The sequence below is a fragment of the Schistocerca cancellata genome, chromosome 7 (assembly GCF_023864275.1).
Source record: "Schistocerca cancellata isolate TAMUIC-IGC-003103 chromosome 7, iqSchCanc2.1, whole genome shotgun sequence".
Classification (NCBI taxonomy): Eukaryota; Metazoa; Arthropoda; class Insecta; order Orthoptera; family Acrididae; genus Schistocerca; species Schistocerca cancellata.
The window spans coordinates 236762920-236907098 of NC_064632.1; the positions used below are offsets into that span (position 1 = coordinate 236762920).

The 144179-nt window shown below is 41.6% G+C and overlaps 1 protein-coding gene across 1 annotated transcript; it reads right to left on the bottom strand.

Annotated features, from left to right (window-relative positions):
• Positions 1-41936: 41936 nt before the first annotated feature.
• LOC126091887 (eyes absent homolog 2) lies at positions 41937-85790 on the bottom strand. Its single transcript, XM_049907182.1, has 12 exons — positions 85702-85790; positions 82109-82256; positions 76148-76254; positions 72459-72766; positions 65127-65298; positions 62950-63212; positions 62722-62811; positions 58930-59149; positions 54806-54920; positions 50886-51007; positions 50681-50781; positions 41937-43535 (listed from the first exon to the last, which is right to left on the bottom strand). The coding sequence occupies exons 1-12, from the start codon at positions 85718-85720 to the stop codon at positions 43455-43457; spliced, it is 1746 nt and encodes a 581-aa protein (XP_049763139.1). The 5' UTR covers positions 85721-85790; the 3' UTR covers positions 41937-43454.
• Between the last annotated feature and the right edge of the window lie 58389 nt (positions 85791-144179).

Below are 144179 nucleotides of genomic sequence, written 5' to 3' on the forward strand. Positions count from 1 at the left end.
CGAGTCCCCACTCTGCCTAGCCAGCTACGTCAGAAGGCGCTTCTACAGGCTGTTTCACAACATAGTACCGGCCCTGCCGGGGCACGACTTTACATCTGTGGCGATGCGGTGACCAGATACGTCCCCTCAGATTTTATTTTTAGATAAATGCGTTAAGACCATAAGTAATACAAAAGATGATAGCTTCTTCCGAAACACAACGTTATAGAGTAAATAATTTTAAGATGTGAATGGAAGTAAGGATTCTACTACAAACATAGGACCGAATGATTGTTCATGTGAAAGTATGTTCCGCTACTGTTACCCCATAAAGTGCAATGAATCTGTAGAGTTTAAGGATTGTTCTTACTTTGTGTTTCTACTAAAAGGTAGAAGTTTTGTTCGAACGTTACAGTTCTTGCAGCATGAAGACTGTTTACAAAGTAAAGAGAAATTTACAATTTCGAGTTTTCTATTAGTCTGATTCACACTACTTTTTGTCATTGTCTTCGAAAACATGTCTGAAAAGTATGTGTACAGTGTTATGCATATTGGGTGTTTAGTTTATTGCCAGCTATCAAAAAGTTTACTGTACATGTGTTTCGGTAGTATCAGCGATTATGTGTTTGTGTATAAACTGATTGAGAATCTTTGTTAAACTTTGTTATAAGAATGGAATAAAGTGCATCAGATTTTTAGAAATGTTAAATATTGCTTTTGGTGAGCCTGCTATGAGTAAAATAAGGGTATACAAGTGGTATAAATATTTCAAAGCTGGCCTTAAAGAATAGCGTTTTACAGGCACGGGTGAGATTAGAAGTGTATAGTTAAGAGAGCTACAAACTATCCCGAAAAAACAGTTCCAAAAGTGTTTTGGGAACTGGAAAAAGCACTGGCATAAATGTATAGCATGTAATGGGGAATATTTTGAAGAGGTTAATATTACTGTAGATTAACAAATAAGTTCTCACCAAAAAATAAAAATTAATATGTGAACGGACCTCATACATCAAGCTTTTTGCATAGAATTCCAGAATCAGTGTAAATGTTTCAAAGGAAATTTCTGCAATGCTTAGCATAACTACTGCGTGTATGTTTTAAGCGATATGTCTTAGAATCAGGTGTACAGTAACTAAGATAGAGATGTTGTGACAGAATACATTCGAACACAGGTGTTCCAAAAGCATCAAAGATTTTATGTGATTGAATTACATTATATTAGCTACAAATTAATTAATTGTACTATGAAGCTTTTAAATTATTGCTGATTTTGTACAACTCGTGACAAAGGATTTCTTTCTTCGCACTGCATTGGACTGCATTTATCTTGGAAAACTGTTTAACACTTGTACTACCATGTAGTACATTTCTACCAAAAGGAACTTTATAGTGTATGAACATAGTCAGGTTTTCAAGCATACACAAGGTATTTTTTAGAAAATTATTCATTGCCCAATTTGTGTAAATCGTATTTTAGAGGTCACCATCAACAATGTCACTGTCATTATCATCGGCGTCGTCGTCACTTTCAAAATTAATAACTATGGCGTCTTGTACATTTTCAATAATCCCATCTTTAACCCAGTACTCCTGTTCAAGTTTCTCTACAGACATGCAATATTTTCATCTGGAGTTATCATTTCAAAATCTGTAACAATTAGGACAAGTGTTTGTATACACTTCTTTTCGGTTACTGCTAGATTTAGTTTGGAAAACAAAAACAAAAACTCAGAAAATTGCTACATACCTTCTTTCACCCACTGCAGTAACTTTGTTGTGCAAATTTCCACAAATCTCCTAACCAACTCATCAAATACCGTTCACTCTCCTCCCACAAACCTCCTGACTAACTCTCCAAACACTGCACACTCTTGTCTCAAACATAATACTCCTCTGAACTCCTTTTTCCTATCTCCTACAACACCGAATGAAATCGAAGATATTATTAAAAAAAGAGTCAAAAAGATTTATTCTGCAGGGCATGATCTGATACCCTGCTTCTTACTTCATAAGTGTTCAAATTACATCAGTGGACCCCTGTCAAATATCATAAATATCTCATTTCTAGTGGGAACATTTCCAAACCAGCTAAAACTTGCTAAAATTATACCTCTCACAAGAATGGAGAGAAAATGGACATGACAAACTATAGACCAATTGCTATACTATCTGCCTTCTCAAAAATATTTAACCCTTTGTTGCCGGACGGTACTTAAAATAACCAGTAAGTTTTGACTCTCATTATTTTCCCGTGGTGCAGTTTCGTGATCTGAGAGCCTGTCCGTACGTAAAAGTAACTCTGCTCTACTGTTTCATAGATGTTATTGTGCAATACATAGACCTCTCTGGCGGTCAGAGCTTGAAATTGTTTTTCGCGCGCTGCTGTGAAAACAGAAGATTGTATGTGCTTGTTTCCATGGTGTTGCCTGAATTTGTGCGCAATTTATTGAAACTTCCGTTGAGTTTTCCATTGTACGTACTTACCTTCTTTGTTTTTTTATAATAGTTTGAAGCATTATGTTACAAGTGAATGAGATAAAGTGGAATATATAAGGGGGACTTATTAGTACCGTCAGGTTGTGCGAACACTTTATTGTAGCAACAATGCGTTACCTCTCACTAGTTGTTCTGTCCACTTTTTCTCACACAGAAATCCGTAAGTACATTTGCCTGTGGAACAATTAGAACAAACAGGAAAGGTTTGCCAGGGAATTTACCTAAAGGAAAATGTCTAAATCAAATCACAGAGAGTCATCTTTAGACCTAACAGTATTTCAATGGAAGGAACATAATGTATTTTGCGTCAAACTTCCATGGCACTGAACAGAGCGTAGTGACAAGAAAACAGAAAGATGGAACTAGTATGACTATACCATGTCCAGTTATTGTATGAGATTACAATAAAAACATGGGTGATGTGGATCATGTAGACAGATTACGTTCAACTTATGGCCTTGACAAGCGATCAAAGAAATGGTGGCACCGTCTCTTCTGGGGAGCAATAGAAATTTCTTTTGTCAATGCTTACGTCATTTTTAGTGATCTACATGGGGCATTGCCACTGCTGGAATTCAGGCATGCTGTGGCACTAGGGCTAATGAATGAACAGCAACTGCCAAATCTCAAAAAGAGAAACTCTGGTAAAGATGAAATAACTCTCCCAAAGAGAAGGAAGGATAACTTTTCTGTTCCGAAGGCTGTACATCTTGGCAACCGAGGAAACCATTTTGTAGTGTTCAGTTGTAGAAGAGGACGATGCGAAATGTGTGCGAAAAACAAAATTCAGTCGAGACCACATTCACAATGTAGTACATGTAAAGTGTATTTGTGCTGCAATATGAAAAAGAACTGTTTCCTACAATTTCATGAGGTATCACTAAATATGTGATATGTATATACTGTCAAAAATGTATAGCTAAGTTACTATGTATTGATAAGTTGCTCTAGAATAAATTTATGCGAAATTTTAAAAAAATCAGAAATATCATATTTCTGTTAATTAATTTTCTAATGTAAAAATATTTAATATTTATGTGGAATAAGGTATAAGTTATAAAAATTGGAGCATTTTTCTGCGCATGTTGTGATTCTGTCCATGGAGTCTGACGGTACTTCTGAGTACCAGGAGAGAAAGAAGTTGTGAAAAATAAAATAAAATTTTACAAAAAATCCTAGCGTCATCTGAGGCCACAATAACATAAATTCTGCAAAGAAAATTTTAAAAAGTAATTTTTTTCTTATGTCAGGAAACAAAGGGTTAAATACTGTATGTTTACTAGATTAGAAATATGTTTAAATTCTAACAACATAATCACATCTTCCCAATGCAGATTTCGGAAAAATAGGTCCACCACACATGCTCTGTATGCATTTCTAGAAAAGTGCTCAAGTTTCGTTGACCATAAACAACCTGCTGTCAGTATATTTCTTGATCAGTCCAAGGCCTTTGACATGGCCGACCACAAGCTGCTGCTTAGGAAACTCTATAAGTATGGGATTAGAGGTGTAGCCCACAATTGGTTCCATAGTTACCTTAGTCAAAGAAAGCAATATGTAGAAATAAGAAAATCAGAGACATTGAGGCACTGCAGGTAAGATATACTACATACAACAAATTGCGTCCCTCAGGGATCTGTCCTTGGCCCTGTTCTTTTCATATTGTTCATAAATGATCTACCAGAACACATACAAAATGCCAGCTCCTTTCTGTATGCACACGACACAAATATCCTGATAACCAGTAGAGGCGACACATTGCAAGATGCAGTTAATGAAACTAATTGTCATTTACAATCGTGGTTTGAAGCAAATATACTCATAAATACTCAAAAAACTGTAAGTATGAATTTCCATACTAGACAAAATCTAACCCCCTTCAATGCAGTTATAGTTATCGGCAAAGATGACATTATGAACAGGCAGGACACCAAATTTCTTGGACTTACCATCAGTAACACACTAAATTGGAAACCACATATTGAGGCATTGTCACAAAAGCTTAGTAAAACCTGCTATCTATTACGATCATTAAAAGACACAGCCAGTGTAGATACCTTGAAGCTGGTGTACCATGCCCTGTTTCAGTCTGTCTTGAGCTATGGCCTAATCTTCTGGGGAAAGAGCTCTGATTCTCCCACAATTTTCAAGTTACAAAAACAAGTAGTAAGAATAATTAAATGTAAAAAAAGAACTGAACACCGTAAACCACTATTTCAACAGCTAAAAATCCTGCTACTGCCATGCCTCTATATATTGGAACTAGCTTGTTTTACAGTACAGCACTTGGACCCCCTCAACAGAAATGCAGACTGCCACACACGACACCAGAAACAAAACACAGTTACAAATTATAACCCACAACACAAAATGATATGCGAATGGGGTTAAATGTGTGAGCATTAAAATATACAACCACCTCCCAACAGACATAAAAACAAGCAAATACCCAAAAATAATCAGAATTAAAGGAATTGCTATTAAACCACTGTTTCTATTCCGTACATGAATTTCTTGAAACAAAATTTTAATTACTTGCAATAATGTGTTTATTCAGTTGTAGATGTTTCTACTTAGTAAGATAATTGAATTATTGTATCTTATCTATATTCTGTCTGCATCTGATATATGTATTCTGCTATGTGAACTATGTACCACAATATTTTAATTACTTGTAACAAGCTGTATATTCACTTGTAGATATTCTTACTTAGTAAGATAATTTTAATTATTGTCTGTTACTCATATTCTGTCTGTATCTCTTATATGTATTCTGCTATGTGCAGTATGCACCACCGTCACCTCTCATCATACACCACCTTTTTTATGTTCTGTCTATATATCCTATATGTATTATGCTATGTTAGTTATGTACCACTACTGTCATCTCTCGTCATATACAATCTTAACATAATTTTTCAAATTGACTTGTCCTATATCATGATGCTTTGCTGTACAAATTGTATGATATACAGGACCAATAATAAATCAAATCAAATCAAATCTCCAAGAATATTTCTTTTTTGAGTTTTGCCCTTGCCAGTTCAGTTGGATTTAAGTCAAGGTTGTATGGTGGAAGTCACAGTACAGGGTGTCCATGTGCTTCAAGTATTTTATCAATTTCAAATACTTTGTCTTACGGCTTACGTTGTTTAATTAAATGAAATAATTTTGTTTTCTCATTGACAAATCAGCTTCAATCTTACTTTTTAATACTCAGTCAATCATTTCCCCTTTACTCGAGGACCTACTTGGACCTTTGTTACCCTCCTTCTTGTGATATAAAGTGTTGCCCATAACAGTAACACAGTTGGGTGGCAGATTCAGAATTACTTTAATCGACATCCAAGTTCAAAAATTTTCTTAGTTCATTTGCCCATGGTAGTCCCCTGTTACACATTCAACTTTATAAATTAACTGTGCATTGGGTAAAAACCAATCTTTTGATATGTTGACCACAATAATCCTATTGCTTCCACTAACATAGTCCATAATGTCATCAACGCCAGGACCCTGCCAACATTTTCTGTAAGTAATGTTGTTATCCACCCAAGCTTCAACAATATAAAAGAAGTTTCTGCCTAGTCCCCTTAATTTCCTCACTTGTATCAGGTACTTACATCGCCAGTCAATTATATCCGTTCTCTTTACCAGAACCTTTCGTTTACTTGCAGATCTTTTCCAGGTAAATTACATTTCTTGAAGTGTCTTGGATAAAACATCTTTCTTCCAAGGAAAATGGATTTTTTGTTTGTGGGAGTAAAAATATCCATAATGTCATCACTATTTTTTGATTTATGTAAAAGTCCTCCATCATTTGTCGAATGAGCTATTTTGAGCAACTGTTCATAGCGATAGGGTTCTTGCCAAAATTTTTAGTTTTCCTTCGTGACCATTCCAGTGAACCATGTGGTCTATTTTCGCTTGCCTTTCTTGTGGCGATGCTGACGTTTTTCATAGATTGCAGCCCATTGATTGGGACTGGTAATATTAGCCAACAGTCCTTTTTGTGTTGCCTCTTTAACAGACACTGAAATAACATTAGAGATGATCGAATGATCGTTACTCCCCAAATACCTTTTCTTCTTCGTATTCCGCACATTTTCCTGCAGTGCAGTGCGATTATTCATCGCTTCTGGATGCCGAAGTATGTCAGTAAGTATACAAAGTTAACTAAGTGACGCTGACAATTAAGAACAGAAACGAGGTATACCACTACACGCCGATCTACACCGTTAGACAGGTAACGGCCAAATGATTTTGTGTGCCCCTGTAGGCCAGTGGTAGGGTTCTTCTGGGGAAGTCCACTTCCCCCACCGAAAGTGCTGCTTGCTCTTGACTCTTGAGTATTAGACAGAGTAAAGATGGCAATGTAGTCGCAGTGCATATGGGTTGCCTTCCTCTTTTATAATTCTTAATAACATTTATCACAAACAAAGCAAATTTTTAGTATTATTTTTGGCGCCTTTAAGACGTAATATAATTTTTATCTGATAGAAACAGTCGACATACGGACAGATGCATATCGTTTCACATATTTCGCAATAATGTTTCGACATAATTGTGACTTACATACTTTCATATTTGAAAAAAAAAATACTTCGCACACATATGTTGATCGAAATATTGTAGTACTTTTGCAACCTCGTTAAGGACTCGTGGAAAATCTGCCTGAGGAAAACTGTAGACGTCCTGGACAGTTTTAATGTAAAAGGATTTCTTTTTAAACTGTATTTACACTGCAGAATAATTAGTTACATCTGCACACTTCATGGGTACTCTCAATTGAAATGGCAAACGTCCTCGAAAACAAGGTGGCATTGTGCTCACAACGTTCAGAAAACTATTCTTATAATTCCTTCAAGGCACCAATAAATTCTTCAGTTTTCTTTGTCGCCAGTGAGATTAGGGAACTCAACTGTGTTTGTTAGAATCCGCCACTTTGCACAATGCAATTTTCTTTTTAAATGCATCCCCATCATACCAGAAAAAAGTTGTTTCTCACCATTCCAGTGTGCAGTGAAAAAAAATGGTTCAAATGGCTCTGAGCACTATGGGACTTAACATCTATGGTCATCAGTCCCTTAGAACTTAGAACTACTGAAACCTAACTAACCTAAGGACGGCACACAACACCCAGCCATCACGAGGCAGAGAAAATCCCTGACCCCGCCGGGAATCGAACCCGGGAACCCGGGCGTGGGAAGCGAGAACGCTACCGCACGACCGTGTGCAGTGAAGTCCATTTAAAATGAGTCCATTTCGTATGCTGTAATTTTCAAAAAAAAAAAAAAAAAAAAATGGTTCAAATGGCTCTGAGCACTATGGGACTTAACATCTGTGGTCATCAGTTCCCTAGAACTTAGAACTACTTAAACCTAACTAACCTAAGGACATCACACACATCCATGCCTGAGGCAGGATTCGAACCTGCGACCGTAGCAGTCGCGCGGTTCCGGACTGAGCGCCTAGAACCGCTAGACCACCGCGGCCGGCTGTAATTTTCGTTCTTGCTCATGTTTTTCCTTCGTAAATTCAACAATAGCGGTTTTTAAATCGAAAGTCGTTCCAGGTGTGCAGCATGATTAGCCAACACGCCTTACAGTAATATAGAAACTCTCCATTCTCCCACGTTCAGTCCCAACGAAAACTGCACCAACTGACAATTGAATAGTGTGTGATACTTCAGAAATTTCACTGTTCGTACCACCACTTTCTTCATGTGCTCGAAGCCTGCAAATTAAGCACAAAATGCTACTTGACGTACCGTACAGAACAGTGCATGTCGTTCATTGTAATTGTTTGCTCTTAAATGTCATATAAATCTTTAAATTTTTTTACATGGTGTTGTTATGACATTTCATACCAAATTTGCGGTATCCATCGATTCTGTGACTGTGTAATAGATACTGAAAATTCTTGTCCATCCCTTCCATCATTCCCATTTAATTTTTAAAGACTTGTGATGGTAGATCACGAGACTGCTTCTTTTTGTGCCAACAACCATTGGACATGTGAACGTCCTCCATATCACGAACAAATAGTGAAGGGTAAGCAGCACTGATACCATGATTATGCTGAACTAAAGAGAATTGTGTCGACAGAAAACTGCTACAACTCAATGCCAAACGAAGTGTCACTCTGTACAGAGTACTTCCGAGAAGGAATGAGCAAAGCCAAGACAGGCTGAACCTCGGCCCACATATCCAGCTCACTTGCAGTTTGCCATGCCGTGGCTACTCCTGAAGTGTCGCAAAACATCAGCAGTTGAACTATTATCAACTGTTTCAATGTTTATAATTGGAATACAGTTTGCATGTATTGATAATTCTGATGCTATGATGGTCGTTAAGAGTGCCAGGTTGAGATGTGCGCAACAACTTTCAGGAAACACGTATATTAATCTCATGAAATTGTAAGTGAAATTAAAATCATGAGCCCCCTCCCCTCCCGTGCACCATGCACCAGTTGACCACAAAATTCAACACATAGCTTATAGTGACCTCAAATACAGCCATTAAAAGAATATACAGAACAGCATGGCATTTACAATAAACTATGATATTTAATTCTCACATTAGCCATTTTGGAATAACAAAATTAAAATACACCATAAAAGTCAGATCTATGGCACCATTTACATTAGTGTTTCTAAAAGTTACATAACATGCTTTATAATAATAAACATTATAACATGCACTATGATTTCAAATCTAGATAAATCCTTCCAAAGAAAATCTGCCTCAGACATTAATCACCAGGGCTTTTAAGAGGTCATTCTGCAAATTGTTACTGCCTTGAAGAGCTTCTGATGCATTGTACTCTTATCGCACTTCATTGGGGTACCCCCTAAATTACCTAAATCTGTCGATTTTGTTCTATTAAGAGTGACATGTTGAGTTCTATCTGCAAGAAAGTCTTGAATATGTCACAAATCTGGTCTGATTCTCAATAAGCTATTTTTTTTTTCACTGAATGGCAGGGTAGTACACTGTGAAAAGTCCTCCTGAAGTAAGGAACATGGCATCAACCTAAGTGCATATGTCTACAGTGCTGTGGATCTCATGGAGAGACAGAGAAAACTGAGTTCACAGAACCCAAGCTGATTTTTATAGAGGAGTTTTTCATTCTCTAAATATGTCATAAAACATAGGTCTAAGACATACCCCATAAGTCCACAACAGATTGATATCAGCGACAGCGAAATAGTCCTATAATTATGTGTATCTGTCCTATGAACCTTCATGAAAATGGGAATGACCTGCACTTTTTTCCAGTTGCTAGGTACTGTTCGTTGCTCCAGTGACCAATGATAAACTACTACTAGATGGGAAACATGTTCTTTCACATAATCACTGTGGATTCTTACAGGCATTTCATCTGGTCCTGATGCCTTTCCACTACAAAGCCATTGTAGTTGTTTTATTATTCTATGATCAGCTATCTCAGTATCTGCCAGTTTTGTGATGATTGAAAGGAGGCATGTATTATGATCCTCTGTGGTGAAACAATTATGGAGAATAGAATTCAGTATTTCATCCTTTTTTCTGCTGTTCCTGCTTTGGTGCCATTATGGTCACTGAGTGACTGAATAGACAAATTTGAACCCGTTACTGAGTTTATGTAGGCTAACACCAAATCCTCTTAGGGTGTTTAGTTGGATTGGTTGACAAATTTTTACTTTCAGGCATTGAACACTTCTCTCATGGATCTTCTTATGCTCATTTTTCACTTCATCCAGCTTTTGTGTGCCAGGTAGGTCTTGATTTCTGTTTAATCTGTGACAAAGCTCTCTTTGTTTATGTAGACATTTTCCAACCTGGTTAGTAACCCATGAGGGGTTTTCATGAAAAATATAAATCAGGATGGCTGGACATGGATTTGTACAGTCATCCTCCCGAATGTGAGTCCAGTGTGCTAACCACTGCACCACGTCGCTTGGTCCCCATGACTGACTGTCCCAAATGCCACACATTTAAGTTCCCATAACTATGTGATTGCACCACTTCTACAACTTTAGTATGTCAGCCCCATAGTACTCGTACATTAGTAGTCATTCCTCTTGTTCACAGTTGGTGGCACCTGAAGCTTTAAGCTTCGAAACCATTCGTGGAGTAAATTAAGAAAATTACTGACAACTGAAGTGGATTTTTATGCTATAAATATGCTGCTCAGTTGCGTATGTTCACCTGATCAAATATTTTGTATATTATCGTCTTGATTGGCCTCTTAACAATGAGTATACAGAATGAAATTTTCACTCTGCAGCGGAGTGTGCGCTGATATGAAACTTCCTGGCAGATTAGAACTGTGTGCCGGACTGAAACTTGAACTCGGGACCTTTGCCTTTTGCGGGCAAGTGCTCTACCATCTGAGCCACCCAAGCACGACAGTCATGCTTGGGTAGATCAGATGGTAAAATAATTGCCCACGAAAGGCAAAGGTCCCGAGTTCGAGTCTCAATCTGGCACACAGTTTTAATCTGCCAGGAAGTTTCAAATTAGCCCACACTCTGCTGCAGAGTGAAAATTTCATTCTTGAAATACCCCCAGGCTGTGGCTAAGCCACATCTCCACAATATCCTTTCTTCTAGGAGTGCTAGTTCTGCAAGATCTGCAGAAGACCTTCTGTGAAGTTTGGAAGGTAAGAGATGAGTTACTGGCAGTACTAAAGCTGTGAGGACTGGTCGTGATTTGTGTTTAGGTAGGTCAGATGGTGCCCATGAAAGCAAATGTCCCGAGTTCAAGTCTCAGTCTGGCACACAGTTTTAATCTGCCAGGAAGTTTCAATGGTATATACAGGGTTATTACAAATGACTGAAGCGATTTCACAGCTCTACAATAACTTTCTTATTTGAGATATTTTCACAATGCTTTGCACACACATACAAAAACTCAAAAAGTTTTTTTAGGCACTCACAAATGTTCGATATGTGCCCCTTTAGTGATTCGGCAGACATCAAGCCGATAATCAAGTTCCTCCCACACTCGGCGCAGCATGTCCCCAGCAATGAGTTCGAAAGCATCGTTGATGCGAGCTCACAGTTCTGGCACGTTTCTTGGTAGAGGAGGTTCAAACACTGAATCTTTCACATAACCCCACAGAAAGAAATCGCATGGGGTTAAGTCGGGAGAGCGTGGAGGCCATGACATGAATTGCTGATCATGATCTCCACCACGACCGATCCATAGGTTTTCCAATCTCCTGTTTAAGAAATGCCGAACATCATGAAGGAAGTGCAGTGGAGCACCATCCTGTTGAAAGATGAAGTCGGCACTGTCGGTCTCCAGTTTTGGCATGAGCCAATTTTCCAGCACGTCCAGATACACGTGTCCTGTAACGTTTTTTTCGCAGAAGAAAAAGGCGCCGTGAACTTTAAACCATGAGATTGCACAAAACACGTTAACTTTTGGTGAATTGCGAATTTGCTGCACGAATGCGTGAGGATTCTCTACCGCCCAGATTCGCACATTGTGTCTGTTCACTTCACCATTGAGAAAAAATGTTGCTTCATCACTGGAAACAAGTTTCGCACTGAACGCATCCTCTTCCATGAGCTGTTGCAACCGCGCCGAAAATTCAAATTGTTTGATTTTGTCATTGGGTGTCAGGGCTTGTTGCAATTGTAAATGGTAAGGCTTCTGCTTTAGCCTTTTCCGTAAGATTTTCCAAACCGTCGGCTGTGGTACGTTTAGCTCCCTGCTTGCTTTATTCGTCGACTTCCGCGGGCTACGCGTGAAACTTGCCCGCACGCGTTCAACTGTTTCTTCGCTCACTGCAGTCCGACCCGTTGTTTTCCCCTTACAGAGGCATCCAGAAGCTTTAAACTGCGCATACCATCGCCGAATGGAGTTAGCAGTTGGTGGATCTTTGTTGAACTTCGTTATGACTGACTGATGTGAGTGCATTTCAAGCACGACATACGCTTTCTCGGCTCCTGTCGCCATTTTGTCTCACTGCGCTCTAGAGCGCTCTGGCGGCAGAAACCTGAAGTGCGGCTTCAGCCAAACAAAACTTTTTGAGTTTTTCTACGTATCTGTAGTGTGTCGTGACCATATGTCAATGAATGGAGCTACAGTGAATTTATGAAATCGCTTCAATCATTTGTAATAGCCGTGTACATGTGTACAACAATCAGGCAGTTCTGTTCCATTTGTGATTTCACTGTGTAAGGATAGAGTTGTAGTTTTGAAAGAAGAAGATCAGTCAAATATGTTAAAAGTACAATTCAAATGATGGATAAAGACATGGATGGAAATGAATATGCAATATCCTATGTATTTCATGCTGAAAAGAGAACCTGTATGAGCTACCAATAGCATTAATGTTAAGGATGTGGTAAACTAAGACATTTTGGGAAGGACTGTCACCAGCGAGGAATAAACAGACGTTCACGGACACATCATCAAATAGATAGTCATGGTAGTTGACATCATGGGCAAAGTCAACAGCATTGGGGGTTAACAACAGGTGGTCATCAAAGACAATAAGGCTCTCAACAGAACAGGAATGGCATGAGCAGCTTTATAATTGCAGGCTACAACAATAGGAAATATATATTACTTTTTTTCCAGTTTATGATGACATGATTTCAACTGCAACAAAAAATGTATTTTACATCAAATATAGGGATAAAAATTTGATTAGCTGTGCTAAAGTAACTGAAAAACATAAAATTGCATCTCTAGGCAATATCTGAAAAGTTTTTGATAAAGACAACAACTTACTTGTGATTGATTTAAAAGAGGATAGGGTGCACAAACGGACAAGTAGAATTTATAAGAAAGAGATTAATATAAATAGTGTGAACTGTAAGGGCAGTATATCAGTACAGGCAAAATGGCATCACACACTTGGACAATTAAATTTTGACAATTTGAATAAGTAGTGTAAACATTATTTAGCAGATACATTACCAACAGATTTCGAATCAGAGTTTATGAAGTGTAAAGTTTGTATTGAAAATAAAATGCAGAATTTACCTTTTTAAAACAATAAAAGCAAAGCAGATGAAACAAAAGAGATTATTCATGCTGATCTAAATGGGCCTCCCAACCCCCAGTCTGCATAGATAAAGATATTTTCTCACATCTGTTGATAACTAGCCTTTTCCCTGTGTTTCCTTTGTGAAACTGTTTGGCTTATATATTGCACATATCTCCTCCACCCCCTCTCTATATCCACCTCCTACTCTTCCCCCTATCTCCTCCCTCCTCTATCTGTCCATCTCCTCCTCATACTCTCTGTATCTCCATCTCTTCCTTCCTCCCTCTCTTTGTCCACCACCTGGCCATACTTTCCTCCCTCCTCCCTCTGTCCCGATCATCATTCTACTCTCTCTGTTTATCTCTCTCTTTCCGACTATTTCTTTCCCACCTGCCCACTATTCCTCTACACTTTCTACCTGCCCTCCTGCATCTCCCCTTCCTCCCCCTTCTCTCTGACCATCTCCTCCTCCCACTCTCTGTCTGTCCTTTCCTCACCCCTCTCTCTGTCCATCTCCTCTGCTCCCTCCCTCTCTGTCCACCTCAACATTCCTTACACCCCCTCTGTCCACTCCTCCTCCCCTTTCTCTCTGTCCATCTGATAATCACACTCTCTCCTTATCCACCTCCTCCTCCTCTCCCTGTCCTACACCTCCTCCTCCATATTTTCTCTGTCCACCTCATCCTCCCCCTCTCTCCTTATCCAACTTCTCCTGCCCCCCTGTCCCTCTTCACCTCCTGATCCGACTTCTCTTTTTTCATCTTCTCCTGCCCCCTTCTCTCTGTCCATCCCCTTCTACTCCCTCTTCCTGTCCATCTCCTCCTTCCTCCATCTTGCTGCCTATCTCTTCCTCCCCCCCCCCCCCCCCAACTCTCCATCTCCACCTCTTCCTTCTCTCTTTGTATGTCTTATAAGCAATATAGCTGTAATCATTTGTACAACACAATACACCTTTTGCTATTACAATATTTTGTAACAATGGTAATGCAAATTTTTTGAATATGAGATTTTCGGTTTATTGCAATGTTTAGCGACCCGTATTTTTATGAAATGTTTATTTACCTTCTTTTTTCTGAATGTTTATAAAAAAACTAACTGATCATTCAAACCAAACTAAGTACAGTAATTATTTTATGTAAGCTATTCCAAATATTACCATATATACTCGAATAATCTGCGCATGTTTTTTCCCGAATTTTAGGATGAAAAACTGGGGTGTGCGGATTATTCGAAACATTGTTGGTACTGCTCCGCCTCCAACAATACATCCCATTATACTACTGCCTTGTTGCGGCCTCAGTCTGTGACGCATCAGTAGCACATTAGGAGTGAAGTATTAACGTCTTCAAACTTGTTAATTATGGCTACAAGTTCTCGTTATCGCTGGTACACTGCTAAAGAAAAAGTGAAAATTATCGAAGAAGCCGAGAATATTGGAAACTGTGCAGCAGGAAGAAAGTACAACGTGAGTGAGAGTTGTGTTCGCGACTCGCGAAGAAATAAAACGCAGCTTCAAGAAACTAATAGTTATCGCCGGGCATTTTGCGACCAAAAAGCGAAGCATCCGGACCTAGAGAAAAGGCTCTGCGATTATGTAGATGAGAAGCGACAATACGGATGCGCGGTGACTAGTGAAATGTGCCAACTTAAAGCATTGTCTTTAGCCAAAGAACTAGGCATTACCAGTTTCGAAGCTAGCCGGAGCCTGGCTATCAAGATTTTCAACCGAAATGGTTTAGGATTCTGGAGGAAAACTACTATCGCTCAGCGGCTTCCAGGCGATTACGAGGAAAAAATAGTGAATTTTCATCGTTATGTGATAAATCTGCGCCAGCCAGAGTGGCCGAGCGGTTCTAGGCGCTTCAGTCTGGAACCGCGCGACTGCTACGGTAGCAGGTTCGAATCCTGCCGCGGGCGTGGATGTGTGTGATGTCCTTAGGTTAGTTATGTTTAAGTAGTTCCAAGTTCTAGGGGACTGATGACCTCCGATGTTAAGTCCCATAGTGCTCAGAGCCATTTGAACCATTTTTTTGATAAATCTGCGCCGTAAACAGTCCTATATATTATCGCAAACTGGTAATGCGGATCAAACGCCAGTCTATTTTGAGATGCCGTTCGACAACACAGTGAACAGGAAAGGAGAATCCAGCATCATGATAGGTGCTGGCGGCAGTGAGAAACAAAAATGTACAGTGATGTTGTGTGTAACTGGCGATGGACGAAAGCTACCACCTTATTTGATATTTAAAAGGAAAACTATTCCGAAAATATCAGTAAAACGCATACTGGTATTAGTGAGAGTGAATCCGAAAGGGTGGATGGACAATGAACTTACAATTGGCTGGGTGACACATGTTTGGCAACGTCGTCCTGGTGCGTTACTGAATTCACGCAACATATTGGTCCTGGACAGCTTCCGCTGACATACAGCTAAGGAAGTGCGAGACCAATTAAAAAAGAGAAAACTGACTTGGTCATTATCCCTGGAGGCCTAACATCCATCCTACAACCACTAGATGTGTGTATAAATCGGCCATTCAAAGCTGCACTTAAACAGCGATATACGCAATGGGTGGCTGATGAAAACCATAAGTTCACACCTAGTGGAAAAATCAAACGGCCGGATTTGTTCCAGATTTGTGATTGGGTGAGAAGTGCATGGGACTCCATTAAGCAACCACTGGTGGAAAAATCCTTCAAAAAATGTAGAATCACGAATTCACTGGATGGAACAGAGGATGACGCTCTGTGGGAAGATGGTGAAGACGACAATGATTATCCCGCTAGTGATGACAATGAAAGTGATGAATAGAGTGGTAAGAGAGGAAGCATACCGGTATTGACTAAAATATTTTATTGCACATACCGTATTAACAAATTCTTAAACAAGATAATTCACATTTCTTTTTTTACTATTGTAGGTACGCGTAGAGTCCCGGTTAGCGGTGATAATGATCCCCGACCGCCCGCCCGCCCCGCTGGCCAGCTGCATGCCGCTGATTCGGTTGTGTTTTAACGATGTATCAACCTGTACAGCAGTGTTGCTTCAAACCAGTAGTTATTATACATACGTTTGTACACATCACAACGCTGGAACAATTTTTTTTTTTTTAATAAAACGAATTAAAGCAAAAAATAATTTTTTTTCCCTCTTCCTCAAAATTGGGGTGCACGGATTATTCGAGAACGCGGATTATTCGAGTATATACGGTATATGTCATCTGTGTTCAAAAAATTGATACTTATGAGTTACAGATGTAAAGCTTTTGTACTTTTAATTTATGTTTTTCTCTGGCTAATAGTAGCTGAAAGTTGGATGTGGGCTGTGATGCAGAGAAGTCAAAACGTAACTTGTCACTGTTTCATTAAACATGAAAAAACTGTTTTGTGGTTATCTGAAAGTGAAGAATGCTGGAACATATATATGAAAGTGACTTAAACTGGTATTTAAATTATGGATACAGGATATGAATAGCGGTATATGGAATAAACTATCCCCACTAATACCTGCACATAACCGAGCGAGGTGGTGCGGTGGCTAGCACACTGGACTCGCATTCGGGAGGACGACGGTTCAATCCCGCGTCCGGCCATCCTGATTTAAGTTTTCCGTGATTTCCCTAAATCGCTCGAGGCAAATACCGGGATGGTTCCTTTGAAAGGGCACGGCCGACTTCCTTCCCCATCCTTCCCTAATCCGTTGAGACCGATGTCCTCACTGTCTGGTCTCCTCCCGCAAAACAACAACAACCTGCACATATATACAGGATTATTACAAATGATTGAAGCGATTTCACAGCTCTACAATAACTTTATTATTTGAGATATTTTCACAATGCTTTGCACACACATACAAAAACTCAAAAAGTTTTTTTAGGCATTCACAAATGTTCGATATGTGCCCCTTTAGTGATTCGGCAGACATCAAGCCGATAATCAAGTTCCTCCCACACTCGGCGCAGCGTGTCCCCATCAATGAGTTCGAAAGCATCGTTGTTGCGAGCTCGCAGTTCTGGCACGTTTCTTGGTAGAGGAGGTTTAAACACTGAATCTTTCACATAACCCCACAGAAAGAAATCGCATGGGGTTAAGTCGGGAGAGCGTGGAGGCCATGACATGAATTGCTGATGATGATCTCCACCACGACCGATCCATCGGTTTTCCAATCTCCTGTTTAAGAAATGCCGAACATCATGATGGAAGTGCAGTGGAGCACCATCCTGTTGAAAGATGAAGTCGGCGCTGTCGGTCTCCAGTTGTGGCATGAGCCAATTTTCCAGCATGTCCAGATACACGTGTCCTGTAACGTTTTTTTCGCAGAAGAAAAAGGGGCCGTAAACTTTAAACCATGAGATTGCACAAAACACGTTAACTTTTGGTGAATTGCGAATTTGCTGCACGGATGCGTGAGGATTCTCTACCGCCCAGATTCGCACATTGTGTCTGTTCACTTCACCATTAAGAAAAATGTTGCTTCATCACTGAAAACAAGTTTCGCACTGAACGCATCCTCTTCCATGAGCTGTTGCAACCGCGCCAAAAATTCAAAGCGTTTGACTTTGTCATCGGGTGTCAGGGCTTGTAGCAATTGTAAACGGTAATCCATAAGATTTTCCAAACCGTTGGCTGTGGTACATTTAGCTCCCTGCTTGCTTTATTCTTCGACTTCCGCGGGCTATGCGTGAAACTTGCCCGCACGCGTTCAACCGTTTCTTCGCTCACTGCAGGCCGACCCGTTGATTTCCCCTTACAGAGGCATCCAGAAGCTTTAAACTGCGCATACCATCGCCGACTGGAGTTAGCAGTTGGTGGATCTTTGTTGAACTTCGTCCTGAAGCGTCGTTGCACTGTTATGACTGACTGATGTGAGTGCGTTTCAAGCACGACATACGCTTTCTCGGCTCCTGTCGCCATTTTGTCTCACTGCACTCTCGAGCGCTCTGGCGGCAGAAACCTGAAGTGCGGCTTCAGCCGAACAAAACTTTATGAGTTTTTCTACGTATCTGTAGTGTGTCGTGACTATAAGTCAATGAATGGAGCTACAGTGAATTTATGAAATCGCTTCAATCATTTGTAATAGCCCTGTATATTTCGACAATTATCATACACGTGCACACACTACAAGGTATAAGAACACACTGACTTAACATGGCAGCTCGGATGAGCGACCTGAGTCCGAAAGATTAATGTTGTCTATGGCCGATTTGACCTATCAACGCCACACAGCGCCCCCCTCCCCTCCCCCTCCCATGGTATGGAGTACCTCATGTGAGTCTTGAGGGAAGACCATGTGGGCATTGACGCTCTTGGTGGTCGTACGAACTGGTAGACGCACGTCCGGGACCTCCACCCCCACCGTGGCGGCGTGTGGATGCGGAGCGACGGGAAGCAGGTCCACCATGAAGTCGTTAAGCGAGCGAGGACGGACGATGCAGCAGCCAGCCTGAGAGCAGGCGGGATGAACGGCGGATGGCGGGGTGTAGGTGTGGCAAGCCCGGATACTAATCAAACCGTCTGGCGAGATGAAGGCACGAATTGTCCTTGGGCCACACTCACGAGGGAGGGTGAGGCTATGTGCAGTGCTGACAAATGCTGATTTGAGTCGGTGTAACGAAACAGTTCACATACTGTCTTTGATGATGACGTCAGAAATTGTATCGCCCCGCCGGAGGACTTTAAAAGGGCCGAGATAAAGTGTTTACAGAGGTTGTTGGACTGAATCACCTCTCAGCATTACAAGGGACCAAGTGTTTAGAGCGGTTGGCACGTAAGTGTCTGGTGGGGAGTGGCTGATAGGTGGGTGCAGGCATGCAAGTTTGAAGTGGGTGTGCAAGCGACTTGTGAAATCTGGGAGGGGGGGAAGTCTTCTGGTACTTGAGGCTGAATGAGTTCCTTGTAAGTTGGGCTTGAAAGTTGAACGGAGGCCGAGCAGTACCCCTGGAAGTGCTTCGGACCAGAGGCAGTTGTGGCACCTGAGTGCCGTTTTTAGAGTGCGGTGCCACTGTTCCACTGACCCGTTGCTTTGTGGGTGGTAGGCTGTGGTGTTAATTTTCTTTATGCCACAGACGTTACATAAAATGGTGAACAGGGAAGACTCAAACTGCCAACCCTAGTTGGTGGTGATGGTGGTCGGACAACCGAACCTAGCGATCGATGAGGAGATAAACCCCTTGGCCACGGTGTCAGCAGTGATGTTAGGTAAGGGTACTGCCTCTACCCAGCAGGACGTGTGGTTAATTGTGGATAGAATATATCTGTGGCCCTCCAACTGGAAAAGGACTGATAAGATCGATATGTACATGACGAAATCGTCCTGGAGGGATGTTGAACTTGCCCAGTGGTGGGGTGAGGTGGCAGCCAATTTTGCTGCGTTGGCAGGGGATGCAGGTCTGACAGGCCCATTTTATATTTTTTCAAATGAAACGCTTGGAGATGAACCATTTAGTTGCGCAGATGCCAGGGTGAACAAGGTTATGCAGGGCATTGAAGGCCTGCCGGTGCAGGCGGGGTGGGAATAAGGGGCGTAAGGGGAATTTAACATTGGTAAACACAAGGGATGTTTGAGGGTCCATGAGGAGAGTTTGATATTCCTCATCGGAGGCATGTAGGGTGGCCAGGTTGGATAAGTCAATGATGTGTGAAATAGTATTGATCCGCAAAAAAAAAAAAAAAGTTGTGAATTGGGAGACTAGATCAAAAAGTGACGGAAACGCTAAGGGAGAGGGTCCTCGGTGGGGTGGGGGGGGGGGGGGGGTGCAGAAAGCATCTGCGAGTGGTTTGTGATCCATGAGGATGAAGAACGAGTAACCCTCCACTCGGGGCGTAAGTGTTTGACGGCCTTGTAGACCACAAGGAGTTCTCTATCAAAAGCAGAGTATTACTTCTGAGCTGTTGATAGTTTTTTAGAGAAGAAATGAAGACTGTGTCTTGCATTGCTGTAGTACCACTCCCACTGCGATGTCACTGGCATCTGTAGTGATGAACAACTCGGGCAAGGGGTCGGGGTGGGCGAGTGTCACGGCATGAGCTAAAGAACACTGAAACCCTCCAGCATAGGTGCAGTTCAGCGAACGGATTTGAGTCCTGAAGTCTGTTTACCCGACAGTGAGTCTGTCAGCGGGGCCTGCACGGCAGCGGCAGAAGGCAGGTGACGACGGTAGTAATTTATTGTGCCCAAGAAATGTCGGAGTTCTTTGTAAGTAGCTGGGGGCTGCAGTGAAGTGATTGTGTGCACACGAGATTTGGGAGGCTGTATACCATCGGTGGAGACTGTGTAACCCAAAAAAGTGACAGAAGGCTGATGCAACTGGAATTTTTCTTTGTTGACCGTTGGAGTTCAAGGTCTGGAGGACCATGGATAAATGATTTTCATGTTCCTCAGCTGACTTGTTGAAAATGAGTATGTTGTTCAGATATGCGAAGCAAAACTCGAACTGTCATAAGATGGAGTCAATGAAACACTGCCACATTTGTGTCCCATTTTTTAGGCCAAATGGCATGAAGTTGTATTGGAACAAACGAAGCGGCATGATAATAGCTGTTTTAGGGATGTCATCTGGCGCTACAGGAATCTGGTGGTAGGCACGTTTACTGTCAATAACGCTGAAGATTACAGCATCCGGTAACATATGAATGAAACCATTTATGTTAGGCACGGGGTAATTGTCCATGACATTACAAGCGTTTAAACATCTGTAGTTGCCGCACATTCAGGAAGAACAGTCATATTTGAGGACGAGGTGGATCAGTGAAAGCCAGCCGGAGTGGCTGTGCGGTTCTAGGCGCTACAGTCTGGAACCGAGCGACCGCTACGGTCGCAGGTTTGAATCCTTCCTCGGGCATGGATGTGTGTGATGTCCTTAGGCTAGTTAGGTTTAATTAGTTCTAAGTTCTAGGCGACTGATGACCTCAGAAGTTAAGTCGCATAGTGCTCAGAGCCATTTGAACCATTTGGATCGGTGAAGACCAGTTGCTGTCTGATGGTTGCAGGATACCTGCCTCGAAAAGTTCATTAATTTGCTGCCGGAAGGCCGGCGTGGCAGACAAAAACGGAGCTGTGGGAGAGGCGAGCAGCTGAGCGGTTGGAAGCGGGGCCCCCCGAGAGTAGGGGGGGGGGGGGGGCAGGGGGGGTTTGTAACTCGTGTGACAAAAGTGTGAATTCTCTGCACACGTTGAAAACATGCCCCATGGGGTCAGACTATAAATCACCGGTGGAATTGTGGAAGATCACTACGGTGTGGTAAGACACCCCTGGAAGGCGAAACGCCGAAAGATGTACTCGAACCCAAGTGGTCAAGAAGTTGAGCAACTGGTCTGGCGGGTGAGCAAGGAGAATTTTGCCCATGAAAATGTCCATCGTTAGTTTGAAAATGAGGCAAAACCAGAACAGATCGCATATGATAGTGGCCGGGTGCGTTTTGCGGCATTGCACATGGCACGACATAACTGTTGTTGCAGCCTGTTGAAAGTCAAAGTACATTTGTGAATGTAGATCGCTTTGAACATTATACGATCAATTGATACGTACACAGTTCTGAATATTATCCACTTCATACTTCACATGTTGGCGAGCACAGTCCGGCGACAGGTCGGCGTTTGGGTGCTGGCAAGGTAATTGGCACTTCTTGGCATTATCGCCGAAAATCTTGTGGTACCAGCAGTACGGATGAGCCAGATGCGGTTGTGGTGGTGACTGCGGCAGCAGAGGAGGCTTGTCGTCATTGATTTGTTACGGCATCTATACTGGCACGTATGGTGCGTGGGTGATCCCGGAGTGCTCGGACGGTGGAGAGAGTGAGCAGATACTATCAGGCGATGTAGAAGGCGTGGAGGTGGAGCAAGCCCTCCCTCTGCCAGCAGATGGCCGGTAAGCAGGAGAAGTTGTGCCAACTAGTGTTTGAGTTAACAGTGTAGCACTCGACCGTTGTAGAACAAGAAAGTTTGAGGTTAACGTGGTTGGAGACTGCGAATCACTATGGAGTAATGGAGAGCCAGCCATTGGCAAAGGATTGAAGGGGCCTGATGGTCATACTTGGGCTTCCAAATCTTTGAACAAAGCATTGGGTGAGGTGGTCATGGTGGCGTGCGCGTAACCTGTTGATTTACAACGTCCGGCGCGGAAGTCGTGGAAGATGTAGAAACTTTAGGGTCACTATTATGGGAACAGGATAAGAATAGCAGTATATGGAATAAGCTTCCCCACTAATATCTGCACATACATATATTTAACAATTATCATACACTTGCACACAGTACAAGGTATAAGAAGAGACTGACTTAACGTGGTGGCTCGGATGAGAGACTTGAGTCCCAAAGATTAATGTAGTCTATGGTCGATATGACCTATCCACACCTCAAATTTTAAAGGAGCTGTATTTATACCTGAAATATGTCATTTTGAGAGCACAACTCATCTACATTATTGACAACTCTACTGAATGAAGGAATTGCACCACAACATTGAGACCAGGAGGAAGATAACTCATTATTCTTAAACTCTTCCAAGGTCCAGGACCTTATCGATGAAATCATATTCCATTTATTTTCGATATAATGAGCAACAATATAATAACCAACAACAACAATATCCATAGAGACAAACAGAAAGATGAGTATTGTTTTCAACTACTGAATTTTCACAATAAGCAGATTTAATGAATTAGATCTTGGACCCATGTCTTGTAATTGATCTTAATCAATTCTATATCTGGCAAGCAGTAACAAATTGTGACTGTACTTTTGTTATGTCAGTTATTTAACAATTTTTCATTTATAGGCAGGACAGGGTTCCATTACAATCTCTTCCTCCCCCTCCTCTCTCCCTGTGTATTCACTTCTGCCCCCTCTCTTGGCCCATCCCCTCTTCTATCCATCTCACTCTTCCCCCAGCCTAGCTCATTCACACATGTATCCCCTACAAGGCAATCTTCCACTAGTCTATAAAGCATTTTCTTGCCCCTGATGTGTAGGCTGTCCTGCAAAGCAGATCAATAAGGCATGCTGATATTACTCTAACACAACAGTGCTCTCATGTAGGGCATCCTACATGTCAGAGGCCCCTGATATTTAGGCTTCCCTTCCAAGCAAGTTGATAAGGCAGGGCAAAGCTATTCCCAGACAACACTCCTGTTCTTAAGGTCAGCCTGTACAGCAGGGGCTGAAAAAAACACTTTTACACTGTATCTCCAATTAGAGCTACGAGGTTGATAATACTCATTAAGTTCACCAAATTTGGAGGAGGACACTTATACATACTGCTGCTTTATATATATACTTGCCTTTTCCCCTGGCTTTTCCTGCATATGTGTTGGTCACAATATGTCGCATACCTCCTCCCTCCTCCCTGTTTCCACCTCTTCCTCCATCACTCTGTCCACCTCATCCTCCCACCTCTGTCCATCACCTCCTCCCTTCTGCCTCTGCCTCTTCATCAACTGTTTCTCCCTCTCTGACCATCTCCTCTTCCCCTTCTTTCTGTACATCTCCTTCTCCCCCCTCTCTGTCCATCTCCTCCTCACCCCACTCGTTGTCCATTTCCTCTGCCCCTTCTCCATAGTGTCCAAATTCTCCTCCTCCACTCTCCCTGTCTGTCTCTTCCTCCCCCACCTTCTATCCCACTCCTCACCCTGCCTCTGTCCTTACCCTCCTTCCCCCTTCTCTCCATCCATTCCCTCCTGCCTGCCTCCCTCTCTCCCTACCCATCCTTCCAACCAGGCTGATACTACTCCAACACAACACACCTGTCACACTGGCAGACTACATGTTGGAGGCTGGAAAACAGTTTCTTGCCCCCGACAAATCAGCTGTCCTGCAAAACAGGTCAGACAGGCAGCTGATACTTTTTATGTTTGTCATGCAGGCTATATGCCCGGAAATGGGTGGGGGTGGGGGAATTGCCATTATCTCCCAAGTGCTGATACTTGTAAGGCTTACTGTTTCTGGCCAGATTTGGTTGAAATTGGGAGATCTCTCTCTCTATCTCTCTCTCTCTCTCTCTCACACACACACACACACACACACACACACACACACACACAAACCCGCGCGCGCGCACACACACACACACCACCCCATGGCTTTGTTCGTGGAAATGTTCGACACATATGAGAAATGTCCATGAAAATAAAGTCTGCCGTAGCAATGAGGGACGTTTTTACATGAGATCTGGCAACACTAGTGTGTGGCTTGGCTACCTCCTCAATCCCCACCATCCCACTGCAATGCTCAGTCTTCACTGGGCAGCCAGTCATGACGGAACACCCCTTCACTTCTGTTGCCAGGTGCAGCTTGTGTGCAGTGATCCGTTTTTTAAGTCCAAAGAGCACAACTGCCACTGACATTCATCTTCAGTTATGTGAAGTCTATGGACCATAGTATATGGACGTCAAAAACATGCGAAAGTGCGTCAGAGGATTCAAGGACAAATGTCCATGATGAACGGCGATTTGGTCGGCCTTCAGTTTCAGCCAAAGCAATTGCAAAAGTGAAGAAAAACATGCTTCAAGATCAGCTTGTGACAGTTCATGAGTAGTATTACAAATCCATGAAGTCAGTGAGAGTATGGTTGACAAGATTTTGACCAAACACTTAAATTATTGCAAGGCTTGTGCAAGGTGGATACCCAAAATGCTCCCCAAAAACTACAAATGGTAATGTGTTGAAGCAGCTCGCAGAGTCCTGAGGCACTATGCAGAATATGGCAAGGAATTCTTGGATCAAATTTTCACTGGTGGTGAAACATGGGTACACCACATGAGACCTGAAACTAAGGAAAAGTCTTGTCAGTGGTGGCTTTCGGATTCGCCAAAGTCGTGGAAGTCCAAACAAACATTGTTTACTAGTAAAGTACTGCCAATGTTTTCTGGGACAGAAAAGATGTTTTGTTGTGCAAGTTTATGCCTACCAGCACAACAATAAATGTTGCTTGCTACCGAGAGACTTTAAAACAACTTTCTCGTGCTGTTCAAAATTGAAGGAGGGGAATGCTGACAAAGGGATGCATTTTCATCATGACAATGTTGGTCCCTCTACTGCACATGCAACATCCATTCTCTTGGCCCAGTTTGGATGAGGTGTCCTCACTCATCTCCCCCTACTGCCCATACTTAGCACCTAGTGATTTTCATCTGTTTCCTGAGTTGAAGTCACACCAGGATGGAACGCATGTCCAGGTAATGAGTAGAGAAATGAGGTCATGTGATACCTGTGCACTGTGATGGGAGAGTTCAGTCATAAGGGATATAAAAATTGCCATAGCAAATGCCAATGGGCCTTGATCACAATGGTGGTTACATTGAAAAATAGTTGAAAGTCCAGCCTTCCCATCAATGTAACATACATTGTCAATAAACGTGTTTTCTATGTGGGAAAAAATTGGAGACCTTATTTTATGGACTCACCTCATATATTGCACACATCTCCTTCCCTCTCTGTGTTCACCACAACCTTCCCCATCTCTCTCCACCTCATGCTCCTACATCTACTTGTCCATCATCTCCTTCTCCATAACCTCTCCCTTTCTCCATATCCTTTACACCTCCTCCCGTCTTTCCACCCACCATCTCCTCCCCCCCCTCTCTCTCTCTTCCTCCCCACCTCCCTGCCCTTCTCCTCCTGCCTCCTCTCTCTGTCCATCTCCTCTTCCCTCCCATGTTTCTCTGTTCATCTCCTTTTCCCTCCTCTCTCTATCCATCAATGCTTCTTCCCCATCACTCTCTGTCCATCTCCTCCTCCTCCTCCTCCTCCTCCTCCTCCTCCTCCTTATCCTCCTCACCTCTTTGTCTGTCCTGTTCTCCCCTGCTCTCTATCCATCTCCTCCTGCCCCCCTATCCCTACACCATCTCCTCCCCATCTCACCCTATTCATCTCTTCCATCTCTTCCTCCCACTGATATCCTCTTCCCCCTCTAACAATTTTCTCCTCCTCCTATTCTCTCTGTCCCCTTTTTGACACCTTTCTCTCTGTTCCTCCCCTGTTTCTCTCCTCTCTCTGTCCCTCCCCTTCTTCTCCCTGTCCAATATCCCTCCACTTATCCCCTCTCTCTGTTCATGCTCCCCTGCCCCTATTGTCATGATCCATGCCCTTTTGTCCCCTCTCCATGTACCTCCCCACCTCTATCCATCTCAAACTTTCCCTGGGCATGTCCAGCCACACATATAGCCCCTGCAGAAAAGTCTATAGAACAGGCCAATACTACCGTCACAACATGCCCTTCATGCTGGGCAGCCTACACGTCAGGGGTATGAAAACAGTTCCTTGATCCTGATGTGTCAGCTGCACTGCAAACCAGGTCAGTGAGGCAGGTCATACTGTTCCCATGGCAGCCTATATGCCAGGGACTGGAAAAAACTCGTTTTTACCTATATCCCTGCACCTATTGGAGATAGGAGGTTTTACAGTCCACAGTGCTGATATTTGTGAGGCCTGTGTTTCTGTGCTAAAATTGCTTAAATTGACCCTTGGGTTTGGATGGAGAGCCGGGACACACATACACATGCATGCATGCACGCGCACACACATGCATGTGCTCTCTCTCTCTCTCTCTCTCTCTCTCTCTCTGCTATGTATGTATAACACGTTTGTGTGTGTTCCTTTGCACATGCCTGAAAGACTAGACACCATACATATAATTGTACAGATATGCCTCAATGGGCAATATGACTATATCAGTGTGGATGCATACAACTGTTTATCCCCTTGAGGGAATATGATAAGGCTGCAAGCAACAGGTAAAATGAACAAAGTCTTAACATCAGTGGTGAGCAGCAATTGGGGCTTTGGTTTGGGTGGGAAGCATGTCCAGATGGTTCCAGTAGTCAATGCAGCTGTTCAGGAAGAGAGGATCCAGGTACAAGGCCTGGTCCAGTTACAAATTTTCAGCTGCAGTTGTGGAATTATTTCAACAGCCATATCAGCTAAGTCATACATATTTCCCTTTAGTTATGAACATGAAAAAAGCTTCTTAAGTCAATCAAGGGTATCTGTTCTTTCAGACATGTCTGAAAGAAAAGACACCACATGTGTATATGTACAGGTGTGCCTTCTGAAGCAGGATGACTATTTCAGTGTGGATGAATCCTGTTGTTTGTCCTCTTGTTGGAACACAATGAGGCTGTGACTTATTGGCAAAATGAATGGGGCCATGTCATCAGTGGTGAGAGGCACTCGGGGATTTAAATTGGATGGGAAGCGTGTCCAGATGGCTGAGGCAGTCAAGTTCACTGTTCACAAGAAGTGGAGAATCCAGGTTCAAGTCCTGGTCCAGTGTGTGTGTGTGTATGTGTGTGTGTGTGTGTGTGTGTGTGTGTGTGTGTGGATGGATGGGGGGTGTACACCATCAAATCTAAAAATCAAGTTCATGATTGTTTTATGGAATATATTAATGAAACTAAAAAATTTACTTGGTAAAACTGTTAAGGAACTGAGCTATGAAATGGGAAGGAATATTTAAATTCAGGTTTTTATCAATTTATACACTAAAAAGGAATCATTTTTTAAATGCCTATCCTCCCTGTGTACATGAATTAAATGGCACACCTGAAAGATACAACAGGCTGATTATGGATATGTGTTAATGCCTGTTAGCTGAAGCAAGAGTAGATAGAAGATTCTGACCAGAAATAGTTTGTGCAGCTGCGTACTATTGAAATGAAAACTCCTTATGAGATGTTGTTTGGTCAAACTTAATGTTAAACATGTTAAGTTGTATGGAAGTAGAATTTCTGTACTTGTACCAAAACAATTGAGAAAGTCAAGATGGGATTGTAAAGCAGACTTGGAAATTTTAATAAGCTACAGTGGAGTTGGATAGAGTATTGATTAACAGTAAAGTTATCATTGCCAAACGTGTTGATATTTTGGAAGCGGAGATCAGGTGCCTTGATCTGCAGGACTCTGATTCAGAGAGAGAACATTTGAGTGATTGTGAGTGCAAAAGTGTAGACAATGAATCTGTAAATGAGCAGATGGAAAGAAAGGGTATTGAAGGGTGGTGAAGCAATCATAAAAAAGGGCAAGAATATGAGTTTAGAAGGTCAACTACAGCACATTGAGGGCCTAATAGATTCAATGATTAAGCCATAATAACTTCATTTATGTAAACTTTTGTAGTGCTGACAGTTCACAAAACTTTGAAGAGGTGATGGATAATAATGAGTCAAAAGTTTGCATACAAACAATGGAGAAGGGAAGTGAACACTTAAATACAAATAAAACGTGAGATCTAGTAATGAAACCAGTGAATGTAAATGTCCCTGTTGTAAAGCGAGTTTTTACAAGAAAATAATGTAACATTTATAGAACAAGATTAGTTCTATGGGTTTTCAACAAAATGAAATTGTGGATGATATTCGTTCACCAGTTGTTATGATGCAAACATTCAAACTTTTATTGTATACTGTTGTCAAAAAGTTTCATTGTAGACCAAATGGATGTACAGATAGCATTTCCAGATGGTAAAGTTTTCTCAGAAATTTATGTAAAGCAACCTCTAGGATACATGGATGAAATAGAGTTTGTAAGTTATTTAAGGGTTACATGTTTCAAGAGAAAGTCCTAGCGCATGGTATGTTTGCTGGATGTTTTTAAAAGTCTAGGTTTTAAAAGAAGTAAATATAATTATTGGCTTTATACTGAACACTGATGATTATTTGGTCTATATAACCGTGTTTGTTGATGATTTACTAATTTGTGGGAAAAGTAAAGGTAAAGTACAAAAAATCAAGAATCTGTAATTCAATCAAATTCAAATGAAATGCTTAGGTGAAATAAACATTCATCTTAGGGTAAATATCTTCTCTCTATATGTAAATTGAAGTTGCCTGCTCACTTCTGTCTGTATAGGCTACTCTCGGGAATTACTCTAGATATATTGATACTGTTGTGGCTAATAAATACAATGATTCCCCAGAGAGTAACAAATCTTGAGCAGAATCCAGTGATCTAGCATGTGCCTCAAACGTGAAAGGTCACTGGATCAAAACCTAGGCAGACCACTGATTTTTTACTGTTTTTGAAGATGGTATTCACCTGTCAATGATATGGACATTTGCCACAAGCAAAACATGGTTCAGATTCCATGTTAAACACCCGCTCTAATTTTCCTACACCTAAATCAAAGTCTAGTTTGATGCTCTAGATGTAAAGTATGGGCCTGGTAACCAAAAGGTTGCAGGGTCCAATCTCTATCATATCATGGATTTTTATCTCTGTTTTTTAATCCAACAGTCATCTCCCAATTAAGTGCAGGTTTGCCAGAAACGAAATGTGTTTTGAATTCCATGTAGTGGATCACCTTTTCTTAGTTAGATAACTGTCTAAGGGGATGCATGTTGCTGAAGTATCATTCATTTGAAAGACTTGCACCAGGACATTGAGTAACATGAAATTATTATTATCAGAATCTATACATGAACACATACATTATCTTTTTGAACATGTTATAATTTAAAGTCCTCCACTGCCTTTTTCTGTCTGTGTATGAAAACTAACCTCAGGAACTACTGTAGGGATTTTGATAACATTTTCAATAATAGATACATTAATGCATAAGGAAGATTTATATGCATAATTTATAAATATCTGGTGCAAATTGGCTGAATTATAAGTAATTACAGTTCCCCGCCATGTCTTTTTCTATCTGCATGTGGAGGCTCTTCTCAGGAACTACTGTATGGATTTTTATACTCACGGCAGACTGGTGCAATCACAGAGGTGACTGATGTACAATTTTCGCTGTTTATGGGTTGTAATCAGGCAGTTCGTTCACACCTTTAGATGCTGCAGTACACCAGCAAGTGGCATGTGCTGCCTAAATTGTTCAATTAGTATGAAAGTGATGATGTTCAGTTACCTCAAATTTTTCTCTAATTTTTAATCGTAAGTCTATGAAGTGCCCTGTAAACAAAATTACTGCTGTTCCAGACAAGTCATCCAGCTGTAGACACTTAGTGCTACCAATGTGACTATAATTATAAAAAGAATGTAATGATTTTTAGTCAAGGAAGCTATACTGAATCTCTATCTAAGAAATATCAGATTGAACATTCAAAGTTGGACAGTACATCTATGGACGTTAATTTGAAATTACAACCAGTACAATATGTAAGTCATGACATTAAGTACAGGAACTTGATACGTCCTCTCCTGTATATATAACTCAGGAACAATGCCAGATATGAGTTACAGAGTGAACTATATGGTTATATTTCAAAATTGTTACAATGGTACTCACATGAGCACTTAATGGTGCTGGTCTTGTAGGCAGCTTCCATTACATGTGGACTGGCACTTTTTTATATATATATATATATATATATATATATATATATATATATGTACAAGCTTTCAGGTTTATTAAAATTTCTGCTTTAAATAAACATACTTTGGTAATGTTTATGTTGAATCTTGAATATGTAGATGAAACTTCAAATACAGTAATCATCACAGAAAAAAATTGAAAGGGAATTCTAGTATTTAAGTTTTTAAGTAAGCATGTGATCTTCCTGTTTATAATTCTTTTACAGTCAAATTACATCTAAAGAAACACGTGAAACTCAAGATCAAAGCAAAATCTTGTGTTCATAGTGGTGTACAGTGTGATGTAAATTGAAACGTGGAAAAGTACACAGTCCAACAATATGTTCATTGGCCTCTTATGCTCATTTACATTTACTGATGTAGCTGAAGGAGAATCCATCATAATAACACAATCTGTGAAAATGCTATGATAAACATGTGTAGCAACTCATCTTCAAAATATATAGAATTATTAAAATTTTCAGATGATCTGTAATCTCAATCGTCATGAGATACTTCATTTTCATCATCTGTAGACTCATGAAGGACTTTGTAAATCATTTTCTCCAAATGTTTCTCCTCTTCCCTGCACATTTTGAATACAAAATCAACAGAAAAGCACACATAACAGAAATAACTGGAATGACAACTAATGCATACAAAGCAAGAGACAACAATAAAGTTTAAAAAAATGATGAATCAAAGAATGATACCACTACTGTCATCTAAGAAGCCTGTGGATCTAACCGATAATCTGAGAGCCATAAAAATATGTTCAAAACTGTGGAAACTCATTGTAACTGGTGTGATGTAATATTATGTCCGCTGCACATATTCATTTCCTGCAAGTGCTGTAGTATTATGTCAGCTGCTCACTAACTGTGAAGTATGGTGAGTACTGAAATATTTGTATCAAACAAAAGGTTTGAAGTTAAAATATGGAAGGACTGAAAATGCTGATTCTTTGATAGTTTTGTACATGCAGATTGGGCAGGTGATAATATAGATTGTAAGTTCACATCAGGTTATATAATTAAATTATTTGGAAATGTAATAGTTTAGAAATCTAAGAAAGACAATATTATGAAAAGGATAGATTGCTACTCGCCATATAGTGGAGATGTTGAGTTGTGGCCTCGGCAGTCCGAGACAGTGGTCATGTGTGTCTGAATCGTGATTGCATGAATGTGTGTGTGTGTGTGTGTGTGTGTGTGTGTGTGTGTGTGTGTGTGTGCGCGCGCGCGCGCGTGTGTGTGTGTGTGTGTTTTGTGCACTGTCTACTTTATAGGGAAGGCCTTTCGGCCGAAAGCTCACTTGTTTAACAGTCTGTTTGTTGTGCCTGTCTGCGACTTAACATTTCCACTATATGGTGACTGGCAGTCTAACCTTTTCATAATGCTGTCATTACTCCATCCTGGATTTTCCGTTGTTGTAAAGCTAAGAAACAATGAAGTGTTACAAAATCTTCTATGTAAATGTAAATTAATGTAATAATATAATACAATATCTTCTACTTTTTTTAGTATGTTGCATTTTCAGAAGTTGTCACTGAGATTAAGTTCATTCTAGATATTTTGAATATTTTTTGTGCAAAGTGTGATGAACCCATAATGGAAACAACTCAAGGGCAGTCAGTATTTCTAGATTTACATTACATTAATCCTTGTTCCAAAGATAATGAATACGACATTTTGTAATGATATGGAATGTGTCACTTTAAAATAAGTTTTCTTTACACAAAATAATTAATTACATTATTTTTTTTTACAGTTACTACTTCATGTCTAAGAATTCATGTACTGAGTAGAAGGAGTTGTCATTCAAAAATTCTTTTAATTTGCTTTTTAATGTTGGTCAGACTTTTAATACTGTTTAGGAAATTGATCAAAGATTTTTGATACAGCATAATTCACCCCATTCTGTGCCAAGTGAGTTTTAATCCAGAATAGTGAATATCATCCTTTCTTTTAGTGTTGTAGATGTGCACTTTGCTGTTATTTTTGAATTGGTATGGGTTATTAATGACAAATTTCATAAGTGAATATATGTATCGCAAAGGTAATGTGAATATCCCAAGTTCCTTCAATAAATGAAGCAAGGTGATCTTGGTGGGCTCCAGCTATTATTCTGATTACACCCTTTTGTGCAATGAATGCTATCTCTCTTAATGACAAATTGCCCCAAAATGTGATGGCACATGAAAGTAATGAATTAAAATAGGCATAGTAGGCTAATTTACTGATACATTTATCACCAAAATTCACAATAACCCTAATAGCATAAGAAGCTGAACCTAACCGTTTCAGCAGATCATCGATGTGTTTCTTCCAATTTGCTTTTTCTCATCAATGCACACACCCAGAAATTTTGAGTGTTCTACCTTAGCAACAGACTTCCACTCATAATCTACTGTACGGTATTGTATAAACTGTGTTTTGTCAAAATTTAGTGATAGTCCATTTGCAGAGAACCACTTAATAATTTTCTGGAAGACATAATTTGCAATTTCCTCAGCTGATTCTTGCTTCTTGGGTGTGATTACTATACTTGTATCATCAGCAAAATGAACTAACTTTGCATCTTCATGAATATAGAGTGGCAAGCCATTAATATATATTAAGAACTATAAGGGACCCAAGACTGAACCTTGTGGGACATCATTCTTGATACCTCCCCAGTTAGAGAACTCTGTTGATTTTTGCGGACTATTTGTACTGTTAATTTCAACCTTCTGAAGTCTTCCAGTTAAGTACGAATTAAACCATTTGTGCACTGTCCCAGTCGTATCACATTACTTAAGCTTATCTAGAAGAATTTCATGATTCACACAATCAAAAGCCTTTGAGAGATCACAAAATATCCCAAAGGGTGATGTTCGGTTATTCAATGTATTTAATATTTGATCATTGAGAGCATGTGTAGCATTTTCTGTTGAAAAGCCTTTCTGAAAACCAAATTGACACTTTGTTAGTACTTCATTTTTACAAATATGTGATGCTATTCTTGAATATATTACTTTTTCAAGAATTTTGGATAAAGCTGTGAGAAGTGAGACTGGGCAGTAGTTGTTAGCATCAGATCTATCCCCTTTTTATGCAATGGTTAACAGTAGTGTATTTCAGTCTACCTGGAAAAATGCCCTGTTTCAGTGAGCTACTACATATGTGACTAAGAATCCCACTTTTTTGTTGGTAACATGCTTTTAGTACTCCGTTGGAAATGCCATTAACTTTACTCAAAATTCAAAGTACTCTGAAGTACATTACCTAGTTCTGAGTGAAAATCAAACAATGAAAAATCCAGGATGGAATGCAACTACCAGAGAAGGTAAGTTGCTACTCACCATATAGCGGAGATGAAGAGACGCGATAGGCACAACAAAAAGATTCACACAATTATAGCTTTGGGCCATTAAGGCCTTTGTCAGCAGTAGACACATATACACCCACGCACACACACACTCATGCAAATGCAACTTACACACACATCTGCAGCCTCAGAGAACTGAAACCACACTGCGAGCAGCAGCACCATTTCATGATGGGAGTGGCGACTGGATGGGGTTAAGGAGGAGGCTGGGGTGGGGAGGGGGATGGATAGTATGGTGGGAGTGGCAGACAGTGAAGTGTTGCAGTTTAGATGGAGGGGGGGGAGGGAGAGGGGGAATTAGACTGGGTGTGGTGGTGAAGTGACGACTGTGTAATGCTGGAATGGGAACAGGGAGGGGGCTGGATGGGTGAGAACAGTGACTAATGAAGGTTGGGGCCAGGGGGTTATGGGAACATAGGATGTATTGCAGGGAAAGTTCCCACCTGTGCAATTCAGAAAAGCTGGTTTTGTTGGGAAGGATCCATATGGCACAGGCTGTGTGTTCAGCAACAGGTTGGTCCACTTTTTCCTTGGCCACAGTTTGTCAGTGGCCGTTCATGCGGACAGACAGCTTGTTGGTTGTTATGCCCACTTAGAACGCAGCACAGTGGTTGTAGCTTAGCTTGTAAATCACATGACTGGTTTCACAGGTAGCCCTGCCTTTGATGGGATAGGTGATGTTAGTGACCGGACTGGAGTAGGTGGTGGTAGGAGGGTGTATGGGAAAGGTCTTGCATCTAGGTCTATTACAGGGGTATGAGCAATGAGGTAAGGTATTGGGAGCAGGGGTTGTGTAAGGATGGATGAGTATATTGTGTAGGTTTGGGGGACGGCAGAATACTATGGTAGAAGGGGTGGGAAGGATAGGGGGCAGGACATTTCTCATTTCAGGGCACGACGAGAGGTAAGCAAAACCCCTGGCAGAGAATGTAATTCAGTTGCTCCAGTCCTGGATGGTACTGAGTTACGAGAGGAATGCTCCTCTGTGGCCGGACTGTGGGACTTTGGGAGGTGGTGGGAGACTGGAAAGATAAGGCATGGGAGATTTGTTTTTGTACAAGGATAGGAGGATAATTATGGTCAGTGAAGGCTTTAGTGAGACCCTCAGTATATTTTGAGAGGAACTGGTTGTCACTGCAGATGTGATGACCACGGGTGGCTAAGCTGTACGGAAGGGACTTCATGGTATGGAATGGGTGGCAGCTGTCGAAGTGGAGATATTGCTGGTGATTATTAGGTTTGATATGGATGGAGGTACTGATGTAGCCATCTCTGAGGTGGAGGTCAACACTAGGAGGGTGGCTTGTTGGGTTGAGTAGGACCAGGCGAAGCAAATGGGGGAAAAGTTGTTGAGGTTCTGGAGGAAGGTGAATAAGGTGTCCTCACCTGCAATCCAGATAGCAAAGATGTCATCAATGAATTTGAACCAGATGAGGGGTTTAGGATTCTTGGTTTTTAGGAAGGATTGCTCTAGATGACCCATGAATAGGTTAGCATAAGATGGTGCCATGTGAGTGCCCATAGCCATACCACGGATTTGTTTGTAGGTAATGCCTTCAAAGGAGAAGTATTGTGGGTGAGGATATAGTTGGTCACGGAGACTACGAAGGAGGTTGTTGGTTTGGAATCCATAGGGTGTCTGGAAAGGTAGTGTTCAATAGCAGAAAGCCCATGGGCATTAGGAATGTTAATGTACAGGAATGTGTTATCAATAGTGATGAGCAGGGCACCGTGTGATAAAGGGACAGGAACTGTGGAAAGTTGGTCGAGGAAATGGTTGGTATCTTTTATATAGGAGGATAGGTTCCGGGCAATAGGTTGAAGTGTTGGTCTACGAGAGCAGAGATTCTCTCAGTGAGGGCACAGTAACCGGCCCCAATGGGGTGTCCTGGGTGGTGGGTTTATGAACTTTAGGAAGCATATAGAAGGTGGGAGTGTGGGGAGTGGTAGGGGTAAGTAGAGAGATAGACTCTGGGGAGAGGTTCTGGGATGGGCCTAAGGACTTGAGTAGTGACTGGAGATCCTGCTGGATTACTCTTTTTGAGTGAATGTTATATGAATGGAATGATAGACATTTATATAGTAGTGCCAGAAAACAATGTAGCCTACATTTTTACCAAATCTTTGAGCAAAGATAAATTTTTAAAATTTTGAGAAATGTTGAACGTAACTTGATTGCAATTTAAGTTTAGGGAGGCTTGTTGGAATGTGGTACATTTATAACGAAAGCGTGAAGAGGGATGTATGTTGTATTTGGTTTGTCATTAATTATTGTTCTTAACATTACATCTTCATTACAACATTATGCATATTACTTTGTAAATTATGTGCATAATATGTACATAAAGAAATCAGGATATGTAAAATCAATGAATTTTAAACACCAGTATATTGTGTGAAAAAAATAAGGATGATTAACATTAACCAATTAGATTAAGTTTTATTATTTATCTTACAATTACAGTCATAACAGTACCTGAGTATGAATTGTCAAACAACTTTATTTTTCACGTATATGTCCAAGTTAATCATTTTGGTGACAAAAAACATTAATATTATTTCAGATATATCCTGAGAATGAAGCATGTCTAGTATCTTACAAAGTGCGAAGAAAATGGGACATACCAATATATGACAATTGGTGAAAGTTGGACCTTGGTGGTTAATGTGACAATAAGGACTTCAGAGAATCCAGACAAACAAAATAAACTGTCTTCTGAATAATATCATAATCTTATTTGCCATAAATGTGGTGTCACCACCAGACACCACACTTGCTAGGTGGTAGTCTTTAAATCGGCCGCGGTCCGTTAGTATACGTCGGACCCGCGTGTCGCTACTATCAGTGATTGCAGACCGAGCGCCGCCACACAACAGGTCTAGAGAGACTTCCTAGCACTCGCCCCAGATGTACAACCGACTTTGCTAGCGATGGTTCACTGACAAAATACGCTCTCATTTGCCGAGACGATAGTTTAGCATAGCCTTCAGCTACGTCATTTGCTACGACCTAGCAAGGCGCCATTATCAGTTACTATTGATATTGTGAATCATGTACTGTCAAGACCGATGTTCTTCATTAACGGATTAAAGTTAAGTATTCCACCAGCTACGTCCATTTTTCTAAATTCTAATTTCCTTGTCCTGTTCCAGACCTCACGCCAGCCTGCGTGACCTAAAACGCGTGCCTTTCGGCCTCCTCTAGTAACCCGGTGTTGGCTCTCCTGCCAACCAAAACAATAAAGATATGAAAATTTCATTTTAAAAATGGGCAATTAAAATTTTTGTAATTTAGTCGTTTTAGCAAGAAGATGCATAAATCACAAATAATTTCATTAATGTAAATTAGATGATACATAGATTTTTGTCATAGTTTCTCTTATATTAATGAGCTTGCAAATGTTAAAATTTGGACAATCTCATCACAATATTTGTATGCATTTTGGTTCATCATTTCTTTGCTGATTTGTTAAGATACATTATGTAATTATTAACATTAACACAAGTTCTGCACTGCTCTGCTTATGTCCTGGCAGAGTCTTCTGCATAATTCTTATGTGTAAGACTGACAAGGGGCTGAGGGCAGTGGCAGAGGGGTTTAACACCTAGGATAGGACATACTGAAATGCCCAATACCAGGACTAGGGACATTTTCCATTCTATAATCATGTATTTTTCTTACACATTTTGAGTAACTGTTGTTTTGCCTATTAGTATTTCCACTTCATTTAAGACTTTATTTTCACTTTTGTGTCATGTTTACATTATTTTTGATCTCTTATTCATTTTATGGTGTAAAATTACTAGCATTATTGGCTTGTTAAACAGCAGCGGGATGAGACATTAATACTTATTTATGTCTGAAGAGATGCTTACTACAGGATCAACAAACATGGGGCTATAAACACTGGTAACATGTTAGTGGTGGGATTTGTAAAGTAATTAAAATGTAATTAGAATATAATGAAAAACCATTGTTTGAAAATCATCATTTAATTGAATTCATATGAACACGTTACAGAATCACAACTGCAATGATATTGAGAGATTTCTATTGATTCACACTATTATGAAAGATAAGAAACCTCTCATAAAACATAAACTATTGATTGTAATTTGATTAATGTGACATTGACAATAATGAAATGCAGTGTATATAACTGTTGTGAACTTATTCAATGTGGTGAGGCAGTGACCATGCAGGTCAGTCTCTGGTGGGGTCAGTCTGGAGTTAGACTTTGCCAGATTTCAGTTAGTATGTAAAATTCTTTGCAAAATGTAATGTATTTTACTGGTTTTAATTAATATAGTGGAAATGAACTTCAAAGTTTTTTCTTCCTCATTTCAATAATTAGAGTGCTATCTTTTTTTTCATTCACACACAATGAATTCAGTTATAAAATTATATTACAGCGGAGAAAGATCAGCAACAATCACCCCCATAATATGAGGGCAACTTGAAGTAGGTTACATTTTACTACAGACAGTTATAATATTGAGCAATATCGTTCAAAAAGCAGTTTAAATTGAATGACAGAAAGAGTTTGCTATCTTTTATAAATTGAAATTGTAGTTGAACTGTTATTGTGCGTGGACTGACATCATTCCAAGAACTGAGGACAGGAAATGTTCAAGTATGTGCCACTCATCATGAAGCTTGCCAAGCATTAAATCTTCAAAAAAACAAGTAGGTTACATTTTACTACAGACAGTTATAATATTGAGCAATATCGTTCAAAAAGCAGTTTAAATTGAATGACAGAAAGAGTTTGCTATCTTTTATAAATTGAAATTGTAGTTGAACTGTTATTGTGCGTGGACTGACATCATTCCAAGAACTGAGGACAGGAAATGGTCAAGTATGTGCCACTCATCATGAAGCTTGCCAAGCATTAAATCTTCAAAAAAACAATTCACACTGGGACACTTCACTTGTTGATGCATTGAACACTGCTCAACCACAGTAGCTATGCACATTACTTGCAACCATATTGACAATATGCTTCCCATCCAATTCAAAAGATCTTTGGGAAAAATACAAAGACTACATGACTGAAGATATTCTACAGCATCTGCAGGCTACAAATCAAAATCTGGACGTTCAGTCCAGACCAGGTGGGTATAACTGATTTTGCTTGAGGACATATGTTTGGCAATCGCTAACAAAGCACTGCTAGAATTGAGAATGGCTGTGCTGAATTGCTCTGCAAATGACCTTTTCAATTGTGATTTGAAGTAAGAAACACACTTTGATGATGACGGACTGGGTACACTTGTTCAAATCAATCTTCTGAAACTGGTTCCTGAACAATGACAATGACAGAATTATGCATGCTATTATGAGCTAATATTACAGATTTTATTTCTGCCCACAGATACAGTCAAAACTTTTCTCATTTCACATATTTTGGAAATCATACACGCATAAAAAAATATTGCACTGGCAGTCACATCATCTGGAATGTTTTTGAATGGTGGCCAAACAGTGCATTCAGCACTGAAACTGCCATTGAATATACAACGTAGAGACATCAACATGCAGTACCAACAAAAATTCTGGAATGGGTAAAGTATTCCAATCATGTCAACTCACTATATGGAACAAATCTCCTATGGCATGCAGAAAAGCATTAGAAGTACTTCATCATACACTCAAAGCTTTGAGAGGAATTGAATAGCTCTTCAGTGGCACACTCATTTTATTGTCTGGTGATATTCAATAAATTCTACCAGTCATACTGCATTCAACAGTCACTGACAAACTTGATGTATGTCTCAAATCATCAGTTTTATATCAACATCTACAGAAATTTATTTTGAAGACAAATATGTGTGTACAACTGCAACATGTGCATCCACTGCACATTTCACAATACAATTGTTGGATACTAGGAATGGGAAAATGTGTCAAAGAATCACATTCCCAACACATTGCTGTAAAATCGTAGCAACCACAGACAAACTGAGTCACAAAGTTTTCCCAAATATTATACAGGACTGTAAAAATCATCAGTGCCTCATTGTACAAGCTCTATTAGTGGTCAAAAACAATGATGCCAATGCTGTAAACTTCAGAAATCAAAACAAAGTGACAACATATCAGCCCATCGATATTGTCATGAATCGAGATGATGTGTCAGTTACCTGATTGAAGTCTTGAATTAACTTGATTTGTAAGGCACATTGGTACATGTTTTAACACTGAAAATTGGCATGCATATCATTCTTTTCTGAAACATAAATCCACCACAACTTTGTAATGGTACCAGGTATTCAGTGAAAAAGGTGATGAACAATATCACTGAAGTTACAATTTTAAACAGAAAATTTACAGGAAAAGATGTATTGTCGCCACACAACCCAATGATTCTGACCTATATGCTACTGGAATTCTAATGTTTGCAGTTTCTGGTTCAACCTGCATTTGCAGTGACCATCAACAGAACACAAGGACAACTGCTACAAGTATGTGGACTACATACGGCAAATCCAAGCTTCTTGCATGGACAATTGTACGTGGCCCACTCACACATCAGAAAACCAGCTTTATTTGCATTGTCACCTGACAGAAAAGTAAAAAAAAAAAAAAATTATGTATTCAAAATCACATCAGTAAACAGAATTTAAGCATAGGCAAAACTTTCCTCATTTCACTTATTTTGGAAATCATGGAAAAATATTACACTGACAATTGAATTTAAGGACAGACACTTTCTTTGAGTGGCACTCCAACACATGTCAGGTACTTGTTAGTATTTCACGAAGTTCAGTCATCCTAGTGTATTGTACTTAAATAAAATGAACATCTTTGACTCATTTCTGCATCCTTTCAGTGGGATTTATAGAATTTGTTAAATATCTTGCAAAAAATGTAATGAGAACTCCATTAATTGATTGTGTTGTATTATAGTTTTTTTTATTAAAGTGCAAAGTCCTGTTATCACTACAGTCAGCAGGAAGAAACAATGAGAAAAACTTCCTACAACCTGACAACAGAAAAAAATCATACAAGTTAGCACATTCAGAGTGATAATAATCAATGAAATGTAAACATTAATCATGTCCAGCTTAAGTGTAATGTCATAGCTGTATTAGGGTGTCATGACTGGCTGCATTCTTCTTTGATAATTACAGGTTTTTGCTCCAAAGTAAGACATCAAGCAGAAAATCTTTTGTGGAAACTGGCACTAAATGACAGATGACAAACAAACCATAAAATATCAGTTTATAAGATAACTGGCTTTTGGAGATTAGTAAAAGTTTCATATATTTCCGTAAGAGCAGTGTGAAATGTTTGCTAAGACAACTGAAAACAGTGTAGTCAACTTATCATTAATTTTTTAAGTTTCATACAGTACTTTTTCTCCTTTCCACATACTGTTATTATTGTAATCTTTTGTTTGTCTAACAATGTTGATATGGTTTGTATTAAAATCATATTAAAGCCAGAAAGTAGATTTGCATAATAACAAGGCAAAAAATAAAGCAATGTTTTAAATTTTGTTCATGAAAAATGGTTTCTTCATATACAATTAGAACATACATTAAGTAAGTTTGTACATTTGAGATATATGAGCTGTATCTGTCTGAGAAGTATTGAAATGCATCCAAAAATTGAATTAAAACAGTACATGGAGACAGGACAAAGAACGAAATGAAAAATATAATGTAGTTTGACTTCAAACAATTGGTGGGAAAAGAAAATCATTCCCATTTAGACAACAACAACAAAGGGTGTCATGCCAAAACAGTTAAATGACAGGCTGATCAGCTGGATGATCTTCCACCATATACTCATATGTTCATCTATATTTTCAGCATGCTAAGCACCTCATCCTCTACCAATGAAACTCTTTTGTACCACTGTTAGTTTATTTAGACAGCAATTGCTGTCAACTAGATGACTGATGTATATTTGAAAATAAAAGAACAGTCATATCCTACAAGTAGTTCTCTAATACCACAAAAGACAGTGAAGTTATCATTGTTACATAAAATGACTTACTTCATTTGTAAAACTTGCAGATCCCATAGCAGATATATATTTAAAAGTAACATGGTTTCCTTTTTTTAAAAGTTGGCATATTGCTCAAAAATATTACTGGTGAGTATTCTCACAGCTCACACTGTTAGCAAGGAGAATAACCATTATGGCATGTAACACGTGTTTAAATCATGGTGAATATTCAAGATTGCATTATCAATAAAGGAAAAAAATTAAGTTATATGGATATAATTACAGAAATACCTTTCAAAGATTTCATTATGAGCCAAATCAATTATTGTTACACCCAATTTTTTTCTGAAATATGCAACCTATTGAACTAAAATATTTAGTCTGCATCATGTAGTCACACAAAACAATTTTGAAGAGTCACACAGATTCTCATGACTTCGGTTGGGGAAGAAAATGCAATTTATAGAAAAGCAAGAGTGTCAACTGACTGTATATGACTTTTACATTTTTGTTCACCTTCTTTTTGTATTTTTCATAATTATTCATTCATACTCATGGTTATTCTTCTACAGCCTTTTCCAACTTCTTCTTGAAGAGTAGATTTCTGCTGCCTTACTTTTTCCCTCTTACACTCATGCTACTACAACAGTTTCTAAAACACAATTCTTAAATATCTACTTAGACTTCCATAATGGTAAGGTCACCCATGTACATATCAACTTCACACTGAAGGTGGATCTTGATCAATTTTGGTGTACTTTTCAGTGCTAGTTGTGGCAGCTTTCTGCATTAGTCAATAATTTTGGAGTATTTGTGCTCTGTTTCATTCCAAGAGTTGATTTTTGTTTTATGGGGAAAGTAATTTTACAGAACCAGTACACCAAGTTTATAATTTAATTTACAAGTTTTGCTCTTTGAGATCTATGGTCAGGAAAATTACACCAGAAAAAAGAAAGAACTCAATATATGTTTTAAGTTCTAGCATACCGCGCCCCGTACACTAATGTATGTACATAATTTGTCTTCATATATAGGTCACATTTCAATATATTCAATTTTTCTCTGAAAATTATTTGCACAGTACAACTTAATTATCAATACAATCTTTACAATAACATTACTTTGTTATTAATAATAAAAAAACTATTTTATACAAAAGTAATAATCGTGACTATTGCGGCATCTTTTTACTATTTATGCATAATTATGAGACTGTATCATTAAGCTCATAAATTTTAAATAAAAAACAATTTAAACAAATTCATATACAGTTTCAATGTTTGTTTTAAAATTCAAGTTCCATAGTTACTAGCCTTTAATGGCTGTAATAAGTTCAATCACAGAAATGTATCAATATTAACACTGACACACATCATAAGAAGCCCATGTCCAAAGCATTGTACAGTGCTGCTGTGTCACTGTGACTCGTGATGCGCCAGAATGGGAAGTTCAACTGAAAAGAAGCATGCATTAGTAAGGGGAAAAACATTTAATTTCACAAGTACACCAAATGAAGATAAGATAAGATTTTTGGATTATAACCAAGTTGGCAGTTTCATTTTTGTACACAGTATTGTGATTTCAATTGATGGCCTAAAGAAGAGATTAGGTTAGTTTGAAATCTAACAACATGTATTCAATAAATGATACATAGAAAACCTCAAGATATAAGTGACTTTATTAGATTGTACCATCGAAGTATAAAAAGCTGGGCTCCTTTGTTGTGACTCGCCGATTATTCAAAGTGCCGCCGCGCAATTACGCACGTCCTCTACGTGCGGTGCTGTCTGCCAGCCATGCAGCAGCTGCGCCACATAAGCGGCCAGCCGAGCAGCGGCTGCTAGACTGAGACTCAGTGTTTAATCGAATGCCAACTTGTACACAGGTCCACTTACTCAGTGACTTATATGTGTTGTTGTGTTGTCCGAAATATGTGTTAAATTTGAAGATTTAACAATTGGCGATGAGGATGGGACTTTTCCTTTTCACCGTTGACTCCCAGGGTTCCATGGCTATTGTTGAGCAGCTCTTGCAAAATCTCCTTGAACAGCAAACGCTTCTAACAGCGGCGACTCGCGATTTCATCGCGGCATCAAATGCGGGGCATTTCTCATCGTTGGCTGTACCTCCTTTTCCACCTTACGACGAGACGGCGGAAGACTGGTCTGATTATGAAAAACGTCTTCGACAGCACTTCTTGGCATTTCATGTCACGGACGAGCAGCCATGTAAGTCTCTGTTCCTTTCCTGGATTTCACCTCAAATGTATCGGTTGTTGTTGCAATTGGCTCCTTTGAAGGATCCTGCGTCTTTGATCTTTGCTGAAATGTGCTCCCTTCTGTCTGTCTATTTTCAAAAGCAAACGCATGTGGTAGCCTCTCGTGTTGTCTTTTATCATTGTCAAAAACAACCAAATCAGTCCTATCGCGCTTGGGATGCTGAACTTCACGGCCTCAGTCGAAAGTGTCAATTTGTTACCGACGTTCACAAAGAATCCTATGCTGATTCCATGGTACAGGATGCTATTATCCGGTCGGCGCCCGACAAAGAAGTTCGGCAACGTGCCCTTCAGTTGGCGAATCCGACTCTAGATGAAGTTCTCTCCATTGCGCAGTCTTTTGAAATTTCTCGCACCGCTGGGGCGCAAATAGAAGCGTGGGGTGACGTCAGGGAAATACAACCTTTGTGCGCTGTTGATGACGCGTGCGGCACGTCCCCGCTGGCCGACGTGGCTGCAGTACGCTCCCACACGCAGCCTCGGCCTAGCCGTAAACAACCCACTACGAAACTGCAGCAAAATCCCCGGCAACTTCCTTCATGTCCGCGGTGTTTTACGAAACATTCACGCGAGGGTTGTCCCCAACGTTGGGCTGTGTGTCACAATTGCAAAAAGAAAGGTCATGTGTCTTCTATTTGTAAATCCAACCGCATACATGATGCTCATGAACATGACGCTGATTCTGATTCTGTGTTGTCTGTCAATTGCACTTCTTCCCTTTCAGGGAAGTTATTCCTCACTGTCCAAATCCTTGGTCGAGGTGTTCACATGCAAGTGGATACCGGTTCTGCTGCCACTATAATTAATTCTCAGACGTATCTTCAGCTGGGTTCTCCACTCCTGTCCCCTGTCACTCGGCAATTACGGACGTACAATAAACAGAAGATTTCTCTCTTGGGACAGTTTAATGCTGAGGTATCTTACAAATCCGTCGTTGGCACTGTTACCATATTTGTTGTCGACCAGAGCAACGCAGAAAATCTTTTTGGTTTTGATGCCTTTCGCGTTTTTGGGTTCTCCATAGATGACTCTGTCAATATTGTCTCTGACGCTATTCCTTATGCTCAACTGGATTCCTTGTCGACAACATTTTCGTCCCTTTTTTCTCCTGGGTTAGGCCATGCAAACGACTTTGAAGCTCATATCACGCTCAAACCCACTGCTCGGCCTAAGTTTTTTCGGGCTTGGCCCATTCCTGTTGCCCTTCGTGATCGGGTAAAACGGGAGTTGGATCGTGTCACTGCTTCTGGGGTCTTGCTTCCTGTCACTTCCAGTGAGTGATCCTCTCCTGTCGTCGTAATTGCTAAGCCCAATGGTGATATTCGTCTCTGTGGCGATTTCAAAGCCACTGTAAATGCTCAATGCCTCATCGACACTTACCCTATGCCTCGTCCTGAAGAACTGTTCACTAAACTTGCTGGAGGACAGTATTTTTCTAAAATTGACCTGTCGGAAGCTTATCATCAACTTCCTCTCGACGCTGCTTCCCGGCAGTTTCTGGTCCTTAACACGCCTTTCGGCCTCTATCAATATCAATGCTTGCCATTCGGGGTTGCTAGCGCCCCTACTCTCTTTCAGCGATTCTTGGAACAATTATTGCTCCCTGTCCCGGGGTGTATCAATTACATGGACGACATTGTTGTCACTGGTTCCACCACTGAAGAACATCTTCAAAATCTCCGCACGCTTTTTAATGTCTTACAGACTGCCGGTCTTAAGTGTAATCTTCAGAAATCACAATTTTTTCAGGCATCTATCACGTACTTGGGGTTTCAACTCTCTCGGGATGGTATTCGTCCGCTTCAACACACTGTTGCTACGATCGATGCCCTTCCTCGCCCTACATCTGTTAAGGAACTGCAGGCTTTCTTGGGGAAAATAGCATACTATCACAAGTTTTTACAGTCTGCGGCGTCGGTGGCTCAGCCGTTGCATCGCCTGTTGCATAAAAACGTGCCTTTTCACTGGTCCGCGTCATGTGACGCGGCTTTCCGGAAATTAAAGACTATGCTGAAACAGGCCCCGTGCCTGGCTACTTATCGACCTGGCCAACATCTTGTTCTTGCCACAGACGCCTCTCAATACGGTGTCGGTGCAGTCCTAGCACACCGTTTTTCTGACGGTTCGGAACAACCCATCGCTTATGCCTCCAAAATGCTCACGGATGCCCAACAGAAGTATTCTCAAATTGAGAAAGAAGCTTTGGCCATCATTTATGCTCTTCATAAGTTTGGTGTTTTTCTCTATGGCTCAAAATTTCATCTTGTTAGGGATCACAAACCGCTTGTTTCCTTGTTTCATCCATCAATGTCACTTCCAGACAAGGCTGCACACCGCCTCCAGCGTTGGGCTCTTTACTTGTCCCGTTTCAATTATGAGATTCATTTCCAGCCAACGGCTCAACATGCGAATGCTGATGCTTTGTCTTGCCTTCCCATGGGTCCTGATCAGGCATTCGATAGGGATGAACTTTTGTGTTTCCACCTGGATGTTGCCGAGCAGCGGGTTGTGGACGGGTTCCCCATCACTGGGGACAGGCTGGCGGCTGCTACGGGTTCTGACCCTACCCTCTTCCGGGTTTTACGCTGTATTCAGAAGGGTTGGCCAGATCGCCCGTCCGCTAAGACTTCTGATCCGTTGCGGAACTACTACATTTTGCGCTACCGCCTCACGGCTAGGGATGGTGTTATCCTCCTCTCCACTGACAATGCTTCGCCGCGTGTTGTGGTACCTGCGTCTTTGCGTGCTTCGGTCTTGCGCCTCCTTCACCAGGGGCACTGGGGTGTGTCTCACACAAAATCTCTGGCGTGCCGTCATGTGTACTGGCCTGGCATCGACTCTGAAATCGCACACATGGTCGCTGCCTGCGGCCCTTGTGCATCACAGGCCGCTGCCCCGTAGTCATCTTTGTCACTGTGGCCTTTACCTGAGAAGCCCTGGGAGCGCATTCATGCTGACTTTGCGGGACCCTTTTTAGGTACTTATTGGCTCCTCGTAATTGACGCCTATTCTAACTTTCCTTTCATTGTCCGTTGCACGTCACCTACCACCGCGGCAAACACCAGTGCTCTCGCCCGCATTTTTTCTTTGGAAGGCCTCCCCTCTACTCTTGTTACTGATAATGGTCCGCAATTTGCCTCTTCCGACTTTGTGGATTTTTGTGCTCGTCACGGCGTTACTCATGTCACGGCCCCACCGTTCCATCCAGAATCCAACGGTGAGGCTGAACGACTGGTCCGCACATTTAAGGCTCAGATGCGGAAACTTCTGACTTCTTCTGCTGCTGATGACGCGCTTCTCCAGTTCCTGGCGTCTTACCGTTTCACCCCCATGGGTGATCACAGCCCGGCTGAGCTCTTACATGGCCAACAGCCCCACACGCTACTTCATCTTCTGCGGCCTCCCACCTCACGGGCACGGGTGCCTTCACTTGGCTGGTTCACCGCCGGCGACCTCGTCTGGGTACGGGGATATGGCAGGTGGCCAAAATGGAGCCCGTGCCACATCTTACGACACCGTGGCAGACACCTGTATGAAATCCAGATGGACACAGGTGTTGCAGTGCGTCATTCGGACCAGCTTCGGCCTCGGGTGCCAGCAACGCCTGTTCCGAATGCCGCCACACCACCTTTGGCTCTACCTGATGCTCGGGATCTTGGCATCTCTCAATACTCACAACACAGCCCTCTCACCGTCATAGCGATGCCAGCACCAGAACGGACGCCACCAGGAGACGTGCCCATGCAGGAACCGGAGGACCATCCTCTGTCAGAGTACATCTACTCGCCTCCTCCTCCAACGGATGCCAACACATCGCCCATGTCTCCTGTCATATCAACTGGACTTGCCGCAATGGGCAGATTGGTGCAGGGGGCCCCAGCAGATTCGACCCCTATGTCTCCTGTCATCTCGACCCGTTATCATCGGGGACACTTCCGTCCGTATGGGAAGCCTCCTCCTCGAGACTTTACGGCGAGTCAAACAACGCCTATGGACGTTAGCCATCTCCAGGACACCTCCATCAAGACCACTGCAACAATTTCAAAGGGGAGAAAAGTGTTGTGACTCGCCGATTATTCAAAGTGCCGCCGTGCAATTATGCACGTCCTCTACGTGCGGCGCTGTCTGCCAGCCATGCAGCAGCTGCGCCACCTAAGCGGCCAGCCGAGCAGCGGCCGCTAGACTGAGACTCAGTGTTTAATCGAATGCCGACTTGTACACAGGTCCACTTACTCAGTGACTTATATGTGTTGTTGTGTTGTCCGAAATATGTGTTAAATTTGAAGATTTAACATCATTAAAGAAGGAAACATAAATACATAATGAAACTTAAAAAGTATTGAAATGGAGATAGGTGAGAATTTTGAGAAAAGGCTTGGATGAATTGAACTTGTGAAATGAAGGGGTCAGATGGAGGCAATGGGTAATCAAACTGCAGTGAATGTAGTTTGACCAAAGAAATGTGAAACAACAAAGACTGAAGTAAACTGCAGAAGTAGGGAAACTTAATCACAGCAATCAGTCTGCAGTTTGATAATAGAAAATTATGATAATGATATGATCTGTAACTGCCTCAGACAACTGCAAAATAAAGGTGAGGTGGGACTAAGTGAACAGTAATTTAAATTTACTATTATACACAACTGACACCTTCTCTAAAAGAGAAAGCTATAATTAGTGACACATTTCTTTTCCATTTCCATCACTATACAGAATGCACCAGCCATCCCTTCATATGTGATTTTATGAAGAACAAATATTGCCTCCTCTTTTCAGACACCATGAGCATGTTTATGTGCATAAGGAAAGCAGAAATTGATAGTATCACTTTTAAATGAATACTGAAAATAGAGCATTCTCATAAAATGGTCACTAACTTAAATAACTGTAAAGAACACATACAGGAAGTGAAAAGGTACTGCATTAGAGGGATCTGGTTGCTGGAGGCCTAACTCTGAAACAGCTCAAATTTCAGGAACCAAGTCAAAGACAGTGTAGTGGAAAGAGCTTGAAAATAATGAGTTTCTATATTGTAGTGTAGTGGAAAGAGCTTGAGAATAATGGGGTTTGTATACTTTATAAGTCCTGTCCTTTTTTCCTTTTCTGTTATTCCCACATATTATCATGGCTGTGCCAAGATTGCATAATTTTTTTCCAAATACTGCTTTGTTTTATCATGTCAGGGGAAGAATCTATTAAAGTAAGCATGATGATGATTTTGGAAGACCACTGAGTCAAGATGAAACTACATCTTGCTGTGGTCCAGCAATGACATATGTTTTAGAAAAAGTGGATTTTATCTTTGAGTAAGTACAAGTAATTCAGTTAGATGACCGTCAAAGAGATTGGGTGCAGTGAAATGATCATCCATGATTTAACAGCATATGTTCATACCCCACTCTCTCTTAAATGCTGTCTGATGCATCCAATTTGGCAATTAAATGGCCCCATGTAAATACTGTTAAAAACATTATGCTGAATCCATTGACAAACACTATCCATATGTACGCATTTGCAGTCACATACTGTTATCATTCTAATTTGGTATGCGTCACCATTCTGTTCTGATGGGGCATGCTTTCCCTTTTATTCTGATTAAAAACTAAGGCTACAGGCACAAGACTTTAACTTGCCTATGGATATCCTGGAAACTTTCTCAGTACTGATGCATTCAGTGCAACTGAGGCTTGATGTGGACTAATGTGTTTCCAATTCATAATTACTCTTGGTCTGTGTATGCACCATTTGTTGTAATGTATGTATTATTCATACTCGCTATTATTCTATACATTTATACAGGTTTCCAAAATTCCTGCTCTCTTATAACAGGAAAATACATATCATTATATTATCTCAGGGTAGGGATAGTGGTTGGCAGAAATCTATGAAAAACTTCAGGTTAGATAAAATGAGAGTGGAAAAATAACAGCAGTCTGAACAACAGTAGCTTCCTTGTGTAATGTGTCTGTATGCAGACATATACCATCTTTACTACACCCTTTTAGATAGATAGAAATACTTTTCATTCCATAGATTCACAGTGAGGAGATCCTCAAGGATGTAGTACAACCGGTATTTGTAAGGTGGAGTTTTATTATGCTCTTTTCACCAGTATTAAATTATTTGTGTTACATAAAAAGACATAGCACTCTGATATAGGTCAGTAATATTTTCAGATAAATATAACAGTGGTAAATAATATTATCGCAGTGGAATTCTCCACTCAAAGTCTTTGTGTCAACATATTAGGTTTCTGCCTACGTTAAGTGGGTGCTAATCATATGTATATTGAAGAAAGATATACAACATTTCACAGTTACCTGTTTTGCTGCAGCTTCCTCATCTGTTCCATCACCAACTACAACATATGTACATTTTCTGCCATATCGGGAGACTATGCGCTCAAAGCAGCTCTCTTTGCCTAAAATAATGTTGAATTATATAAATAGCAATCAGATTCAGACAGGAGGGAAGTAAATACATCAGCCATAACATTTAACAACTATTTTATGAGTTTACTATTACCTATTTTTGTAGCTGAATAAATGTTCTCAATAGGAAAAATTCCACCCAGGCCGAAAAGCAGTACTTTAGCCAGTGCTGGCACGAGCTGCGTTGTCGTCACCAACACATTCACGCAGTTGGGCCTAGAAATTAAATTAAAAACAATGAACCACTGAATAAATACTCCACGGGTTATCTCACACAAAAACATGAAGGCCTCAGGACATAAAAATGTATGAGATGCTAACTATGACACCAAACACTTCTTGATTAACTCTTCGTTTCAAGGTTGTCATTTAGTTCTATTAACTAGCAGCAATTTACATTGTTTTGTATGGCATTTATGCAGTAGTTTTTTAATTATAAGAAAATTAGTTGACAAAAGTTAAGCTATCATTTGCAGATAAATGGTGTTCCTTACTAAGAGTCAGAAATAAATTGCATATTTGCTTAATGTTTACCAAAGGAGGAAAGAGATGTGAATAGTTAGTAACATGTAAGTTCTACCTAATAACACTACTATGATCACTGCAGAAGGCACATCTATGCAACATATCTCTTCCCTGAGTCACTACTTTAACACATATAGGTATTCTTTGCATACAGGGCAACCCAAAACTCACCGATAAAATTTCGAAAGTTATTCAGGGTTATTTTCTGAGTATTGGTATGATAACATGTCACAACAGTGCACAACTTTATATATATTTGCTCTCAGTCATGTAAGGCTGAGGGCACATGTAAGATATATGGAATATTTGTCATCAAAGCTTTTTGATTATCCTGCAGCCAATAATGGCATCCAGGCCAAAACTGTAAAATCAAAAAATTTAACAGTTGCAGGTGGTGTGGAATTATGTTGCAATGCATTAGAGTACACATATATATGTGCATATGTGCATCCTGCCCGCCCTCTGCCACTCCCCCCTCTTCCCCTGCCTCCCCCCCGCCAACACACACACACACACACACACACTGCTTTGTTATTTAACCACAGCCTTGTTGTTATTATTTTTAATTTTAACAGTGCTAAATCTGGGATGAAATAACATCAGTATTAGATTGATAGATTGCTACTAATTACATTGAGGAGGCACTGAATGGCAGACAGGTGCACTGAAAAACTGTTGTTATTTCACCTCCGATTTTCCATTGTTAAACTTGGAAATCATACATTTCCTTCAGTTGCCTATTTGCAGATCATGGCATCTATGACATTGTTGGGTTTATAGCCATTTAGACTGCACCACGTATCAAATCTCTGATATGGAACTATGCCTGACAGCCCCAGACCAAAGATTAAATTTAAGTATTCATCACAGTTCTTTCCTTTGTCTGTGTGTGTGTGTGTGTGTGTGTGTGTGTGTGTGTGTGAGAGAGAGAGAGAGAGAGAGAGAGAGAGAGAGAGAGAGAGAGAGAGAGGGAGAGAGAGAGAGAAAGATAGAGAGAGAGAGAAGCTGTTCACTTTCACACTAATGTGCTGCATAGTTGTCTCATTCAGAAACTGGATACCTCATTCATTTAATAAATTCATAACATGGTGTTTTCTTGCATGAAAATATGTCACAGGATACCAACACAGTTATGAGAAACCAGATTTTTTATCTAAATATTAGTACAGCATAGCTGTAAAAATAAAAAAAAAAGAGTTCTCACTGGCAAAACAGATGGTTGATTGTGTAAAAAATGAAAATCCAGTTCAGAAAACTTTGATTTTTATAGACAGGTGGGCTGGCCAGTATTTATAGTCAGGAGGAACAATTTCTTCTTACTGTCATAGAAACATGTAGAAACAGATAATAGTACTTTCAGTTTCTGGAAACCCAGGCTCATTCTTCACACATAACCTGGGTGCATTCTATTTAGCAAGATAGATGGCATCAGCTTCACAGGCACACTGAAGAAAGAATTCCTGTGTTAAAATCCACGAGTGTCAGCTGCCTCTTAGATATATGTGTTATTATCTGAAATTTCAGTTTGTCGAATTCCTTCCTTAATACATGAACTTACTGTGGTGTCACCTCATAAATTCAAAGCAATGTGAATTCATTCACTGCAAAGAAGGCATTAAGTGGTGTAACAACAACATTATCATATAGGAAAAGGCCTTACCACTATTGAACACTACTTTTCCCAATGCCCGACAGATTCCAAACCAACAGCCTCCTTCCTAGTCACTCCTCCTTTGAAGGCATTACCTACGAACAAACCCGGGGTACGGCTATAGGCACCCACATGGCACTATCCTATGCGAACTTATTCATGAGCCATCTAGAGGAATCCTTCCTAAACACCCAGAATCCTAAACCCTTCACCTGGTTCATATTCACTGATGACATCTTTGCAATTTGGATCGAGGCTGAGGACACCTATCCACATTCCTCCAGAACCTCAGCAACTTCTCCCCGATTTGCTTCACCTGGTCCTACTCAACCCAACAAGGCACCTTCCTAGGTGTTGATCTCCACCTCAAAGATGGCTACATCAGTATCTCCATCCATATCAAACCTGCTAACCACAAGCAATACCTCCACTTTGACAGTTGCCACCCATTCCATACCAAGAAGTCCCTTACATATAGCCTAGCTACCCATGGTCATCGCATCTGTAGTGATGAGAAGTCCCTCTCAAAACGTACTGAGGGTCTTCAAAAACCATAATTTTCCTCCCAACCTTGTACAAATACAAATCTCCTGTGTTTTATGTTTCCAGTCTCCCACCATCTCACAAATTTCAACTGTCCAGCCACAGAGAAGCACTCCCCTCATAACTCAATATCACCAAGGACTGGGACATCTGAATTACATTCTCTGCAGGGGTTTCACCTACCTATCATCATGCCCTGAAATGAGAAATGTCCTGTCCACTATCTTTCCCACCCCTCCCACAGTGGTATTCCTCTGTCCACCAAACCTATACAATATACTCATCCATCCCTACACAACCCTGCTCCCAACCTCTTACCTCATGGCTCATACCACTGTAATAGACCTAGATGCAAGATCTGTCCTATACATCGTCCCACCACCACCTACTCTTGTCCGGTCACAAAAATCACCTACCCCATCAAATGCAGGGCTATCTGTGAAACCAGTCGTGATCTACAAGCTAAGCTGCAACCACTGTGATGCATTCCATGTGGGCGTGACAACCAACAAGCTGTCTGTCCGCATGAATGGCCACCAACAAACTGTGGCCAAGAAACAAGTGGACATCCTGTTGTTGAGCACACTGCCAAACATGACATCCTCCATTTCAATGACTGTTTCACAGCCAGTGCCATATGGATCCTTGCCACCAATACCAGCTTTTCTGAATTGTGCAGGTGAGAACTTCCCCTGCAATATATCCTACATTCCCGTAACCCTGCTGGCCTCAACCTTCGTTAGTCATTGTCCTTTCCCATCCAGCCCCTTACCTGTTCCCATTCCAGCACTACACAGCCCTCATTCGTCCCTCACACCCAGTCTTTCTACTTCTCTCCTATCCCCTCCCCACCTACATTTCTGCTGCCCTTTGCCTAACCTCCCGACTGCACATAACTGCCATACTGTCTTTCCACCTCCTCCCTGTCCAATCCCCAGCAGAAGGTCACTGTCTGCTGCCCCTACCCTACCATCCCTCCCACTCCCCACCCCAGCCTTCTCCTTACTCCCACCCAGTTACCACTCCCATCATGCAGTGGTGCTGCTGCTCGCAGTGTGGCCTCAGTTGCCGAGACTGCAGCCATGTGAGTGTGAGTTGCATTTGCGTGAGTGTATATGTATGTGTTTGTCATCTAATTTTGATGAAGGCCTTACTGGCTGAAAGCTATACTTGTGACGGTCTTTTTGTTGTGCCTATCTGCGACTCAGCATCTCCGCTATATGATGAGTAGCAACTATCCTTTTCACAGTATAGGAATAGAATTAACCATTATAAGCTTAATTCTTGCTACTTACCGTGAATTAATTAACGTCAGACATTTGTTGGCTAATGTTAACCAGTTGTCTGTTATGGTTTCAATTTCTGCTCTAAGTTGCAACCATTGTTCACGCTTTGCTGGCCCGAGAAGACCTAAGGAAAAGAAATTCACATACATGAATATGGGAAAGAATAGTTGCAATTTTCAGTAAAGACATTAGAAAGTTTTGGGTAAATAATATCTCAAGTAATAATATGCCACTGCAAAGTAATAAATAATGGAATGTATAAAAGTAAGAGTTCATCATATAACTGAGGTGTTGAGTGGTCAACATGTGCATAAACAGGACTGGCAACATTGCTAAGCTTTTTGATGATGTCTTCCTTCAGACCTAAGTAGTAAAATAACTCTCAGCTCTGTGGTGAGTGGTAACTCTTACTCTTTCAATTTATTCAAGTAAGAATATAATATACGCAATGTCAGTGTGCATTCAACTTTGCAATTCATAAGAAAGGGTAACTGAAGTCACACAGACTGCATTATGGAAATACAGGGACCATCTTGTAATTTTTTATTATTATTATATATTTCACTGTTAGATTACACAAGTGATGTCATTATCGATTTCAACTTATTACCAAGTTAGCATTAGATGATCCATTTAAGTAAATACTAGCAAACTAAATCACAAATCCAGTTAGCTTCTATGTACAAAACCATATATACACTAGACTCTCACTAATCCAGCCATTCCTGGCACATATGGGTGCTGGATTAGCAGAAGTGCCAGATTATTGAGTGTCTGAAATTTATGTTATTCATTTACTCTGTTTTTTATTTATTTTGAAAGCATAGGGGATATAGTGTACTGTACTTTATTAAACTGAGGCGTACAATTTTAAAACACAGAGGATATACTTTATTAATTCCAAAAATACATTAATTTTCAAAGAAAACTTAATCCTTGACTGTATACTGTACATAATTATACAGTAGTATCACTCACTATGAAACATGTTCCTAATTTTTAACTGTCACAATGATGATACATGATGGTGACATGCTTTATTAAGCAACCACTTTACAAGCATTACATTGGTACTGCATGTATCTGGTTGTTGCATAATGTACTCGAGGAAGACTTTGGCACCTTCAGCACAAGCAGTGTAAGAAATCTTCATTCTTTCTCCTCCTGTGTGCTCTTCTTCATCACTTTTATCATTACTTTCTTGCATGCTTTTGATTATTTCTTCATCTGTTAAAGTTTGGTCCATATCACAATTTTCCCCATTCAGCTGTTTAGTAACATCTTCATTATCAATTTTGTCTCCTCCGGAAGGTTGTGGAACATGTCAGTGTACAAAGTAATTGATAATTCAGAATTGACTGGCTTATCGCTGTCACTCTCTACTGGATCCAACTCGGCATCAATGGATGGCCACAACTTGCTCCAGCTCTTCATTATGGTAGCACTCTCCACTTTATCCCATGCTTTGGCTGCTTGGAAAACATCATGTCTGCTAATTTCTTTCCATGCCTTCAGCATAGTCTCGATAGAGTCGTTTTCACTTTCATTCAGCAAGGAGACGAGAAGTGAATGTCGATAATGACGTTTAATTGATTCCAAAATTTCCTGGTCCATAGGCTGAATTAGGGCTGTCACATTGAGTGGGAGAAAGCGTGCTTGTACATGTATACCACTGGACTTTAGAGAAATGTCCGAAGGATGACTGGGAGCATTGTCAATTATAAGGATAGCTTTCAGCGGAAGCTTTTTCTTCTTTAGCTCTTTTCTCACTGCTGGTACAAATGTTTCATGGAACCACCAAGAGAATATTTGACAAATATTCTCTTGGTGGTTCCATGAACCACCATCCACGTTTTCTCCTCAGCACAATACTGCACTGGTGGAGTATTTATGTCACCGTGTTGAAAACAACATGGATTTCGGAATTTTACAGTCACCATAAGCGGTAGTTTATGACTCCCATTTGCATTACGACATGCCATTAATATTATGTGCTGTTTCTGATGCTTGTAACCATGAGCTTCCTTCTCATTCTTGGCAGCTTATTATTTTTTTTTTTTTTGAAGGAAGCATCTTGTAAAACAGTCCTGTTTCATCAGCATTATACAAGGCATCAGCAATTAAATCTTCTCCCTCTATTATCTTCCGTATCTTGCTTACAAACTCATCAGCATCCCTATCGTTAGCTGAGCGACTTTCCCTGGTGACTGTCAGCTGCTGAATGCCATGTTGTTTTTTCCAGTTTGATAGCCAACCTTCTCTCGTTGCAAACAAGTTACTACTGCCAAGTTGTTTGTTAAATGCAGCTGCTTTTTCCTTTTTAATCAGGCCACTGACTGGAATTCCTTTACTGCATTGTTGTATGAACCATCTATAAACAGGTCCAGTTCTTCATTCTCACTCTTTCACATAATCTTCCATTTTCCCAACTCATTATCCATTTGTGTTGAGTACTGTTGAATAACATCATCTTTCTTTTTGATGTCATAAATAGTTGCTCGTCCAACAATGAACTCAACAGCAATGGCTTTCTGCAAAAAACCTCAATTTAACTTATCTAAAATACCGAGTTTCTGCTTGAGGTCTAGTGTAATGTGTTTCCTTTTAGAAGACACAATTCTGAACTGTAAAGAAAGCTACAATTTTAAATACAGTATATAAAGCATTGTTTAACTAAGCATTGTTGCACACAATAATTCATTGTGCACATGTTTTTGGATGTGCACCGAATTACTGTGAGGCCGAACTACTGAGGGCCAGATTAGCATGAGTATAGTGTACTTGAATATGTTACAAAGTAACCTGTCAATTGAAGAGACCTGGAATGATGCCTCTACAGATCTCTTCAATCACAGTTGTTTTATCACAATTACTTTGTAATGGTAATCTTTGACATTTGGCAAGATCAGTCTGGACAAACACAATATCGGAAGTAAATGCAACTATCCAGCAACATGGTGATGTGTTCTCTAAGATTTGGGCAATATCAAAACAGAGTGTCTCTACTAAAGTGTCGTGTATTTGCTGTGATTTGACCAGATTATTCATAAACACTAGTTGCTAACAACATAAAATATATAATAGTGGTGCTTCTGTACATGTCTCAGAGATTTATATTTTTGGTTGATGGACTGCGTCCATTCTTATTCCTAGAAAGTTATGTTGATCATGAAAATATGAAAGAAATTGCTGCCGCATGGGATTAGCCGAGCAGTCTAAGGCGCTGCAGTCATGGACTGTGTGGCTAATCCGGGCGGAGGTTCGAATCTTCCCTCGGGCATGGGTGTGTGTGTTTGTCCTTAGGATAATTTAGGTTAAGTAGTGTGTAAGCTAAGGGACTGATGACCTTAGCAGTTAAGTCCCATAAGATTTCACACACATTTGAACTTTTGAAAGTAATTTCTGGATATCATTTGTACCAAATTTCTGAAATTTACATACTCTCAATTTGATGGAATAGCTTGAAAATATTTGCTCACAGGCCAATGAAAGCCCATACTTTACACTCGTTAAGATTCTGGATAATATCACTCAACTTCCCCAGCCATAGTGCTCACTAAGTATGAATTACACTGAACTTCTTGCTAAAAAACTGATACAGGTGATATAGCTCTCAGTGAATACTGCAGTAAATAAAGTTCTGGCAGTATGTAAATACTTAAAGAGCAAAGAAGACCCATCACCGAACAGCAGAAGTGTTGAGTCATCAAAACACACACACACACACACACACACACACACACACACACACAAAGAGAGAGAAGAGAGAGAGAGAGAGAGAGAGGGGGGGGGGGGGGGAGAAAGGGGGAGACGGAGAGGAAGTGTGTGTGTGTGTGTGTGTGTGTGTGTGTGTGTGTGTGTGTGTGGGGCACATGTGCATACTCTGGCTTATTTTTTTGGCATTTTTTTTTTGTTTTGTTTCTGTCAATGAATCAATGGTTCTGCTATTCAGTGAGTGGTCTGTTTTCTTCATAAGGTAATTTACATTCTCACTAAACACTGATGTTTAAGAAATGAAATTTTGGAACACCATATTTATCACAATCCCCTCACATTTCCAGCCATTTTGGTAACAGCTTCTTAACAATGATAAAATAAATCTAACAAAATACAATATACAAACATACACTCACCTCCAACACTATTGCGATAATTGTTGTACATATCTTTAATCTTTCGATAACGGAATGCTAGCTTACGCATCCAGTCAACACCACCTCGAACACCTGTAGCTAAGCACAGATTGCCGTTGCTGGCTGCTGCATGGAAACCATCAGTTCCAAAGTTGTAAGTGCTAAGATCCTGCCCATTATCATCTGAAGAGACATCATCTATGTGCACCTGATCACAATCCTGCAACATGAATGAAAAGTAATCAACATGGGTTTAAGACATTAAGGTTTTCATTATTTTAGATAATGGTAATAACTTGGGTAAACTATTTGCACTTTAATACATTTCCATGAAGAAATAATTTTTTATGTTTAAATTAATCATGACAGTTTATTTTTCATTCATCATTTTAGCTAGTGAAGGAATTAGGTGAGTCCCTCATTCTTTTTAATTTGTCAGCTAGAGACTTATTTTATCAGTCCACCTCATTTTCTCTGCTCTGTATGAGGATTTTCTCAGTACAAAATCCTGCAAACACAATTTTTAGTTACAGATGCTTGTTTACTTCTTCTAGATCCATACCTCTTGTAAAGTGTGAGTTTTTTTATCATTTCTACTCAGGTGTATAATGTGACATCTGAGCACAATCCAAGCACTCATCTCCAGCAGTGTGGAAAACATGAAAAAATTCAGCTTCACAGTTGGTATTTTCATCTGTCTCTATGACCTATTAATTGAGTTATGCTCAACATTTTCCACATCAGTTAATAACAATGTATTTGTACTCTTAGCTGCAGCTTAGTCATTGTATGATGCTAATGTACAATGTACATAGTTAATGTACAATGTTTTTATTAACTAGTGCAAGGTCAGAATTCATCTGTCTTGCTTTCTTTTTTTGTATTTATTTATCTACTTTGTATTCCAGCGATCCATCTTCGGAATATATCAAGGGATATGAAATGTGCCTGTCAAGTTTGTTTTGGTTATATTCTATGATATTATGTAATAGTTCTAAAAATTTCATATTAAGGTATCTACAACTTAGGTTCTATTACAGAAAAATAAAGTATATAATTATGTTTAGATCAATTTTTAAATATACATGCACAAATGTGTGTGAATGTACCTGAGTGCTATGCATATTCACTTACATGAAATTAAACGTTCAATTTATTGCTTGATTCTAACAATAATGTTGATACTCTGATATGTATTTTGAAATATTTGCTTTGTGACATTGATATTTGTTGGACAGAAGTTTTGTTTATTAATGTAACTGCTGTGTCCTTGACACAAGTGGTACACAGCATTAGACTTCAGACGGTGACACAGTCCACGCAATCATCTCAGTGTGGTGCCACTCATAGTATGGTCAGTTGTTCCCTAGATGGCACACATACTGGGAATGTTATGTTGATAATCGTTATTTCGGATCCATATAATCACAAATGAATAAATCAAATTTTTCGTGCCATATTCATTTCACCTTTATTATTTGCAAGGCATCTTCAGTGGCAAATTTCAGAGATGTTGCTCTACCTGGGTTCTTTTTCCTGTTTTACAGCTGTTCTTCTGCTTTTTGCCATATGAACTTCTGTTTTCACAGAGCTAAGAAATGATAGTTTGTTTACTTGATGTTATATCGAAGTTCATTTGCTTACTTGATGTTATATCAATGTTCATTTCCTAGTGCTGTGAAAACAAAATTTGGTAGGGCAGAACCAGAAGAAGAGCAGCTATAAAGCAGGGCTGGCCACGGTGACCGAGCGGTTCTAGGTGCTTCAGTCTGGTACCGCGCAATTGCTACGGTCGCAGATTCGAATCCTGCCTTGGGCATGAATGTGTGTGATGTCCTTAAGTTAGTTAGGTTTAAGTAGTTCTAGGGGACTGATGACCACAGATGTTAAGTCCCATAGTGCTCAGAGCCATTTGAACTATTTTTGTAAAGCAGGAAAAACAACACATGTAGTCCAGAATCTATGAAACATTCTACTTAAGATGCCTTGCAAATGATGTGTGACAAGAAAAATTTGAGTTATTCAGTTGTGATTAGACAGATCCAAAGTACCAATTATCAACACAATATTACATTCAGCTGAGGATGACAGGACAACAAATAGTTAGCAATGATACCAGTAACTACTTTATGCTTCTGCCACAAGACATTCAGTCCATTTATCCACCAAAAGTTATGTATGCCTCTACACTGTGAGCTGCAACCTGAGACTATCTGATGCAGCTGCCAAATAAATTGCTGTTGCACATTCATATGTTGACACCAAGGCAACACCCAGCCAGTCGCCTGCAGTTCCAGTTGTCTTTGGTTGCCTACAGTGGTTTGATAGCTCTCATCTACAGCCATAAGTTGCCGATCAGTTCTAATCATCAGATGATTAACTCCGAGTGTTGAAGATTAATCAAAGTGATATTCGAAGGGATTATCATATGGAAGACTGAACTTATGAACTCTCTCATAGCAGTCCAAACTGAACTTCAATAAATTAGTTAGGCTTCATCTTCTGTGTTAGGTTAGATTAGATTCAGGACTTTTGCATGAGTACCACACCTTCTCAACAAAGCAAAAGCTGAGTACATTCTACATACATTGTTTTAATAAATGATTGTTATTGTTTCTCATGTGTTGCCACAAGAAATCTGTTTTAGAGAATTGCCCTATGGCATGAACGTTGTAAGCATGCAAGTAAGCCACTTTCCTATGGCCATGGAACTCAGTAGCTGGGGGTTCGCTGCCTACTACCTTTACATTGAACATCTACTTTATTGGTGAATACAACAGTAAATGACTGACTTAGTCTACAGATACAGATTAGAAGAAACTGGACTTATTTACTCTGATACCATTAATATGAAATTTATGTTTACACAATTTGACTATAAACACTTTCTGGTTTGGTAGTATTTTTATTATTATTTTATTCAAATAGAGACTTTTAATAAAATATTGAGGATTATGAGTACTAAATCTAGGTTCTAAAGGAAGGAGAGAGATCTGATTCCAGTAACTGATGCCTTGTTATCATTCTGCAGTTGTAAGGAACATGAAATGCAGTAACTGATAGTCATAAGCACCAAAGCCAGTCTTGTGCTTCAGAAATATGTGTGTATCTTTTATGCAAGTCTTAGTGTCAAAGAGTGATGGAATTGTCTATGGCAGTGATGACTCATAGCAACATCAGAGGCGGACATCTGATTTCCAAGTTTCCCATCATCCTCAGCACACCTGTAACATTTACACTTTCCATTCCACCTTGTATCACTGAATGGTTAATTTATGGTATTTCACTAATGTCATTGGTGATTTACTGATCATGTTACATTTAAATTTCATGGTGAATTTCTCTGCTTATAAACCTTACAGTGCTTGAATTTGCAAACCTTACAACATTTCACACATGATAGCATTGTTTTTTTTTTTTTTTCAAATTTTATTCGTAATTTGTAAGGGCCCATGAGATCATTTGCACCAAAACTATTACATAATGGAATGATTATCTGCTTAATTAAAAGAAAGTGCAACAAAAATGTAAAATTAAAAACAAAACACTTAGAAAAATACAATAGATTTACCATATTTTATACAACAAATAATAATTGCTTGCATATAATTTTAGAAAGTGATCAGTATTAATTGCTGAGCCATTTTCATATACTGTAAACAATAGTACAACTACATCTGTTCCATTATAAAGTGCCAATCATGATTGTCTTCAAACTTTCTTGGAATATAAACATTAAAAAAAGATTTAAATGGATTTGATTTACTGCTAAGATGAGTTAGTATACTTTACCTCCACATCATTGAAGAAAAAATGTGTGTCTGCAAGATTGAACACCAGTTCCTCCATTCTGAATCCAAGCTGTGCAACTGTCTGAGCATCCTGTAACAGTAAGTTGTTCATTGTATTTTTGCATGTATACTATGCCTAATTTACAATGTTCAGGACTTGAATCAATTTCAGAACATAGTTCATTTGAGACTATCACTGGACATCTACATGCATTTATCAACAGCTTACCTTGCCATAACGGGAGGCATAAGTGCCAGTGAGAAGAGAGTGGAAAATAATTATGGTTTCATCAAGATCCCAGATGAATACTCTCTCTAAGCTGCTCTCTGGGTTGCTGGGGGAAGGGTTATTCTGTCTTCTCCCTCGACCTCTACTAGACCTAGAGGAACCTTCTCCTCCATTTCCTTCCCTGTTTCTCCGAGACCCATTTGAATCTGTTTTGAGGGGTGATGCTGGCCCATTTTCTGACAGATGGAAGCTGCCAGGACTCTCTGTAAGACATTAAAATATTACACATCACAACACATTTTCAAATGACATGTTACTACCTAATATGACAGACCTTTTGGCTCTAAGATAGGCACTAGGTTTATTGGAACATTACACCTCTTTGCCTAGCTTAAAATAAAAAAAAATCTTGCATGGGTCTTGTACATGTGCAGCCCATGGAATTACAGATGAAAGAATGTCATTAAACAGGAGGTTATCAGCATGTCAGTGCAACCTTCAACAGAAGGTTTCCTGTGAATATCTGAATGGTACCTCTGACAAGATCATGGCAATTTTGTCACCATTGTTATCCAGCCAAAGACAGTCTCTAATAGCTATGTTGTACCTGAGGTTTTAAACTATACTTATTCCCTTTCAGAATTCACATAGCGATATTATAGGCTAATTTTGTAGAGGAGTTGCAATCTGCAAGAGTCTTTCCAAAAATGTACAGGTTTCCCAACAATAACATCCATACATAAATTACATTATATATTTTTTTTGTAAATACAGCAAAGAAAGTTCTAGCAGAATTCAAATAGTTTAGGAGTAAAGGAGAACAGTCACCAAACAACGCAAGTGTCGAGTAGGTAACAGGCAAACACAAAAGAGAAAGAAAACTTCCTAGCCTTTGGAACAAATCCTTTGTCAGCACACACACACACACACACACACACACACACACACACACACACACACACACACACACACACACACACACACTCACTCTCTTGTGCCCTACATTGTGCCAGCTGGACACAAAATGTATATCTGGCATGACTCACAGGTTTGATTCCTGATAATGCCAGGGATTTTTCCATGGTGAGAGGACTGGAACAGGTTACACACATCCTTGAGATGCCAACTGAGGAGCTACTTAACCAAGTAGTAGCAGCATCAGTTCTGCTACCCCAACAACAGATGGAAAGCTGTGTGCTGACCCACACCTCTCACCCATGCCACATTTCGATGATGCCTTAGGCTGAGGATGAGATGTGGCCAGCTGAATATGACTGGCCCTTCTGCAGCCAAATTGGCAGTGTTCATCCTCCTTCTTTTATTGTGTGTTTTGAGCTGGCACAATATAAAGGCAAAGTTTTGTGTGTGTGTGTGTGTGTGTGTGTGTGTGTGGGCGCGCGTGCGCGCATGTGTGTGTGTGTATGTGTGTAATCTAGTTCAATTTATCAATATTATGAGAAGGAAAGTTGCCACTCACCATATAGAGGATATGCTGAGTTGCTGAATTGTGAAAGTCTTTTTGTTGTGCGTATCTGTGACTCCGCTATATGGTGAGTGGCAACTTTCCTTCTCATAATATTGTTATATTCCATCATGGACTTTCCATTTTTTGACCTAGGTCAATTTATGCTGTACCATAACCATATCAACTTTTCTTATCCACTTTTGTGCATAAAATTGCATTTGTAAGTTTATGTTTTGATGTTATTATTTATTATGTGCACCACAAACACTTGCCAATCATTTTGTGTCTATTTTGCAACTCTTCATATACTTAACTACATTTTCCATGGAAGACAGCATGCTTGATGTTACAATCATTTATGACAATGAAACTTCCTGCAAACTAAGATAATAGCTACTACTTGAAATCCTGTACCTTTCTTCCAGCACAGTGAACTATATCTGTATTAAATCCCATCTAGAGTTCAATAAAACACAGGATCGAAACTAATTACCATTATGGCCTGTATTGACACACAGAAGTATTACCTTAAGCACAAGCAAATGCAATGATTGTTTCAGTTTCAGCAAGGCTTCTGTGTCAACTGAAGGAAAAAGTATGTATTACACACACATCAAAATGTATTTTGTATGTATGTATGTATTTTTTGTGTGTATTTGTATGTATTTTGTATGTATTTTGTATGTATGTAATTTGTATCACATATATTTACCTGTTAAAGTAGGTGTGGCGAGCTGGTAAGTGGAAGTCCCCATGCTCCCAGCACTGCTTGCTGAACTTGAGCTGGACATGTAAGGTGAGTAATTTGGTGAAAAGTAGCTAGTAGGATACTGTACAGTCTGATGGCTTGCATACGAGTTGCCATAAGTGCTGTAATCGAGACTCTGGAAGTAGAAATGAGAATGTTATTTTATTCATAGCTGTAATTTGCAGTAACTGTAGTATGTACTTCAGAATAAAATTCAAATATATTTGCAACTGACAACTGAATTTTATTCTGAAATGAGAAATGTACAAGACTGACTTTATGTATTACCCTTTAAAGCTGTAACTGTGAAACATAGAAGGACTGTACAATTAAAGCATTAATTATCATTAAAAATTCTCTATTGTGTTGAAGCCATTTCTAAGAACACTCTTCAAAATAAGAGTGAGCCATTGCACTGTAGTGACTACAGCACTGTTAAGATCTCTTTGCTGACAAACTTCTGATTAAATATTACCCGTACGATGAAATAGTTAATCGTGTGCACACCCATGGCTGATAAGAGAACTTTTTTACACATATGTGTCTTATTATTTGCCTCCCCATCTCTCCCCCTTTTTCCCCTTGAATATTTTCATCCGCATCAGTTTTTTCTACTAGTTGTGATACACACTGTATACAAATCATTCTTGGCCATCCCTCAGCTGGGTGCCACAAGTGGTCACTACTTAATTTGATACAATCAGCAGCTTGTGTTACTTAGGTCTCAAACCAGCCCTGAACACAACATACTCATACAGAGAGGGCATCAGTAGAATGAATATGTTACATGACAGCTAAGTTCATTGCAGGAATAAAGTAATGCCAGGAGAAAGATCCAGCATTCACTCCAATGCGGGGTGCTGAGTGACTGACTGTCCCTTTTATTTTTCTCAATTCATCGCATCACTTTGTTTCTCTTACATTACTTTTCTGCTTCCATTAAATGTATCATTAACTACAAATGCTCTACATGCTCTACATTTCAGACATCACTAGTGTATGCACCATATGATCTCAATCAGTATTACAAAGAGAGTCACAGTGTCACATCCAATGCATCTAACCAGACACAGAACACACAGACAGGGGTTTCATCTGTGACCAAAACAGACTATATTACAAGTATGTACTTGAGGACAGTGTTCTAACCTTTATATGACTGTACCAGAAAACATAAATCTTAACATTAATTTAAATCCTTGCAGGTATCAAGTATGTTTAACAACTAAATTTCATCATGTCAAAATTCTATATTCACAGCTAATAGGTATTTTTATTTAGCCTTATGTCCCACAAGCATATTCAAAATCAAAGATCATGCACATAATGTCAGAAATCAGTACTCCCAACAACAGACTTAAGGCAATATGGGATGTAGTGGAGAGAGAGACAGGACAAACAGCCACAGAACAACACAACAGCACTACTGAACTGAATGTAAGGGCTATAAATGATATGTCACAGACAGCAAATCCATTTAATAATCATTTCTTAAATGTAGTAGCAAGCACAGGGACAAACAGTTTAAGAGCCAAATCACAGCAGTATGTTGAAAATGTAACTTCTATAAAATTCAATCATATGAATGAAATTAAGAAAACTTTCCTTTTTTCAAAAATAAACGCTCATCTGGTTTTGATGATGTTTCCAAAATAGTACTAAAAATTTGTTCCCATGTAATAACTCCAGTCTTATCTGAAATATGTACTGCATAACTACCTCAAGGCATTTTTCCAAGGAGACTGAAACATGCCATTGTTAAACCCCTCTTTAAGAAAGGTGATAAGACTTTTTTTACTTCTGACATCATTCTCCAAAATTTTTGAGAAGGTGATATATTCTAGAATAGTATCTCACCTTAACAACAATAGTATCCTTGGCAAATTACAGTTTGGGTTTCAGAAGGGTTGCTCTACTGAGAATGCCATTTACACCAGGTTTTACATGCATTAAATAATAAAATAGCGGTGGTTGGTATTTTTTGCAACCTCTCTAAGGCATTTGACTGCATGAATCACAGGATTCTCCTAGATAAATTAACATTTTATGGGATTGATGGTATAGCCAACAAATGGATACTATCGAATCTAACCAAAAGAATGCAGGAAGTTGCAATCAGTAATTCATGCAGTATAGTCCAGGGACATATTTCTGACTCGGGAGTAATCAGATATGGGGTCCCCAAGGTTCAATCTTAGGTCCACTACTGTTCCTCATCTATGTAAACAATCTGCTGTTGAGTATACAACAAGCACTATTAGTTCTTTTTGTAGATGACACTGGTACTGTAATCAATCCAAGCATACACCCAGAAACAGAAGAAATGGTAAACAAAGTTCTTAAAAGTATCTTTGACTGGTTTTCTATGGATGGTATCACACTCAATTTTAAAAAGATGCAACACATTCAGTTCTGCACACCCAGAGGTGTTACACCAATGGTAAGTGTAACAACATTATGAGGAAATAATAAACAGGGTGGAAACTTTAATAAGAATTCAAATTGGGGAAAAAAAAATTGGAACTCTAAAACAACTTAATTCAACCACAGTGCATATTGAAACATTACTACTCTTGGGGAGGGACAAATCAATAAGCTGACATATTTTCATTCAATAATGTGATATGATTGACTGATCTGGCCTTGCAACATTAATCAAAACAGCCTTGCTGTGCTGGTACTGCGAACGGTTGAAAGCAAGGGGAAACTACAGCTGTAATTTTCCCCAGGGCATGCAGCTTTACTGCATGGTTAAATGATGACAGCATCCTCTTGGGTAAAATATTCCGGATGTAAAATCAGATCTCCGGGCAGGGACTACTCAAGAGGACATTGCTATCAGGAGAAAGAAAACTGGCATTCTACAGATCGGAGTGTGGACTGCCAGATCCCTTAATCGGGCAGGTAGGTTAGAAAATTTAAAAAGGGAAATGGATAGGTTAAAGTTAGATCTAGTGGGAATTAGTGAAGTTCGGTGGCAGGAGTAACAAGACTTTTGGTCAGGTGAATACAGGGTTATAAATACAAAATCAAATAGGGGTAATGCAGGAGTAGGTTTAATAATGAGTAAAAAAATAGGAGTGTGGGTAAGCTACTACAAACAGCATAGTGAACACATTATTGTGGCCAAGATAGACATGAAGCCCACACCTACTACAGTAGTACAAGTTTATATTCCAACTAGCCCCTCAGATGATGAAGAGATTGATGAAATGTATGATGAGATAAAAGAAATTATTCAGGTAGTGAAAGGAGGCGAAAATTTAATAGTCATGGGTGACTGGAATTCGATAGTAGGAAAAGGGAGAGAAGGAAACATAGTAGGTGAATATGGATTGGGGCTAAGAAATGAAAGAGGAAGCCGTCTGGTAGAATTTTGCACAGAGCATAACTTAATCATAGCTAACACTTGGTTCAAGAATCATAAAAGAAGGTTGTATACATGGAAGAATCCTGGAGACACTAGAAGGTATCAGATAGATTATACAATGGTAAGATAGAGATTTAGGAACCAGGTTTTAAATTGTAAGACATTTCCAGGGGCAGATGTGGACTCTGACCACAATCTATTGGTTATGAACTGTAGATTAAAACTGAAGAAACTGCAAAAAGTTGGGAATTTAAGGAGATGGGACCTGGATAAACTGAAAGAACCAGAGGTTATACAGAGTTTCAGGGAGAGCATAAGGGAACAATTGACACGAAGGGGGGAAAGAAATACAGTAGAAGAAGAATGGGTAGCTTTGAGGGATGAAACAGTGAAGGCAGCAGAGGATCAAGTAGGTAAAAAATCAAGGGCTAGTAGAAATCCTTGGATAACAGAAGAAATATTGAATTTAATTGATGAAAGGAGAAAATATAAAAGTGCAGTAAATGAAGCAGACAAAAAGGAATACAAACGTCTCAAAAATGAGATCGACAGGAAGTGCAAAATGGCAGGGAGCAGGGAGTGTTGTCTTGTCAGCAGAAAAGCAGTAACAGCAAAATGGGCCAGTCAGAAGAGCTCAGTGACTTTGAAAGTGGACTAGTCATTGGATGTCTCCCAAGTAACATAGCCATAACAGACATTTCAAGCCTTCTAAATCTGCCCAAGTCAACTGTTGGTGATGTGATTGTGAGTGGAAACACAAAAGAATACCCACAGCTAAACCAAGATTATACTTTTGATCAGATAGCATTTAGCCTACACAAATGATCTGATGGATAGCGTGAGCAGCAGTCTATGACTGTTTGCTGATGATGATGTAATATACTGGAATGTGTTGTGATCAGTTGGATGTAAAAGGATAAAGGTGACTCAAACAGATTTTCTGTTTGGTGTGATGAGTGGCAGCTTGCTCAAAATGTGGAAAAATGTAACTTACTACAGATCAGTAGGCAAAACAATACTCTAATAGGCAAATTCAGTATTAGTGGTACACTGCTTGACCCGTCACATCAATTAAACATCTGGGTATTACATTGCAAAGCAACAACGAATGGAATGAGCACCTAATACAGGCTGTAGGGAAAGTGAATGGTCAACTTTGGTTTATTGGCAGAATTATAGGAAAGTTAAGCTCATCTATAATGGAGACCACTTACAGAACACTTGTGCAACACATGCCTGAATACTGCTCAAGTGTTTGTGGTTGCCGCCAGGTCAGATTAAAAGAAGACAACATAGCAGTTAAAAGATATGGTGCTAGAGTTGTTATTGGGAGGATCAATCAACACAGTATTACTTATATGTTCAATGAACTCAAATGGGATTCCTTGGAGGGAAGAAGATATTCTTTTTTTGAAAAACTATTGAGAAAATTCAGAGAACCAAAAATTGCAACAAACAGCAGAATGATCTTACCACCACCAATATCTCACACATACCACAGTAAAGACAAGAAAACAGAAAACAGGGTTTGTATGGAAGCATATAGACAGTCATTCGTTCGCTCACTCCATTTTCTGGTGGAATAGACAAGTGAATGACTAGCAGTGGTACAAGGTGCCCTCTGCCATGTACCATATGGTGGCTTTTGGTGCATGTGTGTATATGTAGAAATTATTATGAGTACTTTGGTTACACAGAACAAGCATGCCAAATTTTGTGAAGTATGTGCATGGTGTAAAAAATAGTAAATTTCATGGCCAATTCCAAAAGAAAGGTCTCCAAAGTATTTGGGATACAGGGAAATTGTTTGTGTGGCTGTTGGTCACACTGTTGCAATTGATGCTTGCTCACCTCCAAATAAGTATGCATGTGCTTCACAGCCATTCAAATTGGAGCTCCCATGGAACATTACCAAACGTAAAGCTCGTACAGTTATTTGATTTTTGGGTGCACAAGGTGTTAAACTGGTTTAAATTTGAGACCAATTGACAGAAGCATATGGACAGTCACGCATGGACATCAGGAAAATTCACAAGTGGTGTAGAGAGTTTACAGCTGTTCATACTGAAATTCATTATGAAGAAAGTAGTGATAGGCCATCAATTTGCTATGAGATGGTTTTAAAAGTTGAAGAAATCATGTGTACAAGTTGGAGGGTTACTCTGGATGCTCTCTGCATTTTGGTTCCTGAAGTTTCCCAAAGCACTGTCTACAGGGTTTTAATGGAAGAGTTGCAATGTCAGAAGGTGTGTACAAGATTTGTACTGTGTATGCTGACCGAATACCACAATCATCAACGAGCTGATTCTTCCTATGAATTTCTTCTCCGCTATGCAGACAAAAGGATAACTTCTTGGACTTGGCTGTCACAGCTGATAAATACTGGGCATTCCACTTTACACAAGAGACCAAACAACAGTCATGCGAGTGGCAGTTTCCCTCTCCGCCCAAGCCACAAAAATTCAAACACAGTCTGGTGGTAATATCTTGGAAACTGTATTTTTGGACTAAAGGGATACACTTGGTTGACTTTCTGCCTGCTGGGACAACAATAAATACTGACAGGTACTATGAAATGCTGGAAAAACTCAGAAGGGCAATTCAGTACTAGAAAAGAGGAGTGCTGAGCAAGGGTGTAAGCAATCTGCATGACAATGCCTGCCCGCAAAGTTGTCCATCAAACTGTTGATATCCTGCAAAACTTTGGTTAGAAAATCATCACCCTTGCACCATACAGTCCATACTTGGCACTGAGCAGCTACCACCTGTTCCCTAAGTTGAAGGAGCATTTGTCTGAACAGCAGTTCTGCTCTGGCGATAAAATGAAAGATGAGGTTCAACTTTTGCTGAAGGACATGGTGATGAGCTGCTATGACATGGACATTGTAAAACTGTCACAGCGTCTACAGAAATTCATTGACCAAAATGGCAGTTCTGTAGAAAAATAAAACATCTTTCAACTTTTAAAATGATGTAACTATTACAGAAATTAAACTGTTATTTGTATGTCTAAAAATATAGGAGACTTTACTTTTGGGGCTGCCCTCGAATAGTTGCCATTCTTCTGAGTAATTTTGTTCCATTTTATTTCATCTATTTATGTAAAAGTAAGTAATATAACACTACTTGTTTGATAGAGGCTAGAATCATAAATTAAAGTTTGTCATTTGAATAATGTGGAACAGTCATAAATATATTACATTATATGAAGTGTATGTGCAAATGTGAAAGTTTTTCACTGATACAATGACAAAAAGTTTGTGACCAAATGAAACTAATCTCTAAGAACACTTTATTTGTTCACTGATCTTGTCTGAGACATTTTTCTCATAAAACTAAAATTGCATCCTTCATTTATTGCTAGATAATTAAATGAAGCAGATGTAACACCCATATATGTTAATGTTGTCCTGAAAATGAAGTTTTAGCTTCTAAATACATTATCAAAAAGCTGTAACCTATAAGCTGCAGTCAGAAACAGCTATGAGTGAAATGAATGTCAATAACAGTAATTTCTGAACTTACTGGCAGCAGACTTCTGACCACAGCGGCTGGAAATAGTGGTCATTTGTGGATGATGTGTGCTTGCTTGTGTGAACATGTGTTTGTGTTTTCTTTTCTGAATAAGGTTGTGGCTGAAAGCTCAATATGTAACAGTCTTTTTGTTGTACCTATATGCAACTCAAAATGTCTCCTTTCTTATGAGTGGCAATCTATCATTTTCATTATACTGAGAATACTATAGAGTGTGATAGAAGTATTTCAGACCTGTCTACAGGTACATTCATCTAAATATTCATGTCAATGATCATGAAGCAATGTTATTGAAAATAAAAGTATTGATAAGATAATGATCTATGCCTCTGCAATAACACAGCACTATGAAGACATAGCAAATTAAAATGGTTACATCTACAGTCACATACTTGTTGAGTGGTGCTGAAAGCCTGTGCTGATGTCGAAAATCCTGCAGCAGATGTAGCTCCTGCTGAGCAGCTGTAACCAGAAGTGTTGTAGGCTGCATAGGCAGCAGCCGAGCTGCTGGCAGTGCTGCCACTACCAACAGCTGTCTGGCCAGTGTGGTGCGAGCTAGCAGCTGCTGCAGAATTCACAGCGGCACCAAAGGAACTTGCTGCTGCACTGCTGGCAGAAGTGTACGCGCTCAGGTAGCTGGGCGAGCCTGATGACGAGGGACCAGAGCTAACTTTGCCACCAGTCAGGTTTCGAGAATTTCCTGTGATAACATGTGAAGAGGAAACATTCATGAAATATAATTTTTTCTTGAATTTAATAGGTATGGCGAGGAGGGCTATTTTCATATTGATTTTGCTGCCATATAGACAACACAATAATCTCTTATCATTAAGCTGAATGACTTGTTTTTCTGTTGGTAGCATCCTGTGTTTACATAAATTTGAAAACTGAGAACTAATTTCATTCTTTACAGAAATACTTCCTGAGAGTTAACATAAGAAAGGAATCTCCTTGCTTAAATCGTGGTTTTCAAGTTTGCTTTTTTAACACTGAAAGTAGAGGCGCAAAGCCTCAACTTATGGAAGACTTTTTTTACATTGCTTGTGAAGAGAATGTTCACTATGCTTGTCACTTAAAAGTAGTTGGCATGCTTATTATTTAGGTCAAATTGCAGCATAGCTCAAATAAACTCTCTGTCTGTCAACAGTTTTGTAGAGGTTGATGAAATGCAAACATTAAAGGCTTGGGCAGACAGAACATGTCCTGGCAGCATGGCATGTTGCCTAGAGCCACAGCAACTAGGCTGCATCACTGAAGTGCTCATTATTACACTGTGTCAGTCACACAGAGGGCAGCTTTCACACAGTGGCCAATAACCTGCCACTGCAGGCAGTACCATTTGTCTGAGAACAGAGATTAACCACTATGGCTGGCAACTCCATGCAGCTACCGGCACATTGAACTGTTGTGTTCTCACAGTGTTAGCTGAGGCAACTATGGCAGGAGAGAGATTTGCATTGTTGGTGAGTGCGTAGTGCATGCAGTTGAAATCATGGAAATAGAAATAAAAGCTTATCTAGGAGATGAGGAAGTACAACTTCTTGTATGTTACAGGTGATGCAGATTAAATTTTGAAGAAGGTGAAAGTATAAAGGGATACAGATGCTAAATTGACTCAAACCATTAAACATTTCTGAAAATATTTCAATTTACATGCATGAAATATTTTACATAAAATGTACTGAAGTGCAGTGCTGTATTAAGTACTGGAAATTAATTAGTGCATATTACAGCATAGCTTACATCAAGTATGTACGTAACAGTGTGATCATAATGGAAAACAATACATAGAAAATTGAAATGGAAAGAACAGCCACTTTTGTTGAAATCACACTGTATGTAAGGCAGGCAATTACATGTCTAATTTAAGTTTAAATTAATTATTTAGATTCACAAGGTATTTATAATGTTGAAATAAATTATTTCCATCATTTTCTGTAACATTAACAACCAAAGATGTTATTCCACATAACAGTTTCATAATACAATACAAGCAATATCTCTGACCTTATGAGAAATATTTTTGGCACAATTTTGCCATTGCTCCAAAAAAATGTTGTTCCCATAAATTTTCACTCAGTGAAGTGTTTACCTGCTGAATTATGTATGGATAATGAAAAAATAAAAATTGGATCTTGGATACAGTTTTGAAAATGTGTCACTTGGTTCTCTTTTCTTTACAGGTATTCAGCAATTCACAAGTAATACTGTAGTAGTCTTTTAAAGTGCCCATTATAGCAAATGCGACATAGATCCTGTACTGATAATTTCATTATGAATTCTAAGCTGAATAACTCTGTGGCTATGACAGGCTCAGTTTGTTAAAAGTGTTGACATGGACTGGATAATTTCTTACGCAGTTGTACAAAAGATTTCAAATTCCAATACAAAATTGCTTTACTGCCTTATGAATGATAGAAGGTTCTGCCTCAAGAGGAAATGTGACTGTCCTGTTTGTGCATTTAGATGCCAGGTATGTGGAAAAACAATATTTGATACTAAATGAAACAATAACTGGCAAGAACAATTTTTAAATTTCACAGCATGAATGCTCAATAGTGGAGAACAATATAATGGAATATAAGTTTATATCTGAGTCAGAACAGTAGCATATCACAAAAGGCATTTGTTTGATTTTAACTGTTAAAATCTCCCTGGTGATTACATCACCAAAACAGTTTTTATTTGCACCTGAGACCATGAAAATGAAGAAGAACTAAACAGATGCATACATGAAACACAGAGTCTGCAGAAGGTTCCACTAGTCAGGTCATGAACAGGTACAAATCACAGCCATGGAGTGAACATACAAGGCTACTGGATTGTACACTAGAAGCATGGTCAGCAAAATGAAACAATCCTCCCTCAAGAAAGAAATGCAGTAACAGGTGACAGGTAACAGTGAAAGATACTCAATTGAACTTTCAGAGTGTACAGTTTTCTCTCAGTCGGTGTTGCTAAAAACTAAGTGTAAAGAACAATTGCAGGAACATTGCATGGACATCACAGTACCACCCACAGCACACATGAAACCAGCAACAAAGAAGATTAGAAAGCAGGGACCAAGTGCCGATGCTGAATGTTTAATCAGTTTCTTGCAAAACAACTTCAATACAAAGGTAAGCTTGATGAAGCAGATCATTTATCTTTAAGCTACGCAAAAACATAGAAATGTTTAACTGTTTGATCACAAGCTAAAGTACAAGTGGCACAATTATTTGCAGAAACTGAGTTCGGAATTAAATGAGCAACATCCAACACATGTCTCTCCACTTTCAACAGACTTGCTTAGTGCTTAGCTCACTGAACCCCTGAAAATTATGTTATAAATACCGGCACAGCAAATGACGTTGTACCTGCACGCATGAGTCATATTAACACCACCCTGACCAGGCTTTAAAACATAACACATTATTAACGTAAACAATAGAATTGTAAATGTTTAGAAGTATGAATACACAATAGAGTGAACTTGTCAAAGAATCTACTAGCCTTTCTCTTCAGATATATTGATCTTTTCCAGTTTGTTGTAACTTTAATTATTTGTGACAAAAGTGTGTTGTGTTGAGTAACTTCTTGAAACACTTGCAAGGCATTCTGGTCTGAGCTGCCAGAGATAGCAGTCATGTGTGTGTGAGGTGTGATTTGTTTGTGTGAATGAATGTGTGTCAGTTTCTTGTTGTGGAAAAGGCTTTGGCCTAAATCTAAACATGTAATAGTCCATTGTGTCTGTTGCAACTCAGTGTGTCATCTTCAACAGTTTTTCATTAAATTGGCAATTTTGCACATGAACCTTTTCTTATAAAAATATGAGGTAAATAAATAAACCAAATTATAGCCATAAGAGCAATTTGTGGCACTTATCCACAGCAATCACAGAATTACAAATAAAATAACATACAGAAATTAATGTAATAAAATAAATGAAGGAAAATTTGGCATATATATAATATAGAAATAGTTTATGGAAAAATATGGAATAATGAGACTGAAGAGCTAATTAATGATGAAAGGTTGTTAAAACAAACAATTTTTGTTGCATAGAACACTGACATCTGGACAGTGCAGTGGGGAGAATTACCTGTAGTCACATAACCCTGCTGCAGCATGTTGTAAGCTGAAGTGTTATAGAAACTGGAACTCTGCATATAGGCTGCTGATGGTTGGCTGCCATATGCTTGCTGCATACTGCAAAACAATTGCCAGAGTCACATTAAATCATCTGTCTAATCTCACTCTCTCCTGAATGAATTATGAAACTGTGTTACTCAAATATCCATTGTTAGAGAAGCACTGAATCATTGATATGCACAAACAAAACAAAAGAAGGAAACTTGCTAGCTTTCAGAGTAAGCCTTTTTCAAGCTACAGTAAAGAAAACACAAAAACACACACACACACACACACACACACACACACACACACACACACACAGTATGTGTGTGTGCTCATGCCTCTACATGGTGCCAGCTGGATGCACAGCTTTAATGAAGCATTTTGGCAGTTGGTTTACATTGCAGTGGGTGTTGTGTCAGTAGGGGTAGGGGTAGAGAAAGAGAGAGAGGAGAAGGGGGTGCAGGAAGGAGAGGAGCGGGGGGTGGGGGATGGGAGTGGGGTTGGGAATGGGAATAGGGGTTGAGGTGGGCGGCTAGCATCTCAGAGGGAGGCAGCCAGTTTCCCAGCTAGGAATGCAGCAGGGAGGGGTGGCAGGTACATGCGCTAGGCATGTGATGTATGGTTGTCAGAAAGAGTGAGGAGTGTCACACACTGAAGGTAATATGTGGACCTGGGAGGGAGTGACAGGCTGGAGAAAGGAAAAAATGTTGGGTCCAGGGCTTGGGGAAAGTGGAGTACTGGAGACTGAGATCAGGATGATTATGGATTTTTTGGTATGGAAAGGATGGCAACTGTCAAAATTCAGGCACTGTTGGTGGTTAGTGGGGTTAATGTGGACAGTGGTGCAGATGGAGCCATCAGAGAGGTAGAGATCAACATCCAGGAAGATGGCACCCTGGATTGAAGAAGACCAGGTGAAGCGGATGGGGGGAGATATTGAGGTTGTGAAGTAATGAGGATAGGGTGTCTTGCTCCTGAGTCCAGATAATGAAGATATCATTAATGAACATGAAGCAGACTAGGGGTTGGGAGGTTTGAGAGGCTAGGAAGGTTTGCTCTAGATGGTTCATAAACAAATCGGCACTGGAGGATGCCATGCAGGTGCCCTTGGCTGCACTGTGGATTCATTTGTATACCTTCCCTACAAAGGAAAAGTAGCTGTGGGTCAGGATATAGTTGGCAAGGGGTATGAGGAATGGCTTGATGAGTTTGGAGTCTGTAGGAAATTGGGAGAGGTACTGTTTCATAGTTACAAGGCCATGGGCATGAAGGAGGTTAATGAATAGGAAGGTGGTATCAACAGTGATGATTAGGGTTCCAGGAGGTAAAGGCTTGGGGATGTTGGTGAGTTGATGATGGAAGAGGTTAGTACCTTTGATGTGGGAGGCTAGATTTCGGGCAGCTGGTTTGAGGTGTTGGCCAATAAGAGTGAAAATTCTTTCAGTGGAAGCATAACAGCCAGTTACAATGGTACAATTGTTGGGTTTGTGGATTTTGGGGAACATGCAGAAGGTAGGTGTACAGCGTGCTTTTTGTGTCTGCAGGGAGGCTGATTATGTCAGTATTTGTTTTCAGGTTGTGTATGGCTTGTAGTCCACCTGCTGAAACACAGCACTGGTGTTGTTTGTCCAGCTGGTGTGTGTGTGTGTGTGTGTGTGTGTGTGTGTGTGTGTGTCAATTTTTCTCTAGCTTGAAAAAAATTACTCCAACATTAGCAAGTTTTCTTTTTGCTGCCTACTAACTCAACATTTCTCCTCTTTGGTGAGTGGTCTCCTTTATTCCAAAATTATTAAAATATTCTGTATTTGGAATAAACATTAATGTCTATGCTTGAAATATTTATACTAGCTGAAAAATATTTTTCTACTAACTTTTACAACTAATGTAAGTGGTGCTGTCAAGTAAGAGTAAAGATATTCTAAGAAAGAGAGGTCAACTTTTCCTAAACTAAAAACAACTGGAAGGGAAGATTAGGATTTCATCGTATTTTCATGCTGGAGTCACTAGAGACAAAGCACAATTTCACTTTAGGGAAGACTATCTAGAACATCTGAAGCTTTAAAAACACCAAATGGTTCAAATGACTCTGAGCACTATGAGACTTAACACCTGAGATCATCAGTCCCCTAGAACTTAGAACTACTTAAACCTAACTAACCTAAGGACATCACACACTCCCATGCCTGTGGCAGGATTCGAACCTGCAACTGTAGCGGTCACATGGTTCCAGACTGAAGCACTTAGAACTGCTCGGCCACAGCAGCCGGCTTTAAAAACACCATCTAAGTTCTTAATAAAGACCCATTAACAGGGGCAGAGATAAATTTGAAATGGTCCACACAACCGTAACTGGACCTTTGATGTTTATGTTGTATACACTGTCCATCTAGGAAGTCCAGAGATTGGTTTTATTACTGGTATACCAGTTATGTCAGGACAGTAACCACAGTAGCAGCTTGAATTAGGAACTGTAAACAACAGATGTGCATTTGACCAAAAGACGTGCATTTGAGCAGTCAGTTGCGAGCAGGCAGTGTTAAATAGTGGATGTGTGGATATAGTGTGTCAACACTGTCGTGAAACAAATCAAAATGAAGTAACATCTACACATCAAGTGTTCATGCCATTCTCCAGAATGTTTTGAAGAAGAGAAAAGTTCAGCAAAATTTATCTTCTGAATAAAAATGACTCATGGACAGGTGCTGTGACTTGTCTTAAATGCAAAATGTGGACAATTATTTTCTGAAAAAAATCATTACAGGTGACAAGATGTGGTGTTACCAATAACAATCTACCACAAAATGACAACATGCAGAAATTCACATGAATTTGATGACACAACCTACATTCATGCCAATAACACAGGTGGGTTAACAACATTCAAGAAGGACTTTTCTGACAATTTCACACATTTATATGAATCAAGTAGGAGCAGACTATGTAGAATGCCTGAAGCACTAAAACCACCATCTTAGCTTTTCTCTATTTTTCATTAATTCAGACTTGACACTTTTTGGACTGACAGGGTATAAACAACTTGGTAGATAGCACAAACACTGTAAAAAAATATTTTATCCAAATGATGTCATTATCTATGGCTACTTGGGAAAAACTGCCTGAATAAGCGATTTGAGCACAATTTGACTGTGGTTTCATTTGAATGAATCAGACACATAATATAGGCACTTTGCACTAAAAAATAAGCAAAAATATTTTTAAATTGAATTCACACTTGCTATACATTACTGTATGAAACACATGAACACAATGAAAACAATCAATATTAAGCTTTGTGACAGGCCACAGATTTTCTTCCTTGACAAAATTATTCACTCGTTTACATCAATATGGCAGGTGGCAATTCATTGACAGGACATCAGGAATGCAAAACTTGTTTATGAAGAAGGAGGCCAATTACAAAATGCTAGACTGATGTGAGGCAGTGATTAATGCATAGTATGCTAATTCAGGTTAAAAACATTCAAAATCATTTGCATTAAGTTTTCCTTTGTTATGCCAATCTGTTACATCCAAGAAGTCTGTGTGGCAGATTTCCTAACTCAAATGAGTTAGTGCAGCATCTTTTATGACCTCCTGTTGAGAAGATGATGTACTTGCACATGTCACATTAGAGCACAACAATAATAGGACTTCTGACAACAACTCTAAATAAAGATGGATTATTAAGAACTGATAGAACTACAGCATATATGGAAGCAAACAATTTTCTAAATTTCCATGCATTATTTGTGAGAAGAGCAGGAAGTATGCTCAATAATGTGACAAGAGTGTTGTTGCTGTCATGGTATTCAGTCTGAAGACTGGTCTGATGCTAGGCTATTCTGTGCAAGCCTACTCATCTCTGCATAACATTTGCAATATACATCCATTAGAGCCCATTTATTGTATTCAAGGTTTGGTCTTCCTCTACAATTTTTACTCCCCACACCCACACCTAACCCCATTACCAAACTGACAGTTCCTTGACGCCTCAAGATGTCTGCTATCAACTGATCCATTCTCTTAGTTAAGTTGTGCCACAATTTTTTTCCACCAATTTGATTCAATGCCTTGTAATTTTTTATTTGATCTACCCACCTAATCTTCAACATTGCAAAAGCTTCTATTCTCTTCTTGTCTGAACTGTTTATTGTCCAAATTTAATTTCCATACAAGGTTACACTCAGACAATTACCTCCTGGATAGACTGCCTAATACTTAAAAATTTATATTAGATGTTAACAAATTCTTCTTTTTGAGAAATGGTTTTTTTGCTATTTCCAGTCCGCCTTTCATATCCTCTCTACTTTGACCATTGCCAGACATTTTGCTGTCCAAATAGCGAAACTCATCTACTACTTTTAGTGTTTCATTTCCTAATCTAATTTCCTCATTATTGCCTAATATAATTCGATTACAGCCCTTGTTTTATTTTTGCTGATGTTCATCTTACAATCTCTTTTCATGACACTATCCATTCAGTTCAACTGCTCCTCCAAGCCCTTTTTGCCATCTCTAACAGAACTACAATGTTGTTGGTAAATCGCTAAGATTTTTTCCTTCCCCCTGAACTTCAAATCCTTTCCAATTTCTCCTCAGATTCCTTCACAGCTTACTCAGTGTACATATTGAATAACATCAGGGATAGGCTGAAACTTTGTTTCACTCAATTCTCAACTATGGCTTCCCTTTCATTGCCATCGACTCCTCTATCTGCTATCTGATTTCTGTGTACGTTTGGAACACTTTTGCTCACTGTGTTTTGTCCCTGCTACTTTCAAAATTTCAAATAGAGCAGTCCACTCAATATTGTCAAAGTTTTCTCTAAATCTACATCTGCTATAAGTGTAGGTCTATCTTTCTTTAACCTATCTTTTAACATAAGACTTGGTGTAAGTACTGTCTTGCATGTTCCTACATTTCTCTGAAACCCAAGCTGATCTTCCCTGCAGTCATGAGGTTTTTCCATTCTTCTGTAGATAATTTGTGTGAATGTTTTGCAACCATGACTTATTAAACTCATGGTTTGGTAGTATTCACACCAGTTAGTAACTGCCTCTTTTGCAATTGAAAAATTTACATTTGTTCTGAAGTCTCAGGGTATTTCATCTGTTTTATAGATCTTGTACACCAGATGAAGTACTTTGTCAATAGCTCTTCCAAAGATCTCAAAAGTTCTGATGGAGTATCATCTACTTCAGGGGCCTTGTTCGCACAGTGCTCTGTCATCTTGCAATTGTACATTCTCATGACCGCTGCTGCCAGCAACCATGTACAGTGGCTACATTCTTACCAAGTCTTTCTGCAGTATCACAGAAGGAATATCCAGCTTCTCGTAGACCTGTTACATGACCCCTTTCAAATACAATGAAGTGATGATAATGGTGTCTTCATCACCTTAAAGACATTCTTGACTGATATCAACTTGTCACATCCAATCTGAAAGGTAACTAACACTCATGAACGTTACAGGATTTATTTAAACCAAATCTGATTTGCATCATCACAGTGGCACTACTAGCACCACTCTTTTGTGACTGGCATGAAATCTGATTAGACATCATCTTTCAGATGTGGAAACAAGCTTACCAACTTTTGATTATGTCACGTAATTCCTTCTTGGTGTGCCAATGCTTTTCCATCTGCATATATTGCTCAATGCTCCTAAACTGAATGCTTATTTGCCACAAAAAGTAATTTCAGTAATCTAAGATTAGGTACAAATAAAACAATTTAATTATTTGTATGTTTAATGTGACTACTAACTTCCAAAACTTACTATTCTTTCTAATAGAGGACGGAATGAACTGATTTTCACATGAATAATTTTGAAAGAAATTGGTGTTGTGTATGTCAATAAAAATTACTATGTACTATCTGGTTGCCCATAATGGGTTTCTTTTGGACATGGCATCCCTGAAATTACCTTGTGTAGTACTGCTGAGTTGGTGAAGCATAGGCATGTTGTGAATCCGAAGTGTTGTACGCGGCAGTTAGTGAGTCAGAATATAGACTATCTTGACCCAGTGATGAAGTTTCAGTCAGACCCGGGCTGCGACCTTCACTCTTGACAACTGTGAACAGAGAAAATATTTAGAATGAGTTATCACTGTGTGGAAATACTTTCCAAAACTTTTTGTCCGAGGATTCTACTAACATTTTTCGACTGTCAAAGTTCATAATTAATAGCCAAATGGCATTAAACCATGACAATACAAAAACTGATGTTATAATCTTCTGTTTATACTCATTTGCCTCTACAGGCATATTTCTCTTATTTTGTTTTGCACAAAACTATTGTACAGAAATAATAGTGATGATAAAATTTTAATGAGCAAAATTCACAATGTTTGTTTAAATCATAGCCACAAATGCAAAAAAACATCACAAAGCATAAGACTGAGAGGTATATAGTTTGTGGTTTTTTACAGTTAACTTCAGGAACACAAATATTACTAATTAGCTGAAATGGTCATTCAGTCCTAGTCTAACAGCTTCCAGGGGGAACAAAAATTTGATTTTTGCAGTATTTTGTCTAATTATTGACCAAATTTAAAAATGTAACTTCTGTTGTAAGCTACTTATTAAAAAGTACAATTTTATTTTAAAGTTCAACACAATAATACAAGTATTAAAATGAGAAACTTTATATATCTTAGGTAATTTCAATTACGACATAGAAGTTCCCCACAATGCAATACGACCAGTATTTGAGAATGACAGCACTTTGCCACTTCCAACAAACTTTGTAGGTGATTTAAAATCATTCCAAAATTTTTATCACTGACACGGCACAAAATTATGAAAGCAACAAAGTTTATTGCTTACTACATTTTCACTGTTCATGCGATAAAACTTCAGCATCAGGCACAATGTTTTAATTTATCACTTCTCTAATACTAACAGATTTTACAGACGGTATCCACATATACCACTGAATGTAAAATTACATCATTGTACGACATATAGTTCAGGAGATATGATGTCACAAACAAAAAACGACGCACCATCACACAAATATTCAAATGGGATGGAAATCAGTAGATGTGATGAATATGCACAGACAAACAAATGATTACCATTTACGAAAAATTGGAAGATTAATTCAAGATAGCTTCACAAATTGAGCAAGTCAGAGGTGTTGGTTCACCTCTGGTGCTTATGCAAGCAGTTATTCGACCTGGCATTGATTTACAAAGTTGTTTGATTTCCTCCTGATGGATGTCGTGCCAAATTCTGTCCAATTGACGCGTCACATTGTCAAAATCCCAAGCTGTTTGGAGGGCCCTGCCCATAATGCTCCAAACGTTCTCGATCGGGGGAGAGAGATCCGGCGACCTTGCTGGCCAAGTAAGGATTTGGCAAGAACGAAGGCAAGCAGTAGAACTCTTGCCGTGTGCGGGACGGCATTATCTTGCTGAAACATAAGCCCAGGATGGCTCGTCATGAAGGGCAACGAAATGGGACGTAAAATATCGTTGATGAATCGCTGTGCTATAAGGGTGCCGCGGTTGACAATCAAAGAGGTCCTGCTATGAAATGAAATGGCACCTCAGACCATCACTCATGGTTGTCGGACGTATGGCGGCCGACAGCCAGATTGGTATCCCACATTGCTCGGGGTGTCTCCAGAAACGTCTTTGGCCTGGAATATCACCGACTACAGTAGAATTGTCTTCATTGAAGAGACCCGCTTGGAACTGAGCCCCGATGGCCAGCGAAGAAGCTTCTGGAGGCGCCCTAGACAGTGGCGGCATACCAACCTGACTGTCACCCGCCATAAGTCCCAGCAAACAGGAGTGAGGGTCTGGGATGCCAGTTCTTTTCACAGCAGGATCCCTTTGGTTGTTAACCGCGGCACCCTTACAGCACAGCGGTAGGTCGACGGTATTCTATACCCCGTTTTGTTGCCCTTCATTGCAAGGTATCCTGGGCTTATATTTCAGCAAGATAATGCCCGCCCGCCCACGGCGAGAGTTCGTATTGCTTGTCTTTATACTTGCAAAACCCTGCCTTGGCCTGCAAAGTCGCCGGATCTCTCCCCAATTGAGGACAAGCATTATGGGATGGGCCCTCCAACCATCTTATGTCCATTTTATGTCCATGTGGCGCGATATCCCTTAGGAGGACATCCAACAACTCTGTCAATCAATGCCAAGCCGAATAATGTTGCATGAGAGCCAGAGATGGACCAATGCGTTATTGACTTGCCCAATTTGTTAAGTTCTTTCTCTTGAAAAAAAAATCATCCAATTTTTCTGAAATTATAATCTTTTTTTTTATCTGTACGTGTACATCATATCTACCGATAGCGATTTCCATTCAATTCGGATAATTCTTTCGTGAAGCGTCGTTCTTTTTGTCTTAGGATGTTTACAACACAGTAACTCATTTGTAAAGTAGTCACAAATTTGAAGCTGTTTTACGCATGGGAATTCGATTCTTTAAGGAACTGGTTATGGGGGACGTTACTGATAGATGCTAAAAAAAAGACAATTCACTTGTTCACTCTTACGTTCTGTTTTTTCTTGTCTGTATTTTAAGGATGCAGAGCGACTTTACCTCCTTTCAGCACATGAACTCACTCACCCCTTCGTGTTTTTCTATCCTGCTGAACAAATTTTTAATTACTCTTTTTAGCTCGAGATTCGTCTTTATGTAACGTGGCTGATCTCCAGTGGACAAACTGACTCAAGAGTATGGTATGCTCTCACATGAGTCACAACATTTTCCTATAAAACTTCATTATTCTGTCTTGACTCCCTTTTCATCAAATGTGTACGATCTTCAGGATAAGAGGATAAGGAACAACAGAGGTCACCAGGCAAGTGGGAACGTTCTGTCTGCACTACTGTTTTAGTGGTATGGTGGCAGTGAAACATCAGCAAAGGTTCAGCTGCAATGTGTGGGCGGCGTAGATATTATCACGATATCTCTGCGCGGACATGCAGAAGAGAGCTGGAGCACCATCATATAGTAGCCAGATTACCCTTCGTACCACCAAAAGCACGTGTTCCATCAGTGGAGGCAGGGTCCCCCGCAGAAAGAGCAGATACGCCTCGCCTGTGAAGTGATATGGTAGGATGACTGGTCCCACGAGGCGATCGCCAATAATTCCCACCCACACACTGAGACTCAATGTCTAAGTCTGATAATTATTCAGAAATTGAGGGACGTAAAATATGTTAGTGACTACATTTGTGGAATACAATTTTATTAGACGTTAGTTCACGGATTACATGGAAGTAAAACAATTCATTAAAAAAAAAAATTCAGAGCATATTACTGAATTGAGGCCCCACAGCTCATCAGTATTACAGCCCCCACATGGCCTAAAACCGGTCCTCGGTTTGCCCACCTCCGCCCAGTACTTCCATGCGAGCGGCGTCCTTTTTTTACCATCTTCCGTCGCTAATGCTTTTATTCGAATTACCCTATTTCTGATCTCTAACTGATGGACGTTAATATCAAACTCGACAGTTACACACAGCGGAAGTTGAGGACACAGGTGGTACTGACCGCTGGACGAGTCCGGCATGGCCGCCCACGCGGCCGCGGAGAAGGCGGCTGCTGCCGCCCCCGCGCCGGCGCCGACGCCCACGGGCGACGCGCCGCCCCCGGACCCGTCGCCGCCTCCACCTCCGCCGTCCTGCAGCGCACCCGACGAGCCAGAGCCGCCGCTCGCCGGCACGCCTGCGCACACACACACACACGGCGTCTTTGCGGCAAAGCTCGTACTTGTGAGTCTAAAAAGTTTACTTAATGGTACCATGAGACAAAATACACTGACATGAATGTGAAGTGGTACACCATAAACGCTATCAACTGACACCGCCAGTATTCCCATCCATGTGGGATACACTGATCAAAATTTCATTCTTATGCGAGCTTATTCTCAGTACAGCAGAAAACCATTCTTAGAGATGAACAGTGGTGTGAAAAAAGTAATGAGACCGCCAACACTGCGAGCGATCTAGCAACGCTGTGTTGTTCTAGTTGTGTAGACCGGTGTGTTCATCCCTTCCCAGATGCTCCATACAGCCATCACATGATTTTTTAAGAGCGCCATCCGTGAAGTTTTGTTTTTATTGTATGTTACGAAAATGGAACAACGGAATTTAGAGCAACGTTATGCAATCGAGTTTTGTATTAAAGTTGGGAAGCCGTGAGTGCAACCTCTGACAAGTAGGAAGAGGCCTACAGGGAACAAGTTTTTCGCTGGCATAAACCACTTTTGGAAGGCCGAGAATACGTTGAACATGAACCTCACTCAGGGAGACTTTCAACTTCAAAAATCTACGATAAAGGCGAACTTCTACGTGCTCTTGTGAGATCAGATCGACGTTTAAAACTAGGGATGACATGCTAAACTTGAAAATATTTACCATTCAGCAAATTTTGACGGAAGTTTCGCACATGTCAAAGGTTTGTGCTTAAATGGCGCCAAAAAACCTCACAACAGAGCAGAAGGACGATCGAAGATCTTCTTGATAGGATTGCCAAAGATCATGAATGGTTCAATCGTGTGATCACAGGTCATGAATCTTAGATTTTTGAGTACGATCGTGAGACTAAGCGGCAAGAGTGGATCACTGAGACATCTTTTCGGCCGAAAAAAGCTTTAGCGAGAAAATCAAAGATAAAAATTACGCTGATTTGCTTTTTTGACAATAGGAATATCGAGCACAAAGAATTTGTTCCTGCACAACAAACTGTTAACCAAGTGTTTTACAAAGATGTCCTTGAAAGGCTCAGGAAAAGAGTGAACTGAGTGGGACAGGACATTACAGACAAGGGGATGTTGCATCATAACAACGACCCATGTCACACAGCTACTTCCGTCATGGGATTTTTAACCTCAAAAGCCATTCCTGTTGTTCCAGATCCCACCTAATCAGCTGATCTGAGTCTTTGTGACATTTTCTTTTTTCTCTAAATTGAGAAATGTCGTAAGATGACGTTATTTCGGGACTCTGGAGAACATTCAAAAATATGTGATCCACATGTTACAGTCCCTACCAGTTGAAGCCTTTCAGCGCTGCTACCAAGACTGGGAACAGCGACTCTGCCTGTGTACAGTTGCCGAAGCGAACTACTTTGAAGTGGACAACATTGTTATTTGAAAAAAATTAAAACTTTGGTAGTTAATTAATCAGTCTCATTACTTTTCTCACACACCTCGTATGAGAACACGAGGACTGCTGCAAATATATAACGTTACTGCATCTTTTCAGGTCAAGATCTCCTTACAGCATACCGAGAGCACCTGGACTTGCTGCTTACCGACAAATCACACAGACAACTGGTTGTAGTGCAGTGACTGCAGAACGGGTAGTGGTGATGAAATGGACTCAGGGCAACAACGCGGCAAGAAGAGCAGGCGCGGACTATTCCAGAGCTACAACACCACGATTTTGTAGGACTGTTCGACTGGCTCTGAAGAGTAGACGAACAGCAAAAGCTGAACTCCAGTTTAAGGTTACAGGCAGAGTGTCACCTCGAGCTGTTGCGATCGGATTACTGGAAGCGGCGTCCACATCACAGGCCTTTTACCACTGATATACCAGAGACTTGCATGGCGTAGAGCCAGATTCCACTGGGACATTGAGCGCGATTCTGTTGTGTTCAGAGATGAGACTTGCTTCTCTCTGTGGCAGTCAGATTAGCACCGAGTCCACAGACAACCCGGTGAAAGGTACAGGAAGCAACGTTTCTCAAGAGTCTCCAACTCCTAGAATCATTGTGTGGAGAGCTACTGGACATGATAACAGGTGTAAGTAGGCTGTTTAGGTTTTTATATTGGTAACGCCATGTAGCGCTCTGTACGAAAATCACTGGCTGTGCTGTGTGCAGTCTGTGGCTAGTTTGCATTGTTGTCTGCCATTGTAGTGTTGGGCAGCTGGATGTTAACAGCGCGTAGCGCTGGGCAGTTGGAGGTGAGCCGCCAGCAGTGGTGGATGTGGGGAAAGAAATGGCGGAGTTTTGAAATTTGTAAGACTGGATGTCATGAACTGCTATGTATATTATGATTTTTCAACACTATTAAGGTAAATACATTGTTTGTTCTCTATCAAAATATTTCATTTGCTAACTATGCCTATCAGTAGTTAGTGCCTTCATTAGTTTGAATCTTTTATTTAGCTGGCAGTAGTGGCGCTCGCTGTATTGCAGTAGTTCGAGTAACGAAGACTTTTGTGAGATAAGTGATTTGTGAAAGGTATAGTTCAATGTTAGTCAGGGCCATTCTTTTGTAGGGATTATTGAAAGTCAGATTGCGTTGCGCCAAAAAATATTGTGTGTCAGTTTAAGCACAGTCATGTATAAATTTTTCTAAGGGACGTTTCATTGTATTACTCTGTTAAGCCAGTTTTACTACTGATTTATTTTTCTTGTTGCTGCACATTGGCTCATATTAGTTGTAATATTGCAATTTCTCTGCTAATTTACATTTACTGCTGCTTGCTTTGCCAATTTGCATTTTTTTGTCCTTGCTGTTTGTGTTAATTTGATATGTGCTGCTGCATTGCCTCGTCCCTTGGTATATATATCTGAGCTCAGTAGATTTAAGTTAGCTTAAGAGGGGTAGACTATATAAGAAACTAATGATGAATTGGAAGAAATGCATTGAGAAGCTATAAGAAAATGGCTTGGCCAAAAAAGTAGTGTACAGTGGAGAAAAACTATTTTTGAAAGAGGATGTGAACAGAATACAGAAAGCATGCTTGGATAGGATTTTTTTGGTGGAAACAAATGTTGAAATAAGAGGAAAGATCTACAGAATGAAGTTTTGGGTTGGACTGCAGTACCAAATGTCACACTGAAAACAAACCCTGTCCTGTACCTTTGTGTTATGCTATGTGAATTTGTGTTTTTCTGTCTTTATGTGTTTAGCTATTAAGAGTTATGTTGTAGAATTTTTTTAATAATATGTTATTTACTTTGTAAAGATGTTTAGACATTATTTATTCAGTTTTGTTTTAATGCTCATGTGTGAAGTTGATGTTTCGATAGTTATTCTGATCTTTTATGTATGTACTCATGTCATAATTCCTGTAACACTGATGTATATGTTATTTCGATTCTTTTGTAAAGCTTGTACTACAAATGTTATCTGTATTGTTATGTTCTTTAATGATGTATTTTGTACCTTTGTAATTGTATTCTTATGTTATAAAATTGTAATTGACACCAGTTCATTATATTATTAACTTGTAAGTTCCATTTCACTGCACACGTTTCTGTTGGTCATAGTATATGGACAATATGTGAGAAGTAGGGACTGATAGTGTTTGCACGTGTGTTAATAATTCAGCAAGGGACTGGATAACAGCATTGCTGGTTCGAAGGACATTTAAAAAAAAAAAAAAAAAATTGGGAGTGCACATGTGGTGGTTCATGGACTTGCTATATTATCCGCAAGACTCTTCAATGGTGATTGTACACCTGCACAGTCACAACAGATGGCTGCTGGCCATCTCTACAAGAACTACAGTGGGTCTGCATCTTTGATGATCCACCAGTACCATTATTTCTACAAGGACTGCAGTGGGTCTGCACCTCTGGTGGCCCACCAATACCATTATTTCTACAAGGAGTACAGTGGATCTGCACCTTTTATGGCCCACCAATACCATTATCTCTACAAGGATTGCAGTGGGTCTGCACCTCTGGTGGCCCACCAATACCATACTCTCTACCAGAACTACAGTGGATCTGCTCTTTGATGACCTACTTACCAATATTCTTCAAAACTTCGACTGACTCTGCTGTGGGTTTCCTCTGTTGTGGCCCATTACCTGTCTGCATGTCGAGAGTCAGCACTGTCTTTCCGTTGGAAGGACAACACTACTTCTTCAAGATTGCATGGAAATCCACTACCTCTGTGTGCATTGTCTTTTACTGCTCAGACTTTGAGAACATAAACGGCAGTTTTACTGAGATGAATGATCAGGACTGTCTTTATGGACTGTGAGAAAATTTTAGCTTTTGACCAACATTGTATTAATAAGTGTGTGCATTTGATATTTTTCTTACTGTAATTATGAAAATTTTTTTTCAAATCTGTATTGGCCAGTGCCCAAAACAATTTGTAAAATTTTTTGTGTGGAGCATGGGCGCTATGTAAGTAGGCTGTTTAGGTTTTTATATTGGTAACGCCACGTAGCGCTCTGTATGAAAATCACTGGCTGTGCTGTGTGCAGTCTGTGGCTAGTTTGCATTGTTGTCTGCCATTGTAGTGTTGGGCAGCTGGATGTTAACAGCGTGTAGCGCTGGGCAGTTGGAGGTGAGCCGCCAGCAGTGGTGGATGTGGGGAGAGAAATGGCGGAGTTTTGAAATTTGTAAGACTGGATGTCATGAACTGCTATGTACACTCCTGGAAATGGAAAAAAGAACACATTGACACCGGTGTGTCAGACCCACCATACTTGCTCCGGACACTGCGAGAGGGCTGTACAAGCAATGATCACACGCACGGCACAGCGGACACACCAGGAACCGCGGTGTTGGCCGTCGAATGGCGCTAGCTGCGCAGCATTTGTGCACCGCCGCCGTCAGTGTCAGCCAGTTTGCCGTGGCATACGGAGCTCCATCGCAGTCTTTAACACTGGTAGCATGCCACGACAGCGTGGACGTGAACCGTATGTGCAGTTGACGGACTTTGAGCGAGGGCGTATAGTGGGCATGCGGGAGGCCGGGTGGACGTACCGCCGAATTGCTCAACACGTGGGGCGTGAGGTCTCCACCGTACATCGATGTTGTCGCCAGTGGTCGGCGGAAGGTGCACGTGCCCGTCGATCTGGGACCGGACCGCAGCGACGCACGGATGCACGCCAAGACCGTAGGATCCTACGCAGTGCCGTAGGGGACCGCACCGCCACTTCCCAGCAAATTAGGGACACTGTTGCTCCTGGGGTATCGGCGAGGACGATTCGCAACTGTCTCCATGAAGCTGGGCTACTGTCCCGCACACCGTTAGGCCGTCTTCCGCTCACGCCCCAACATCGTGCAGCCCGCCTCCAGTGGTGTCGCGACAGGCGTGAATGGAGGGACGAATGGAGACTGTCGTCTTCAGCGATGAGAGTCGCTTCTGCCTTGGTGCCAATGATGGTCGTATGCGTGTTTGGCGCCGTGCAGGTGAGCGCCACAATCAGGACTGCATACGACCGAGGCACACAGGGCCAACACCCGGCATCATGGTGTGGGGAGCGATCTCCTACACTGGCCGTACACCACTGGTGATCGTCGAGGGGACACTGAATAGTGCACGGTACATCCAAACCGTCATCGAACCCATCGTTCTACCATTCCTAGACCGGCAAGGGAACTTGCTGTTCCAACAAGACAATGCACGTCCGCATGTATCCCGTGCCACCCAACGTGCTCTAGAAGGTGTAAGTCAACTACCCTGGCCAGCAAGATCTCCGGATCTGTCCCCCATTGAGCATGTTTGGGACTGGATGAAGCGTCGTCTCACGCGGTCTGCACGTCCAGCACGAACGCTGGTCCAACTGAGGCGCCAGGTGGAAATGGCATGGCAAGCCGTTCCACAGGACTACATCCAGCATCTCTACGATCGTCTCCATGAGAGAATAGCAGCCTGCATTGCTGCGAAAGGTGGATATACACTGTACTAGTGCCGACATTGTGCATGCTCTGTTGCCTGTGTCTATGTGCCTGTGGTTCTGTCAGTGTGATCATGTGATGTATCTGACCCCAGGAATGTGTCAATAAAGTTTCCCCTTCCTGGGACAATGAATTCACGGTGTTCTTATTTCAATTTCCAGGAGTGTATATTATGATTTTTCAACACTATTAAGGTAAATACATTGTTTGTTCTCTATCAAAATATTTCATTTGCTAATTATGCCTATCGGTAGTTAGTGCCTTCAGTAGTTTGAATCTTTTATTTAGCTGGCAGTAGTGGCGCTCGCTGTACTACAGTAGTTCGAGTAACGAAGATTTTTGTGAGGTAAGTGATTTGTGAAAGGTATAGTTTAATGTTAGTCAGGGCCATTCTTTTGTAGGGATTATTGAGAGTCAGATTGCGTTGCGCCAAAAAATATTGTGTGTCAGTTTAAGCACAGTCATGTATAAATTTTTCTAAGGGGACGTTTCACAGGATACAGTAGCCTGTTCGCAATACCCTTCTTGAATGTATTACAGCGCTATAATACGAGACTCTACACACTGCATTTCACAACACCAAAGGCCTGACTGACCTGGCCGATCATCTGATTTGTCACTCACTGAGCTTGTCTGGGATAAATGGGAAGACGTATACATCTTCCTTTTTTTTAAAAAAAAAAATCCTTGATGGAACTGTCCGAATGCAACGGAAATTGATAGATGTGATGCTTACGCACATTTAAGAGAAATTGGATGACGCTTTCACGTAGAAGAGCTTCAGAAATTGAGCAAGTCAATAAAGCTTTAGTCCACTTCTGGCCCTTATACAAGCAGGTACTCGGCTTGGCACTGATTGACAAAGTTGTTGGACGTCCTCCTGAGGGATATCGTGCCAGATTCTGTCCAACTGGCACATTAGATCGTCAAATTCCGAGATGGTTGGAGGGCCCTACCCATAATGCTCTAAACGTTCACAATTGGGTAGGGAAGAAGCGACCTTGCTGGCCAAGGTAGAGTTTGGTAAGCACAAAGACAAGCAGTAGAAATTCTCGTCGTGTGCGGGAGGGCATTGTCTTGCTGAAATGTAAGCCCATGATGGCTTACTATGAATGGCAACAAAACGGGGCGTAGAATATCGTTGATGTACGGTTGTGCTGTAAGGATGCCGCGGATGACAACCAAAGGGGTCCTGCTACGAAAAGAAATGGCACCCCAGACCACCATCCCTGGATGACGGGTGTTAAGGCGGGCAACCAGTCAGTTTGATATCCCACCGTCGTCTGAGGCGCCTTCAGACACGTCTACCGTCCGGAATCTCCCTGTCTGATTAGAATTGTCTTTAGTGATGAGTCCAGCTTCGAACTGAGCCCTGATGACCAACGAAGACGTATCTGGAGACATCGAACAACTCTGTCAATCAATGCCAGGCCGAATAACTGCTTGCATAAGGGCGAGAGGTGAACCAACACGTTATTGACTTGCTCAATTTGTGTGGCTCTCTCTCTTGCATAAATCATTCAATTTTTCTTAAACTGCAATCATCACATATACCGACTTTCGTCCCATTTGGATAATTCCTTCGTGGTGCGTTGTTTTTTGTTTATGACGTCATATCTCCTGAACTATAAGTCGTAGAATGATATAACTTTACAGGCTCATTCAATGGTATATGTGGATACTCTCCGTAAAATTTGTTGTGAAGAGTTAGTATTAGAGAAGTGATAATTTTTTTTGTCTTAGAGTGTACTTTCATACCAGCCTCTAGCCAGTGATCTTCACGAATGGTGTTTCATGCATAGCAAGATGATATTCAGAGGCTGTTCACTTCCATGCCACGGCGAATACAAGAATGTGTTATTGCCCATGCGGGTCATATCTCATGGTGATGACGCCGATGGGCATCAGTTCCGAACGGAATGAAAGTTTAATCGTGTAATACCCAATATGTGACGAACATCTCCACAAAGTTTGATGAAAATCAGACGGGTGCTCAATGATTTAATATTTTCGATTTCCGTCTGCGTACGTTACTCGTCTCTAAAGTTCAGAATGATTCAAATGGCTCTGACCACTATGGGACTTAACTTCTGAGGTCATCAGTCCCCTAGAACTTAGAACTACTTAAACCTAACTAACCTAAGGACATCACACACATCCATGCCCGAGGCAGGATTCGAACCTGTGACCGTAGAGTCGCGCGGTTCTAGACAGTAGCGCCTAGAACTGCTCTGCCACCCCGGCCGGCGTCTCTAAAGTAATCTGCATTGGGTGCAATACTTAATTGACAGCGTTTTACAACTGACGGAAACTGCCAGCAGAAGCGTCTTTTGGCATGATCAAAGCACTGATATCACATCGGAAAGGTTGGGCAGCAAACTGAGAATGTTCCGTGATGATGTCGGCATGTCTTGGACTGAATTTATGTCTGGTACGATTAATGTCAGTTTGTTTTAAACGTCGATAAATGTAAGTTAATGTGGATGGATAGGAGAAACATTCATCTAATGTTCGAATACGTTGATTGACTGTCAGTTCGATTAAATATCTAGGCGTAACTTTGTGAAACTACGGGGTGTTCAAAAAGTCTCTCCGCAGTACCGTATGATTGTTAGCCGCGCGTGCCGTATGCCGCAGTGGATGTTCCGAAATGAAACTCAGTGAAATACAAGTTATTAATTTATTGAATATTCATTTTTACTTACAAATTTTCACATTAAATGTTGAAAGTGTCCCCTCCCCGCCCCCGCCCCCGTTGTTGAATACACAATTCAATTCGTCTAATCATGTTTCCAAACACAAGCTGTAATATTTCTTCGTGGATATTGCAGTTTTCAGTTCATCGATGAATTTTGGACGGTTTTTATAGACAGTTGCTTTCGCTGCACCCCAGAAGAAAAAGTCAGGTGGTGTTAAGACAGGCGATCGTGGAGACCAAAGTCCCTGTGAAATTATGCGATCATCAAAAACATCAGCAAGCAGTGACATTGAAACGCGAGCTGTATGCGCGGTTGCATCATCTTGGTGAAAATAACCGTTCGGTATTTCACTTGACACAAGTTCTCCTGTGAATGGGTACAGAATATCGCTCCAGTGTCGTTGTGCGTTGATTGTTTCGTTGCAAAACCCAGGCAGGCGAACTATCATACGTCACGCGCGGCTACCAATCATGAGGCACTGCGGAGAGACATTTTGAACACCCCGTATATGAAATGGAATGATTGCGGAAAATCAGTTGTAAGGCAGGCGAATGGTCGCCTACTGTTTATTGGGAAAGTGTAGCGTACCTACAAAGGAGATTATGTACAGAATACTTGTGCGACGTACTGAGCACTGCTCGAGTTTTGAGATACCCACAGGGTTGGATTAAAGGTTTAAATCGAATCGATTCGGAGGGGTGTTACTAAACTTGTTAACAGTTGGTTCGATCGAAACGATAGTGTTGTGGAAATGCTCCGCGAGTCACATGAGGACCATCGGAGAGATCAATGTGGTCTTTCGCGAAATGCTATTGAAATTCAAAGAACCAACATTTGCGATAGACTGCAGAACTATTCTACTGTCTCCAACTTACATCTCACTTAAGGACTGTAAGGATAAAATAAGCGAGGTACGGATTCATACAACGGCATACAGGCAGTAATTTTCCCCCCAACTCATCTGAGGGTGGAACACGAAAGGAGTGACTAGCATTGGTACGAAGTACCCTCCGTCATGCACTATGCGAAACACTACTTTCCACTGATGGGCAAATCCGTTATATACACTCCTGGAAATGGAAAAAAGAACACATTGACACCGGTGTGTCAGACCCACCATACTTGCTCCGGACACTGCGAGAGGGCTGTACAAGCAATGATCACACGCACGGCACAGCGGACACACCAGGAACCGCGGTGTTGGCCGTCGAATGGCGCTAGCTGCGCAGCATTTGTGCACCGCCGCCGTCAGTGTCAGCCAGTTTGCCGTGGCATACGGAGCTCCATCGCAGTCTTTAACACTGGTAGCATGCCGCGACAGCGTGGACGTGAACCGTATGTGCAGTTGACGGACTTTGAGCGAGGGCGTATAGTGGGCATGCGGGAGGCCGGGTGGACGTACCGCCGAATTGCTCAACACGTGGGGCGTGAGGTCTCCACAGTACATCGATGTTGTCGCCAGTGGTCGGCGGAAGGTGCACGTGCCCGTCGACCTGGGACCGGACCGCAGCGACGCACGGATGCACGCCAAGACCGTAGGATCCTACGCAGTGCCGTAGGGGACCGCACCGCCACTTCCCAGCAAATTAGGGACACTGTTGCTCCTGGGGTATCGGCGAGGACCATTCGCAACCGTCTCCATGAAGCTGGGCTACGGTCCCGCACACCGTTAGGCTTTCTTCCGCTCACGCCCCAACATCGTGCAGCCCGCCTCCAGTGGTGTCGCGACAGGCGTGAATAGAGGGACGAATGGAGACGTGTCGTCTTCAGCGATGAGAGTCGCTTCTGCCTTGGTGCCAATGATGGTCGTATGCGTGTTTGGCGCCGTGCAGGTGAGCGCCACAATCAGGACTGCATACGACCGAGGCACACAGGGCCAACACCCGGCATCATGGTGTGGGGAGCGATCTCCTACACTGGCCGTACACCACTGGTGATCGGCGAGGGGACACTGAATAGTGCACGGTACATCCAAACCGTCATCGAACCCATCGTTCTACCATTCCTAGACCGGCAAGGGAACTTGCTGTTCCAACAGGACAATGCACGTCCGCATGTATCCCGTGCCACCCAACGTGCTCTAGAAGATGTACGTCAACTACCCTGGCCAGCAAGATCTCCGGATCTGTCCCCCATTGAGCATGTTTGGGACTGGATGAAGCGTCGTCTCACGCGGTCTGCACGTCCAGCACGAACGCTGGTCCAACTGAGGCACCAGGTGGAAATGGCATGGCAAGCCGTTCCACAGGACTACATCCAGCATCTCTACGATCGTCTCCATGGGAGAATAGCAGCCTGCATTGCTGCGAAAGGTGGATATACACTGTACTAGTGCCGACATTGTGCATGCTCTGTTGCCTGTGTCTATGTGCCTGTGGTTCTGTCAGTGTGATCATGTGATGTATCTGACCCCAGGAATGTGTCAATAAAGTTTCCCCTTCCTGGGACAATGAATTCACGGTGTTCTTATTTCAATTTCCAGGAGTGTAGCAGCAAGCGTTTCAGGACTGCCTTGTAGGATTCAGCACTGCCGAGATGGCTTCTCTGTTCGTCAGTTTCGTCTTTTATCCGTGTCCGGTCTGAAATTTGTATTCCGCCTCAAGTGATATCTGTGTCACCATGACGTCACACCCAAGATTTACTTCCAGCTGGTGACATTGATTCTATGGACTTTCGAGGTCGGGTGAGAGACTTCCAGAACAGCAGCAGTAGCTTACAGGTTTGACATTTTTGCTGCAGTTTGAGACGCTTTCAGTACGTGGGTTTTGACAGGAGCGTTTTCCTACTAGACTTGTTACACTCCAGTCGAAATAATAGTTTTAAATGTATGACACAGTATCGTTATTTCTGGAGGTGGGACAATGCATAAGAAACCACTCTTTTTAAAAAATCATTTTATGCGACGTTCATATTTCCCAGTGACACAACTCGGCTTGTGCTACAGACTACACTGCGCGTTAGACATCCACGGACTGCTCAGCGAGTTACACATCATGTTCCAAAAATCCTATCGTGAAGGACATCCTTCAGGAATATGGAACGATTCACGGTATACATTAGCAGGCAGAAACAGCCACTGCATGCAACTTATATACAGTGAGAACAAATTACGATTAAAATTTATTGAAACTGATAGATATAAGAATTACGTACGGATTACTTTATATGTAGAGGTATATTATGGGAAAAGCTCCTACTTTTTTTTTTTTTTAAAAAAAAGCACTGATTCTTGTATTAAACCATTCAGCTGCAGTTTCGTCTAAAGTTTCAATATTACTTTCTTTGAGCGTTGTTTGCTGACTTTGTAGACAACAGCATACAAGAATCCACTGGGTTTGTACGTCCAATTAAAAAATGGTACTTTTCAAGTACCGTTTGAAGGACGAAAACTTTTTCAAATTGCTATCGGATGTCTACTGCAAGTTCGCAGAGACTGCAATGTCGGATTAAAAAAAACTTCGCATCTACGAGATTCCAGTATGAGGAATTGTACTCAGTACAATGAAACATACGAAAGCCCATGTCATGAAAAAATAAGCGATTAACAATCCGCAGCTGCTATTCTACGGGCAAATTTTGAAATTACGAATAAAGTAAGAGATAAAACATAAGAAAATGGTTATCATCTATACAATTTCTTCGTCAGTTCGGCAAAACGTAGCAATTGCGAAACCAATTTAAAATCAAAGGAAAGATACTTGACATGGTATTTGCAAAATAAATGAGGATTGCTCATATCATTAGAATCCGTTTCAGCGGAAGTGACACTTGCAGGAAGCAGCAGACTTAACGAAAGAAGGCAGTTTCTGTAGCAGCAAGCTGTGGCGAAAGTTGCTCCTTACCCATGCAAGTAAATATAATTACAGAGAATCGTTTGTTTAAAACGAGTTCAATTAAGCTTATAATAAGTTGTTCCATGTCAAAATAAAATATAATTATTAGGTTAAAATAACGGTGTTTATCCTACAGCAGGCAGTAATATTTCAGTTACTCCAACAGCCCTTCTGAATGACGTATTGATACTTTTTTCTCATAATAGAGGAGGAATACAGTGACTGTGTCTTAGATTACTGTGGAAGGAACTGCAATCAGCAGTCACCATTTATAATAAATAATGACTGGTTGCTGCAGTTCCTCCCACAGTATTTTGTCTTGTTACGTCGGGCAAAAGTAAGTAAAGGTGAAGTGAATTTCTTGCGAGTACTGAAAAAATTTTTGTTATCTTTCACCCAAACAGAAAGTGTAAAATGAAAATCTTTATGACAACACATTTTTTGGAATATAAGGTAGCTCTTATACCGCACTTTCAAACGTTTTGAAACTTTCCTTGCCGCCCCCCTCCCCAGCTTGGTTTTATTCTATGTGAGAAAGAGACGGGTGAAATATGGGCTCAAGAAGGATGAGCAGCATCTGCAATTATTTGCTGATAACTCTGAGCTATAAGGGTAGGCATCATCATTGAATGACTGTAGGAGGGTATTGGATGACTTAAACAGAATTTGTATTTTTGTGATGAATGACAGCTTGATCCAAATGCAGAAAGATGTAAGTTAATGCAGCTGAGTAGGAAAACAATCCTGTAATGTTCGAATACAGTATTAGTGGTGTGCTGCTTGATATACACTGAGGTGACAAAGATCGTGAGATACTTCCTAATATCATGTGGGACCTCCTCCTGACCAATGTGGTGCAGCATCTCGACGTGCCATGGACTCAACGGGTCGTTAGAAGTCCCCTACAGGAATACTGAGCCATGCTGCCCCTATAACCGTCCATAGTTGTGAAAGTGTCGCCGGAGCAAGATTTTGCGCACTAACTGACCTCTCGATTATGTCCCATAAATATTCGATGGGACTCGTATCAGGCGATCTGGTTGGCCAAATAATTCGCTCGAACTGTCCAGAATATTCTTCAAACCATTCGCGAACAACTGTGGCCCGGTAACAAGTCGCATTGTCATCCATAAAAATTCCGCCGTTATTTGGGAAAATGAAGTCCGTGACAGATTGAAAATGGTCTCCAGATAGTCGAACATAACAATTTCTAATCAATTATCGCTCCAGCCGGACTAGAGGACCCAGTCCATTCCATGTAAACAAAGCCCACACCATTATGCTTGCACAGTGCCTTGCTCACAACTTGGGTCCGTCGCTTCATGGTGTCTGCGCCACACTCGAACTCTACTATCAGCTATTACCAACTGATATAGGGGGGACTCAGCTGACCAGGTGACGGTTTCCAGTCGTCTGGGGTCCAACTTGTATGGCCACGAGCCCAGGAGAGGCGCTCCAGACGATGTATGCTGTTTTCAAAGACACTCGCGTCGGTCGTCTACTGCCATAATCCATTAACGCCATATTTCACCACACTGTCCAAACTGATATGTTCGTCGTATGTCCCACATTGATTTCTGCTGTTATTTCAGGCAGTGTTGCTTGCCTGTTAGCACCGATAAATCTACACAAACGCCACTGCTCTCAGCCGTTTAAGTGCAGGCGATCGGCCACCACGTTGTTCATGGTGAGAGGTAATGCGTGGAATGTGGTGTTCTCGGCACACTCTTGACACTGTGAATCTCGAAATATTGGATTGCCTAATGATTTCCGAAATGGAATGTTCCATGCATCTGGCTCCAACTACCATTCCACATTCAAAGTCTGCTAACTCCTGTCCTGTGGCCATAACAACGTCAGGAACCTCTTCACATGTATCACCGGAGTACAAATGACAACTACGCCAGTGCACTGCCCATTTATCCTTTTGTATATGATATTACCGCCATCGGTATCTGTGCATATTGCTATCCCGTGACTTCTGTCACCTCAGTATCAAGATAGTTTTTAAAGCTCAAGGTAATGAATTACAAATTTTTGAAGACCACCATTAATAAAATTTCCAGTACAGTCGTGCACTGGACTTTGACTAAAATATCCTGAAGTCATTTTTTAGTTTCTGTGCAGCTATGAAGTCGAAATATGATTTCACAGGGGTTTCCTGTGAACATAACTCTTGGAGGAGCTGGCAGGAACGCTGTGGATGTATTTATCTCGTACCACTGGCGAGCACTTGTCATTCAACTGACGAACTGTCATCACTGAAGTAACATCACATTCTTCACTTTCTGAGCCGCTAAACTGAATGCCGAACTCAGGATCATTATAGCTATCCATTATCGAAAGCACTGCCTAAACAACATATAGGACAGGGACTGAAAGGGCGTCTTTTGTCGTCGAGCATCCAAAGCTGCACAAAGTTAAGACGATATCCAGTTACAATCTTCTCTACCAAAGCGTGACATCCTGGCTACAAATGTCGACCGGGTGCTCTCTAGTGGCCGAACACTTACCTACCAGTGCTAAAACGGACACAAGCAAGGTTTTATTTTTTTTCAAAGGTCTGTTCTTCAGTTGATCGAGTGTACTCGGGATTTTAAGGTTTTGACAAAACAATAAAAACAAGAAACTCGTGATTTTATTTTAGGGGTTAAAGGAAGACATTGGAACAATTCAGAGGCGTTCTCCTCGATTTGTTACAGGTAGGTTAGATCATTATCCGAGTGTTACGGAGATGCTTCTGTAACTCAAATGGGAATTCCTGTGGGGAAGACAACATTGTTTTCTCGAAACAATATTGAGAAAATTTAGATAACCAGCGTTTACGACTCTCATCAGAACAATTCTGCTGCCGTCAGAGTAAATTTCTACTGAGGATCACGAAGAGAAGAAATTAGGGGTCGTATGAAGACATATAGAAGGTCGTTACTCCCTCGCTCTGTTTGCATGTGGAACTACAAATGGAATGACTAGTAGTGGTACAAGGTACCTTCCGCCCTACATCATATAGTGACTTGCGGAATATGGGTGTATATGTAGCTGTAGATAAGGGGAAAGGGTGCCATCGGGCCAACAAAACAGGAAAATCCATAAATAAATATCAGATTCGCAAAAATATTCCTACTGCATGATAATTTCTTTGATTGCATATTAAAAACAAGTTGTTTGCTTCGATTTTATGAAGTGAATGTGTTATCATTTCATAAATCACTGGTCGGGTGACATGAGGGGTTGGTAACCCCAATACAAGTAGGGATGAGACAGAGCGAGCAGAACGGAACCTTTCACCACCAAGCACGGACACCACAGGAGTTTTTGACGTTCGAGGGAAGCTTGCAGACATCTTCGTCCTGAGTTCGCTTACGACTCGGTGAAATAACTGATGTAAACTGTCCTCTGGCAATGAAATGTTAATGGTTCTCCTACACAATTTGTAGTATGCATCAAAGTGCCATACAAACTGCGCGGAAAGCAAAGATTTACTTTTAAAAAAGTTCTTGAAAAAGACCTCTTGTATTCACCATGCAGACAACCGCTATATGAAATCAAAACCATAAGCGCTTTGAGGAAAAGATGAGCTGCAGAAACGCAGGTCTGACTAACTTGAAAAAAGTTAAAAATTCTTGGTCTGGAACAGAGGTTAATTAATTCCAAACTGGAGTTCAGAGTGGAAAGGTCAAGAAACACTTGGATAAAGTAGTCATATCCCGGATAATCGAGTTTATTCGATATATTTTGAGAGAGAACAGCAGCCTGACGAGATTATATTGAAGTTTCTGAGTTAATTGCGATCTCACTTGAAGCATTATCTCACGGAGTATCTATCCGCGCTCCATAGGCTACTTATCACGCAAGTTGAATTATGATCACACGAAGAGAATGCAATTTGCTATATTTGTATTTCCCTTACCAATACTTATGCTGAAGCATGATTTCGTCTCTCTTCTGAAGAAATTGTACAATAAATTTCCCAAGGAGAGACAATTAAAACAAAACGCTTGAAAAGTCAGTTAAAGCACATCTCTTAAACACTACATACAACAAAGTCAAGGATTATTTAGGTAACACAGAACAGGGAATGGTAACATTAACATAATTTAATAACATAAACCTGTCTTTCTTTAGTAAACTGTCATAGTTTAATAAATATTACTGTATAATCCTATAGCCAGAATCTGTTCAGAAAATTCGAAGCTCTTTCCATTATCTTGAGCTCAAATCTCATTCATTGCGATGAGGTTCTAGCTGAGGTTTTTCTGGGTGCGTGCATATTTAGGAAGTCGGAGAACATAATATGCAAATTTCCACTATAATATCAATTTTGCTTGGTTTCTGAACCCCCGATGTGTTGCTGAAGTACAGGAGCATCGGTTAGTAAGATCGAAATATCTTTAATACTGGCCAGACATATTGTTAAAAAAAAGTCCGAAGATGACGTGTATCGTTGAAGAAAAGAGCCGTTTAGTTCAAATTGTCTTCTCGGACATGTTGCCGTGGAGGAAGACCTATAACAGATAGGGATTTCTTCATTTAATATTATTACCTCTTTGGCGTCATTCTATTGACACTCATGACGTCACTATAACTGCCATCCCATCAGCTACAAACTAAGTGGATATACCAATCTGTGAACCACTGGTATCCCGACAGTCGGGATACCAGTTACTTTGGAATAAGGCTGGGCATCTCGGACATATTCTGAGTCGTAGTCACCTTTGTGCTCATACCGCAAAGACTACCAAATCCACCGGTTAGTCCCTCAGCCGTTAGGGGTAAAACCCAATGGGACTCGGGGAAAGTAAGGTTAGCAACCCGCTTCCCTGGTACTTTAAATATGATGCTGGCAACAATCAGAGCAAAATGCCTCGGACCTTTGGAGGTGACGGAGTCCCACCCCTAACTGACAAACCAGGGACTCCTAAGATACGACTTGGCAAACAAATGGTAATGAGATGGGGAGCTACTAATATCAATGGGGGCTACTCTGGGAAGAAGGTAGAGCTGGCAGAGGCTGCAAGTAAGATGGGGCTGGACGTTTTAGCTGTTAGTGACATTCGGGTAAGGGGTGAGAAAGAAGAGGAAGTGGGAGAATACAAGGTCTACCTGTCAGGAGTCAAAGCAGGAATAGCACAATGGGGTGTAGGGCTTTACATCAGGAAAGAAATGGAACCCAGCGTAGTTGCAATAAGGTATGTAAACGAACGACTGATGTGGATAGATTTGACAGTGTCTAGCAAGAAAATTAGGATTGTGTCAGTATATTCGCATTGTGAAGGGACAGATAAGATGGATAGTTTTTATGAGGCACTCAGTGATGTAGTTGTTAGAGTAAAGGACAAGGACAGTGTTCTGCTCATGGGTGATTTTAACGCCAGGATTGGAAATCGAACAGAAGAGTATGAAAAGGTTATGGGTAAATTTGGAGAGGATATGGAGGCCAACAGGAACGGGAAACAACTCTTGAATTTCTGTGCCAGTATGGGCTTAGTAATCACAAACTCCTTTTTTAAACATAAGAACATTCACCGGTATACTTGGGAAGGCAGGGGAACCAGATCTGTCATTGACTATATAATAACAGATCAGGAATTCAGGAAGGCTGTGAGGGACACACGTGTATTCAGGGGATTCTTTGATGACACTGATCATTATTTAATCTGCAGTGAAATTGGGATTGTGAGGCCGAAAGTGCAGGAGGTCAGGTCCATATGTAGGAGGATAAGAGTGGAGAAACTTCAGGATAAGGAAATCAGGCACAAGTACATAACAGCGATCTCAGAAAGGTACCAGTTAGTTGAATGTAGTCAATTACAGTCATTGGAAAAGGAATGGACAAGGTACAGGGACACAGTACTAGAAGTGGCTAAAGAATGTCTTGGAACAGTAGTGTGTAAAAGTAGGATGAAGCAAACAGCTTGGTGGAATGATACAGTCAAGGCAGCCTGTAAAAGGAAAAAGAAGGCGTATCAAAAATGGCTACATACCAGAACCCAGGTAGACAGAGAAAGTTATGTTGAAGAAAGAAACAAAGCCAAACAGATAATAATTGCAGCATCCAAGAAGAAATCGGGGAAAGACTTTGGAAACAGGTTGGAGACTATGGGTCAAGCTGCTGGAAAACCATTCTGGAGTGTAATTAGCAGCCTTCGAAAGGGAGGTAAGAAGGAAATGACAAGTATTTTGGACAGGTCAGGAAAACTGCTGGTGAATCCTGTGGATGCCTTGGGCAGATGGAGGGAATATTTTGAAGAGTTGCTCAATGTAGGTGAAAATGCGATCAGTAATGTTTCAGATTTCGAGGTAGAATGGGAAAGGAATGATGATGGAAATAGGCTCACATTTGAGGAAGTGGAAAAAATGGTCAATAGATTGCAGTGCAATAAAGCGGCTGGGGTGGATGAAATTAAGTCGGAACTCATCAAATACAGAGGAATGTCAGGTCTTAAATGGCTACACAGGATAATTGAAATGGCCTGGGAGTTGGGGCAGGTTCCATCAGACTGGACAAAAGCAGTAATCACACCAATCTTTAAACATGGAAACAGAAAAGATTGTAACAACTACAGAGGTGTCTCTTTAATCAGCGTTGTGGGTAAAATCTTCTCAGGTATTGTTGGAAGGAAAGTGCGAGTATTAGTTGAGGACCAATTGGATGAAAATCAGTGTGGGTTTAGGCCTCTTAGAGGTTGTCAGGACCAGATCTTTAGCTTACGGCAAATAATGGAGAAGTGTTATGAGTGGAACAGGGAATTGTATCTATGCTTTATAGATCTAGAAAAGGCATATGACCGGGTTCCTAGGAGGAAGTTATTGTCTGTTCTACAAGATTATGGAATAGGAGGCAAACTTTTGCAAGCAATTAAATGTCTTTACATGGATAGTCAGGCAGCAGTTAGAGTTGACGGTAAATTGAGTTCATGGTTCAGAGTAGTTTCAGGGGTAAGACAAGGCTGCAACCTGTCTCCACTGTTGTTCATATTATTTATGGATCATATGTTGAAAACAATAGACTGGCTGGGTGAGATTAAGATATGTGAACACAAAATAAGCAGTCTTGCATATGCGGATGACTTAGTTGTGATGGCAGATTCAATTGAAAGTTTGCAAAGTAATATTTCAGAGCTAGATCAGAAATGTAACGACTATGGTATGAAGATTAGCATCTCCAAAACGAAAGTAATGTCAGTGGGAAAGAAATATAAACGGATTGAGTGCCAAATAGGAGGAACAAAGTTAGAACAGGTGGACGGTTTCAAGTACTTAGGATGCATATTCTCACAGGATGGCAACATAGTGAAAGAACTGGAAGCGAAGTGTAGCAAAGCTAATGCAGTGAGCGCTAAGCTACGATCTACTCTCTTCTGCAAGAAGGAAGTCAGTACCAAGACTAAGTTATCTGTGCACCGTTCAATCTTTCGACCAATTTTGTTGTATGGGAGCGAAAGCTGGGTGGATTCAGGTTACCTTATCAACAAGGTTGAGGTTACGGATATGAAAGTAGCTAGGATGATTGCAGGTACTAGTAGATGGGAACAATGGCAGGAGGGTGTCCACAATGAGGAAATCAAAGAAAAACTGGGAATGAACTCTATAGATGTAGCAGTCAGGGCGAACAGGCTTAGATGGTGGGGTCATGTTACACGCAAGGGAGAAGCAAGGTTACCCAAGAGACTCATGGATTCAGCAGTAGAGGGTAGGAGGAGTCGGGGCAAACCGAGGAGAAGGTACCTGGATTCGGTTAAGAATGATTTTGAAGTAATAGGTTTAACATCAGAAGAGGCACCAATGTTAGCACTGAATAGGGGATCATGGAGGAACTGTATAAGGGGGGCTATGCTCCAGACTGAACGCTGAAAGGCATAATCAGTCTTAAATGATGATGATGATGATTTCATTGTCGCACCCCTTAGCTATCAGCTTAGAAACAGTTTCCTTTTTAAATGAAGATGGCATGTGTGACATAATTGTGTAAACGAACTATGGATGAATAAACAGCTTACAGTTAGCTTGCTCTAACCATTCAGCGGAGCGCAGGCAGTTGCTTGCGGTGGTGGTGTTGCTGGCCGGAGGACAACGCGAGTCGTGCAGTGCGGTGTGTCTAGTGAACGCTTACGTTTCACTCCTCTCAACTGTTGTTTTTATCCACTACTTCATAGTACTATGTAATGATTTCAGCTATATATGTGCTCGAAATCAACATTAGTGTAAACCGGAATTTACTTTCTCGATTCCAGATATTTCGATAAATTATTCTTTAATATCTGGATATTTCAGGCCGGCCGCTGTGGACGAGGGATTCTAGGCGCTTCAGTCTGGAACCGCGCTGCTGCTACGGTCGCAGGTTCGAATCCTGCCTCGGGCATGGATGTGTGTGATGTCCTTCGGTTAGTTAGGTTTAAGTAGTTCTAAGTCTAGGGGACTGATGACCTCAAATGTTAAGTACCATAGTGCTTAGAGCCATTTGATATTTCCGATCCCCTGTCTGGTGTCTATCGGAAACCTGCCATTGACTTTTCCAGCACAACATAAAACTTCATTCTGGACCCTAATAGACAGCGATGTATAATCTATATCGAAAGGGAGTGAATGTATTGGTATGTAATCCAGACGCTTGCTCTGTGGGACTACTGTATTTTCATGGGCTGACGTTATAGATTCGTCCAGAAACGATATCCAAATCAAAAGAAATCGGAAAGCAGACGACTTCTGTTTCCTAAGAGGCGGAGTGCAGTATTTATTTTCGGAAGCAGTGAGGTTCAATTTCCCGTCCAACCATCCTTACTTCGTTTTTTCGTAATTTCGCTAGGTCGATTAAGGCGAATGCAGGGAACGTCAATTTATTTTCCTTCCACCTCTACTAACGTCTTTATGAATGGTACAGCAGACGCTAACCTTCCTTCTTTTCTGAAATTTACCTGTGGCGGCGGCCGTGGTGTCACACGAGGACTCCGATTGTCCGCTGCCAGGACTCGACACACCCGCCTCCTGCGACCTGAAACAACACACGCCTTCATAATACACACACACACACACACACAAACAAACAATAATATGACATACACGCATAAATGGGGCTCACGCTACAGCTAAAGGAGAAAAAAATGGTTCAAATGGCTCTGAGCACTATGGGACTCAACTGTTGTGATCATAAGTCCCCTAGAACTTAGAACTACTTAAACCTAACTAACCTAAGGACAGCACACAACACCCAGCCATCACGAGGCAGAGAAAATCCCTGACCCCGCCGGGAATCGAACCCGGGAACCCGGGCGTGGGAAGCGAGAACGCTACCGCACGACCACGAGATGCGAGCTAAAGGAGAAAGGCTGCGCTTACTTTCAGGAGGTGCTGGAAGATATTTAGTAGCATTTTGACGCCTAAATATGCAGGTGGAGATCCACCATCGACAGCACACAACGAGCAATGTAAGGAAGCATAGAGAAATGCAGAATCGTCGCGGATAGCTATGTGTTTGGCTGAGGAAGTGAGCTATAAATATGGAATAGAATCGTCCCACAGCACAGCGAAAGGTTGTATTTATAATCCGCAAAACAGGCAACTCACTAACTAACTAACCAGCTGGTAACAGTTCCACAGTATTTACACCCCCCCCCCCCAAAGCTACCAGTGTGTTCTTTTAAGGGGGTGACTGACATTTTGTTCGGTGAGGCAAGCAGTGATCATACGCAAAATGTCCATTTACACGTGCCTTAAAACGCACAAAGATCGAGCGTTACGCGCTTCAGATAGCGTACATCTGCAATGAACGCACAGAGATGGTGTAGAAAGCTGAAAGGAAATCAGCAACTCTGCTTTCTCTGCGGCCGCTGCATTATATGCCATTGCGGGGAGCAGCACGAAAAAATAAACGGTCGTTTTAGGTGAAAAATACGGATGTGCAGACGGGAGAAGGGTGACAAGCTTAACATTTCTTCTAAATTAACTTCTTTTGGTGCACGTGTCATTACACGGATTACACGGAATAAAAAAATCCGAATTTCAATAAATGTAAATACGCTTTGTGACAAAAAGAAACGAAGCACCCAGAAGACAAGGTCGGACGTCAATGTAACTTCGTATACGAACACACCATCGGCGGTTGTATGGATAATTAAAGATGCAATTCTTAGTGAACAGGTACAATGGCGACCAGAGTGCGTTAGCGCTGTTCGTATTTAGTGTTGTTACCGAGCCTGATAGGGTACATAACAGGCGTGATCAATGCCAGATGTCGAATCATCGCTGTGAACGAAACGGCAATGCCGCATACCCGTGTGAGGTAGCGTTATCGTCACCCGAAGAGTCTGAATGGTTCCTCGTTGAGGGTCTCCATTTGGCCGTGCAATGGCCAGGTTTGTGGGGCTTTCGGATGTGATACTGGACTGCATAGGAACGTGAGGGCAGGCAGCCTCTTCAACAAGGTTCCAAGGGAGAATGACAGTATTGCACACAAATGCGGAAGCCCTCCAACAATAACTAATGGACTCTCTGCAACATTCTGTATCTTCCCGCACTATTAGTGGGATGTTAGTAGCAGCCAGACTGGGGATCACAAAACAAACGGCTGCGTTTGGAGTGGTGTCGTGACAAGAGAGCATGTACTCCTGATGAATGGCATTGCGTTCTGTCCAGCGGTGAATATAGTTTCTGCACTAGCCCAGAAGACCATTGTCGGCGAGTATGGTGGCAACACGGGGAAAAGTCCCGTTCTTCAATTGTTCTGGAGAAGCACAGAGGTGTTACCCCTGGCATCGTGGTGCGGGAAGCCATCGGGTATGACTTCGGGTCACGGCTGGTACCATGACTCTCACGGCACAACGGTGCGTCAGGAACACCCTTCGCTTCATCTGCTGTCTCTCACGCTACACCATCGAGGCGCCTTTCTTTAACAGGAAAATGCCCTTCGCCACATAGTACGTCGTTTTATGAATTGTCTGTGTGATGCTGAAGTAGTCTTGTGGGTAACAAATTGTCAGATCTGTCGCCGATAGAACATTTGTGAGAGCAGCTAGGACATCAACTCTGTCCCAGTGCTAGTACAGATTATCAAGGACCAGGCACAACATTTGTGGGTCATCTTTCCTCAGAAGAGGATACAACAGATTTATGACAACCGAATCAGTGCATGTATCCAGGTCAGAGGGGGCTGCAAGGTAAGTGCGCTCATGCTATTAAGTTTTTTGTAAATTTGAATCGATTTTGTAATGAATCAAATAACATCACATACCCTCTCAACCCATGAAGTTTCATTCCATTTCCTCCTCCCTTCTGCACGCTTCAATTTTTTTTGTCAGACAGTGTAAATAGCTACTTCCCATCAGAAACAATAGAGATGCTGTTTTTCAGAAATCCTGTCTTCGTTGTATATAGACACGTTGCTGGTTTCTGTCAAGCGCGTGTCCAGTAAACGAAATCTGTCAAAAACTACACTTTCAGTGCGTCAGTATCCTCACTGCAGCACGACTTCTCTTTGATGACTGTTTCTCGGCAGTAAGGTCAATGAAGAGTTCTTTTTTTTCTTTTTAATTTGCTCCACTGTTATTGGGGCCTCTGCTCTTTCAACATACAGCAAATTTCGTTAAATGATGTATTACGTTTGCTCCTGTTGTGATAATCTTTACTTCTGATGTTAAAAAGAGACTGCTTCAGTTCACATTGTTCAATTCAAATACCCACTTGTTCTTTGCACCAAAGTTGCCTTATTCTGCCTTCCTCCTCCTCTAAATCGCTTTGTCTGGGTGGCGCGGAGGCTGTGAAATGCACAGGTTATAATCGGAGTTCAGTTGTCTTGTTTGAAATTTTCAAGTGCTCTCACATGCTGTGAGCTTGGACTGCAAACTCAATTGCTGCCAAATAACTGATTGGGGCTAAACGGAAATACTAGTACTTACCTTTCGTTGCGTTGTTTTCTTCAAAGATAAAAGTTTGTGTTGTATGCTCCCAGATCCTAGAATTCGTGAAGAAAGGTTTAATGTCCTACGTTGCCTCTCAAAAACACAGACCGTGTAACTTTTTACATATCTTCATTTACTTACTGATAGGCATATCTCTGCCCAGTGTAGTATATAGCGCAGTCTTTGACAGTGTTGCGCAGCAAGTAAATTTACAGAACACTTTACACATATGTTCTTACTTTAAGACATCTGTATCAGAAGTAAGTTTCGCATCATGAAAGTCTAAAGTCTTTGACAAACTCCCAGTACCATAATATCTACTACAATAGGATTTCCTTACATCAGTGTTTATTAGGAAACATTATTAGCAGGCCGGCCGGCGTGGCCGAGCGGTTCTAGGCGCTACAGTCCGGAACCGCGAGACGCTACCGTCGCAGGTTCGAATCCTGCCTCGGGCATGGATGTGTGTGATGTCCTTCGGATAGTTAGGTTTAAGTAGTTCTAAGTTCTAGGGGACTGATGACCTCAGAAGTTAAGTCTCATAGTGCTCAGAGCCATTATTAGCATTACAAATAAGACACATATTAAAGATCCTTTTGAACAAAATATATATTATTGCATCGACGATAGATTACAAAAATATGGTTTTACAATTTTGATTGTTAATAGTACACGTAATTTGACTAGAGAGTAAATTTGGCATCTCCTCGTCAAAAACGTATTTTGAAGTTAGCTTTCTCAAAGCTGTGACTTTATTAGTGCTATTCAATTAATTGAACAGTGTAAAATTACAATTAGGATTTTGGTGTTAACAGCGATACAAATCAGTTGTTTCGAAGCCGAAAATACGACGCAGTTTACTACTTATTTCGGTAAATCCTCAAAAAAGTACAAAGTTTCCCGGATTCTCCGTCACTTAAGCTTTCTAACAAGATATAAATCCTTGGAAAGGTAGTTTTCTTTGCGTTCCATGAATTTCTATGTTGCTTCCACTATGTGACAGTTTTGAAGGTTACTTACGAGTTATGGTCAATAACAGCCTAGATTAAGAACCCATGGGCTTTATACTTCCTCGCTATTAATTAGTATTTTTATTGTGTTTTTAGAATATGACAGTAATACTGGAATGTAAACAAATGTAGCTAATCGGAAGAAAATAATTCGACTGATTTACTATTAACCACATGTCAGTTCAATGGATGTCATACAGAAGATTCTTACTCCAATTACAAGTGTTATTCGTTAACCTATAGCGTAAAATTATCAACTGGACTATTCAATAGCCAGCCCTCTGGGTTTTGGTGCTCGGCAACCGATCTAGATAGACAGTGAGTAGATCGATACCATGCGGAAAGTTGTTACAAGCTGCATTCCAGCCGCAGACTGTCTTTCCGTTTTTAAAACACGCGAGTTAGTGAAAGCTTCGTGTTATATCGAATGCTCTCTCACTCATGGATATAGATTTGGCTTTGATTCGATGCATCATCCAGTAACCAGGTAAAGGGAGCGATTTAGGCATTAAGTCCGGGGACTCATATACACTAAAAGTAACGTGTTGATAGACTTTTAGAGCCTTTTTACACATTTCTTTTAGCGCACAAGCCCCTCCAGGGTTACGCAGACTGCCCCTCCCCCCCCCCCCCCCTCGTTCCTCACCGCTCTTACTGCTACATGTTGCATGGAACAGAAGGCTTTTTAAGCGTGCGTGAAAGCGCATGATTTGACACGGAAACTGTCGACAGTAGCCGAAGCGGCCACTCACAAGAGCAACTTCAAGTGATGAAGAAGCCTGCAGCTGTACACTTCACAGATTTCGCGGAGGGCTGAGAAAGTGATTTCGAGAAGAAAGAAGATAGCATATGTCGGTAAGGCGAAAAGACTGCGTGATTTAACACGTTGACTGCCATGAGGACGCTGGCGGCCATAGCAGAGCCTTGCCCTGCCCTTGCGAATTGTTCGCGGTAAGAACGATTGGCGGTATGACTGAGTGTGGGCTCGAAACTCTCAGTTTTTATCTTCACGATGTTCGCGAGATGTACGTAGGAGCACTAGGAGCACGCAATGTATTGGTTGACTCTTCTAGGAACGTACACTCCTGGAATCTTTACAGTAAACCAAACGGTAATGCGGAAGGCCTCTCTTGCATCGTCTGCCACTGTAGTTGGCTGAACACCTCCGTAACTTTTTCGCACTCGCTAAATTAATACTTAATGAAATATGCTGCTCTTCTTCGGATCTTTTCTATTTCCTCTATCAATCCTATTTATTATGTATTCCAGAATGATGAGCAATACTCAAGTATTGGTCGAACGAGTTTTGTAGGCTATCTCCTTTGTTGACGGACTAGATTGCCAGAAAGACGGAAGAAATAAGATCAGAGTTTAACGTCTCTTCGACAATGCGGTCATTAGAAATGGAGCACAAGCTCGGCTTACGAAAGGGTGGGGAAGGAAATTGGCTGTGCCCTTTCCAAAGGAGTCATCCCGGCATTTGCCTGGAGCGATTTAGGTAAATCACGAAAAAACTAAATCTGGATGGCCGGACAAAAATGGGAACCGCCGTCATCCCGAATGCGAGTCCTGTGTCTTAACCACCTCGCGACCTCGCTCGCTTACGTTTCCTGAGGATCTTCCAATGAATCTCAGTCTGCGATTAGTTTTACGCGGTCACTCTGTTTTATCGCTACATATGCATACTTCTAGATATTTTATGCACACATCAAAAAAAATTTTGCATCACCTCAGTTCCGAGAGTTCCGGAAACTGTCCAGAAAATTGGAATGGAGATCAACATAAACATCATTTCCGTCCTTTTTATTGGTCTTCGAAACCACAGATTGCATGCATTGCAGCGAGACCTTCAGAGGTGGTGGTCCAGATTGCTGTACACACCGGTACCTCTAATACCCAGTAGCACGTCCTCTTGCATTGATGCATGCCTGTATTCGTCGTGGCATACTATCCACAAGTTCATCAAGGCACTGTTGGTCCAAATTGTCCCAGTTCCTGTCTCTCTGCATCTCCTCCATGTTCGAACAACATAGCTTTGGTTCACTCCGAGACGCCTGGACACTTCCCTTGTTGAGAGCCCTTCTTGGCACAAAGTAACTATGCGGATGCGATAGAACCGCGGTATTGACCGTCTAGATATGGTTGAACTACTGTCAACACGTGCCGTATACCTCCTTCCTGGTGGAATGACTGGAACTGATCGGCTGTCGGACCCCCTCAGTCTAAAAGGCGCTGCTCATGCATGGTTGTTTACATCTTTGGGTGGTTTTAGTGACATCCCTGAACAGCGAAAGGGACTGTGTCTGTGATACAGTAGCCACAGTCAACGTCTATCTTCAGGAGTTTTGGGAACTGGGGCGATGCAAAACTTTTTTGATGTGTGTATTTAGTTTTGATATATATGGCCCCTGACGACAATTTCTGATGCCAAGGACAGTTTACCCAGAAGGTAGTTTAGCATGCTAATTACATCAGCGGCAATCACAGAAATGCACGAATGCGCGATCCTTGGCCTTTATGCACCCAGTACATTGTCAGACCATTAAAGTAGTGGGATGATGTGGCATCGGTGCAATTTTCATATCAAATTGATATGCAAATTAACTAAATTAACCAGTTAATTACCCCCACCCTCTCACCCCTACCTCCAGCCCCAACCCTGGATGACGTCATGTGCTTGCTCCAGCTGCACGTGGGTCCCCCCCCCCCCCTCCTTACCCTCCCCATCCCTCGCCCTAACCCTCATGCAACTACCCTATTAGCAGGAATTTCCCATTTGGGCGGGAAATTCACAAAATGGCCAACATTTCAAAAATGGCGGGAATTTCTTTGTCCCACGGCAGTGCTGATGTCTCACTCACCCCCACCCCCTCACACTGAAATTGATGGGACATTCAAATTTGGGTGCGAATTATTTTTCTCCGGTCACGTGACCAGAATTGGTGAAAGAGGTTCAGTCTATGCTGACCTGTCGTTGTAGAAGCATCACGATGTGTTCGATCAATGAGATGAATGTGAACAATAGAGCAGCTTTGGTTCAAATGGCTCTGAGCACTATGGGACTTAACATCTGTGGTCATCAGTCCCCTAGAACTTAGAACTACTTAAACCGAACTAACCTAAGGACATCACACACATCTATGCCCGAGGAAGGATGCGAACCTGCGACTTTAGCGGTCACGCGGTTCCCGACTGAAGCGCCTAGAACCGCACGGCCACACTTGCCGGCTAGAGCAGCTTTCAATAGATGTATTACATGTACACATTTGAGGGAGGACTGCAGCCACAATTCATAACATGGGGGTGGAATATTGTGATAATCAGAGAATAAAGGAGAAAAAGCAGAATAATTCGGTTCAGCAGATTGTGACAATGCAGAGGGATGGAGCCAAGATGCACGTCGCAACTGATACACGCTCATGTGTAGGCACAAACTGCCGAGATTTTCCACTTGACACATTCACTTTTCCAAAACAGAAGAGGTGGGCAGTTGATGCTAATTTGCCTTAGTGGAAGCATATCCGTATATGTGCTATATACCGATGAAGAGCTTCAATAGCTCATCTCCATCTACTTTCCCTTCAACCAACCAACCCTTTCATGCCATTATCAATGGCTTGCCACGCTCGCTACTGTGTGGGATGTGTTCTATCGAAGAACTGTTGGTGTCTGACCGGGAGGAGTTCAACAGTCATGTTGCCTGTATGCACACAGCCGAGGACTGCACCCATAGCTGCCTACATGCAGAATGGAAAGTTGTTATATTGGATGAGAAGGGAAATATCGCCCAGTAAATAATGGTTATGCAGCAAAATGGTATGAAGATGCTGCTATTATAACTACTTGCCATTTTTGAAATTCACAGTCAGTTTTCCACCTCACAAGAGACCTTTGACTCCGATCCAGAGGACCAAGCAACCAGAGGTGCTTGAAACTGACAGTAGCCAACAGGAAAGCAGCATACAATCAAATCAGGGATATAAGGTGGACCCAGCAGCCGTGCAACCTCAGCTGCAGTCAGCATGAAGCGTCAGCTGAGATCATCCAGCGCAGAGTAGGAAGAAGCCACAGAAGAGGAAACACTCCTTGCTTAATGTTTGTGCTGACTGTCTTGTGAGGAAGATGAAGTATTTGTGCTGCTATTATCGCTTGTAACGGTTTTTCTTCTTAGTTCATCAGTGGATGCGACGTTCTCCAACCTGTAGGGATCTGCATCAAAGATGTGTCACAGCCTGTCGGGACCCGCAGCAGCAGCAGCAGCAGCAGCAGCACCCTGGGATCTTGTCGTGCAGCTGGCCAGCTTGTTGGAGCAGGACAATGAGCTGTTATTGTTGGTTGAAGACACCCATCCAGCACCTGATTCGCAAAAGTGCACCGAGGGCCCTAATCAGCATGACGAAGGTCGGTACTGGACCCCATCATATGCCCCATAGCAGATTATTCCAGCGATACTGCATGGACAAAGTGAGGATGTAGTGGATGAGAAGATACCGATTAATCTGTGTGCAACGCTACTTTTCACTTCAGTGTATAATTTAACTGCTAGTGCTGTAAAGCATTTACATGTCGGTTTAGAAGCATCCTCAGACAGAGACTGGTGAGTTGTGCTAGAGATTCTACATCTACATCTACATTTATACTCCGCAAGCCACCCAACGGTGTGTGGCGGAGGGCACTTTACGTGCCACTGTCATTATCTCCCTTTCCTGTTCCAGTCGCGTATGGTTCGCGGGAAGAACGACTGTCTGAAAGCCTCTGTGCGCGCTCTAATCTCTCTAATTTTACATTCGTGATCTCCTCGGGAGGTATAAGTAGGGGGAAGCAATATATTCGATACCTCATCCAGAAACGCACCCTCTCGAAACCTGGCGAGCAAGCTACACCGCGATGCAGAGCGCCTCTCTTGCAGAGTCTGCCACTTGAGTTTGTTAAACATCTCCGTAAAGCTATCACGGTTACCAAATAACCCTGTGACGAAACGCGCCGCTCTTCTTTGGATCTTCTCTATCTCCTCCGTCAACCCGATCTGGTACGGATCCCACACTGATGAGCAATACTCAAGTATAGGTCGAACGAGTGTTTCGTAAGCCACCTCCTTTGTTGATGAACTACATTTTCTAAGGACTCTCCCAATGAATCTCAACCTGGTACCCGCCTTACCAACAATTAATTTTATATGATCATTCCACTTCAAATCGTTCCGCACGCATACTCCCAGATATTTTACAGAAGTAACTGCTACCAGTGTTTGTTCCGCTATCATATAATCATACAATAAAGGATCCTTCTTTCTATGTATTCGCAATACATTACATTTGTCTATGTTAAGGGTCAGTTGCCACTCCCTGCACCAAGTGCCTATCCGCTGCAGATCTTCCTGCATTTCGCTACAATTTTCTAATGCTGCAACTTCTCTGTATACTACAGCATCATCCGCGAAAAGCCGCATGGAACTTCCGACACTATCTACTAGGTCATTTATATATATTGTGAAAAGCAATGGTCCCATAACACTCCCCTGTGGCACGCCAGAGGTTACTTTAACGTCTGTAGATGTCTCTCCATTGAGAACAACATGCTGTGTTCTGTTTGCTAAAAACTCTTCAATCCAGCCACACAGCTGGTCTGATATTCCGTAGGCTCTTACTTTGTTTATCAGGCGACAGTGCGGAACTGTATCGAACGCCTTCCGGAAGTCAAGGAAAATGGCATCTACCTGGGAGCCTGTATCTAATATTTTCTGGGTTTCATGAACAAATAAAGCGAGTTGGGTTTCACACGATCGCTGTTTCCGGAATCCATGTTGATTCCTACATAGCAGATTCTGAGTTTCCAAAAACGACATGATACTCGAGCAAAAGACATGTTCTAAAATTCTACAACAGATCGACGTCAGAGAGATAGGTCTATAGTTTTGCGCATCTGCTCGACGACCCTTCTTGAAGACTGGGACTACCTGTGCTCTTTTCCAATCATTTGGAATCTTCTGTTCCTCTAGAGACTTGCGGTACACGGCTGTTAGAAGGGGGGCAAGTTCTTTCAGCTAAAAATGTTAAGGTGTGGTTTACGGAGGTGGAATAGGATGAACTGTGTCGTGCAAAATCCTACATCAAGCAGCAGCTGACCGCCGAGTGTCATACGAGCCCTCCTCCTCTGGACATTTACTGTGCTGCTCTAACTCTATCCATTACAACAGTGTACCATGATAATGTACTTCGTGTGAAAGGTGACACATCCATTTATCTGTAGCACTCCACCGTTAAAGACTCGTTTGGTCTACAGACGGTGCAATCCATTGTGCTGGAAAGACTAAACAGATGCCTGCATTGTGTTAAAGCTGTGTATAGAGACACTGTAGAGGATGTCCTATGGACAGTGTGCATGTAGACGACTTTGAACAGTGGGTCAATATAGTGGCAATGGAAACTAATGTACTGCCAATAAGTTTGAGAGACATACATGCTGAATTCTGTGCTTACAAGAACGCTTTATTTTCAATATTCTCTACTGATGATAAGGTAAACAAAGAACCTGTTGATGTAGTGCATCCCACGTATGATTACTCGATAAAAATGTATCTACTCATGTATGTGTTTTCATTTATTACCTCTCATTATACTGCAATACTAAAGCTACTGTTACCAGTATTTCCACTGCAAAGATGCAACAGCAGAAAATTATGTCATTTAAGTAAATTCGCTGTAAAAGCCCATTGCACGCCAGTACCTGAAGTAGTCGGCACCATGGCAGGGGATAGCGTTGAACTCCATTGCATGCCAGTATCTGATGTAGTAGGTATCATGGCAGGTTGGGTGCAGCATCAAGACTTTGCTGTAAGCGACTGGAACTGTGACAGCGTGCAAGAAGATTGGAAGAAGAAAGGCGTGCTCCTTCCCGACGACATACATACAATAACAGCTGGTCCATCCACAGCGGCGAGACAAATGTTTTTATGTCGCTGCTAACACGTCTGGCTAGAGTCTGCTTTGGGCAGGTATGTGTATTTTCAAAAACACTGTTGCAGCTATGTAGGCTGTAGGGCGCAGGGTGTAGATGGTGTGACTTACATGTTGACTACATAGCTAGTAAATCCCATGTCACAGGAAGGAGTTATTGAAGATTCAAAGAGACCCTCCTCGAGATACAGTGCTTAGAGGCCTATATACAAGGTGACGTTATCAAAAATCCTTTGCGTAACTTCGTTAATTAGCACTGGAATCTGAGGAAAGCCGTGTTACTGGAATCACTCTGGTCAGATCAAAAAGCGGAAGAATTAGAGGGGGAGGTCTCGCATGTCATCGTGTACGATGGCATACAAAATGACTTGATAAAAGTCATGAGATAGTGATTTGCACATGTACAGATGGCGGTGGTATCGCGTACACAGGGTATAAATTGGTAGTGCATCGACAGTCATTTGTACACAGATGATTCATGTGAAAATGTTTCCGACATAATTGTGGTCGCACGATGGGAATTAACAGACTTTGAACGCGAATGGTAGTTGGCGTTAGACGCACGGGACGTTAGATTTCGGAAATCGTTAGGGAATTCAATTTTCCGAGATCCGCAGCATCAAGAGTGTGCCGAGAATACCAAGTTTCAGGCATTACCTCTCACTACGGAAACGCCATGGCCGAAGAACTTCACTTACCGACCGAGAGCAGCGGCGTTTGCGTAGGAAGTTATCAGTGCTAACAGACAAGCAACACTGCGTGAAATAACAGCAGAAATCAATGTGGGAAGTACGACGAACGCATCCGTTAGGGCAGTGTGGCAATATCTGATGTTAATGACCTACGGCAGCAGACGCCCTACGGGAATGCCTTTGTTAACAACACATCACCTGCAACGCCTCTCCTGGACTCGTAACCATATTGGTTGGACCCTAGATGACTGGAAAATTGTGGCCTGGTCAGATGAACCCGATTTCAGTTGGCAAGAGCTGATGGTAGGGTTCGAGTGTAGCGCAGACCCCACGACGCAATGGACCCAAGTTGTTAACAAAGCACTGCGCAAGCTTGTGATTTGGGCTGTGTTTAGCCAGCCGCAGTGGCCGAGCGGTTCTAGGCGCTTCAGTCTGGAACCGCGCGACCGCTACGGTCGCAGGTTCGAATCCTGATTCGGCCATGGATGTGTGTGATGTCCTTAGGTTAGTTAGGTTTAAGTAGTTCTAAGTTCTAGGGGACTGATGACCTCAGATGTTAAGTCCCACAGTGCTCAGAGCCATTTGAACCATTTGGGCTGTACTTACATGGAATGGACTGGATCCTTTGGTCCAACTGAACCGATCAGTGACTGGAAATGGTTATGTACGGCTACCTGGAGACCATTTGCAGCCATTCATGGACTTCGTGTTCCCAAATACGATGGAATTTTTATGGACGACAGTGCGCCTTGTCACTGGACCACAAATTTTCGCGATTGGTTTGAAGAATATTCTGGACAATTCGAGTGAATGACTTGGTCATCCATATCGTCCGACATTAATCACATCAAACATTTACGGGATATAACTGAGATGTCAGTTCGTGCACAAACTATTGAACCTGCAACACTTACGTCATTATGGACAGCTATGGAGGCGGCAAGGCTCAGTATTTCTACAGGGAACTTCCATCGATTTGTTTGAGTCCATGCCACGTCCAGTTGCTGCACTACGTCAGGCGAAAGGAAGTCCGACACGATATCAGGAGGTATCCATGACTTTTGTCATCTCACTGCAGTCGTGGACTGTGCGGCTAATCCCGGCGGAGATTCGAGTCCTTCCTCGGGCATGGGTGTGTGAGTTAGTCCTTAGGATAATTTAGGTTAAGTAGTGTGTAAGCAGGTGGCAGGTGGCAGGTGGCAGGAGGAACAAGACTTCTGGTTAGGTGACTACAGGGTTATAAACACAAAATCAAATAGGGGTAATGCAGGAGTAGGTTTAATAATGAATAGGAAAATAGGAATGCGGGTAAGCTACTACAAACAGCATAGTGAACGCATTATTGTGGCCAAGATAGATACGAAGCCCACACCTACTGCAGTAGTACAAGTTTATATGCCAACTAGCTCTGCAGATGACGAAGAAATTGAAGAAATGTATGATGAAATAAAAGAAATTATTCAGATAGTGAAGGGAGACGAAAATTTAATAGTCATGGGTGACTGGAATTCGAGTGTAGGAAAAGGGAGAGAAGGAAACGTAGTAGGTGAATATGGATTGGGGCTAAGAAATGAAAGAGGAAGCCGCCTGGTAGAATTTTGCACAGAGCACAACTTAATCATACTTGGTTTAAGAATCATGATAGAAGGTTGTATACATGGAAGAACCCTGGAGATACTAAAAGGTATCAGATAGATTATATAATGGTAAGATAGAGATTTAGGAACCAGGTTTTAAATTGTAAGACATTTCCAGGGGCAGATGTGGACTCTGACCACAATCTATTGGTTATGACCTGTAGATTAAAACTGAAGAAACTGCAAAAAGGTGGGAATTTAAGGAAATGGGACCTGGATAAACTGAAAGAACCAGAGGTTGTAGAGAGTTTCAGGGAGAGCATAAGGGAACAATTGACAGGAATGGGGGAAAGAAATACAGTAGAAGAAGAATGGGTAGCTTTGAGGGATGAAGTAGTGAAGGCAGCAGAGGATCAAGTAGGTAAAAAGAAGAGGGCTAGTAGAAATTCTTGGGTAACAGAAGAAATATTGAATTTAATTGATGAAAGGAGAAAATATAAAAATGCAGTAAGTGAAGCAGGCAAAAAGGAATACAAAGGTCTCAAAAATGAGATCGACAGGAAGTGCAAAATGGCTAAGCAGGCATGGCTAGAGGACAAATGTAAGGATGTGGAGGCTTATCTCACTAGGGGTAAGATAGATACTGCCTACAGGAAAATTAAAGAGAACTTTGGAGATAAGAGAACCACTTGTATGAACATCAAGAGCTCAGATGGAAACCCAGTTCTAAGCAAAGAAGGGAAAGCAGAAAGATGGAAGGCGTATATAGAGGGTCTATACAAGGGCGATGCACTTGAGGACAATATTATGGAAATGGAAGAGGATGAAGATGAAATGGGAGGTACGATACTGCGTGAAGAGTTTGACAGAGCACTGAAAGACCTAAGTCGAAACAAGGCCCCCGGAGTAGACAACATTCCATTGGAACTACTGACGGCCTTGGGAGAGCCAGTCCTGACAAAACTCTACCATCTGGTGAGCAAGATGTATGAAACAGGCGAAATACCCTCAGACTTCAAGAAGAATATAATAATTCCAATCCCAAAGAAAGCAGGTGTGGACAGATGTGAAAATTACCGAACAATCAGTTTAATAAGCCACAGCTGCAAAATACTAACACGAATTCTTTACAGACGAATGGAAAAACTAGTAGAAGCCGACCTCGGGGAAGATCAGTTTGGATTCCGTAGAAATACTGGAACACGTGAGGCAATACTGACCTCACGACTTATCTTAGAAGAAAGATTAAGGAAAGGCAAACCTACGTTACTAGCATTTGTAGACTTAGAGAAAGCTTTTGACAATGTTGACTGGAATACTCTCTTTCAAATTCTAAAGGTGGCAGGGGTAAAATACAGGGAGCGAAAGGCTATTTACAATTTGTATAGAAACCAGATGGCAGTTATAAGAGTCGAGGGGCATGAAAGAGAAGCAGTGGTTGGGAAGGGAGTAAGACAGGGTTGTAGCCTCTCCCCGATGCTATTCAATCTGTATATTGAGCAAGCAGTAAAGGAAACAAAAGAAAAATTCGGAGTAGGTATTAAAATCCACGGAGAAGAAATAAAAACGTTGAGGTTCGCCGATGACATTGTAATTCTGTCAGAGACAGCAAAGGACTTGGAAGAGCAGTTGAACGAAATGGATAGTGTCTTGAAGGGAGGATATAAGATGAACATCAACAAAAGCAAAACGAGGATAATGGAATGTAGTCGAATTAAGCCGGGTGATGTTGAGGGTATTAGATTAGGAAACGAGACACTTAAAGTAGTAAAGGAGTTTTGCTATTTGGGGAGGAAAATAACTGATGATGGTCGAAGTAGAGAGGATATAAAATGTAGACTGGCAATGGCAAGGAAAGCGTTTCTGAAGAAGAGAAATTTGTTAACATCGAGTATAGATTTAAGTGTCAGGAAGTCATTTCTGAAAGTATTTGTATGGAGTGTAGCCATGTATGGAAGCGAAACATGGACGGTGAATAGTTTGGACAAGAAGAGAATAGAAGCTTTCGAAATGTGGTGCTACAGAAGAATGCTGAAGATTAGATGGATAGATCACATAACTAATGAGGAAGTATTGAATAGGATTGGGGAGAAGAGAAGTTTGTGGCACAACTTGACCATAAGAAGGGATTGGTTGGTAGGACATGTTCTGAGGCATCAAGGGATCACCAATTTAGTATTGGAGGGCAGCGTGGAGGGTAAAAATCGTAAGGGGAGACCAAGAGATGAATACACTAAGCAGATTCAGAAAGATGTAGGTTGCAGTTGGTACTGGGAGATGAAGAAGCTTGCTCAGGATAGAGTAGCATGGAGAGCTGCATCAAACCAGTCTCAGGACTGAAGACCACAACAACAACAGTGTGTAAGCTTAGGGACTGATGACCTTAGCAATTAAGTCCCATACGATTTGAACCGTTTTCGTCATCTCAAAGTAATGCAACGGCCGCAAAGAAACCAGAAACCGCTCATTTCCTTTCAGCCCTCTACGACATGATAGCTTGCTCTCTGTGGGTGCAGTACTGATGCGTGTTTTGTGATCCGTGAAATTCGCGCAAATTTTCTCTTTCTCGCTGGCGCATGCTTAGTTGCACGCCTCGAGGAATGTGTAAATGGGCACTAAGGCACCGCTTTCACAGAGCCTGAAGACGAGAACTGAAGCCAGTCTCCGGCGTATTGTGGGCAACAATCCTAGTAACGAACCAAGTGATCACCTGAAAACACACGTCATCAAACAGGCCGGGAAGACCTCGGAAATGATGTCGTCGCATTGTGATATCGTGTTGTGCAGCGACAGTCCGTAAACGGAGTCGATGACTGGGTAGGGAGCACAACAGGTCCATTAGGTATTTGAAGAGAGTAGGGGCAGGGGAGCTTGGGGACAGGGCGCTGACTTCCGTGACCTCGCGGGCAGCTGCCGGCCAGTTTTTGTGCCGCAGCGCTCGCAGATGCGCGTCGCCGCCGCCGCCGCCACCGTCGTCGTCGTCGTCGCCGCCGTCGCCGCCCGGGGCGCTCGCCACGGCCACGGCCCACGCATTGTCGCGGCGCCTCGTGCAGCAGTCTTTCCGCTTCGGCATTCCGGGGCCGCACGGCTCCAGCTAGAGCCGAGGTTCCTCGGTAATGGGGAGTCGGCGTCAAACAGACTAAGCACTTTCTGCCCGAGGATTAGGGCACATATCACATCTTCGTGAAACACTAAAGGCCACAGCATCTTTATATAACCATCCTCATCTTTACCGTCTGGTCGTAGGTGCTACAGGGTCGGTTTAAGGCATCAGCGACACAAGCTGTCGCTTGGGACACCAAATTGAGAGGAGTTCCAGAGGCGCCACAACTATATATGTCTCTACAGGACGAACAAAAATACGGAAAGGCCAAAAACACGAGCACATTACCTTGACTAATACGGTGCAGGCAACTTGCTGGTATTCAAAACAGCTACCAATGTCTCAGAATGGGTAAATGAAGGTCCTGTACTGTTTTCGAGGGCGTCTTACACCATTCTTCCTACAAAATTGTGGCAAGTTCAGCTGCCAGTAATTGAGATGGATAGCGATCACGCACTCTTCTCTCCAAAGTAGACCACAAAGGCTCAACAATACTGAGATCAGGTATGGTGGCCAGGGGAGATGCGAAGATCCACCCCTGTGCTCACAAAACCAGTTCCTGGAAGATGTGAACTGTATGAGGAGGAGCCCTCTCGCCTTGGAACATAGCGTCGCCATTGAGGAACAAACACTATACCATGCGATGTACCTGGTCAGCTAAAATCGTCACAATCCTTGGCATTAATGCGACATTGCCGAGTAACCACGGGACCCATGGAATACCACGATGTGACTGCCCAAATTAGGGCGTAAACTCGGCCATAAGTTGGAAAGTGTGTTTAGTGTGTTCAACAAGACTCATCCGACCAAATGACTTCCTTCCATTACTCAATAGTGCACGTTCTATGGCTTCGGCAACGTGTTTTCATGCATCGCGTTTGGTTTTGGAATTATAGCTCACCCTACAGTTCCCTCCTTATGGAGCTCCCTTCGTGTTGTTTTGGTGCTGACAGAAGTAGCGAGTGCGACATTTACTTCTGCAGTGACTTTTTCAGATGCCATCCTCCTATTCAACGACTGTCTGTCGTAATCACTCAACACACACTTTCGTCCGCGTTGTCGTTTAGTGAATGATCTTTTTCCGGTTTACTTGTATGTGACATCAGCCTTGGATGCGGTGCCTCTTGAAGCACCAAACACTTTGGGTTACTAGCACGAACACTTTACCCACGTTGGAATTCACTTAGCTGCGACATAATGCGTTCACAACTACGCGGAACAGTTTTCTGGTTGTGATTGACACTTGAAATGTATTGAGGACACTGCACAGTCGCAGCTCGTGGTCAGATACAACAGTGCAGCCTGCACGCTTGGCTAGCATATGCTTCTATGTTGAAGCATGGATTTCTCGTGGTGTTTCCACAGTTCTGTCTAATCCCTCTATCACAAATAGCATCGTTCGTTTGGGGCGCCAAACTGAGAAGGGCACCGAAGTGCGGGATTTGTATACAGAGCGTACCATAATTAGTAGCGAAAAGTGATACGGGTCGAAGTGTACGAGTGAAAGCGGGGATGGCAAATGAAAAATCGCTTGTGTGGAAAAAATGTTCTAAAAAAAATGGCTCTGAGCACTATGGGACTTAACATCTATGGTCATCAGTCCCCTAGAACTTAGAACTACTTAAACCTAACTAACCTAAGGACAGCACACAACACCCAGCCATCACGAGGCAGAGAAAGTCCCTGACCCCGCCAGGAATCGAACCCGGGAACCCGGAAAAAAAAATGTTCTCGAACCGGCCTGCATTCACTGATAACTGAATGGAGATGCTCTGGCTCTGCCTCCTGATTTTTCGGGTTATTTATTTCTAGGGTCTTTTCAACAAAAAACTGGATAGATATTCCGTCTTATGCAAAACACCGTTTATTTCCTTTTTATAGTATGAAGGCTTTCACGAAACGTTAGGAGCTGAAGAGTTTCATGGACCACGACCTTACATCCCGGAAGGTTTACCAGAAGATATATTTCCTTTTTCTTTACCCAAACATGTTTTCCATTTTTTGTGCTATTTAGACTGTGACTTTTTTATTGTTCAGTCCGAAAATTATTATCATATGGTACAGAACTTCAGCTTGTATAAAGGAGTGATAATCAGGCGTCAATTCTTTGCGCTGGTTTTCGTACATAGTCAATCAGGCCTAGAATACTAGTTTGGAGAACACTTATTTATATAGTTTTACACATAATTTACATGACACTAACATGTTATTTTGTGCTGACAGCTTTGTAACTACTACACGTTTTACAAACTGTCACCTCCAAACAACAAAACCGTTTCTGACGATCGATGTGTTGTAGGAAGAAATGTAATTTAGCGAACCAAGCGAGAAACTTCCATTTATTCAAGGTCGAATCTCGATGACCTCGTGTTCACTGCAGTGGTCCCCACGTTCTGCGATGAGGCGTAGACGTCCAACGCCTTGCCGCCACCTAGCGCCTTTGCTGTCCTTCAGCCACTTTACATAGGTGCTCACAGCAGTCGCACTCTATCAGCCGACCAGCTTCGCCTTTCCGAGATGGTCGTTCCCAAGCGCTAGAATGATTCCCCCATTCGTCTCTTCTGAGATTATATACATCCCTTACTGTTTAACGTACGCTCGAAGCCACCAGCCGGCATTCAGTACTAATAAAGCTTTGGCTCATCAGCGTACCTCGCAGGTGACCGTATTCCACCCTGATCGCACGGTACTATTTGTGCGTAAAAGGTTGCAAGATGGAACTCTAAGGCTGCCTGTTTCAGTGACACGACACGAACGGTATCCAATTGTTTAAAATTATTTAACAGCAAGAAGAAAAACTTGTAATAAAACCTGGATAGCTATTTTTTATTGCTATCCATAAAACTGGTGAACATTGAAAACTCGTTGTCTGTTGGTCAGTCCTACCCCGTTAAAATCATAATGTGTCCAGCGCGGAATGTATTATTTGTTTAACAGATACGAATCAGTAAAAGTGTTATTTCCAGAGTTAAGTTAAATGACGCCCCACCCTACAATACGCATACGCGCAAGCTGAGCCACCTGGTTGGTCAGTGCGTGCGATCTCTTGAAGTCACTGCGAAGTAAAAGGAAGGAAGGAAGAAAGAAAGAAAGAAAGAAAGAAAGATCATAGTTTAATGTCCCGTCGAGATCGAGGTCATTGGAGACGCAGCACAAGCTGGGAATTTTTCAAGGACGCATCCCGGCATTTGCCTGGAGGAAAACGACGGAAAACTTAAATCTCAATGGAGGACGCGGATTCGAACCATCTTCCTCCCGAATGGCGTCCAGTGTACTAACCATTGTGCTACCTCCCTCGGTCGTGACAAATAGTTCCTTATAAGGAGACCTACTGACAGCCACACAAGTTATTGCGCTGATATGCTGAAGGAGTAGCTTGGCTTTCTCAAACTAAAAAGACACTTCGAAATGGCCATAATTATAATGGTTCACTGGAGAAAACTGAACTGAAAAATGAAATGAAACATTTGGAGTTTGATTGAATTAATCATCAAATTCAAGTCCAGTTTAATTTTATTTCATAAATAAAGTAATTATACGATTGAAGATCAAACAAATTACCCGCCCGGATAACCGCGTGCGTTACCCCGCCGCTTCCGGTATGCAGTGAGCCGCGCCGGCCCCGGATCGAACCCGCCAGGGGGATTATGACGAGGCCTGTGTCAGCCAGCATGGACGTGGTTTTTATCCGGTTTCCCACTTCTCACTAGGCGCATACCTTGCTGTACCCACGTACTGTCTGAGTTACCCGATTCCCAAACATTGCGAAAACTTTCTCATCCTTTCACCTGCGATAACACTAAAAGCAGACAGATGGTATACACAAATTCCGTCCCGTTCCCAGGGAAGGGGTGAGGACAGGAAGGCCATCTGGCTACCCTCTACCGCTAAAATTGCCCAATCGTGATTAGCATGCCAATCCCCTGAAGGCAAAGGACAAGGCTGGGATAAAGAATAAATAAGAAGGTCAAAATAAATATTAGTACTCACGTGCTTCAACTTAATAAGTTAGAAGCTGCTCGATTCTTCCCTCTCGTATTCTGTAAGAATATCGTAAACTGTCATCAGTCAAGTCCATAGGTTTCCATATATCGTACTTGACCCGTTTACTTGTATTGTCCCTCATTACATAGGCACCAGTTTCTATGTTTTCCATGAAGGAACTCTTACATTAAGTGTATCAACTTCGAACACCACAACCATATCTATGAATACAGATATACTAACAAATCCATCAGAAAAGAATAACTGCCACCCAGACTTACGTACTGAGAATGAAGCAGCAAAAACGCTAATATTCAGACACAACCAACGGCATATTCAGTCGTGCACAGGAGCCTCTCATTTTTGTAGCTTTCGCGCAGACACCACGAAAGTGTGTAGCGGGCTGCCTATGAGACTGCACTCGCGGACACACAGCGCGACTGCCGTACCCAAGGCATTAACGCAAACTTGATACAACGCAAGGCGCTGACGCCCGAGCCTAACAAACGCTGGCCAACACAATATAGTACGGCTTTATACATGAAGTGGCAGCTCTACGGACACCTGAAGTTGACCACTCCCAAATCCGACCAGGTGGTGCCATTGTGTAACGAGTACGAATCCCTGCGAGAGTGCGCAGAATGTCTAATTTGTCACCCACTCTTTGCTTCAGTAGTTGCGCGGAAATGAAGACAAGTCTATTTCTATGCGCGAAAGCGTATTCAACAATACACGAATGTTTCCGATGGAAGTTGAAGAGTTCGTTCGCATGTGTGTTCGGAAGGTGAACGATCTACAGAGGTACGCTTCACCAGAATAGTAGAATTTTGAAGGAGAGAATAAGAAGGAGAAGAAGCAGAAGGAGGAGGCGGAGGAGCAGGAGGGGAGGACCAGGCAGATCGGACATATCCAAGAATCTCAAACGAACAAGCAATAATTTGCCCTTAGTAAGCTATGCCACAAACCTAAGCCACAAACTTAAAGAAGATTGACTCAATTGCAGTCCTACACTTTGCACAGACAGCTTGACAGCCTCCATTCAGAGGGGATGGAAAAAAAGTTGGTGAAATCCTATTCTGAGGCAAGCAGTACAAGAATACTTCATTCATCTCATTTTACTCTACACCTGTTTCCCGGAAGGTGAATGCCGAGGTAATGTAAACGCGACTATCACCGGATCATTCTCCTAATATGGATAGGTGATGTGGTCAGACACAAATGCATTTAATATACAGCTGTAGAACGATGGACAGTATCATCATTAATAGCACCCTTGCAAGTTTCTTTGGTGAATGTAATGAGAAACGCGATTCCATGTCTTCGTTGTTGTTGTTGTTGTGGTTTTCAGTACGAAGACTGGTTTTATGCAGCTATCCACGCTACTCTATCCTGTCCACGTCTCTTCATCTCCGAATACCTACTGCAACTCACGTCCAACTGAACCTGCATATTCGTCTTTTGGTCTCACTCAGTAATTTTTATCCCCCGTACTTCCCTCCAGTACTAAAATGGTGATCCCTTGATGTCCCACAGTGTGTCCTATCAACTGATCCCTTCTTTTAGCAAAGTTATACCACAAATTTCTTGTCTTCCCATTTCTGTTCAGTACCTCCTCATTAGACCACCATCTAATCCTCAACATTCTTCTGTGGTATCACTTTGCAAAAGCTTCCATTCTCTCTCTGTGTAAACGGTTTATTGTCCATGTTTCACTTCCATAATATGCTGCAGTCCATTCAAATGTCTTCAAAAAAACTTCCTAAAACTTAAGTTTATATTCCATTTTAACAAATTTCTCTCCTTTAGAAACGGTTTCCTTCCTTTGACAGTCTACATTTTATATCCTGTCTACTTCAGCCGTCATCATTTATTTTACTGCCCGAATAGCAAACCCATCTATTACTTTTAATGTCTCATTTCCTAAAGTAATTTCCACAGCATCGCCTTATACTTCATTAAACAAAAGATGAACAAAGCGAAAATGAGCGTAAGGAGAGCAACGAGACAAGCGTTCAATGACTTTGAAAGAAAAATTTTGTCAGCCGATCTGACTAAAAACGCTAAGCGGCTTGGGTCTTACGTAAAGTCAGTAGGTTGTTCGAAATAATCTATTCAGTCACTCAGTGACCACACTGGCGCCGAAACGGAAGGTAACAGAGAGAATGCCGAAATACTGATTCGTTCTTCCAAAACTATTTCACCGCGGAAGATCGTAATACGCTCCCTCCTTTCAATACCCGTACGAACTTCGAAATGGCAGATATTGAGACAACCGATCGCGGAACAGAAACGCTACTACAATCGCTTAGTAGTGGAAAGGTATCAGGACCAGACGAGATACCTGTAATATTCTACAAGGATTATGCAAAAGAACCTGCTCCCCTTCCACCAGCAATTTCTCATAATTCACATCAAAGGGCACCTAGCGACTGGAGAAAAGGACACTCCATTCCCGTTTACAAAAAGGTTGTAGGACAGGTGCACATAATTATAAGCCTATGTCGTTGACGTCAATCTGTTGTAGAATTATGGAACATGTTTTATTCTCAAGAATTATGACATTTATGGAGGACGAAAATCTCATCTATAGAAATCAACATGGATTCCGCAAACAGAGATCTTGCGAAACTCGGCTCGCTCTGTTATTCCTTGAGATCGATAGCACTATAGACAATGGCGCTCAGGTTGATGCCATGTTCCTTGACTTCAGTAAGACATTCACAAGACTTCCTTGCAGACACAACTCAACATGTCGCTCTTAACGGAACAGTATCGATGTATCTAAAGGTAATTTCCAAAGTACCTAAAGGAAATGTCACATTACCGTTACTGTTTAAAATGTATATAAATGATCTAGTAGAAAGTGTCTCAAGCTCTTTCAAACTGTCTGCAGATTATGCAACGCCAGAATACAATATCTATTTGCAGAATGACCTACAGAGGACTGATGAATAGTGCAGGCTTTGGGCAGTTGACCCTGAACGTAACTAAATGTAACATATTGCGCGTGTATAGGAAAAGAAATCCACTAGTGTACAACTACACTATTGATGACAAATTCTTGGAAACTTTATGTACCGTGTCTAGGAATAACTATCCACAGCGACCTCAAGTGGAATGACTACATGTAACAAATAGTAGGACAAGCAGATGCCAGACAGATGCATAGCAAGAATCTTAAGGAAATGTAACTCATCCAAGTAAGAAACGGCGCACAAGGCACCTGTTAGACCGATTCTGGAGTACTGTTCGTCAATCTGGTACCCTTACCTGGTAGGACTGATAGAAGAGAGAGAAAAGATCCAACGAAGAGCGGCGCCTTTCGTCATGGGATCGTTTAGTCGCCACGAGACCATTACAGAGATGCTCAACAAAACCCAGTGGCAGACGCTACAAGAGAGGGGTTGTGCATTATGGAGAGGTTTACAGCTGAAATTTCGAGAAGGTATTTTACGAGAGGGGCAGACAACATATGACTTCCTCCCACATACGACTCGCGAAATGATCACGATGAGATAATTCGAGAAATTAGAGCTAATACAGTGCCTTACCGCACTCATTCTTCCCAAGCGCTATTCGCAAGTGGAACAAGAAAGGCGTATCAGTTAGTAGTACCATATGTACGCTCCGCCACACACCATCGGGTGGCTTGCGGAGTATTGATGTAGATGCAGGTGCATAGAAGAGACATGTGTGTAGTTCCTTAACGTATACGCAACACATTACCACAGTAATATCAATGAAGAGAAATCTTTCACTCGTCCTCATATGTGTTTTTTAAGTGGTCGTATTACTTTACACAAGTTCCCAGAATTAGATAATATATAGATTATAGATACGATCAGCAACAATATGGTGTATGATTTCGGATCCAACATTTCCAGTGAGTTGCAGGTGGAAGGACCTAAACCACAGCATGTGATATGTAGTATCTTCAGGTCGAACGAGACAGACAGCGTTGTAGAGGTCATTATGGAATCATTTGCATGCCCAAAGAACACTAAACATGCAATGTAGCATTAGCGTGGAAACGTGATACATCGTCCAAAATATAGAAGCGATCGTAATAAACTGTAGAGACCACCCAACAACGAAAAGGATCGTTGCAAACGGACAGAAATCATCATTCATCCTCACCTACTTTTCGCAGCAATCGCAAATAAAATTTCTTTCTTAGCCGAAGCTGCCACTTATATTTCCCTCGTGGCTCTGCCTGCTTACATGTGCCACACATATAACGCGCGGGTCTCTTGGTCAAGCTCCTCCTCGTTCCTCTGTGCCCATCATCTCCTCGCACCCTATCTGTCCATCTCCTACTCCCACCTCTCAACATGTCACCTCTTCCACCCTCATTCTGTCCATCTTCTCCTCCCCCTCCTTCTCTCCATCTTGTCCTCCACTTTATCCCCCCTCTCTCTCTCTCTCTGACCATCTCTTTCTTCCTCTCAATCTCTGTACAACCCCTGTGTCCCCCTATCTCTGTATCAGTCCCCTCCTCTCCCTCCATCTCCACCACTATCCATCTCAACCTTCCCCCAGGTATGCCCATCCGCACATGTAGCCCCTGCAAAAGAGGCCGATAAAGCAGACTGGTACTACTTCTACAACATCCCTCTCGTGCAGCACAGTCAATGTCAAAGGCTTGGAACTCTCTCTCGACATGTGGTCTGTAGAGATGAGCAAAACTGTTCTTTTCAGAGATCGGATCAGAACTGTTCACTCTCTGAAATGAATTAGCTCTTTTTCATGACTCACCACTCATTTACAATAGAAAATAAATGGAAGGCACATTGCCCTTTAAACTTGGTTTATTCCAGTACTATACCTGTATTTTGATCTTATTTGATCCTATTTTGAAGTAACACAGATAATGAGTAAGAATTTTGTATTGTTTATTGAAATTTCCACGATATGACAAAGTTTTTGATTATTGATTTATTTTGCACTATCATGGTTTTTTGGGTGATCGGAAAATGTTGTACCCTGAGATTTACATTAACAATATATTTGGCTATAATGTATTAAAATTTCATTAACCTCATACAAATACATCGCAAGCCATATATTTTTAAAGTGAACGTTTCCTTCCGAAGACGCCTAAAATCGCAAAATCCGTACCAGAATAAGAAAAAAAAAATATAAATTTGACTGTAAAACGAAAGTGCTGCATATAGCCTTACGCAGAATAAAACAAGGAAAATATTGGTGTATCACATTTTGCGATATGTTTATCGGTTCGCTCGTAATGAAAGCGTAAATTCGAGTGTCCATAATAAAAATCCTATAGTAAGAGGAGTTGTCAGGAACCTAATCTGATCAGTTTAAACAAATAAAAATAAAATAAAAACAAATGATGTATACATAACATAATAATGTAATATACATAGCGGTATTACTACGAAGGACAATATCCAGTAGAGATGAACTCCGATGCAGAAGCACTGAGTCGAGCAGGTCGAGTCGCGAGCTGTATTACTGCGTGAGCTAAGACCGCAGAGACCAGAATGACACTCGAGTTGCTTTGCTCAACGCTCTGGCTAGAGTCGAGAACGGTGGAGTGAGCGTTGAGCGGGCGAGTTCCGAGGGTGGGGGGAGCGGTGAACGGCCACCACTCACCTGCTCCGAGACAAATCGTCCGTTCCCTTGCGAGCAGGGTGTTGCAAGTAGTTCCTATGTTATCCGCTAGGTGGCTCTCTGTCCTGTTGCTCGCATCAACTGCCCAGAGGGCAGGACGTGCGACTGAAACGATCGCCGACAGAGTGCGATGCGAAGTTAAGCTGCGCCAGACACTGCACGCGGCAGACAACGCACAGAGACGGCACGGCATATGTGAAACACAAAATCCAATGGGGCACTGCACAATGCAGGCAGCCAAGGTAGAAGCAGGGCAGAGGCCGGCGCTGGCTGTGTTGTGTGGCGTGCACTGTGCTGTGACCAGCAGAGGCGCTGCTGATATGCTCTCTCTCTCTCTCTCTCTCTCTCTCTCTCTCTCTCTCTCTCTGCCGTGGGAAACGTTTGGAGCTACCGTTCTTTTTTTCTGAATCACTGATTGTTCACTCCTTTGAAAGATTCAACTCTATGAATTAGTTCAAGAGCGGATCCCCCATCTCTAGTGGTCTGCCTATCCGGCGGGTAACATACCTGATTGCCCCATGGGACCTGGTAAAGACTTCGCTTGTGTCTATTTCCATAAATATTAAGTTTGAGCTAGTGCTGTGTTGGTCCTCTCGCGACAAGGAGTTTGTGTGTCAGATTTAGTCCAAGGGGCTCAAAGGAGTTCTTACACGTACATCAAAAACATACACGTGTGTAGACTGCAAAGCAAATCGAACGGCTGATCGGTACTACTCCCACCCAATACATCTGTTGTGTACTGCAGCCTATATGACGTGGGGCTTAAAAAACACGCAAATTTTAGAGCATTATAAAACCTCCTTCGTTTGTCTTCTTGAGGCAAGAAGTTTTTATGTCAAATGTGGACCACTTCAGTCCAGTGGCCTGGGAGGAGTTCTTATAAATACATACAATCAGCTTATATATATAACTTGTTTTTATTGTTTTGTGATTCCATGACTTTGATCCATATATACACACTGTGGTCTACAGTATGGGGTCCCAACACAGGAGAGTGCATTTGGCAAACGGATGATAAATGGTATCTAAAGTAAATTGGTTTTAGATTTAAAGGGGACAGGGAGGCGGAAGCGTACAGATACTCGCAGAAGTGCTTGTACTTAGCGTAGCTCCATACGATGAAGTCAGCTTAGTTAGTTTTAACGCACAGACATTGTATCAGGGTGACAGAATACCATTTCAAACTGCGCACACCATGGGACGCTCGTTTGAAGTATAAAATCTTGTGATAAGGAACTGACTGGATGAGAATATTGACTTTGGATGAGAATCTTGACTTTAACCTTCCGTAATACATATAAAAATATTTTGGAACATCGACGTAGGGCAAATCCTACGAAGAGTGGTTATAAAATTTTAGTCATTACCTCGAAGAAATTGAAGTCATATCGTTAATTTTTTATTTGTTTGCAGATTAATATCTGTAGGCGTGGCACACATTGAAATCACAGCTCCACAGTACTCTGGCGCACCGGTGGAGAAACCAACACAAAATGGCGCAGCCCACTGATCAAATGGAGTATGGTGCGATAATTTGTTTCCTACATCCGCAGGAGAACAAAGCTGCACCAACTGAAGATGAGTTGGTAGAAGTGAACGCCAAAAATACGCCCCTATATGGCAGCAGTTAGAGGCCGCAAGACGCTTCCAGTGCGGTCAAACAAGTATGAATAACGAACAACAAAGTGGCAGACCATCTCTCGGTGAAGAACCGGGAATCGCAAGATAAGTGCTAAAAAACCGGCGTTTTATAATTGACCTGACAGAAGAAAAAGTGAAACATCACTCGTGGACCAGTTTTCAACATGTTGCACGACTTCTGATCACAAAGGTCGCCTCCCGCTGCGCTCTATAATTGCCAACACAAATTGAAAACGCCTGCCGATACAGCAGCGGAAATGTGTCAGGTCAATCCAGGTGACTTCTGTAACCGCTTAATCACGAAGGACGAGTGCTGGGTGTAGCACTATAAAGCAGTGGAGCAAAGCAGGCAATAAATTCACCACCGCCGAGAATGGTGATGCTGAGTGTTTTTTTTTTTTTTTTTTTTTTTTTTTTTTTTTTTTTTTTGACTGACGTTGTGGTGCTAACAGATTATACTCGTCATGGTTAAACTGTCACAGGCCTCCTGGCGATGTTACGAGAGGCTGTCAAAACAAAGCGTTCCGGTAAGCTGTCCAAGGGGGAGCTTTTGCTCTCTGTCAGTGTCGTAGCTCATTCTGCAAAGGACACAGTCTCACATGCTGCTTCTTTGGCCTACCAAACTGTATGTGTCCACCTCTCCCTCCCTCCCTCCCCCCTGTATTCTCCTGATATGGCATTTTATGATTTCTTCCTCTTTCCACATACGAGGGAGCGCACGGAGGAGATTTGGAAGACATTTATATAATGACGACTAGGTGGTTTTCGAGGTGGAACGTTTCCTGAACCGCCGAAAGTCCACAACCAAGGTCTATGGCAAGTCATCCATCGCTGGTAAAACGTGTTGCATTGAAAGGTGAGTACGTAGAGGAGGATTAACACCACCACCATGGTTTGAGGGTCACAGGTTGTTTTTTCTACCTGACAGTTAAAAATTAATGACTAAACCTCGTAGCTACAGCTTTCCGCAAAAGTGTCCTGCTGCACAGGAAAATTTCCGTCGCTCGATCGGGAATGCACAATGCCGAAAAAATCAGTACTCCCTTTTAGAGCTTTGCAGTTCACTCAAGACTTAATGTTGCAACAGTGCACAGGGAGTACGTGAAATGATTACATTTACAGATAAATAACACAAGCGGTTTTGAGGTAGCAGGCATCGACCCATGCTGAAACACCTATATTAGTACATAGTGTGCCCTCCATAGGGGGCAAGGCAGGCGCTCACTCTGGCATCCAGTCGATCGTACAGATGGCGAATATTGTACTGGGATACCTTATGCCACGTCTCCTAGACCTGTTCACGTAGTTCCGTAAGAGTTGTTGACTGACGAAACGCACGAGCCCCATCATATCTCGCAAGTGTTCGTCTGGAGACAAGTCTGAAGATCGTGCTGCCAGGAACTTGGTGCACGTCTTATAAAGCACGTTGAATTTCACAGGCAGTGTGTGGGTGAGTATTAGCCTGCTGGACCAACACATCAGCCACCAGCTTCAAAAGTGGCAAAAGAATAGGTGTAACAACATTCTGCATGTGCCGAGCGCAATTCATTCAAGATCTAGTGTTGCAATAGTGAATATGGAGTTCATGAAATGATTACATTTACAGATCAATAGCACAAGCAGTTCTGAGGTATCAAGTGAAAGAGACTTGTAGCTTATCGCACCATCAGACAATAAGGATAGTGTTGGTGCCTGCGTGTCTTGGACAATTGGATTCTATGAGACAGCGTCACCAGATCTACGTCATACGTGCAAAAGGCCATCACTTGCGTGCAGGCGGAATCTACTAACATCGCTGAAGACTAAGGCACGGTGTTCCATCTTCCAAGTGATCCTCCGACGCGACAGTCAAGCCGTGCATCTCGATGCTGTGACATGAGTCGAAGATGGATTAGAGGTATGCGTGCCAGTAGTCTCACTTCTAATAACCAGTTCGCAACTGTTCGTGTCGACACATCTGGGCTCACAGGCCCTCCTATCTCTGCTGTTGTAGCTGTACGATCTGCCACTGCTGCCCTCACAACACGAAGATCCTGACGGGCGTCTGTGCTGCGTGGACGTCCAAAACCTCGTCTACAGGTATGAGAACGATACCAGCATCGTTGCACAACTGACGCAGCACGTTCAACCTGGTTGGCAGTTCTCTGAAAGCACCATCCCGCCACTCGGAAGACCCAATTTGACCCTTTCAAGCTCGCTCAGTTGCATGTAGGAAGCACGAGTGAATCTCTGTAGCGCGGTTGCCTGCTTGCTTCACACGCTTGCATCATACTGAGCCTTCTGGCTATGAGCATACCCTTTTAAAAGGTAGAGACAGATGACGCTCTGGTAGCTATTCACGGAAGACGTTGAAACCATTATCAGTACATCTAATATCCTCTAGGTGGCATATGCCGCCAACGGATCAAAATCTATGTCATCTGTAACGATCCCACCATAAGCAAGATTGACTGTCGCAGCTTGATTTTTTCGAGATGATAATAACTTAATGATCATACCTGCTCCACGGGAAAACTCTCTCCACTAGTTCGGAAATATATTTGCAAAAGTAGACACCTCGTGGCGTGACCATAGTAGTGTACGGAAATCACAGACCCTGGCTGCGTCAGTGACTAAGAACTTTTGAGTTAGGCGTGCAGGCGTGCTCAGATAGCGTACTGGTATGGCGACAGATCGCGAAAAATTTTTTCCGGCAGTGTATTTTCAAGAGTGGAGGCTGCCCTGATGCTTAAGGGTGGGCCAATCCGGTATCAAGACTCTGCTCCATGACTAGACCCATGGAGAAACTTTGCCAGCAGTATCAGTGGACGAGTGCGCGAAGGCAAGATTTGTAGTCTGCAATGAATTTATTTTGGTGATTGCTGTCTCGGTCAGACACAGCCGAGTACCTGCAAGAGCAGTTCCCACGTTATTTTGCAGTAAATGCCTGTAATAATATGATGCGAATCAAACACAGAGAAAGGAAATGAACAATGTTAATCGGTATGAAATCAGGGAAGATACAATGATATAAAAGGACGTCGGTGCAAAACCGCTGAGATACGCCGAACCTGCGGGGCAAAGAATCTACAGCGACAACTGAAAATTTGTGCCAAATGAGTATGTATTGACAGTTGAAAATTTGTACGAATGTGTAGTTGATGACAGATTTCACGCTCATCGTGAGCAGTCGCCTTACCAGTAAGCTATCTGAATACACCTCCACGCCTGACTCAAAAGTTCATAGTCACTCATGCAGCCACCTGTGATTCAGACAACTACTATGGTCGCGCCACGGGATGTCTACTTTTGCAAATATATTTCCGATCAAGTGGCATGAATTTTCCTGCGGAGCAGGTATGATCATTAAGTTATTATCACCTCGATAAATGAAGCTGGGTCGGTTAGAGAGAAATGCCACCAACCAATATGTGGCGACTCCTAGAGGCAAACATCCCTGTTTGGTGAGTGGGTAATGGTGGCTGTTCAGGTTGTAGCGTCGGCGCCCGCTGATATGCCTACAAGTTGCTGCGACTTGTGGCTCCTACCGAACCTCAGGAGGAACGGAGTCGGTGGCAGCAGTAGTCATCATCTTCTACTGGATGGTTCTGCTTGGAACATAAGTCTCTCCACCTTTTCCTATCCGCAGTCCAAACTTCCCTCTCCAGCCTGCTCCAGTCATCTTCTTTCCTCTTCATATATTTCTTTTTACGCCAACGATCCATCTGTCTCTTGGTCTTCCTCTAGGTATTTTCTCTCCTATTGTCATTTCATGAGCCCGTCTCGATATTATGCCAACCCCCATTCTTTTAACATGTCCATACCATCCACATTTTGTCTTTTCTATGGTCTCTTGCTTGGACTGTTCTTTCACTATTTTTCTCACCGTCTCATTCCTTACTCTATCCATTCTTGTTAGTGCTACCCTGCTTCTACGAAATTTCATCTCACAAGCTTGTATCCTGCCACCTGCCTTTTCTTCATTACCCAAGTATCCGAAGCATACGTGACTACTCTGTATGACATATATTTTCATTTTGGTGGTGCATCCTTGCTCCATACAACGCTCCTTACACTTTGCAGAAATCTGGGGGCTTGCCTTCTCGTTCCACTAATCTCTTTATCATTCCTTCCGCTGTCTTCTATTACGTTCCACAGATACTTGACACTTTCCACTTTCTTTAGTGCTTGTTCACTGATGCTTATATCCACTGTTACTGACCTCTTATTCCGCGTTGTCACCTTGACTTCAAACTTATTTGCATTAAATTACAGTCCATAAGGCCCCACCAATTTCTGCCATACATGTAGCCTTTCTTATACACTTCGTTTTCCATTCTCCCACATCATTAAATCATCTTCAAATACCATTGTTTTCATATTTTCATCTCCTATTCGCGCCATCGCTCCTATCATTAACTCATCCACAACAGTGATGAAAGTAAGAGGGCTAGATTTATTGATGGTGATGATTATGTGTTTAAAGGGACTAAGCTACGGTCATCAGTCCCTACAGGGGATAGAGCACACCCCTGCTTCAGCCCATATTTCTGTCCTAATCAGTCTGTCTGTGGAGGAAGTAGTGTTCGGAAGTCATAAGTAGAAAGTTTTTTGTTAGCTAGACAAAAAGCTGATCAAAATCCAGAGAAGAAACGCAACGACACACAGAGAATCCAATGAGCGAACTAACGCTTCCAATGAAGCAGCCGATCTGACCTCGAACAGGAGACGAACTTTGGTGTCACAGTACTTGCCAGTTTCCCTTCTACGTCAATGCCACACACTGTGTGGGTGCTACGGGAGACACTGTACCTAGCGGCTGGCGCCGGCCGCGAGCCGATTCATTCCTTTGGGAGACACTTAACTGGAGCGACACATGGCGGGCGGCACTTTTTCAGAGGCAAACAGAGCAAGCGAGCGACAGCTGTAAGCACACTTGAACCAACTGCGCCCACGGCCCAGTGCTTTACTGCGTCGCTTGTTTGTTTTCAAAAACTCGTTAAGCCGAAAATACAAAAGGGTTGCTCCGAAGAAACACACGGACGCCTACAGAGAGCGACGCGAGATACTAGACGCCGTCTACGTGTCTGCTGGGGTGTATTCCGCAAGCGCGTAACACTCTACCCTGCCTGTGTTCCTCCGTTAGGTATATTCGGTACCCTGTATCAAGTGACCAGCATTTCCTCGTAAACGGCTTTACCAAGAACACATTCTCAGTTGTCCTTTAAGACATCTGTTTCCACTTTACTGTCATACATCGTTGTTGTGGTTCGTGGTTGTAATAGTAAGCCACTGGCTTCAGAGTAAACGTCCAAGATTCGACACCGGCTTCGTCCTACGACTTTTTTATTGGCTGTTAAAGAGACAACGCTTTGCAAAACTGAAGAACACACAAAAAAGTTGCACAATGAGGTGGATTCCAGGTTTCTAGGTCCACCTAGAAACTAACTAACTGGGTGCGTCGGTACATTGGTCGAAGAACGATAGGGCATACGTAGTGGAGAACTGTGATTTCAAATCGACCTTCTGCTTCATGACTGCTTCGCTTTATCGTTGCAGTATTTGTTTTTCTCATCAGTGTTTTGACTGGTTTGATGCGGCCCGCCACGATTTCCTCTCCTGCGCCATGTGCCTCACTTAAAGCAATGTTTCCAACCAACGTTCTCAGTTATAAAAAACGACGCACGTCGAAGGAATTACCGGAGTGGGACGGAAATAGATGTGATGCACATATAAAGACGAACCAATGATTACACTTTCAGAAAGACTGGATTATTTTTTCAAGAGAAAGAGCTTCACAAATTGAGCAAGTGAATAACGCGTTGGTCCATCTATGGCCCCTGTGCAAGCACTTATTCGCCTTGGTATTGATCGATGGAGTTGTAGGATGTCGTTCTGAGGGATCCAAATTATGTACAACTGGCGCGTTAGATTGTTGGAATCCCGAGCTGATCGTGGTACTCTGGCCACAATATTGCAAACGTTCTCAATTGGGAAGAGATCAGACGACCTTGCTGATCAAGGTAGAGTTTGACAAACACGAAGACAAGCAGTAAAAAACTTTCGCCTCTGTGGGCGGTTATTATCTTGCTGAAACATAAGCCCAGCATGGCTTGCCATGAAGGACGACAAGACAGGGCGTAGAATGTGGTCGACGTACCGCTGTGCTGTAGGTGTGCCGCGGATGACAACCAAAGAAGTTCTGCTATGCACCCCAGACTGTCATTCCCTAATGTTGGGTCTTATGGCGGATGAGAGTCATACTCGTATCCGACTTCTGTCTGGGGCGTCTCCAGACACGTCTTCGCTGGTCGTCGGGGCTGAGTTCAGAGCGGCATTTATCATTGAAGACAATTCTACTCCGGTCAGTGAGATTCCAGACCGAAGACGTATGTGTCTGACGACGTCCTTGACAGCGATGGGATACCAACCTGACAGTCGCCCGCCATAAGGTCCACCAACCAGGAGTGAGGGTCTGGGATGCCAGTTCTTTTCGTAGCAAGACCTTTTTGGTTGTCATCCGCGGCACACTTACAGCACAGCGGTACATCGACGATATTCTAATCCTTGTCTTGTTGTCCTTCATGGCAAACCATCCTGCGCTGACTTTTCAGCAAGATAATGCCCGCCCAGACAGGGCGAGAGTTTTTACTGGTTATCTTCGTGCTTGCTAAACCATATCTTGGCTAGAAAGGTCGCCAGATCTCTCCCCACCTGAGAACGTTTGGAGCATCATGGGCAGGGTACTGCAACCAGCTCGGGATTTTGACGATCTCACGCCCCAATTAGACAGAATTTGACACGATATCCTTCAGGAGGAGGTCCAATAACTCGATGCCAAGCCGAATAATTGCTTGCATAGTTGCCAGAGGTGGGCCATCGCGTTACTGACTTTCTCAACTAGCGAAACTCTCTCTCTCTTGAAAAAGTTATCCATTTTTTCTGAAATTGTAATCATTTGTTTGTTTGTACACGTATAAAACATCTACTGATTTCTGTACCATTCAGATAATTCCTTCGTGGTACGTTGTTTTTCTTTTTATTTTCTTTCTTTTTTTGTCTTGAGTATGTATTCCACCCTAATCCTCTGCATCGAGGCTAAAAACGCTTGCGCAATGGTTACTCGAAGAAAGGTAATTTCACGTTTACTACTTGCGGACGAATGCTGAAGATTAGATGGGTAGATCACATAATTAATGAGGAGGTATTGAATAGAATTGGGGAGAAGAGGAATTTGTGGCACAACTTGACTAGAAGAAGGGATCGGTTGGTAGGACATGTTCTGAGGCATCAAGGGATCACAAATTTAGCATTGGAGGGCAGCGTGGAGGGTAAAAATTGTAGAGGTAGACCAAGAGATGAATATACTAAGCAGATTCAGAAGGATGTAGGTTGCAGTAAGTAGTGGGAGATGAAGAAGCTTGCACAGGATAGCATCATGGAGAGCTGCATCAAACCAGTCTCAGGACTGAAGACCACAACAACAACACCGGTGTGCCGGCCAGCCTGTGGATGGTTTTTGAGGCGGTTTTCCACCTGCCTCGGCGAATGCGGGCTGGTTCCCCTTATTCCGCCTCAGTTACACTATGTCGGCGATTGCTGCGCAAACACTGTCTCCACGTACATGTACACCATAATTACTGCACCACGCAAATATTGGGGCTACACTCGTCTGGAATGAGATGTTTCCGGGGAGGTCCACAGGGGGCCAAACCGCACTATAACCCTAGGTTCGGTGTGGGGCGGCGGTGGGGTGAGAGGACTGCTGTAGCCTGTTGTGGGGTTGTGAACCACTGACGGCTACAAAGTCCCCCAGTTCAATACATACAATTGTATTCTTCGGATGTGAGAACCAGGAAGCTCAAGAGGAACTAGTCTTTAATGTAGCTTTTAAAATATGGCGTGACGGACAGCTTTTGCGTGCACAGACAAGTACCAGAGTTGAAATTTAGGTAAAGCATCCAAAAAGCAAAAAGAAAATTGTGAACCAACCAGTGATAAATGCTACAGCTTCTGGATTATTAACGTAATACTTAGCTAACTTCACTACGAGGCATAATAAATAAGGAATAATAATAACAGAAACAATCATCGTGTCGGTCATACAAATCTATTGTAAAGAGTTGGGGATTCCAATTGCACCATCTGTGTACAGCTACCGACCCATTATCAAATTTTGATAAACGCTACCAATTATTGCAGTAACAGCTCTATTTATGATCATGAAACAATAATCAAACTTAACTTCCATCTACCGAGACAAATTACACGAAAACGCAAAACAGCACTTTCTACTAAGAAATAAAACTGTACAACAAAATTGCCGAAGGAAATCAAAGCGAGAGCCCAAACTCAACCTGACGCAAAACGGCCATTATAGCAAAGTTCTTAAAATAATACACACTTACCGAAAAGGGTTACTTAACAAAGATTAGAGGTTGGTAGAAAATATTTTAGCTGATAGAAATTAAAAAATAAAACCTCTGCCGTTCCATAATACACTTTCAGAATGCAATAATTACTAGCTGAACATTGTCATATTCAGTCACAGATTTTGGTCAGTCTCATTTCATTTACGTGAGCTTCACATCTCCTTCATTATGGAGGGTTGATAGCCAATTTTTCAGACAGTCAGGTGACAACGGAGAATGAATGTGATGGAGAGGGTGTGGTAATTTCATGGTCCTGATGTCCGCCGGAAGGATGTATGTAGTTACTCTTGATGAGACACGAAAAAATAGTGTAACAATTTCGGAATTCAGCACACCTGTAAGTAATTATATGCCCACATGTTAATTAATGTTTAATTGAGTTTTATTGTTGTATTCCAAATCTTCATCTACGTACGCATTCTGCAAACCAATGTGAAGTGCAAGGCAGAGGACTTAGCATTGTACCACGTGTTGTATATGGAGCGCGAGAAGGTAAAAAAGGTAAAGATCCGCGTTCTGGCCCTAGTTGGGCTATAGGGCCCGACCGACCGCCGCCTCATCCTCTGCCAATGGCCTCATCACGTGCGGTACGGAGGGGCACGTGGTCAGCACCCCGCTCTCTTGGTCGTTGTGGAATTTCTTGACCTTGAAACCGCTATTAATCTGTCCAGTAGCTCCTCACTTGACATTACGAGGCAGAGCGCACCCCGTTCCAGTTTGCTAACCACTGCGCCACCTCGCTCGGTGGACACAGATGGTCTCACTACACTTCCGCCAGGAACGTTTGAATTTACTTCTGATTCTGAGATAACATGCTGCGTCCTCCACACCAAAACATCTTCAGTCCAGTCACAAATTTCGATTGATACCCAGTCTGATCATATTTTCATTACTAAGAGTCGGTGGGTAATAATTCAAACACGTTTCGGAAGTCAAGAA

What these genes read in the sequence shown, in the direction of transcription:
- LOC126091887 (XM_049907182.1), bottom strand. An exon ending in CGCCACACCTACTTTAACAG is followed by an intron (nt 63,213 to 65,126) that starts GTAAATATATGT and finishes AATGTCTTACAG; the next exon opens with AGAGTCCTGGCAGCTTCCAT. An exon ending in AGGAAGCTGCAGCAAAACAG is followed by an intron (nt 43,536 to 50,680) that starts GTAACTGTGAAA and finishes GCTTCTTTTCAG; the next exon opens with TTGAACTTCCCATTCTGGCG.